This window comes from Antechinus flavipes, chromosome 6 (genome assembly GCF_016432865.1).
Source record: "Antechinus flavipes isolate AdamAnt ecotype Samford, QLD, Australia chromosome 6, AdamAnt_v2, whole genome shotgun sequence".
Classification (NCBI taxonomy): Eukaryota; Metazoa; Chordata; class Mammalia; order Dasyuromorphia; family Dasyuridae; genus Antechinus; species Antechinus flavipes.
Window position 1 is genome coordinate 55,928,272 of NC_067403.1, and position 144,179 is coordinate 56,072,450.

Sequence of the window (144,179 nt, forward strand, 5' to 3'; positions counted from 1 at the left end):
GTGAAGGCCAGATATCTATCTACCCAGGGCCTTGCTCTAAATCAAATAAGGTCAAGGTGATTGTTATTAGTGAGCTTGCTAAAGAAAAAAGACACCCTATGATTTTCTTTTCAGAGAAAGTCAATAAAGAAACAGAATATTCACTATTGTTAGACAAACATCCTTCTTTTATTGATAGTGGGTCAATAAGAGTGCACTATGCAGGGAGCTAACAGAATTTGAAATGCAGAACATCAAGTCTAAGAGTAAAGAACAATTATTCAGAATAAAAGAGAGAATAGTGCAGTATGAGAATAATACTAGATACCAAAGGACTAGAGTCTTGCTAAGGCCCTCCTTTAGAGAAATGTCAAAGCAGAGGATTTAGGTTCAACATTTTAAATTACAAAATCTAATAGGGAGTAAACCTCCCCAGAGCACTTTCTTAATGAAGCAATTCAAATATACATGGGGGGAAATCAAAGTAAGGAGACAGGTTTCTGCATGGCTTCTAAAGTCCCACTCCTTTTTAGTTACATATGATATAAAAGTCTCTTTTTCACATTAGTTTTAGACACCACATATTGGAAAGAGGTCTAGATTTGTGGTGAGAAGACCTGAGTTCAATCATAGTTCTGGATCTTTTCTCAATTCTAAAATAAGAAATTGAAATGACTGACTTACTAATTAACTAGCAATGAATGAATAAAGGAATTAATTTAAAATATTTATTCAGCAATGACTATGTGTTTAGTACTATGCCTATGCAAAATAAATGAATAAATAAGTTTCTGTAATCTAGGAAATTACATGGAAAGAAAGTTTTAGACATGTTGAGTAGAGCCACAAAGACATTATCTTAATCTGATCATGATTCTTTTAAGACTGCAGAGAAGTTTTTTTTTTTTTTTTTCCCCCAATAGGGTGGGAATGAAATGACTCCTAAGGTTCTTTACTAGCTAAATCTAAAGAAAGCAAGAAACTCTAGGTAGATCAATGGAAGCTAGAACAATGGGGGACAGGCTAAGTAGAGCTTCAACTAAACCAAATAGTTGGAGCTTCTTGGAAATACTTAATGAGAGTGAAGAAAGGGAGAATGTCTTTTTTCATCCACTAATCTCTTGTTGGGGAAGTCCTGATAAATCACTTGTCATTATGTAAAAGGCATTAGATTAATCTAATGTTATGAAAAGTTTTTATTTGTTAATTATTTTTAAATCAGAAAGTGGGTATCAAGTCTAGTTGTGAGTATATCAATCACCTCTATAGGTCTACCATTTCTGCTAATCCATTCCTGTTTGTAATCCATTATTCCTCTATCATGTTTGTTCCAAATATATCTATTGATATAAAAATTGAATGAATTAGATATCCATTTTCCCATAATAATTTGAATACTAAACACACTTTAAACAGTGGCTTGTTTTATGTGTGTGTGATTGTATATGTAAGTATACATATACATACACACACAGGCCAATCTCTTTTGAATAACCATTGATCTTAATAAAGAGGTACTCTAGTATTCTGGTGATAGATAAAATTAGTACTATCTAATCATCAAAATGGAACATAATCACAAGGCCCTCATTATTTAAAAAGAAGGTCTTTTATATCTGGGACTTATACAGGAATTTTTAAGCAGTTAGACTATATCTGTCACACTGTCATCCTGAGTAGTATTTAAATTCACCCAAATATTTTATTCTTATAAAGATCTACTTCTCTGGTCTAATAATATTACATGTATCATAGATTCCTTTTGCATATACACTTCAGATATATTTCTAGCACAAGCCATATTAAGTAAGTATTCAGTTATAAGAATTTTGTTTTTCTGTCAATTTTTGTTCCTCTAAACTTTAATTTATTTTAGATCATTCGTATTTATCAATATCCCTTTCAGATGTTGTTCTTTTAACTTTTTCATTATTTTTCATTCTGAATTTGAAAGGGAATCTAGTTATATAGTTTCAAGTAATTTTCTTTTTTGTTATGAGCTCTTCATAGCCTAAACATATTCTGTCAAATACTTTTTATCAATATTCAAAAAATAACTTCTATTATCTTACCATTTCAACTATAGCCTATGGTACATATTCAATCAAAAAATAATAGGCTATGGTTGAAAAGCAACTTTATCCTCCTCAATAAAACAAACTTCCTTTGATATCAACAGGTGTTTCTGAAAGCAGAAGGGAAACAATGTTAGGAGGACAGTCTGTTATCACATAGAGGTAACAAAGAAAACCCTGATGTATTTCAGATTCCTTTTGGTGCTCAATCTGTCTCACGAAAACTAATTTTTTACCTGAAAAGCCAGACCAAAAATAGCAATATATATACATATATAGTATATTCATTCATTGTATCTAGAATATTCTGATATATCACAGTACTATCTCTCTTCATTGATTCCCAAATTTATCCTTCATCCTTTATCTCTCTTAATGTTTGAACTGTATATTATTATATTCTCCATTAAGCACTTCTCCCAAACAAGCTTAGTGGGAAACAGTGCATTTCACTCTCAAAGTTAAAATTTGTCCAGTTGCTAAGGAATTCCCTAGCACATATAGAGATAAATTTTATAGTTTTGGCTACAGATGGAAACAAGATGGTATAAGAGCATTGACTGTAGAATCAGAGAGTTTGAATACAGCTTACGCTTGTGATGTCTTCTGACCATAAGGACTCAGACAAATCCCTAACTCTCCTGACACAAAGTTTCCAAATCCTTATGTCAGAATACGCAATTACTAATGTGAATTTTAGGCATAAGATTTACATTTACATTTCCAGGTATAAAATAAACAATTTGTCCCTTATTGAGTCTTTGATGTTGGCTCTTAAATATTAAATTTTTTATTGAATTAATGTTTGTTTGAAATGAAATCCTGGAAATTTGCTAGTTACTAAATATTCCTTTTTTACATTTAATATTATATTTTATTTTGCTGGATATCATATTTTAAACCACAACCCTATATTTTTTGGTCTATATTTAGTATTATAGGACCTGCAATTTTTAATTATAGCCACTGATAAATCCCATGTAATTCTTATTATAACTCCAGAATATTTTAATTGCATTTTTTCATTATTGTTGTTACTTGTAAAATTCTCTCTTTTATCGGATCTTTTCTACTTTACCCTATTGTTCTATCATTTCAGGAAAATCTTGTTTGGTTATGATTTTCCTATCACTATGGTAATGTTTGTTGTTGTTGTTGTTGTTGTTGGTGGTGGTGGTGGTGATATTTTTCAGGTAATCCAATTTTTCTTATGTTTTTTCTTCCTGATCTGTTCTGTTCTTGATCTCTTCTTGTTGTTTATCACTTCTTCATTAACTTGAAGTACAGTAACAGTGATTTCTTTCTATCTTACTGGGATGAATGGCTATAAGAAATGACATTAGACTATTGAGTCTCAAAAAATAGACCAATTTCTGTATAGACTATCATCCTAACTTTCCTTTCGTTTAGGAAAGACTGACAAATTTTTCAATGTTGAATAGCAAGAATGTGGCTATCACATAGTGTTTAATTTATCAGGCAAAGGAACTTTAAAAAGTCCATCATTGTAATATAGTTAGACCATTGGGTTGAGAGGAGTTAAGAATCCTGGGTCTATCATAGTATTCTGTGATTTTTAACAAATAAATTTACTTCCCTGGGCCTCAGTTACTTCAATTATAGGAGTACTCCTATTTTTTTATATTTTGCATCCTGCTTCATTCTTAAGGCTAATCATTTTTCATATGTTTTGTTTTCTCCTAGTATCTAGATATGATGATAATGAAAGATTGTAAGAAGCTATATTAACTCAACTCCTCCTTTGATTCTTTTTTTCTCAACAAATGAGAATGATTTTTGGTATGGGAAAAAAAAGCCCAAAATTTCTTAACATAAACTTACTCCAAAACAATTGAAGAGACTGTATGAAATGCAAATCCCTAGGCTTTTGATAAGCTATATTCTGAACTCCTTAAAGAATTGTACGATGCATTTTTTGAGAAAATCTGAAACTGATGATCACCAAGTGTGATAAAGATTTCCAGATGCAAATTTTAAAAAGACTTTGGATTACAATCATTGCTAGACTTTGAAAAATAGAATGTTCATCAAAGGTGTTTTTAACAATCAAATTGATAAAAAGCATGATGTCTTGAGAATTCAAAAATTTATGAACTTTATGCCAAAACATGTAAGACAAATCATTGAAACAGGAAAACATTTACATGTTAAAAAGTGGTATTCTTTTTAATCTAAAAATTCTTAAGATTTTTTGTATAAATCAACATATGTATTTTATTTCTATTTCTAGAAATTCCCACAATTTATATTCCTATGATCTCAATAATTAAGAAATCTTTGTTTCTTCTTTAATATTTTTTTCTATAACATGGACACAAAAGAGGTTTTGGCAGTCATCATTCATTGTTGTGATAAGACACTGTCCCCCAGTTCTTGTGACAACACACATTGGGAATTTTTTAAAGCAAAAGATAAAATAATTTTTTCTTCTCCCATCTTCAAGTTGTTTCCTATTGGAGCATAAATAACAATTTACTATCATAGGTATATATAACAAAACATATCCAAGATACATAGTTTGAAATTCACCCTCAAAGTGACTTAAAACAAGCATTCAGTTGATTGTAAATGGCAATAGAGTAATAGGAAAGTGTGATTGAGAATAAAAGAAGAAGAGGGAAACAAAATATTAGCTGTCTATTTCAACTGTACCTTCTTGTTAATGTAATTCTTATTTCATTATGCTCCTGAACCAAAATCAGAGCTAACAGCACTATTTCAATTTGCTTCATTGATGTGGTACAATGAACCGGTTTCTCTATAGTAATTAATTTTCTTTGTTCTATTAATATTATATTTATTATATTATCTTATTTGTTTTCTCATGAGACTACCAAATTTGGGGTCAGAGAACCTGGATTCAAATCTTAACTCTCCTTAGCCAATTTCACTTATGCTTTCTGGATTCACTCTCCTGAACTGTTCAACAAATTTTTGATAAGAGAGGCTAGGGTTCTTTCCATCTCTAATAGAGTAAAAAATCTTCTGTCCTGTTCAAAGTGAAGCATTTTTTTGTTGAATAATATACCTTTCCTAAAATTAAATAACTAGATTTGGTCAGTAGTCAAAATATTCCACATAACATTTGTTTCTGAATACAAAATTCTTTTCTTTTCTTTTTTAATAGCTTTTTATTTACAAGTTATATGTATGGGTAGTTTTACAGCATTGACAATTGCCAAACCTTTTGTTCCAATTTTCTCCTCCTTCCCCCCACCCCCTCCCCTAGATGTCAGGATAACCAGTAGATGTTAAATATATTAAAGTATAAATTAGATACACAATAAGTATACATGACCAAACTGTTATTTTACTGTACAAAAAGAATTGGACTCTGAAATATTGTACAATTAACCTGTGAAGGAAATCCAAAATGCAGCAGGCAAAAATATAGGTATTGGGAATTCAATGTAATGGTTCTTAGTCATCTCCCAGAGTTCTTTTGCTGGGTGTAGGTGGTTCAGTTCATTACTGCTCCATTGGAACTGATTTGATTCATCTCATTGCTGAGGATGGCCAGGTCCATCAGAATTGGTCATCATATAGTATTATTGTTGAAGTATAAAATGATCTCCTGGCCCTGCTTGTTTCACTCAGCATCAGTTCATGTAAGTCTCTCCAGGCCTTTCTGAAATCATCCTGTTGGTCATTTCTTACCGAACAATAATTGAATGCAAAATTCTAAGAAAGAATTGAATAAACTGCAAAGTTCTCAGAAGGAAAATCAGTATGGTGAAGGATCTTGATATGATATATTAGGTTGGTTTGAAGGCTTTTTTTAGTTAGAAGAAGAAAAGTTGGGGAGGAGCAATAAATCTTAATATTTGAAGGGTTGTCATTTAAAAATAGGATTAAATGGAAGTATGTCTATTCTCCAAAAACAGAATTAGAGGTAATGTGTAAAAGCTGCAAGGAAATGTTTCAGTTCTATGGAAGGAAAAACACATAAAGCATTCCCAGGCAAATGGGCTACCTTAGAAGCTAGTGAATTTCCTTCCATTGGAGCTCTCAAGAGGCAAGACATTGAGGATGTATCAAGAAGGGTTATACTCTATGATATGGTTTAGATTAAATAACCTCTGTGAATTAAAGAATTAAAGAATCTATGGCTCAGATATTATTTTTGTCTCTAATGAAATTTAAATAAAGATACAACAAAGTATTTTAGAATGAATTAATGATTTTAAGAAATAAGCTGATTTTAAGTAACCTAAATTTAAAAGTGCATTTCCATTTTTAGGTTGTGTTTTATTGTAGCTTGAGTAGTGTTTATCAAACAACAGGTCATATATTTAAAACTATTCTTTTCATGCATATGAAAATCTACCACATGGAAAGTCTTTGAAGGTGAACCCTCGGGGAATCTCCCAACACATACTAAAAAATGTTGATTATTTTATAAGCCTTAGGAGCAAGAGAGCTTGATCACAGAGACAGCAATTAGTGCAAAAGCAAAAAGCCCTTCACTGTTGGGGCTGGTGTTGAAAGGAACTTAGTTACAAAATAATTAATATACAACATATCACAACAACAACAAAATGATATTTTTTCTGCCAGTAAATATTACTAAAAATTATGTGAACTATGGATGTATAATTAAGAAAATAATAGTTATTTAATAAATTTTCTTTTTAAAGCCCATCATTGATCAGACACTTCCAAAGAAGGAAGATGCAGCTCCTCCAATATCAACTCAAAGTCAGACAAAACAATGAGGTGAGCAGTGAATTAAAAAAAAAAAAAAAAACTAAGAAACAAGGAATGTAAAAAAACTGAAAATAATAACTTGTTTAAAAGTAAATGATGATTACTTAATAAAATTTTCTGAATGTACTTATAACTTAACTCAGCTACACATCTAAAAATGGAGGCATTCTGCTTCTGGAAGGGAACAAATTTGTTCCCCTACTTTGTGATTGGGATTCTTTTCTGTTGGCTGCAGGATCGGAAAAGAGTGTGTGTGTGTGTGTGTGTGTGTGTTGGTGTGGGGTGTGTGGGGAGGGTGTGTGGGGATGTTTGCTGAGACAACTGGAGTTGTGACTTTCCCAGGAACAAAGCAAAAAAAAAAGTGTATATATATATATATATTATATATATATATATATATACACTTTTTTTTGTGTGTATACACACACACACACACACACACACACACATACACACATACAGACAGAATATACACATACATATATACACATTATTTTTGCTTTGTTGTCACCATCATTATACTATTAGCTCCTTGAGGTCAAAATGTTGTCTTTTGCCTTTATTGTATTTTCATCTGCTAGCTCAATGGCTGGCACATAATAGGCAGATAATGTTTCCTGACATGAAAAAATAGAATGATCCCTCCTTAGAGATAGAATTGGTAGTGAAAGCAGATAGATTATGCCTCACAGTGTTTGAGTTGAGGTTGTTATGTTTGTTACTATACCTTTCAGGTGAATATTCCTTTATAAAACTATCTGATTTTTAAGTGGTTAGATGGAACTTGAGGTCCCAGTGACCACCTACATTTGGGGAAAACATCAATGGGGGCTTAAATCAATGACAAGAGATTGGATATCCCATCCTTTCCAAAATGCTAAGGGGTACTAGGTTTCCATGGATTGATGTGAAACATGACACAGTTGACTTTCAGGCAGTGGGTACCTAGTTAGTCACTATCATACAAGTAAAGGAGGTCCCACAATTTTGAATAATATTAGCTTAGAAGCCAGAAGATTTGGGATCTGGTTTCTGTTTGTCAATTATTAGAACTATACTATTGTCCTCTTCATTTCTTTGCTCCTCTAATTCGAAAATTTGTAGGGTTTAACTAAATGATTTTCAAAATTCATACCAATTCTAATATAAAGTGATGCTATTCATCCCAAATCAGAGAATAATCCCATCACATATGCTGGATCTGAGATGATATGCAGTGGATCAAAACTTGGCATCTGTTTGTGACTTTGTGTTCCTCATTTATAAAACAAATCTTAGACTAGAAAAGCATGAAATTGCTTCTAATTCTAAACCTTACAAAATGCCCTTCTCTATTTAGAAAAGGAGGATATCAATGAGGGAATTTAATTAGAAGAATTTTAAGAAAAAAGTTGTCAAATATTAGAATATTTGATGTTACAGAATTGTATTTCTCATTATTAATTTAATTAGAAATTCTACATTTAACTTTTGATCCACTTATTATTTAAAATGCTATTTAGTTATCATTTAGTTCTATATCTTTTGCTTGGTTCATAGAGTAGATAGTTATAGACACAGATAGATATAGATTTCATGTTTCTGCTTTCATTATCTTAGAATAATGAAATCAAGTGTCTGTAAATTCATGGTTTGATACTGAAAAATAAGTGCATTCTATTTCTTTAATATTATCATATGTTATAGTAATTCTAAATGTCTTTTTGTTGTTATATTTCATATTCTATACACAGTAACCTTCATGTTTATTTTTCTTTGGGATTTATCAATAGCTGAATTGGACATGCTAGAGTCATTTTGAATTGTATTACTTTGTAGATCCTTCTATATTTTAGCTAATTTTTCATTTCTGTATTCAGATGTTATACCAGTTAACATATATATGCTTGATTTTGGTATTATTAATCACCTATGATTACATTAAAGTCACATGTTTTTTCTATAAAGCATTTTTATTGTTACTTATTATGAAATCATTACAACTCCTGCATTAAAAATATGCTGAAACATTATTTGTTTTATTGCAGAACATCAATTTAATTCTATATTTTTATTTTTAAGTGTATTTTGTGGGGCAATGTTGTGTTGCTTCTAGTTGTGTGTTCATTTTATAATTTTTTTTTATTTTTCTGGGAAAGTAACAATTATTAAAAATGTAGTCATGATTGTTCTTTGTTTTTCCACTCATCAAGTTCTATTAAATTTCCTTATTAAAATAAAAATGAACACTAGGCATCTTCAGCTCGTTTTTCATAAAACAATATTGTCTCAGGCTCCTCTTTCGTATCCTTGTCTCTTCATTATCTAATCCAGATTTAGTCTCCTAATTTCTAGGATCTCTTTTCATTCATTTTCTTTCTTTTTAAAAAAATATTAGTAAGTCACATATGATTCTTCTTTTATTTGGAACAATGTGATATATACATACATACATGCATAATACATTTGTACATATACCCACATACCCATACACAGACATGACACAAACACAGAATCCATTTTTTGATCAAGTTCCAAGTTCTTTAATTCCCTTATGCTTTTTCCTTGCTTTTTAATAAATACAACGATTATTTAAAATAATAAACAATGCAAATAAAAAAAAAACTTCAATTATTTGTATTACTCAAGAGCTTCTCTTTGTTCCTTCAATGAACTTCAAACAATGTGGTACTTCCTAAGTAACTTTTCATTGTAATGTAGAAACCCAATCATTTGTACACACAGTTAATTTGTATATACTATATAAATATACCATATTTACATATGCTACTTTTATATACTGTAAAAATAGTTTATCATCATCAAATGTATTTGGTTTGCATAATTTTCATTTCATAGAACTTATTCATTATTTCTTTTCTTTTAATTAAGGATTTAACTTTGATTCCATTGAAGCTCATTTCCCCCCCCCCCCTATGTTTCTGGATGTTATTTGGGGTTTCTAGCTATTTTTTCCCCATTTTATCTATTTATAGTGACATATAGTTGGTAGTACTCTTCTTTGCTTGAAATAATCTGCTATATACATACATACATGCATAATGCATATGTAAATATATTCACACACTCCATACATAGATAGGATACAGGAGAGAAAGTCATTTATGCACAATTACTCTATTTTTCAACCTAGATGCTCCCAGATATACATATTACCTAAAATTTACTCATTGCAAAATTCTGTTTTTTAAATAGTTTTCCAAGGTGATGGTTCTTTTTGATTGATATGTTTAGGGTTCTTCTCTATTAATGCTATTAAGCAGAATTTCTCAACCTTCATTTTACTCTCTGTTTTCTTTTTTTCCCTCCAAGACTGTTGTTACATTTTTCTTTGTAGAGATATGTAATGTTTTGTTTTCCAGTTTGAATGTTTTATATTTTGTTTCCATCTCTTCAGTTTCTTTTTTCTTCTTTCTGATATTTTGTTTTGTTTTTCAGGGTCCATCCCTTCATAAATATTTTCCTTTTCTAAAAAAAAAAAAAAAAAAAAAAAAAAAAAATTGGTTCTTTCTTTGCCACCCTGAATTCTAATTTCCCTTATTCTATCTCCCTTTAATTATTCAAAAATTGGATCTAGTCATGGTGGTCCTTGCCTATTCTTTATTTGAAAGTTTATAGGGTTTTTTGGTTGTTGTAGAATGATTTCTTATAATTTCTCCTGACATTCTTTTGGCCTGTAAGATATCCATTGAATTTGAACCACTTTTTATTTTTTTTTCCTCTCTATAAACACTATGTCACTTTATCTCTGAAGTTTTTATTATGAAGATTTCTTTCTTCTTTTGTTGTTTTTGTCGATCTTTTACTTTAAGTGTCATAAAAATTGGTATTTGAATGCTGATCTTAGAAATGACCATGCATCCCATTATTATGCCACACATTCATCCTGACTACTAGTTTGACAAAACTTCTTAGTGAAACAATTCTGGCTCATTTTCTAAGTGCTCACAAACCATTTGTTTCATAATCCATCCTGAAATTTTGCCAGTGATTGATGCCAAACTTTCTAGTCTGTAAAGAATTCAATTATTGCCCCCTGCTAAAAATCAGTATACCATTAGCTCATATTCATTCTTCTGGCATCTCGGTGATTCCTAGGTTTCTGCAAAAAATAGCTCAAAGTGATTCCAGATTACAATGACTACTTTTCATGTTTTGCTGTATAGCTCTCCAAGACTTAGCAACTTGAATTCTTCTAAAGAAACTAGATTCATTCTTATGTTCTTCTCTTCTATTTTAGGTTTCTCTGAACTATGCTTGTTTTATCCTTTCCTATTTGATTTTCCCCAACTTGTTGAAGTATATATATAAAGAAAAAAGGAAGAGAAAATTAATATTTTTTAATTTGTTTTAAAATATATAGGATTTTGGAATAAGAAAATTTTGGCTCACATCTGACCTAGGCTATTTGCTACTTGACCTTGGAGAAATTACTTAACTCTTCAGGGATTTTAGTTCCAATCAGAAAAAATAGAGAAAGGAAGGAGGGAGTTCATAATGGAGTCCCAGCCATACTATCTTCTTACCAAAACTGGCATTCTACGTCACTGGCAATTCTGCCTCCAAGGTCATCATGAGTAGAACTTTTTAATCTTTGAGGATAACCTCCAGCACCTGAAAATGAAGGCATGAAACATATAAGAGAAACAATAGGAGACACATTTCTTATAGTAAGAATTATCTCTAAGATTACTTCATCCTCTAAATTAAATACAGCTGCATATAAAGTTATTGTTTAGTGTATATCCATCTTTTCAAATTCTGGAATTGCTAAAGAGATCCCTGTCATTTAAAAAAAAACTTTTTAAAAATTATTAATCCAAATGTGTGATTCCATAGATATAGAGGAACATCTGAGGAGCAAACTCCCCTACAAATGCAGAAAAGCTACTCCTCTGCAATTTATATTCTCAGAGAGTTTCCAGGAATATTAAGAGATTGCTTACCTAGCAGGACTCAATCAATTTCTACCAGATATTGGCCTTGAACTCAGGTCTTCCTAATTCTTAATGTGGCTCTCTGTTCTCTATTCCATAATTCTTGCTCTTTTTTTTTTTTCACCTTATCCTCTTAAATAAAAACTTTTTTTTTCTTTTACTGAATCAGTAATAATCACAGTAGAATAATCTTTTGTTCTTGTTTTTGTTGTTGCTGTTGTATTTCTGCTTTGTAGGTATGACTTTTTTGCCATGGAAAATGTGTAGAATTTTGGCAGCAGTATGGTACAAAGTACCTGTTTGTGGGAAAGACTTTGAATGCAACTTTCACACACACATACACACACTCCCATACACACAGTGTGTGCATATGTATGTATTTAATATATGTACACAGACACATATATATTTATATACAAATACATACATATATCTCTATGAATGCTTATAAATATATGTGTATGAATGCATACATGCACACAGAGACATACTTGTATATTTAATGTGTATATAAGTGAATGTGTATGTAGTACATGTGTGCACACATACACACATTCATATTTGTGTGTGTGTGTGTGTATATATATAATATATGTATATGTATGCATGTGGAGTATACATAATGTCTACGTACAACACATATGCAATATATATGTGTATGCAATGTATGTGTGTGCATGTATATGCATGTGTGCATGTTTCTATGTGTGTGTGTGTGTTTGCCTACAGGGTAAATGGATGACAACAAGAATAATAATTTAGTTTTGTACAAGGATGTAAGGTACTCTACCCACAATAGCTGAACTAAGTGTCTTAGGGGATAGAGTATTCTGCCTGGAATCAGGAGGACCTGAATTTGAATCTGGTCTCAGGTACGCACTAGTTATTTAGCCCTGAACAAGTCACTTAGACTGGTTAACTTAATCCATTGCAGAAGGAAAATGGCCAGCCACTCCAGGTACTTTGGCAAGTAAACTCCATATGAAGCCACAAAGAAATGGACAGAACTGTACAAATGAATGACATTGTTCACAATAATCTGATGATCTCACAATGATGTAACAGGATTATTTATTTTAAATGGGAATATATCTTCCAGGCGACCTAGCCCATGGTCACACATTAGTGTAGTTTTTGAGAGAAAGAGAGAGAGAGAACAAGAGAGAGAGAGAAAGAGAGACAGAGAGAGAGAGAAAGAGAGAGAGAGAGAGAGAGAGAGAGAGAGAGAGAGAGAGAGAGAGATCCATGCATTAGACATTAAATTGCTTCTTATAATTTTAGAGTCTCAATTCATTGGGGCAGCTAGGTGGTGCAGTGGATAGAGCACTAGCCCTGAAGTCAGGAGGACTCGAGTTCAAATATGACCTCCAACATTTAACACTTCCTAGCTCTGTGACCCTGTTATTTAACCCCAATTGCCTCAGAAAAAAAAAAAGAGTCTCAATTCCTAATTCAGAAACTGTATTTGGGCTCAAGTCCTAACATACTACCTTCTAACCAAAACTGGCATTCTACATCACTGGCAATTCTGCCTCTAAGGACATCATGAGTAGAACTTTTTAATCTCTAAGGATAACCTTCAGCACCTAAAAATGAAGGCATGAAACATATAACAGAAACAATATGACACACATTTCTTATAGTAAGGTGAGGCTAAAAATTTCCCTCAATTTAGATTTAGATCATGGCATCCATACTCCCCTCACTGATGCGATAGGGGACTTAATTAATTTCATCTCAGACATGGTTGAAGATCCCTCAAGACTGACTCTATGTTGGAACTCAGCTTGCTTAAAAGCCTTCACATTCCCCATTTAAAATTTGTCATTCCAGAGAAAAGATAATGATAAGTGTTACATGGGATGTGGAAAAACTACAATAATCCATTATTGGTGAAGTTGTGAAATGATCCAACCATTCTGCCGAGCAACTTGGAACTATGCCAAAAGGGCAATAAAGCTGTGCATGCCCTTTGACCCAACAGTGCCATTACTGGATCTATGTCCCGAGGAAATCAAAAATCAAAAAAGAGGGTACAAAATGTAGCGATTCTTTTTGTGGCAGCAAAGAGTTTGAAAAATGAATAGATGCCCATTAGTTGGGGAATGGCTGAATGAACTGTGGTATATGAAGGTAATGGAATATTATTGTTCTTTTAAAATGATGAACAAGCTGATTTTACAAAGGCTTGGAAAGATTTACACAAATTGAGGTTGCACAAAACAAGCAGAAAAAGAAAGACATTATACACAATAACAGTAAGAATGCCTGATGATCAACTATGACAACTCGGTTTTTTATCACTAGTTCAGTGATCCCCAAAGACTTTGGACAGAAAATGCCATCTGCATCGAGGAAAAAAACAAACAAACTTTTTCTATGATTTTTTTCCCAACATGATTCATAAAGCAATGTGTATTAAAAATAAACAAATTTACTAGAAAAAATAAAAATTTTCATTCCTAGCAAATAGTTAAGAATGGATTTTTCCTCCCATAATCTTTATCCCAAATTCAAAACAGTTCTCTATGGTCTCTTAGAAGGCATAAGCAATGTCCATTAACTTGCTTCCTTAGTTCCATAAAGTGAAATTTAAGATGAATCAAAGCTAACTTGTCTTGTATCATCCCCCTCATATATATGAAAATCACAAATATTTCCAAATGCCAAGTTTTTTACGATTCACAAAACTATGTACTTTCCACAGTTCCCCATCTAAGTCAATAAAATACAAAGCATTTTACAAAGCTAACCGAACAACTCAACTCTTATTAAACAGGCTTTTCTCAACCCACAAACAAAAGAGAAGAGATGGAAAACAAAACAACAACATAAGCAAAATAAAAACTAGCTCCTGACAGAAACAGAAGCTTTGTTCATGTTGAGCTTCCCAAACTACTTGTAACTCTCCCTACAGAGATTTTGGATTTGGTGTCAGCTTAGCATTGTTTCAAATGAGCCAATTATCCTGGGTGGAAACTCTTTCAATGATTCTTGCTGCACAAAAAGCCTTGGAAAAGCAGATATGAACAGAAAAGTGCACTCTTCTGCGCAGGGTATGTTAGAATTCGCTAGGGATCTTTCTCATATAGACTATCCTTATAAAGATTGAAGCAATTTCCTTCCCATCTCTAATATCATGAGCTACCTGAAAATTCCTTCATGGGTCCTTGAAACTGATGTAGTAAACCAAACTGGAACTGTAAACTTGCCTGTCATCCTATGAAGAAATATGTTCTCACTTGTAGAAACTGCATGGAATGTGAGTTTGTGTATTTAAGGTACAGTTATATTTAGCTTAATAGTTGTAGGGTATTTTGCTTTCATAAAAGGGAAGTGCTATAAGTCTGTTTAAATGAAAATAATAATAAACCTATACCTACATTTTTTGCTAAATAATAGTAATCTAATGATTCCAAATTTCTGACATCAAAACTTAATGTCAGTACCTACAGAGGATTCAATAATATGTAACTCATTCATATTCAATTCAATAACATATCATTATTCTAATATAGAGAAATTATGTAGAGGATATAATAAACAAAAAGTTTAAATATTTAAATGGTAAAGCAATAAACAATTGAGGACATTGTTAAATTAAAACAATTGGAATGAATTGTAAAATATTCACTGGGGGAAAAATGTGCCTTAATTGATAGATAGACAAATAGATATAGATGATAAATGATATATATATATATATATATACATATATATATATATATATATCTGCATATATAGATATAACTACACACACACACACACACACACTCTCATATGTATACAAGTATAGATTTTCCATATTTCTCTAGGGTCTTAAAGTCTAATATATCTCAAAAATGAAAGTTGTAAGTCCTTATCAGGTACTCTTTCAAGGAGTCCCCACAAAAGTAAAAATCTGATTTTAACCCAGACAATGTTTCACATGATACACTGTGGAACTTTTACAGAGAAATATTTACTTCAGCTATACTGACAAAGATACAAACTTACTCCCAAGTACATAGGAGGAATAAAATCCTCCTTACCTGCCAATAGCACAGTTTCTTGGGATGGGAAGCAGACAAAGTCCTAATTTCAGCTTGCATCCCATAGAGCACAGTCCTACTTCAAATATTTCTTAAGGTTACAATGATAATTTTTTTTTGAAGAAGAAAGACATTCAAGTACTTATTGTCATTTAAAAAAAAATTGTTCCATCCTTCATTAGGTATCTAAGTGGTGCATTGGATAGTGCCCTGTATCTACAGCCAGTAAGACCAGAGTTTCTTTCCATTTCCCCTCAGCTCCTTACTAACTTCATGATTCTGGGCAAGTCATCTTCTAACACTATCTTCAATTTTCTTATCTGGGAATCATTTCAATGAAGATGATAATCATAGCTACCTAAAATGATTGTTGAGAGGATAAAATGAGTTGATATTTATAGTGTTTAGTAGAAAGCCTAAAACATGTGGTATATATATATATATATATATATATATATATATATATATATATATATATACACACACACACACATACATACATATCCTTCTCTTTGCTTCTTCATTTCTCTCTCTTTCTCTCTCTCTCTCTCTCTCTCTCTCTCTCTCTCTCTCTCTCTCTCTCTGTCACACACACACACACACACACACACACACACACACACATATATCCTTCTTCTTGCTTCTTCATTTATGTCTACACTTGCTTCTTCAATCCTAATAAGGTCTGTTTTACTACATTTAAAACAAGCAAAGAAAACAACAACAACATTAGGCATCACCTCTTTCTTGAAGTTTGTCTAAAGTAGAAGGTGATAAAATTACTGGTGACTTATTTTTCCTCAATTCTTTATTTCTTTCTTTACAAAATGAACATGATGAACTTTAATGGCAAAGTTTCATTCTACTTCTAAAATTATTATTCTACAGTGATTATAGTATCTATTATCTTTCAGATGTTCTTGAAAGTGATTACATGGTTGGTCATAATTGAGAATACAATATATTATTCACTAAAAAAAATTGTGGGGTCATGAAATGAATATTGATAGGTAATATTATGATCTAGAATGCCCACTCCTTCCCCCAACTATAATTAAATTTATAACCTTGGACATCCTCTCTTGGCAGAAGTTTCCTCAATTATGAAATGAAAGTAGACTAAGATCCCTTTCAGTTTTAAAAGAATTAGGATAGAAACATAAGTTGATCAGTTCTTGACCACAATTCCCAGGTTTAAATGTATGTAGTTTTATGGGACATTAACCAGGGCTACAGTTTTCATGGTTGAATTGTGCTGAAAATATGTTTGTTTGTGTTGTAGAGGGTTTTTTTCAAGATTCAGAAGCCGATTAACATTAGTTATATGCTCATAAATCCAAAACATTTTAAAAATACATATCTCTGACTTGAAACTGAAATCTCCTCAGGGATAAATAAACATGACATTTCCCCCATCATCTCTTTATCTCCCAATTTCTTTTTACTAAGGTTCATCAGAATCTTGCATTATTGATGAATCACTCCCTACAAAAGTCCCAGAGGGTAGTGGCAGCTTATTTCTCTAAGAAACAAGTGTGTCTACCCATTCCCTGGTGAATTCCATGCAATTTAATGAAAATAGGGGCAGGGCCTATTGTCTTGTACTTTCCATGGACACTAATGATATTCAGATGTGATATAGGTAAAAAGGCAATGATGGTAAAGTGTTGGACTTAAAATCGATGCTTTTTCATGAAATCTTTGATCACAAAACATTACAAAATCAAGTAATAAAATTGCAAAGTTCAATGTAAATTAAACTAGTCTTTATTTATAAATCTCATGGTATACATAGCATCATCCACTGTTACTTTAATCTCAATGACTTGGTACAAGGTAGAGAGAAGTGAGTTAGCCAGCCAATATGTTATTCCTAGACACTGTGCTTATGGAAAAAGGGGGATCCATTGCCTCATGCTCTTTGGCTTATTAAAAATCTGCTTTCCTCACTGGATAATGTTAATTGTAATAAATGAGATTGTGCTCACATCTCTGTTCCCTAAAGAGGAGAATATAATAGATACTCAATTAATAATGTATGGAATAGGTATTTTATTCTTTAAAAAAATAGAAATTTATACTTTAAAAAAAGAATAAAATACTACAAACACTCTATACATACATAAGCAGAAGAGTTAGAATAGAATTCAGCAATAATATAATACTACAATTACAATAGGTTAGGATGATCATTAAGCCTCATTAGAATACAAAGTAATTTTGTAATACTCTTAATCAGGCATTTTATAATTTACCTCAGTTGACCAGTCTGATCAACAGACAAATTTGGTCTTCTTTCTCATGACTTCCCTCCAGTCTGAAGTTTCCCTCATTGCCAGGCCAGTTCTGTTACTCTTACAAACAATCATTTAGATTGATGCACCATACTGCCACCATACTGATAAATATCTGGATTTTTTTGAATCCATAAGTCACCTCTTCAAGGAAGAAAACACCAAAAAACTCAGATACACAGTTGACTAAGGGTTCTAAGTAGTAGCTGCCACATAGGAAATATCATTATTAGACAAGGGAAAAGATCTGTGCTATCTTTTCCCCAAATAGCCCTAAAATTATGTATGCTCACCTAGAAACTCACAGCCAATAAAGCTCACCACCAATTTTCTTTTATTAAGATTGACCTCCCTTCTCTTATGGGTGTTAAGAGGAGAACCAAGGGACCACTCAGGATTTTACATATCATACTGAAACATGCAGTATATCACCACAGGGTCAGAAGTAGCCACAAAACTTATGTATGTTTGATAAAAAGAATTCAGAAAGTATCTGCAGATACTTTATTCAACTCATTGTTGCTGTTGTTGAGGTGATGGTGGTGGTCATAGAGTCATTCAGTTGTATGATTTTTCATGACCTGGACCACAGCATTCAATACTATTCATAGCATTTTCTTGGCAAAGATACTGGAATATTCACTTTCACTTCTCCCGTACATTAAGGCAGAGATTTCATGACTTGCCTAGAGTCACACAACTGGCAAAAGTTGGAAACCAGAATTAAACTTGCATCTGTCTGATTTCACATCTAGTACATTATTGATTGAAATATCTACCTGCTTTCATGATTCAGATTTCAAGAGCTTAAAGAAACATATCCAGAAGAGATCCATCAACGTGGGTCTTTTAATTTGTATTATGCTTGTATGTGGGAAGAATTTTGTGCTGCCCTTGCAAACATTACCTCAAATGTCAAAGAGATCCACCTTGTAGACTTCTTCAGAAAAGAAGATAAGAAAAGAGGGTAAATAATTTCTAATGCATCAGAGATGCAATCTTCCAAGTAACCTATGGTAAAATCTTGATATAAAGTCCTCCTGGGACTCAATGAAAGGCAATCTATGCTGCTGTGACTTTGGAGGTGGATAAATAAGATTTTTTTTCTATTTTTTTTATTGGAGAGTGAGCTGAAGGGGAAGTGACTCAAGAAGAATGAGATTTGAGAGGGATGGAAAGGAGACAAAAACAGGAGAAAAAATCCCTGCCTTTGCAATGCCTTCTGAGTCTTCTATTGAACCCAGGGGAAGCAGAATCAAGAAGAGTACATAGAATAATTGTGTCTACTTCCTTTCATATTGCTAGATATGTAACTGAATTGCATTAAAATAAAGGTCAAGAATAAAAATTGTGGAAGAAGTGATCTTCTGAAAGAGAATAGTAGGCACATCTCAGCATTTCATTGAGAATGAAGATAAGTATAAACAAAATTTTACAAAGTATGAATTGCACATTTATGCAATTTTCTTCTGTTTCTGTAAATCTCCTCCAATTTTATATCAACCTAAGAAACTGAGCTATTCTTAATTAATAAGATCATTAATCTCAAATTCTGCTAGTCAAATCTTTCTTGTCCCCCAACATGGCCACAAGGACTATTCCCCTGGCCTAACCATGTGATAGTCTAGTTGAACACCTGTAAAATTTGGAAAAAAAAAAAAAGATTTTGAGGTAATCAAGTCCATGCCTACAAAAATCACAAACCTTACCAACAACATCCCAGAAAAATAGCTAAGCAACTTACCCTTTAAAACCTCCAGTGACATGAAACTCATCACTTGATGGCAGCCCAGGGTATTCTTGGATACCTTTAACTTTATTGAATATTATCTTTACACTGAGCTAAAATCTGTGTCCTTCCAACTTTCAGTAATAAAACATCATAACTTACTTATTTTTGGTGCAAAATTTATGTTAATTAATTTAGAAAGCAAATGGGGGAGGGGCATGAAAGAGTAAAAATAAAACAAAACCCAACAAATATATGATCAATAAAATTAGGAGTATTTAGTTGGGTAGTATACTCAATAAAATCTTGAACCTAGAGTCAGGAAGACAATTTTAAATATGGACTGAGATACATGGTAGCTATATGACTCTGTGCAAGTCACTTGATTTTCTCCTGCCTCAGTTTTCTTATCTGTAAAATGAGAATACTAATAGTAGCTGCATCACAGGGTTATGAAGATCAAAATGAGACAATAACTGTAAAGTGTTTATAGGATGCCTGGAATATAGTAAGTCTTAAATGATTATTCCTTTTCGCTCTAATAAGTACAAGGTATTTACATTCAAATAAACATATTTTCAATGGTTATAACAGCTACAGATAGTAAGCCTAAGACTTGATTAAAATTTAAAAATCTGTTTGCATCATCTTGTATTCAGTTAAAGAACATTAATATATATCATTTCATGAAGATGAATAAATATATTCATATATACATACATAATTATATACATATACATGAGTATGTATGTATATGCATATAGATGGATGCATACATACATAAAATACATATGTAAATATATACGTATATGTGTATGTCTGTGGGTGTAAACACACATATGTTTGTGCACTTAGATATATATCTGTAGTCTTCTTTGTTAGAGTATTTGCCCTTTTGAAAATGGATTATTCCATTATTTATACTTATACCTCTGCCACCTGGCACAGTAGCTGGCACATAGAAGGCATTAAATAATGCTTGCTAACTTGTTTATCAGTTGATTAACCTGTATTTAGGCTAGCCAGGATAAATTTGGAGTGGCTAATCACTGAGTTGGCTGCAAGATGGCAAATTTCTTGACAACAATGATTCATAAGATATATTTGTTAAGATGTTTGCATTCACCATTTGTGGAGGTATCCAATAAATTAACAAAAGCTCAGTTGAAGTGATGAAGTATCTGTTATAGACAGATACTGTAGGGGAGATGGAGGGAGGGCATCACATCAGAAATATCAAACATGCAGCCTACAGCTGCATGCAGGACCGCCAAGGAAAGCCCAAATCAGATTTAAATTTAATTGGGAAATATTTAATAAAATAAATGAAAATGCAATAAAACATTAAAAATGTTACTATGTATTTTTATGTCAGTATGTACCTACAGGGATCTTTATGTACATATAGGGGCCTTATTTGACTTTGACTCCAATGAACTAGACTACAAAAGAATCTAATATTAAATATTTCTTGTTCTACTTCCTACTTTTGTGATAATATGCAAACCACTTGAAATATAAGAGACTTTGTTTCCTAATCTATAAACAAGAAATCAAACTAGCTGAACTATGAAGTTCTTTTTAATAATATCATGACCAGAATTAGAAAGTTATATTTTCTTAGCTCAAGCTTTGATGAATTTGGATGAATGATCTGACAAAATATATTGCTTTTTCAAAGCTTTATAAAATATATATATATATATATATATATATATATATATATATATATATATATATATATATATATATATAGTAAAAGCTGTCCTCATATATAGTTTGGGGGAATGACTGTGTGGCCAAAGGTAGAAAAGATATCTCTAGGTTCCTCTCTCCCAGTTTAACTCTGAAGGAAACTTAAATTCCATCCAGGATGGAATATAGGAATTAAATGGCAGAACCTACCACTATGATCTCAGTGAGAAGGGATGATACAAAGCTAAAATTATATCTGCCTGCTCTGTTAAATATTGCTGGGCATAGGAATGTGAGTTCAATATAACTTCTAACAACTATTTCATTAAACGGGGGAGGTGGAAGAGGATTTCAAGCTTTATATTCAAAACCTGACCTTCTTTCTACTAAATATCAGCTCTACAGTGAACACACATAACACTTAGTTATGAATTTCATTTGTCATATTGGTAGCAAAACAGGACTCAGAGAAAGTGTATGTAGGAGAATATATACCAGACAATTGACAGTGATGGAGCTTTTCCCTCTGTCAGTGAGACAACTCAACTCAACTGAGAGAGAGAGAGAGAGAAAGAGAGAGAGAGGAGAAAGACCTCATCTCAGACAAGGAGATCTGTAAAATCTCTGGTGTAGGAAGCCAGGGAAAGGGACATAAATAAAAGTCCCATCTCTTCTCATAAACAGATTTTTCCTTCCATAATCTTTTACTTCACTGAACTAAATTGGGGTTATACTCATTTATCTTTCTTCTTGAAGCCAGAAGCCAGAAGTATCAGAAGTTTCAAGAGTGAGAAGACTGTAAAATTTGACTTTTCCAGCTCTTACCAATTTTATCCCCACATCTTCTTCTCCCTCACTCACAGAAATAGGAAGAATAATGGACATTGATCTCCTTTAAGGAGGGAGAGGTCTCATGGCAATAAGCTTTGGGAATTTGTGTTACTTCACATTGATTTCTAGAAATCAGGGTTATCCTGAGAAATCAAAGAAAACTCATGACATTCCACACAGATTCAGATAACATCTACCTCCCAAACTTTAAAAGAATAATCATGAGCTGGTGGGTATATAATAGATCCTATAGTCAGGAAGTACAGGGCTCATTTAATCTCTCTGGTGGATAGTATTAGTAAGTCAGTGGGGAAATTTCTTTGCTTCCACTGGATGGAAAGGGAGAAGGGGAGACAGAGGCAGAGACAGAGACAGAGAAAGAGAAAGAGACAGACAGAGACACACAGAGATATAGACAAAGAGACAAAGATAGACACAGAGACTGAGAGAGATGGACAGAGATAGAGATATTGATTTAATTCCAACTTATGAAAAGGAAAAAAAAAACAATGATTGACATCTATTTTCATAGATGAATTTTCATAGAGATTCTTGATCTCAATGAAATTTCTTGTTATACTCAGAAATACCTGTGGTGCAGGAGAAAAAAAAAAAGAATTTTTTCCCTTGATGATACCAGCTTCTAGGCATGTGTGTATAGCCCCTTAGTTCAAGGGTATCTGGAACTATATCAGAGCCAACATTTAAATAGAAAAGAAAGAACTATTTACTAATCTTTCTCAAAACACACTAGGGCTTCAACTGGGAAAAGTCTATTTGCTAAGCTAACATACCTTTCACTACTTGACAAATAAACTTGCAAATAAGGTAAAGTCAATTAAGGTTAACAAAATTTTTAACTTGAGAGAGGAAAAAAAGGAATTAAGGAACATCAAATTCCAAATGAAAGCAGCTGTGGTCTTTCCTTCATTGAGAAGATTCAAATAATAGGCATTTTATACCTTAACTTCTTCAGGTTCCTAGACAGACAAGTTTCTTTAAGTAGATGGTCATTTGAAGAATAGTCAATAGTCTTATCTGTTCTACTTGATATTTAATCTCTCCTTAGACTTTAATACAAGTTAAGTTTGACTTATCTGGGAGATTTCCAATTCTGTCCTAAAGGAAATTGTTTCATCTAACATAAAGGACAAAAGTTATAGGGGATCTTAAGGTTGAACTATTCTGACTTCTACTTTTATTTTTTATAGTGTGAAGAAACTGAAGTTCAGAGAGGTAAATGACCTTTCCAAGGTCAAAAAGCAATGATAATAAATTTTGATGTAATAATATTAATTATAATGTCAATAAGTGACCTAAGCAGGAGATGAACTCTGAATCTTTACTTATTCATTCTGTTTGTCAAGCACACATGAGCTATTTTAATTTTGTTGTTCTTTATTTATCTCTTGCATATCCCTTTTAAAGTGATGGTTTAAATTATTTAGCTATCACTGAGGCTAAAATTTAGGCAGAATAATTAAGTCTATATGTGTGTACATATACATATGAGAAGGGAGAAATTTATTTTTCTCCATTGAATGGCATTTCATTTACATCCAGTCAAGAAGATATAATATTCAAGAATCTCATCAGGTTATTGAGTAGTATGATTAAAATAATATATTGTATATGTATACCATATAATATACATACATAAATATAAAAGATATTTAGATATATAGATTCAAATGGCTATAGACATAAGATCAGTTCATCTATAACATCATAGGGGTATGTGTGTGTATGTGTGTGTAAGTGAAAGTTTATATATAGCAGTGGGGATTCTTACTATTACGCATATCAGGGCATGGTAGAAAATTCTTTTCTAATCATTAACAAGTTCATGATCTTCACAAATGAAAAATAGTACAAGTGATATAAATCCAATTTCAAAGAAAAGTAAAAAGATTTTTTCCATGTCAGGTAACAAGAATTTATATTGTTTGTTAAATTTATTAAACTTATTATAAGTCAGATATTGTGTTATATTCTAGGGTGACTAAGACAAGCAAAATCATGATCCCTGCTCCCAAGGAGCTCAAGTTCCAAGGAGAAAACACACATGCAAATACATATAATAAAAATCAGAGGTAATCTCAGAGATGCAGTAATTATAATAAAGAATTAGGAAATGGCATTTTGTAGAAGATGGAATTTGAACTGTGTCTTAAAAGAAGTCACAGAAACAATAAGTCAGATGTGAGAAAGGGAAACATTTTATACATGGACTTAGGGCAGATCATAATGAAAAAGTGAAGTAGGGAAATTTAATGTTTTGTTCTGTGTGAACAAAAGCAAGAAGGAGTTGTAGTATAGAGGGGAATAAAATGTAAGAAGACTTAAAAAGTCATTTAAGGTATGAGCTTGTGGAGGGCTTTAAAAGCAGAATATATCATTATATATTTGACATTGAAGGTAAGAGAAAACTATTTTCCTCATTTTGTTGTCTTACTTTTGTTTTTGATTGGAAAGAATGAAATTTTAAGACCTGTGATTTAGGAATATTCAGTCAAAGTGGAGACTGAAATAGAGAGAGACTTGAGGCAGAGATAACAACTAAAAAGCAATTATAAAAGTCTAGAACTAGGCATGAGGTCATAAAGACCCACATTAAAGTAGCACCTATGCAAATGTAGAAAAGGAGTTTTAGGGCTATTGTAACATAGGTAGAGTTAAGATGGCAGAACAGAGAAGCACTTAACCCAATTCAGCCAAAATCTTCTCCAAAGACTCCAAAGGAAGTCACTTCTGGACTGGTAGGACCAACAAAAATTTTGGTGAAACAATTTTGTCAACCAAGATAATTTTGGAGGTTGTCAGGAAAAGTCTGCTTCAATGGCCTGGAAAAGCAAAAACCATGGAGTGCCAGCAGCTGGCTTAAAGGAAGTTACATTGGCAACAGAAGCAACTTCAGGAGCTCTCAGTCCAAGGACCATGGCAGAGTTCAAACAACTATTTGGAAGGAAACTGTTAGGACTCTTTGCTAGCCCTGTGTTCATTGCCCATACACTATTTTGATTCACAGTCCCAGGGCCAAAAAAAGTCAGACTTCAGAGGCCAGATGCCCTGGTTGTGACCTATGATGGACAGAGAGAAGGGCTCACTATGAGGAAATGGAGATCATGAACACAATTTAAAGAGAGCTCTGTCAATTTCATTGGGAGAATGGAGGAAACTATTAGAATAATTGATCATGTCAATAACAAAACCAATAAAAATATGATTATCTTTATATATATGTATAAATCTTTGAAAAATACAGTATGCATTCTTATTAAAATAGTAGAAAGCATAGGAATAAATAAACCATTAGCAAGTATCATCAATAAAAGGGATAAGTTAAAAGACTTTCCAATAAGATCAAGCAGGAAGCAAGATAACCTATTATCATCACTATTATCCAATAGAATTATATAAGTTATAGTTATAACAATACCAGAAAAAGTAACTAAAGGAATTAGAATTGACAATGAGGAAACAAAATTATCATTCTATGAAAATTATATGAGAATCTTAGATAATCAAGTAAAACATATTTGGAATAATAAACAACTTTAAACAGATTTCAAGATATAAATGTAACACTTAAATCATCAACATTTCTATACATTACCACCAAAGTCCAGCAAAAATAGAGAAACCTGCAAGACACATCTAGGAGTAATACGAACATAATTATACACTACCACACAAATAAAGTCAAATCTTAACAAATGAAAAGAAAACATTAATTGATTGGGGAAAGACAAGCCAATATAATACAAATAACAATTTTATCTAAATCAATTTACTTATTCAGTGCCATGACAATAAAATTGTATTCCCAAAAATTATAGAGCTACAATAAAATAACAAGATTTTTCTAAAAGATAAAAAAATGTCCTATTATGAGAATCAATTTTTTAAAATTGTGAAGAAAGGTGGACAGTGCCAGAACTCAAAGTGTGTCATAAATTAGTGATCATTAAAACAGTGATGCAATATAGCTAAAAAGAGGGATAGTAAAATTGTAAAAAGAAAATGACCATAGAAATTTAGATATATCCAATAAGATTTTTACTGATGGTTAAGGGAGTTTTTAGGATTGGATACATCCTAAATGTAAATGAATGTAAATGTAAATGAAAAATATTTACATAGAAATGATCATTGAAACTAGATGAGCTAATATGATTAACAGATGAGTTAATATAAATGAGAAAAAGGGGTTTAAGACATACCCTATGAGAAGAGTTCCAATTAGTGGAAACCACTTTGAGGAATACATCAAAGGAAATTTAAAAAGTTTTGGTTAAAATAAGAAAAACAGTAAGGAATAGTGAGTGTCCTAAAAACCTAAAGAAGAGAGGATATCTAGGAAAAGATGATTGACAATGTCAACTACTGCAACAATTTCAATGAGTATCAGAAGAGAGAAAATGACTTCAGATTTGACAATTAAGAGATCATAGGTAGTTTTAGAAAAGACAGTTTCAGTTGAGTGATAAGCTCAGAGCTAGAACAAAAAAAAATGTTTAGAAGACAGTGAGAGGAGAGGAATTTAAAGCTGCAATTTGTGGAGATTTTCTCAAGGAATTTTCCCACAAAACAAGAAAAAGAAATATAAGATGATAGATTGTGGAGGTGATCTATTTTGTCTTTGTCTTTATCTTCATTTTCTTTGACTTCTTTGTCTGCCTTTCTCTGTCTTTGATCTGTCTCCCTCTCCTCTTTCCCTCTCTCTCTTTTTCTCTCTCCCTCTTCACCCTGTCTCTCTCTGTCTCTCTCTCTCTTCCTCTCTCTCTGTCTCTCTGTCTCTCTCTCTCTTTCCCTATCTCTGTCTCTCCAATATACAGGTTCTCATAGTTGGTAAATTATTTTTCCTGGTATAATTGTCTTTTAGTCTTCATTCTTAAAAAAGAAAAAAACAAAAAAACTTTTATCTGCAAAGATTTCTTTCCAAAGTGCTCATGTCTGCATGTTATTTCAATTTATTTTTCACATTTCTTGCTTTTTTCAGATGATGGTGGGGTTCTGGCCTTAATCACAACCAAATAATAAGTCAAATTGCTAGAATTCCTAACAGACTAATTCACAGGGTCATTGTGTATAAATTACTTTATAAATCTTAAGGAATTATAAAACAGTGATTTTTTCTGAGAGTTCTCTGAGAAATATTTTTTAAATGTGTATATAAATAATATGCTTATTAAAAACAGACCTTAACAAAAAAGAGAATGTAAGGCTATGATGAAAATTATGATTTAAGCTATTTAGAACCTTTGCACTATAATTTGTTTTCTTTCTATTAAGAATATTTTTCAGAGTTATTTTTATTAAGGTAAATTTAACTTGAGTTTTTAGTTTGCTCATCACTTACCTTCTCTCTCATCAGAAAACTGACCCCAATAGGTTCTAGTTGGTAACCCTTATCAGATAAAAGTTTAAAATATCAAAAGTAAATATAGAATTCATTAGATATTTCAATTTAATAGCTTTAAGTTTCATTATTTCTCTAAATGAAGGCATTTAAAAAAATCTCTATGTATGGATGTGGAATAAGATCTGTTTTTACTCTGTCCTCAATATAAACATCCTTCAAACTTAAATGAAATAAAAGAAAATAATCATTATTTAGGACTCCTTGATCCCTTGACTATACTTTGTTTAGTGAAGAGTAAATCACCATAAGTTGGAAAAATAGAGTTCTCTGTGCTCACTTTTTTTTTTCCTGGTCTGAATGATAGCTTATCTTCCTTTATGGACACTTACCTAATGTGATGGCTTATCTTGTTTTACTTTCATAAATCAGAACTGTGTGTTGCCACAGTTGTTGATTTTAAAATAACCCAAGAAGGCAGAGGGAAAAGAGTTGTTATTCTGTGAGACAGTATGGTAGGTTGGAAAAGGGGACTGAATATGGATTTGAGTTTCAGATCTGTATCTTATAACCTCTATGATTTCAGTGAAGTCACAAATATTCTGGCTTCAGCTTTCTCACATTAATTAAATATCTTAGTTTCCTTCAAGTTCAAAATTGATGAAATTATGAACATCTATGTCTTTAATGGGTTAACTTCTGACACACTTAGGTAGCTATATTATAGTCAATTGATAAAGGTAGGCCCGAAGGAGGAATTCCTAATCTGAGCTATGATTGAATTATGCATTTTACTGAAAGTAATGGCCATGATTTGATCAAGAAGATAAGTCCAAAAAAACCTCTTGCTAAGAACTAAAAATCAAAATGAAGGAAAAAAAAAAGAAAAGAAAAAGGAAAGAAAGGAAACCTCATTTAAGAACTATTGCTTGCAATTACTGTCCTGTATATGTTTTTACAAAATACATATTTTTCTTGACTGTGATTCCATTGTTTATATACACTTACCCTCCCATCCATAGCCCTAACTTTCTATGCAGCTTTTAAATCAATCTTTCTTCTCAGTGGATGAAATAAAGAAAATATTTTATTTTAAAAAATAGCAGAGGCTGCTGGATAGTACATTGAATAGAGCACCAGTACTGAAATTAGAAGGACCTGAGTTCAAATCCAGCCTTAGAACGTAACACTTACTAGCTGTGTAACCCTGGGCAAGTCACTGAATCCCAATTGCCTCACCAAAAAAACAAAACAAAACAAAACAACAAAAAAAAACAAACAAAAAACACACCAGGAGTTAGATAATTTTAAAGATCATTACTTGTAATATATCGTATCATATTTATGTTTTTTTATAAAATGCAGAATTTTTTGTTTAGTATTTTATTTTCCCCAATTACATGTAAAAATAATTTTTGACATTTGTTTTTTTTTATTTTAAGTTCCAAATTTTCTCTCTTCTTCCCTTTTCACTCCCTAATTGTTAAGGCAAACAATTCAATTTAGATTTTACAAATGGAGTTGTGGAAAACATTTCGATAATAGCCATGTTGTAACAGAAAATATAAACAAACAATTCCCAAACACACACAGACACAAATCCCTCAAGAAAAATAAAGTTCAAAAATGCTTCAGCCTGTATTCAGATAGCATCATTTCTTTCTCTGGGCATAGATAGCATTTTTTATCATAAATTCTTCAGAGTTTTCTTGGATTATTGTCATGCAGAGGAAAGTTATTTTATTCATAGATTATAATTTGCAATAGTGCTACAACATTGAATACAGTAAATGTCACTTTGCATCAGCTTCTATTAGTCTTTCCAGTTTTGTCTGGGAACATGTTGCTTATTATTTCTTATAGTGAAATGATATTTCATAATAATCCTATACCACAATGTGTTCAGCTATTCCTTAATTGATTGGCATCCCTTCAATTTCCAATTTTTTGCCTTCAGAAAAGAGCTGCCACAAATGTTTCTTTTTTCAAATTTTATTTATTTTTATACACATTGCTTTGTGAATCATATTGGGAGAGAAAAATCAGAACAATAAGGAAAAATCATGGAAGAGGAAAAAATAGCAAGTAGAAGTGAACATAGCATGTGTTGATTTATATTTAAGATCTATAGTTCTTTTTCAGGATCTGTCCAAAGAGTATTGAGATTGCTATTGCTATTACTGAATTACTGAGAAGAATCAATAGTTTCATAGTTGTTCATTGCATATTCTTGTTGTTATTGCGTACAATGTGTTCCTTGTTTCAGGCAGCATCAGTTCCTGTAAATGCTTCCAAGTCTTTCTAAAATAATATATAAAATAATTTTAATATTACAAAAATATTCCATGACCTCCATATACCACAGTTTATCCAGCCATTCCCCAATGAATGGATATCTATTCGTTTTCCAATTCTTTGTTACCACAAAAAGAACTGCTACAAACAGCTTACACGTGTGAATTCTTTTCCTTTCTCTATGATTTCTTTTTGAGATACAGAACCAGTAGACATACTGCTGGGTGAAAGAATAGGCACAGTTTGATAACCCTTTAGATATAGTTCCAAATTGCCGTTTAGAATGGTTGGATGATTTCACAACTCCACCAACAATGCATTAAAGTTCCATTTTCCCATATCCCCTCCAACATTTATCATTGTCTTTTCTTGTCATGTTAGCCAATCTGGGAGGTATGTGGTGGTATTTCAGAGTTGTTATAATTTGCATTTCTCTAATAAGTTTCTCTAATCAATAATTTAGAGCATTTTTCATATGATTATAGATGGTTTTATTAGATTGTATGTTTTGTGAATACCAAGTATACATATAATATGTTTTGTGAAGCAACAATAGATCATGACTTATTTGAACATCAGTTTCTTCTTCTTAAAATCAGGTAAATAATATCAAAAGTGGTTTCTAAGACACCCATGAGATAAAGTATATGATGTAACTTGTGCTACATAAATGATAGTAGTTGTTTTCAATACTGAGTAACTTCTTGATGTGTATTTTTTTCTCAAAATTTAAGATTAGTAAGAACAGCATAAATAAATGAGATAAGGTTTTTATCTGACTTTGTACAGTATTTCTTAAATATACATATTTATATTAAAAAAATAAAATCCTGTTATATCAGAGTAAAATAAAGGTTACATTATAACACAACTATATACTTCAATGGTTTTTTTTCATTATTAAATACCAATTGTTCTATGCTTATCTAACTAAAAGAAACTTTTAAAAGAAATAATTTTGTTTATTTTTTTAGCATGTACTTTTCCTGGCATGTACTTTTTTTTTTAATCACTCTACCTTCCCTCCATCCTACACAAATTACTCATCGAAACTACAGGAAAAATTCCAAACATCTTAGAAGAAAAAAAGTTAAGTAGGTGGAAAACTCAAACTTCCAGTCAAAAGACCTGAATTTGAACCCTAGGTCAATTCAACCTAGCTTTTTTATTATTAGGTTTTTAAATATTATTATTGATTATTGAATAAGCAATCTTGGAAAATGGGAAACAATCTTAAGCAACTCTAGTAAAATGGACATACTAATGTTCATATCCTCTTCCTCTCTAATCAAAATTTTTGTGAGACTCAGATAATAATACACTAAGTATATGTCAGGTATTTTAGAAAAGTGAGTTTCAGTGTTGGAAGTTTTACACACGAACATGTATGTGTGTTATAGATATGTAGTCTGTGTCATTATCTGCAAATTTCAATTTCACCTATGGCACTTTCATAAATTCTAATCACAGTTCTACTGAGAAAAGGAAAGTTTGCTTATATTGAAGAGACACATAATTACAATAATTATTTGCTTCTTAAAATTAATTGCAGATCTATTTTAATTCAAAAACATATCTTGTTTTAAATAAAAAATATTTTCATGAAGCTTTAGGTACAATATATATTATCATACTTTTAAAAAATAATAAAAGAGTGTGGTCAGGAAAAAGTTTTAATTAGCACTTCTGTAATAATGATCACATTCACCTCTCTAATCAAATCATATTGCTACTTTTATCTGCATGAATAAAAGTTTTGGAATATATGTAAGTGTTAAAGATGCAAGCACACAATAGTTTTAATTGAAACTCATTCTCATTGCCTTCTTTAATACCCAGTTTTCATTTCTGCTTATCATATGAGACAAGGAATCCTTGGAATTCAAACTAAACTAAATTCTAACAGATTACTCAGAATTTGTTTTCCTCAGGAAGCTAGTGCTTATTCAAATTTCTTTCTCTTTTTTATTGACAGAACCCATGCCAGGGTAATTTTTTGCAACATTATCCCTTGCACTCACTTCTGTTCTGATTTTTCCCCTCCCTCCCATGACCCCCTCCCCCAGATGGCAAGCAGTCCTTTACATGTTAAATAGGTTACAGTATATCCTAGAAACAACATATGTGTGCAGAATCGAACAGTTCTCTTGTTGGATTCAGAATTGGATTCAGAAGATATAAATAACCTGGGAAGAAAAATAAAAATGCAAGCACTTTATATTCATTTCCCAGTGTTCTTTCTTTGGGTGTAGCTGCTTCTGTCCATCCTTGATCAACTGAAACTGAATAAGCTCTCTTTATCGAAGAAATCCACTTGCATCAGAATACATCCTCAAACAGTATCATTGTTGAAGTATATAATGATCTCCTGGTTCTGCTCATTTCACTTAGCATCAGTTCATGTAAGTCTCGCCAGTCCTCTCTGTATTCATCCTGCTGGTCATTTCTTACAGAACAATAATATTCCATGATGTTCATATGCCACAATTTACTCAACCATTCTCCAGTTGATGGGTATCCATTCATTTTCCAGCTTCTAGCCACTACAAACAAGGCTGCCACAAACATTTTGGAACATACAGGTCCCTTTCCCTTCTTTAGTATATCTTTGGGGTATAAGGCCAGTAGAAACACTGCTGGATCAAAGGGTATGCACAGTTTGATAACTTTTTGAGCATAGTTCCAAATTGCTCTCCAGAATGGCTGGATGTGTTCACAATTCCACCAACAATGTATCAGTGTCTCTGTTTTCCCATATCCCCTCCAACATTCCACATTATCTTTTCCTGTCATTCTAGCCAATCTGACAGGTGTGTAGTGGTATCTCAGAGTTGTCTTAATTTGCATTTCTCTGATTAATAATGATTTGGACCATATTTTCATATGTCTATAAATAGTTTTAATTTCTTCATCTGAGTATTGTCTGTTCATATCCTTTGACCATTTATCAATTGGAGAATGGCTTGATTTCTTATAATAGAGTCAGTTCTCTATATATTTTGGAAATGAGGCCTTTATCAGAACCTTTAACTATAAAAATGTTTTCCCAGTTTGTTATTTCCCTTCTAATCTTGTCTGCATTAGTTTTGTTTGTACAAAAACTTTTCAATTTGATATAATCAAAATTTTCTATTTTGTGGTCCATAATGATCTCTAGTTCTTCTTTGGTCATAAATTCCTTCCTCTTCCACAGGTCTGAGAGGTAAACTATCCTATGCTCTTCCAATTAATTTATAATCTCATTCTTTATGCCTAGGTCATGAATCCATTTTGACTTTATCTTGGTGTACAGTGTTAAGTGTGGGTCAGTGCCTAGTTTCTGTCACACTAATTTCCAACTTTCCCAGCAATTTTTGTCAAATAATGCGTTCTTATCCCAAAACTGGAGTCTTTGGGTTTGTAAAACACTAGATTATTACAGTTATTGGCTGTTTTGTCCTTTGAACCTAACCTATTCCATTGATCAACTACTCTATTTCTTAACCAATACCAGATGGTTTTAGTAACTGCTACTTTATAATATAATATAAATATAATATATTATATTTTATATAATATAATTTTAGATCTGGTACAAATTTCTCAATATTAAGTCACTCTTCTTTTAAGAGCTGAATATCTATGGCCAAGACAAGATCACAGAATAAAGGCAGGTTCTCACATGAGTTCTCCTAGTTTCCCTGCAAAAGATTTTAAAATAGCATTTCAAAACAAATTCTGGAGTGTCAGAATCAATAAAAAGGATGGGGGAAACAATGTTACTGCAAGACAACTTAAAAAGTAGCAGAGAAGATCTGTTTCATTGGATAAGAGTGGAACTCAATCCAACTCAGGGAGTCCAGCAAGCTAACAGCAAGCTATGGAACTTTTGGTATCAGCAGCAGCTAACAGAGCTCACAGATCCTAAGGGAGTCAGACAACTAAGTTAAAACATAATAGTAAACTCCTCATAGAGACTTTGTTGCACAGCCCATACAATGTTCCACACCAGAGTCCTAAGATAAGGAACAGTACCAGCACACAAGAATTTTTGCTTACAGTTTGATGAAAAGGAGCACTAACAGATAGTTATGACCACACCTTTCCTTAGATCATACTATCTTAAAAGGACTGCAAACTTAATGACCCTCAAGAAGTATTTTTTTAAAAAGTAAAATGAAAAACCTGGAGCTAAACTGAGTGCCATTTCTACCTCAGAAGCAGAATCTAAAAGTAATATAGTTTAAGTCAAAAATAAAAAGCAAAATTGGCAAAAATAAAAACAACAAAGTAACTTGATCATATAAAGTTACTATGCTGAGAGGGAAAATCAAAACAGAAACTTAGAAAAAGACAATAGTCAAAAATTTTGTATCCAAAGGCTCAAAGACAAAGGTCAGTTTGTCTGAAGCCCAAGAAAACTTCCTTCCAAAGTACCAAAAAATGAATTTAAAAATAAAATAAGAAAGTAATGTGGAAAAATTGGGACACTAAAAACACTGTAGATAAAGTTTTGAAGGAGAAATTGTAAAAGAAATAAGAATGAGGCAAAAAAAATCATGAAAAAATATTCAAATGCTTGGTTTTAAAAAGGCACAAAATAGACTTCTGGTTAAGATGGCGGAGAGGAGGCTCACAGCTGCATAAGCTCCACACTTTCTCTCACTATCCACTTCATTACAAGCCTCTGAATCAATGCTTGACTGAAAAAAACCCACATATAGTTACCAAGAGAAGCCATCCTTGAGATCCGCCAAGAAAGGTCTGTCTTTACTGGAGGGCTGGGGCAGTTTTAGATCAGGCGCAGGCGGCAGGCAGTGGCAGTGAGAGCACAGGAGCAGACTGGAGAGGGGGTGGGGAGTGATCGCAGCCGTCTCTGCGGGGAGAGCTTCGCTACAGGTTTGGATACTTTGCTCTGGCAGCAAGTCAGCAGCCCAGCAGAGAAGCTAAAAACACCGGGGCTGAAGAATACAACCCCAAACAGCTGGAGTCTCTCGGGACCTGGCCGCCCCCCCAACCCCCACAGTGACTCAGCACGCTTTGGGATCTCAGAGCGCATGCGCAACACAGTCCTGCTAGTGCCTCACTGCTGCCCCCTGCAGTCTGTAGAGGAAGCTCAATAACACACCCAGCCCCCCCCCCCCCAAAGAAAGACTCCAGTTTTTTCTGTTTTTCTTTGCTAGTTTGTCTCTGATTATTAGACAGAATGAGCAAGAAGCTGAAGAGGACTTTAACCCTTGACAGCTTCTATACAGATAGAGAGCAGACTCTAAATCCTGAGGAGACTAAAAACAGGCAGTCCCCAGGTGAATCCCCAAAGGAGGAGATCATCTGTTACTCAGTACAGATGAACCTCATAGAAGTAATTAAAAAGGCTCTCACAAGGGAGCTAGAAGAAAAATGGGGAAAGGAGAGGGAGGCTTGGCAAAAGGAGAGGGAAGCTTGGGAAAAGGAGAGGGAGGCTTGGCAAAAGAGCCTGGAGAAGTCAGTTAAAGAGAGAGTGGATAAAGAAGTAAAATCCTTGAAAAATAGGATTAGTGAACTGGAAACAGAAAACAGCTCTCTAAAAAACAAAATTGGCTAAATGGAAAAAAATTCCACAGAACAAAAGAACTCAATTGGACAATTAGAAAAAGATTTTTAAAAAGTGAGTGAAGAGAATACTTCACTGAAAATCAGAATTGAACAAGTGGAATTGAAAGACTCGAGGAGACAAGAAGAATCAGTCAAGCAAATCCAAAAAAATCAAACAATGGAGAAAAATGTGAAATACCTTCTGGGGAAGACAACAGACCTGGAAAACAGATCCAGGAGAGACATTCTGAGAATCATTGGACTCCCAGAAAAACATGATGAAAAAAAGAGCCTGGACACTATTTTCCAGGAAATTATCAAAGAGAACTGCCCAGAAGTCATAGGAACAGAGGAAAAAATAAACATTGAAAGGATTCGTCGATCACCCACTGAAAGGGATCCTAAAATCAAAACACCAAGGAATATAGTGGCCAAATGCCAGAACCCTCAGATGAAGGAAAAAATATTGCAAGCGGCTAGAAAAACCCAATTCAAGTATCAAGGAGCCACAATAAGAATCACCCAGGATCTGGCAGCATCCACATTAAAAGATCGAAGGGCCTGGAATATGATATTCCGAAAGGCTAAGGAACTTGGTATGTAACCAAAAATAACTTACCCAGCGAGAATGAGCATCTTTTTCCAGGGAAGAAGATGGACATTCAACGAAGTAAGCGAATTTCATCTATTTCTGATGAAAAAACCAGAACTTAACAAAAAGTTTGATCTACAAATATAGAATTCAAGAGAAATCTAAAAAGGTAAAATTAATCTTGGGAACTATATTTTGACTATATAGATGTATAAAGAATACATGTATACCTTGTTCTAGAAATTGATGTGGAAAGGACATTGTACCAGAAAAAGGGTAAAGTGGGGGTAGTACATCTCATGAAGAGGCATAGGAAACCTATTATATCTGAGAGAAAGAATGGAGGGGGATGAATATAGTGGGTATCTTACTGCCTTCAGAATTGGCTTTAAGTGAAAAATCTTAAGACATATTCAATCTATGGTGAAACTTCTCCCATCTCATTGAAAAGTGAGAAGGGAAAAGTGAAAAGGGAAGGAATAAGCTAAGCGGAAGGGAATACGGGAACTAGGAGGGAAAGGGGTAAGATAGGGGGAGGAACTCTAAGGCGGGGGGAGGGATACTAAAAAGGGAGGGCTGTGAGAAGCAAGTGGTGCTCAAAAGCTTAATACTGGGAAGGGGGGGAAAGGGGAAAGAAGGGAGAAAAGCATAAACCGGGGTTAACAAGATGGCAAGTAATACAGAATTGGTCATTCTAACCATAAACGTGAACGGGGTAAACTCCCCCATAAAGAGGAAGCGGTTAGCAGAATGGATTAAAAGCCAGAATCCTACAATATGTTGTTTACAGGAAACACACCTGAAGCGGGGAGATACATGCAGGTTAAAGGTAAAAGGTTGGAGCAAAATCTACTATGCTTCAGGTGAAGTCAAAAAAGCAGGGGTAGCCATCCTGATCTCAGATCAAGTTAAAGCAAAAATTGATCTAATTAAAAGAGATAAGGAAGGACACTATATCTTGCTAAAGGGTAGCATGGATAACGAAGCACTATCTATATTAAACATATATGCACCAAGTGGGGTAGCATCTAAATTCTTAAAAGAGAAACTAAGAGAGCTGCAAGAAGAAATAGACAACAAAACTATAATAGTGGGAGATCTTAACCTTGCACTCTCAGAATTAGATAAATCAAACCACAAAATAAATAAGAAAGAAGTCAAAGCACCACTTGCTTCTCACAGCCCTCCCTTTTTAGTATCCCTTCCCCCGCCTTAGAGTTCCTCCCCCTATCTTATCCCTTTCCCTCCCAGTTCCCGTATTCCCTTCCGCTTAGCTTATTCCTTCCCTTTTCACTTTTCCCTTCTCACTTTTCAATGAGGTGGGAGAAGTTTCACCATAGATTGAATATGTCTTAAGATTTTTCACTTAAAGCCAATTCTGAAGGCAGTAAGATACCCACTATATTCATCCCCCTCCATTCTTTCTCTCAGATATAATAGGTTTCCTATGCCTCTTCATGAGATGTACTACCCCCACTTTACCCTTTTTCTGATACAATGTCCTTTCCACATCAATTTCTAGAACAAGGTATACATGTATTCTTTATACATCTATATAGTCAAAATATAATTCCCAAGATTAATCTTTACCTTTTTAGATTTCTCTTGAGTTCTATATTTGTAGATCAAACTTTTTGTTAAGTTCTGGTTTTTTCATCAGAAATAGATGAAATTTGCTTACTTCGTTGAATGTCCATCTTCTTCCCTGGAAAAAGATGCTCATTCTCGCTGGGTAAGTTATTTTTGGTTGCATACCAAGTTCCTTAGCCTTTCGGAATATCATATTCCAGGCCCTTCGATCTTTTAATGTGGATGCTGCCAGATCCTGGGTGATCCTTATTGTGCTCCTTGATACTTGAATTGGGTTTTTCTAGCTGCTTGCAATATTTTTTTTCCTTCATCTGAGAGTTCTGGCATTTGGCCACTATATTCCTTGGTGTTTTGATTTTAGGATCCCTTTCAGTGGGTGATCGACGAATCCTTTCAATGTTTATTTTTTCCTCTGTTCCTATGACTTCTGGGCAGTTCTCTTTGATAATTTCCTGGAAAATAGTGTCCAGGCTCTTTTTTTCATCATGTTTTTCTGGAAGTCCAATGATTCTCAGATTGTCTGTCCTGGATCTGTTTTCCAGGTCTGTTGTCTTCCCCAGAAGGTATTTCACATTTTTCTCCATTGTTTGATTTTTTTGGATTTGCTTGACTGATTCTTCTTGTCTCCTCGAGTCTTTCAATTCCACTTGTTCAATTCTGATTTTCAGTGAAGTATTTTCTTCACTCACTTTTTTAAAATCTTTTTCTAATTGTCCAATTGAGTTCTTTTGTTCTGTGGAATTTTTTTTCCATTTCGCCAATTTTGTTTTTTAGAAAGCTGTTTTCTGTTTCCAGTTCACTAATCCTATTTTTCAAGGATTTTACTTCTTTATCCACTCTCTCTTTAACTTTCTCCAGGCTCTTTTGCCAAGCCTCCCTCTCCTTTTCCCAAGCCTCCCTCTGCTTTCCCCATTTTTCTTCTAGCTCCATTGTGAGAGCCTTTTTAATCACTTCTATGAGGTTCATCTGTGCTGAGGAACAGATGGTCTCCTCCTTTGGGGATTCACCTGGGGACTGCCTGTTTTTAGTCTCCTCAGGATTTAGAGTCTGCTCTCTATCTGTATAGAAGCTGTCAAGGGTTAAAGTCCTCTTCAGCTTCTTGCTCATTCTGTCTATTAATCAGAGACAAACTACCAAAGAAAAACAGAAAAAACTGGAGTCTTTCTTTGGGGGAGGGGCTGGGTATGTTATCGAGCTTCCTCTACAGACTGCAGGGGGCAGCAGTGAGGCACTAGCAGGACTGTGTGCGCCTGCGCTCTGAGATCCCAGAGCGTGCTGAGTCACTGTGGGGGGAAAAGAGGGGGGCGGCCAGGTCCCAAGAGACTCCAGCTGTTTGGGGTTGTATTCTTCAGCCCCGGTGTTTTTAGCTTCTCTGCTGGGCTGCTGACTTGCTGCCAGAGCAAAGTATCCAAACCTGTAGCGAAGCTCTCCCCGCAGAGACGGCTGCGATCACTCCCCACCCCCTCTCCAGTCTGCTCCTTTGCTCTCACTGCCGCTGCCCTCAGCCTGCGCCCGATCTAAAACCGTCCCAGCCCTCCAGTAAAGACAAACCTTTCTTGGCGAATCTCAAGGATGGCTTCTCTTGGTAATTATTTGTGGGTTTTTTTTCAGTCAAGCATTAATTCAGAGGCTTGTAATGAAGTGGATAGTGAGAGAAAGCGTGGAGCTTATGCAGCAGTGTGCCTCCTCTCCGCCATCTTAACCGGAAGTCCGATTGTCAAGCATTCCTGATGAAAGAGTTTAGTTAAATGCAAATTTGAGTCTTTGTCAAGAATCAAAAGAAACAGGAAAAGTAAACAGCAAAGAAAAATCATAAGGTATTCAATAAAGTTAATTTTTTTTTTATATTTCTACATTAGAAGATAATGATTGTAAGTCCTAAGAAGTTTGTAATTTAAGGGAAATTCAAATACATAGACAGAGGACATAGATGTGAATTGACTGTGATATGATGATATCTAGAAAAATAAAATTTGGCGTTAAGAAAGGCTTGCTATGATGGAATAATATCTAAAAGTTCAAAATTAGCAGTGATAAAGAGAAATATATTGAGAAAAGGGGAAAGTAAGAGATAGAATGGAGCAAGTTATCTTGCATAAAAGTTGTGTGAAAAAGATTTTACAGTTGAGAGATATCTTGGGGAGTGGTGAACAATATTCTAATCTTACTCTCATTAGAATTGGTTCCAAAAGAGAATGACATATACATTCATTTGAATGTATTCACAGAACTTAACCTACAGGGAAGTAGGAAGGGAAAGGAATAAGAAGAGGAGAAGGGCAGAAAGTAGGGAGGGCAAATGAGGAGAAGTGGTGGTAAGAAAAAAACATTTTAAAGGAGAGACAGGGTAAAAAAAGAGAGAAAGAAAGATAAACAGGGAAATAAAATAAATAATCACTTCTGAAAATATTTTCCAGTATTTCTTTGATAAAGCACTCATTTCTCAAATATATAGAAAATGGGTCAAATTTATAAAAATACAAGTCTTTCATATGATTTGGTAATTGAGAGGATGTCCATCAATTGGGGAATAATTGAATATGTTGTGGTATATGATTGCTATGGAATACTATTATGTTAGAAGAAATAACAAGCAGAATCAATAAAACCTGAAGACATTAACTGGTGCAAAGTGAAGTGGTCTTATATAGGAGAATAATGTTATAGTAACAGAAATATTATACATTATCAACATCAAATGACAGCCATTCTCAGCAATACATGATCCAAGATAATTCCAAAGTATTTATGATGAAAAATTATATCCACTTTCCAGGGAAATACATGATTTAGTTTGAATACAGATCAAACATACATTTTTTTTAAAGTCTTTATTTTTCTTGTTTTTAGGAGGGTTTATGGGATTGTGTTTTCTTCTACACAATGATAAATAGGGCAATACATTTTCCATGAAATGGACATGTATAATCTATATTAAATTGTATGTCTTCTAAGTGAGAGGGTGGAGAGAGAGGAGAGAGAGTTGGAGCTCAAATTTTCCAAGAAAATGATTGACTAGAAAGAAATAGGAAATATAACAAGGAGCTTAATAATCTCTAGGGAAGAAATGGTGAAGATCTATACTAGAAGACTGTGAAACTAGGGGGGAAATCTGTGAGTCGACAGAAGGGGCTGGTATGAAAACTACTGTATGATTTGAAAACTGAGAGTCTGAATGGGTGATGGAGGAGGGCTAATTAAAAATTCCTCAATTTGTAAACCTGAGTAGCTGAAAAAAATAAAAGTGACACACAATCATCAGAAAAATATACATTTAAACAAAAAAAGTCCCAATGGCTTGCTGAGCCCTAGATAAGAAGACAAGAAAACCTCATATTTTCATCTGACTAGATTTTTCAAACATCTTTACACACACACACACACACACACACACATACACACACACACACACACAATTTCACAGACATGTTAAAACTATGACAATTGTTGTCTTCTCATGGTTACACCCTATTTTAACAGAACAATTCACATCAAAAGGGTATGAAGTTAATTGTTTCACCTAAATTCTAATACATGCAGGAATTGCAAATGAACAAAAAATTCCTGATGTGTATTATTGGACTTTTATCTCAAAGTTTTGCAAATTTTAAGTCAATGTCCCATTGCTAGCCCTTTTCCTCCATGTTTTAAAAATATAAAACAAGAGAATTCTTTCTACACTGTATATAACAGCTGAAAATTGGCTACAGCCAAGCAGAATTGCATATGTGAATATGGATATATGATGTAGTAATTGATGGTGGATTTAATGAGAAGGAATCATATAGTTTATCTATAGGTATTTAAAACTACCATGGGTCAGTTGGTAGTCTTTATGGTGTGTGTGTGTGTGTGTGTGTGTGTGTGTATGCATGCATGTGTGTTTTATATGAGGTAGTGTTTGTCTTGGGTTAGTTGCTCAGTTTAGGTAAGACTGATACAGGAAGATAATAGTTGTTGTTTGGCGAATTTTTTTGGAGAATCTGTCCATATATGTAACATTCATTTCACCTAATATCCATCTTTTTAAAAGGTAATTAGGAATGTCACATACTTTTTTTCTCATTTTGCCATCTTCACATTTGAATGTATTGTGGGAGCTCTCCAAAATGCAATGAGTTAAGTTAGGTAATCGTTAATCCTTCCTTGAGCTCATGAAGCAAAAGTTAAATGATCACTTGTGAAGTACATTGTAAAAGACATAATTGTTTGGATTCAGGTTGGATTAGATAGCCTCTGAGGATTCTTCTAACCTTGAAATCCTGTTCTGCTGTGAGTTTTCTCTACTCTTGCTTGATATTGCTCCATGACTAGGTTTAAATTATCTATATTAGGTAGTAATCAAGTTTAAAATCTTTCTGAGTTGTCCATAGGGTGCATCTCTGATGGAGAATTATTCTGACATTCTACTCTACTTAGAACATGCCTGATAATAAGGAACATGATACAATTCTCTGAAGGAATGTCAGAAAATTGATTCCGGGATCCACTAGGTTCCAGGACAATTATCTTCCTGGATGAACTGCATTGTACCAAAGTTCAGCACTTTTATACAAGAGAGAAACAGAGAGAGAAAGAGACAGAGATATTTAGGTGTCACAGTAGATGGAATATGGAACTTGGAGTCAAGAAGAACTAAATTCAAATCCTGCCTCAGACATTTATTATCATGACCTTGTTTATTAAACCTTTATATCAGGTTTTTCTTGTTTAAAGATAACAGGAATTTGTATTTTGTAAATTTTAAAGTACTATGTACATTGTAGTTTATTGTTGTTGTCGTCATTATTACTATTATTGTTATTGTTATATTCCCTAGTGGTGGAAGGTAAGCTTTCTTTCCCCTTGAATTAGAAACTATTCCTAATACATTTGTGAGTACATATCAGAGTTAATAAAGTCTTTGGAAGAAGAGTTATACCCTCCTGAAATTCTTCCTTAGAATATATCAATCGAGTCTGTGTTTCCTTTTTCCCCAAAATATCCCTCATTTTTTTCCTATAGACCACTTTCTTTGGCTGCTAGCTCTAATCCCTAGCATTCTTCTTATGTCTTAACACTTCTTTTTTCCTACTCTTTTTGTTTGTTTGTTTGTTTGTTGTCTTAGCTTCTACCAACATAGTGCAGTGACAGGTATCTATTTGTAAAACAAATATTTAGCTTCAACATTACAAGTTGCAGTTACCCACGCTAATATGGTAAGTCAGAAAAAAAAAAATACTGGATTCAGAGGCAGAGGACCCAGATCTACTAATTATTCTGGTTATCTTGGTCTAATCTTGGGCTACCTTGTTACTCTCTCAGTTTCTTCCTCTATAAAAGGAGGGAGATAAAGTAAATTACTTTTAAAGCCATGATCAGCTTTACATCTAAAATGCTATAATTTGATCTCATAATTTCATTATAATATTATCTCTTTATATCTGACTACATCCTACAATTTTTTTTTCTTCTGAAGTTTTTTTCACAGAACCAATAAAAACAAACCCTGCTATGTCTATATTCGATGACATGATGAAGTATTTAATTTAAGTATTTAATCTATATGGACAGTCAAACACAACATGACTTTTTGAAGTTGATATGACATTTTAATGGATATAGGTAGAATATAAGGTAGAGATGGTCATCTTTAAATATAACTTCATTTTTATCCATTTTTAATTTAGGATTTGGGATGATTTGACCTGAACTGGGTGGAAACTTGCCTTTATATTATCCATACAGAATGAGATCATTAAGGAAATCAATGGTTTAAATAAAGGTTCAGAGGTCATGATTAAACATATAAGAATATACAAACTGTCTCTAAGCATATTATTATAACTTTGTACACATAGATGCTGTTAATTATAGATTAGTCTAATCTCTTCATTAAAGCAGCTCAGGCAGTACCTAAATTTGGAAGCAATTGTTAACAGAAGCAATGCCTGTGAGTGTGTTTTATAGAAATAAAATTGCATTTATCAAAGAGCTGAAAATAATCTAAGTGATTATATGTAGTAATCCAGACTCTATTTCATAAATGAGAAACATGGGGCTCTGACTCTTAAATGATTTGCTTTAGTTTCTCATTTCAGTCCAAGTCAATGACACATTTGTTGAGAAATTGCTATGTGCAATTCATTGGGTTCAGCAGTAAAGACTGTGCAAGTCCTCAAGGATTTAGCTGTGGGAATAAAATAGATACATAAAGAAACAAAACAGAAAGCAAAATTTACAGGTACAAAAATGTTATAAAATGCATTTTAATTTTGCAGAAGGAAAGAATACATTTCTGGCTAAGAAGATCAAGGATGGTTGAATGGAAGAGATTGTTAAGGGAACTTAGTGGACCATTATCCCAATTAAGTCAGAGATACAGTATGGTAGTCAACAAAGTAAGAAATTAGAGAAATATATTGGCTATTTAATCATTTACAATCATGTCCAAGTCCGTAACCATTTGGTTTTCTTGGCATAGATAGGTGAGTAGTTCTATTTCTGTCTCCAACTAATTTTACAGATGGGGAAACTGAAACCAACTGAATTAAGTGTGTTAAGAACATGTCTGAGGCTATGTTTGAATTCATGTCTTACTGAATACAGGCTAACCCCTTTATCCTCTGCCAGATAGCCCCTCAACTAAAAAGCATATAGTAAATACTAATTATATAGTGTCTAAATCTAGAGTTAGAATATTCTAACTATATTCTGCCTTGGTCAGACCACATTTGAAATATTCCCTACTATAGTTTTGTAATTACAACTAATTATTTGAAAGTATCCAGAGGAGGGTGATCATTTTGATGAAGCATCTCAACTCTATATTATATGAGCATCAATTATTGGAACTGAGGATGGAAAATAGGAGAATTAGGGGAGAATTAGCTTCCTTTACTTTACTTTTTTTTTCCAAGGCAATTGGGGTTAAGTGAATTTTCCAGGATTGCACAACTAGTAAGTTTTAAGTGTCTGAGATCATATTTGAACTCAGGTCCTCCTGACTTCAGAGTCAGTGTTCTATCCAATGTGCCTTTTAAATCTCTTTTGATAGCTACCTTTAAGCATTTGAAAAGCTATCATGTGAGGAATGATTGCACATGTTTTCTTTGGCCACAAATGGAAGAATTAGGATCAATTAGGCTTTGTAAACTAAGTGAATTTAAACTTGATCTAAGAAAATAAATTTTTAACAATTAGAATTGTTCTGATATCTAATACTGGAGGTAGTGGATTTCCCTTTGCTCAGTGAATTTTACACCAAAAGTGACAACATAGCTTTATTAATTGGGTTTTATTTATTTATTTAGCAGATATTCTTTGTAATCAGGAAATAAACAGATAGTTTCAATGATCCCCTTCAGTTCTGAAATTGTGTGTTGGAGATGTTGAAGAATTATAGGAAGGAATGGTTGACTTTCTAAACATAGAGAAGACCATGAACCAAGGTACAAAGTTGAGAAAGTGTAAGCTTTGTTGAGTAGAATGATGAATAAACCTATTTGATAAGTTCATTGGGGGACATGAAGATAACATTAAACAAATGAACAAAAAATTACATTTAAAACAAATTGGAGAGTGCCTTCAATGGCAGACTAAGAAGTTCAGCAAATCATTAGGCAATGAAGTTGTTGTTGTTTTCTGGAAATAAATTACCAAATTAAGAAAACTAATCTATCAGTGTAGTCTGAGTCCGAAGAAGGAAAAATTCTAAACATGGAAAATAACTAAAAGGCAACTTCATCTGTCCAGGCAAGACAGTGGCTTGAACTAATGTGGTAACAATGGAAAAATAAAATAATGGATGAGTTTTGTTTTGTTTTGTTTTCTATAAATGTAGAAATAATGGGACTTTTATGGGAAACAGAAATGATTTCAAATCCTAATTCTGGTACCTATCAGCTACATAGCTTTAATCTTATTATGCTTTCTGAACCTCAATGTGCTCATCTGCAAAATGTGGATAAAAGTACAATATCCTAGAATTCAAAAGATCAAAGGAAAGTAAAAGTTGATTCTAAATCTAAATTTTCTCTTTATAGAGAAGAAATTTGGGATAACAGAATATATAATGATTATGAATTCCAAAGAACTAAATCCAAATCTTTACTGTAATACATGTCATCTTTATGACCTTCTATAAATTGTTTAATTCCCTGAGCCTCAATTTCTTCTGCTATAAAAAGAAAAAAATGTATATATTATAGATTTATCACAAAGTGTTATTAAATATGAGCTAGTATTTGTATCCAAATATAGTCTAATTATAGGAGAAGGGAAGACAATAAGCATTTGTGAAATAGCATTTATTATGTATCAGGCATTATGGTAAGCACTTTATTTTATTTGATCCTCACAGAAAGCTTGCAAAATGAATGTTATTATCCACATTTTACAGTTGAGGAAACTGAGGGAAGTGGAAGTTAAATGAGTTACCAAGGATCATATTGCTTTTAATACCTAAAGTAGAAGTCAAAATCAGGTCTTCCTGAATTTATTCCACTGGTTATCCAGCTTTTTCTCAGAAGGCTCAAGTTTAAGAAGAATTCATAATCTCTTGAGACAGTTCTCTTCATAATCATTAGAATTAATCTAATCATTATGAAGTTTTTATTTGCATCAAATCTAAACTAACCAGGAAACTTCATGTCAACATTTTTTTGTTGTTGTTGTTTTGTTTTGTTTTTAATAGCTTTTTATTTACAAGTTATATGTATGGGTAATTTTACAGCATTGACAATTGCCAAACCTTTTGTTCCATTTTTTCCCCTCCTTCCCCCCACTTCCTCCCCTAGATGGCAGGATGACCAATAGATGTTAAATATATTAAAGTATAAGTTAGATATACAATAAGTATACATGACCAAACCATTATTTTGCTGTACAAAAAGAATTGGACTTTGAAATAGTGTACAATTAGCCTGTGAAGGAAATCCAAAATGCAAGCAGGCGAAAATATAGGGATTGGGAATTCAATGTAATGGTTCTTAGTCATCTCCCAGAGTTCTTTCACTGGGCATAGCTGGTGCAGTTCATTACTACTCCATTGGAACTGATTTGGTTCATCTCATTGCTGAGGATGGCCAGGTCCATCACAATTGATCATCATATAGTATTATTGTTGAAGTATATAATGATCTCCTGGCCCTGCTTGTTTCACTCAGCATCAGTTCATGTAAGTCTCTCCAGGCCTTTTGGAAATAATCCTATTGGTCATTTCTTACCGAACAATAATATTCCAGAATATTCATATGCCACAATTTATTCAGCCATTCTCCAACTAATGGGCATCTACTCAGTTTACAATTTCTGACCACTACAAAAAGGGCTGCCACAAACATCTGTGCACATACAGATCCCTTTCCCTTCTTTAAGATCTCTTTGGGATATAAGCCCAGTAGTAACACTGCTGGATCAAAGGAGATGCACAGTTTGATAGGTTTTTGAGCATAGTTCAAAATTGCTCTCCAGAATGGCTGGAGGTATTCATAATTCCACCAACAATGTATCAGTGTCCCTGTTTTTCCACATCTCCTCCAACATTCCGCATTATCTTTCCCTGTCATTCTAGCCAGTCTGACAGGTGTGTAGTGGTATCTCAGAGTTGTCTTAATTTGCATTTCTCTAATTAATAATGACTTGGAGCATCTTTTCATATGGCTAGAAATAGTTTCAATTTCTTCATCGGACAATTGTCTGTTCATATCCTTTGCATGTCAACATTCTTAATATTTTCCTTCTGAGACAAACAGAACAAGTCTACATGATAGGCTTCAGATTCTTGATGGCAGTTCTAAATTAAACTTTTCTCCACCTGCATAAAGGGTCAACTAGTGATACAGTGGATAGACTACAGAGTAGATAGACAGGAAAATTCATCTTCCTGAGTTCAAATGTGGCTTCAAACACTAGTTGTCTGATCTCCTGTAAATCTTTTGCCTCAGTTACTCATAATGAGCTAGAAAAAGATAATGACAAGCCACTCCAGTGTCTTTGCCAAGAAAACCTCAGATGAAATCACAAAAAGTTAGACATGATAGAAACAACTGAACAACAATCACCCCTCTATTCACTTTTTAGAATAGTTAACTCCATTCAAGTCTGTTTAACTCTCTAATTATTATTTTCCCACCATTAAATGTGGATTTTGTCTTGTATTTCCAATTCCAAACATAGCAAGTACAGAAAAATATTTCTTAAATGGATTTGAACATGGACATATACACAAATATGGGCAGCCATCATTTCTGAGTCTCAATAACACTAATAATGTTCCAGTTTCCTCATTTTTAAATAAGAATTATAAAGTAGATCACCTCTAAACTTTCTTTATGTTCTATGAACAATAAACAAATGTATCTGAGAGTGAGATATACTATGGGTATATGGGCTCACCTCCTATGAATAGTCTTTCTTTGTCTTGGTTGATGTTAGTTTCCTATCCCCCTCCAATTTTCTCTTATTTTCCGTTTTTTTGGAAATAGTGCATATTTAGTGTTTCTACAGAGCTTATATCCCAAAGAGATACTAAAGAAGGGAAAGGGACCTGTATGTGCCAAAATGTTTGTGGCAGCCCTGTTTGTAATGGCTAGAAGCTGGAAAATGAATGGATGCCCATCAACTGGAGAATGGTTGAGTAAACTGTGGTATATGAACGTCATGGAATATTATTGTTCTGTAAGAAATGACCAGCAGGATGAATACAGAGAGGACTGGCAAGACTTACATGAACTGATGCTAAGTGAAATGAGCAGAAGCAAGAGATCATTATATACTTCAACAAGGATACTGTTTGAGGATGTATTCTGATGCAACCGGATTTCTTCGATAAAGAGAGCTTATTCAGTTTCAGTTGATCAAGGATGGACAGAAGCAGCTACACCCAAAGAAAGAACACTGGGAAATGAATATAAACTGCTTACATTTTTGTTTTTCTTCCCGAGTTATTTATACCTTCTGAATCCAATTCTCCCTGTGCAACAAGAGAACTGTTCAGTTCTGCATACATATATTGTATCTAGAATATACTGTAACCTATTTAACATGTAAAGAACTGCTTGCTATCTGGGGGAGGTGGTGGAGGGAGGGAGGGGGAAAATCGGAACAGAAGTGAGTGCAAGGGATAATGCTATAAAAAATTACCCTGGTAATGGGTTCTGTCAATAAAAAGTTATTTTAAAAAATTTGATGCATACACAATTGGAAAAAAAAAAAAGGAAATAGTGCATATTTACCCCATACCACTCCAGTAAAATGTTAACTTGAATGGAAAGATGCTTCTTTTTATATTGTCTTTGCATCTTTGGAGTTTATCTATGTCTTAACAATAGTAGATATTAATAAATGTATGCTCAGTGAATACCTGAGGTGCTAATCCCTTTGTACTTTTCTCTGTACAAATTATGTATGAAATATTATTTTTAATTAAAATCACTGTTAAGACTTTAACAATATTGGAGCATGTTCAAAGAATAAGGAAACATGATGTTATAGAGATTGGATATCATGCTCAATTATGATTGGTTGATACAGAAACATGATAAGTTTGAAGAAAAGAATAGTCGAGGGGAACAAAACAGATATTTTAAAGCATTTGCAGGAGTATTCATGGGAAAAAGATTGAAATAAGAATCCATTTCACTGTAAATGGAGAGAAATTTTCTCAACAATTAAATTTTCAAATGGAGGATTGGCTATCTGAATATATATTATCTTTTTCAACTCTGGAGGACTTACATAGATCCCAGATACAACTAGTCAAGGACACTAGAAAGAGTAATTAAAAATGCACAAAATATATAATGGAAACCTCCTGCCAACTTTAAATTTCCCACATCACAACTTTCATTCATTTTTTCCTTATCTCTTCCTTCCGAGATCAAAAAAGAAGCAGTATATTTTCTTTCCATATTCAAATGGAATACATTATGTAAATGGAAACAGTTACTACATGCAGGCTTTCTTCTTTTCTTCAGATTAAACATCCTCCAGTGCTTCTACAGCTCCTCCTAAGATCAGAATACATGGTGAAATCATCCTTGTCTCTCTCTAGACAATACAGAGCTGATTAAAATTAAATTATTAATAAAATATATTAAAATTTTAAAAATATACTTTAAATAAAAATTATCATAGTATAGTTCTGAGAACTGAACACAATACTGCATTCCAAAAGTGGTTGACTGGGACACCCCGTACAATGAACTGCCATCTCCATATTCCTCTCATGAACTCACTGTTAGGTAGGCAATGAAAATGGAAGCCACACTAAAAATAATAGTCTCATAATTCAGTATTTCTACTTTAATGGGTGTGGTATAAGGAAAATAAAGTTGAATATGCATTCAAAGTTTTCATTGCTAGTTTCATCTGCTAGTTCTTTGAAGTGGGAAAATCAATTACTCTCTTTGAGCCACAGTTTCCTCCTTTTCAAAAAAAATAAATAAACGTCATTAACAACTTTCTTGTTCAAATCACAGGACGATAGCAATAATCAAATTTGGTAAGGTCTGTGAAAGTACTGTGAAAAATTATCAAGTTCTAAGTTTGGAATATTATTATTACTGAGAGGTCATCAACACAGTTGTTAGAACATTCCTATTTTGCAGCTAGAAAGATAAAGACTCAAGTGCTGCATCTGTCAAATACTGACTTTCATATATCTTTCTGTTATCCAGAAAACTTTTGAGACTGTAAATTGCAAAAAAATTTCAATTTGTATTGATAGAAATTCCTTTATCCAGAATTTCCTTATATCATAAAACTATAGCTATCCTATTATGTTTATTTTTTTTTTTTACAAAAGAATAAAGCTAGAAAATCATAAGGATTTCTAGAAAGGAAACAAGTTACAATTGTATTAGTCTATAGTCCAGCACACAATGTTTATGACATCAAGTATTAATAGATATAATTTTAATCATTAGCAAAGTATGAAACTTTCAGTGGATAAATTGTTCACTATAGAATCACCTTGCTAGTCACTATAGAGTCATAGTAAATGTGAACCTAGATTTAGCCTAAGTATTCTCATTTAGGATCATAATGCTGTGGGAAAGTATTTAATTTTAGGTCAGAGTGAGAACACTTACACAACATGAATAACTAATTGGCAAATGGGTTCACGGGAAGGAAAGGTTTAATACCAAAATTTTAGCTCTAAGCCATGCTAGAAATAACTGTGGCTGCTAAAATAAAATCTTTTTCAGAAAGTAGCTTAGCCACAGGGTCTATTAAAAGCAGTTAGTCAGAATAGTAACTTAGCTAGGTTCAAGGAACAGTTTATGGGTCAAGTGTTCCTTCCATTAGCCCAAAACATCAAAGCATCTTAATGTCCAATGTGGTTACCTAGGTTCAAGGAACAGTTTATGAGACACACATCCCTTCTGTGGACTCAGTGAGTCTAAATATACTTATGTTAGTGATTTTAGAAAATGTTTTGTTTATAACTTTTATCAGTCACTCTAGGGCCCAGGGTTAAGGTCCAGAGTGTCCTGTACAATAAAATTCAGAGCTGGAAGAAACTAATTCAAGTCTTCTCTCTTCTAGCTTCCCCATTTTCCAGATTAGAAACTGAAATCCAAAGAAAAGTAATATATTCTGTCACATAGGAAAGCAAAACTGACAATCCTATGTTTTCTGATTCCATATTCAAGGCACTTTTTAACTATGTCTTATTAATTCCATTTTATTCTATATGTTCTCTAAGAAATGTAGCAACCTAAAGTTAATTTTCCTGTATAATAATCAGATCTTGAGCGGGATATGTTTTCATAGTTATAGTTACTTAACTGTAACCTAACTCAAACCTGACTTGAAGAAATGCCAAAAAGTAAAATACAAGTTTCTTAATAGTTTTCTATTTTTTTGAAAACAGGTACTAACATTAACAGCAATAGCAACTCAATTGGTCAAATAACCCTGATAATAAATTTGCCCGGTTTGGAATCTCTAATTATAGATAAAGTAGAAGTATACTCTCCTTAAGTTAAATTCACTCCTGATACAGAGGATCTTCCTCCAAGAGGTCAGTTACTTCTGAATAGTACAAGTTTTGCCACTCAGGCATCTATTCAATTGGATTTAGAGGGAGGCCATCAAATCATTTTATTCAAAATGCCATCACTAATTTTGATGTTCTGCCTTGATTAGGTTACAATGTATGTATATATATATATATATATATATATATATATATATATATATATATATATATATATATAAAATCTGTCTATCTATCTATCTATCTATCTATCTTACCTTAATGAGAACTGGAATGATTGCCTAAAAAAGTAGGGTTAAATCGGTATTGTTCATTTTACTTGTAATGAAGAGCTAGTTACATTAATGATAATTAATAAGATATCAATAAAGATATGCATGTAAACACATATATACATGCACACACACACACATATATATAATAACATTTAAATATAATTATTTTCCTTAAATTTTTTCCTGAGTGGTATGGATTCCTGAGGGATTTTTTAAAAGAAGAAATAAGCATAATTATAAATTATAATAGCATAATAAAATGGATGGAATTGATGTATTCAATGATAGAATTAACAAAATCTGGGCAATGTGCATGATAACAATAAAAAATCCATGAGAAATCATGTTGCCACTGTTGACTAAAAATGCCCTACATTTTCATCTATTGGACAAAAATACAATCTGCACTTTTTTTTTCCCGTAGGAAACTAATACCTGAGATTTCTGGTAATCTCCTACTGGAGGCAAAATTCTAATTAGGGATGTATAGGTATAGCACCAGAGTACCTGGGTTTATAAAGTTCACAAATACTTGGATCTCAAGGACATCACAGTCTCTAATTATCTTCACATTGTTCATTCTTGCTAATGCATAGTATTTGCTTCCATATTTCCACCTTTTCAGCTATTTTTTCTTTCTTTCTCTCTCTTTTTTTCTCTTTCTCTTTTTTCTTTCTTCTTTTTCTCTTCCTTTCTGTTTCTTTCTTTCTCTCTTACTCTCTTTCTTACTCTTTTTCCTTCTCTCTCTTTTACTCTTTCTCTTTCCTTCCTTCCTTCCTTCCTTCCTTCCTTCCTTCCTTCCTTCCTTCCTTCCTTCCTTCTCTTTCCTTCTTTCTTTCTTTATTTAAAAAGCAGACTACAAACCTTTTTGAGAAGATTTTCCTGGGTGAATACAAGATGGGATTTGAAAATATTAATAAGCAAGACTATCACCCAATGTTTGAGAACACAAATTTCAAATAATTCATAGTCAGCCAGAATATATAGACTTATGAGTTACAGCTAAAAAGGCAGAGAATTAGCAAATAAACAAAGAGAATGACAAATGGTCAGATAAAAAGAAGAATACTTCAAAGTTAATGGTTCTATTATTCCAGAAGAATGTAAGGCTTATTTTGCTTCTGAGTTTATTACAGAATCAAACAACAACAACAACAACAACAACAACAACAACAACAACAACAACAACAAAAACAAATTAAGAGAAATGAACGTGTTATCCAATGTATACTTCAAACAGAATCATTTCTATAACATACCTGAACTAGTGATCGATTTTTCAGGCTCTTTTTGAAGACTTTTAATGAGGAGATATATTTTGAGTCAATCTGCTTTTAAATGTAAGTAATCAATTTCTAGTGCCTATTTCTGAATATTATTTCCATCTTAAAACTCACACCAATATATCCTCCACTTTAAAAAAATAAAGAATTAGTATCAGATACTGAACTATATGAAAGATGGGAAACTAAATAAATAGTAGAAAGAGCGCTAGATCTGGGGGCCATTCGAAGTCCTATATCTTATTCAAGTTATTTAATTCTTTCTAGATCTCACCTTCCTTTAAGTAAAATGAGCGTTCTTAGATGGCTTCTGAAATATATATTTATATGGTCCCTCAAATAACCTTTTCCTTATAGAAGTGCGTGCAAGGATTTTGCCTTCTCTATTACTATCTTCATGTGGGTTTCCTATCAGTCTATTGTACCACTATCATGCCATTAAGGCTGTTCTTCATAAAACCTCTAGTTTATTCCTTCAGCCATGAATAGAAGTATGTTCCCAGTCATTATATAATTTAGATTTCTAGTTACTTTTGCAAATATATAGGTCTGTTCAGAGGGGACTTTAGGGATTATCTAATCTAACCTATTCCCTTTATAGATGAGGAAACTGAATGTAGAGGGAAGTTTAACTGCTTGACAATACATCTAGCAAATAGCAGAGCAAGATTGGGATACAGGTGATTTTAACCCCCAATCCAGTGTTCTTTCCACTATTTTGCACTGTTTAGATACAAATGCAGAAGACATTTCTTACCTACAAAGAGTAATGCTATATTTAAAGCATTTTGTGTTTCTGATTGTTACTTGATTACTATGTTTAGAAGCTCCTTTTTCTGTCTGCTTGTTACTTATTATTGTCATAATTTTAGTTTAATGACTTGCCTAGGCCTGTTTAAGCAATTTTGACAGTACAGTGACTCATTCCCAGGATGCTTCTTTTATTCTGTGACTTTAAATACTTTAGATAGATATATAATTAAATGCATAGATAGACAGACAGAAAAAGAAAGAAAGAAGTTCTTTAGCACAATGTAGATGTTGTAGTTTAAAAAAAAATAAGTTCTTTGAAACTAAGGATATAGGAAGTCATGATTTACAAAGAATGTGAGATAGTAAAATGATGTAAAATGATTAGAAGAAAAGTTAGAAGAAAATTTTTAACAAAGCTATGGGACCATTTAATAAAGACATGCAAAATACTGGAAAATAGACTGTGTTCATTAAGAAAAGTCAGGTCACCTTCATCTCATTTACATTTTTGATGGACTCCTTTTTTGATTAGTAAATCAGGAACTATTGTTGATGAATCTTGGGTTCAGTAAAGCATTTGACCAAGGATTTTTATGCCCTTGTGTATAAGATAGAGACATGTCAGTTGAGCTGCACTTATTTTAATTTAAAATGATTAAACACCAGATTAAAAAGAATCTAGATTAAAAGGTTAGTCTTGAAGCAAAAATTCTAGCGTTTTATCACAGGAATTTATTCTCAGTCCCATTCAATTCAATATTTTTATCCATGACTTTGGGGATGATGTATACTTAAATGATATAGTACTTAAATACTTTAAATTGATTAATTTAATTGACTTAAATATTACTTAGTACTTAATATAATACTTAATATGATACCAGAAAGAGAATAACCTATATACTTTATGAAAAATTTATGTCCAATAGGTTTGTAGCATATTCCAAAAAAATAATTATTATACCCAAGAAGATAAAATTTAATGAGGGAAAGTACTCATTACGGAATTTTTTTTAAAATACAAAAGCAAAGAATTGAGTAGAAAGTAATTAAAATGAAAAGAGAAAATAAAAGGTTGCATTTTGTTAGGTTTCTTAAGTTAATTGAAAATTAAATATGAGTCAATGATGTGATATGATGACAAAGATTCTTAGCTTTAAATAAATTCACAATTCAACATTCCTCCAGCAGAACCCAAGCTTTCATAACTTTTAAAAATCTTTTTTCTCATCATATTTCTTTTTCATTTAAATTTTATATGAAGTTCACATTCTTTCCCTTTCAACTCCAATGCCTTCAATAAGAAAGCCACGAAAAACAAAACACATTACAAATATATATATATATATATATATATATATATATATATAATATATATATATATATAATAAAAGCAAAACATGTTTTTCTTTAATCATGTATATATATGTAAATATGTATATATATATATATGTATATATATATATAAGATTGTATAATGAGGACCTCAAAAATCATGAAAGAATGGGTTCAGCTGAGGGAATGATAAATTGATAATTTATTTTAAATCAAACACTTAATTTTCAACTGATATTGATTCAAATAATATTGAAACTTTTAATATTAATGCAACTGATTTTAAATGGAAACTGTGGGTGTATACACACACTTAAACTTCTATTTCTATATCTATATCAGTATCTATAGCTATATTAAAGATCTGTACCCATATAGATGTAGATTTTGGTGTGTCTGAAGCACTAGTCATGAGTCTAAACTCTCTCTATCCGGAGGCAAGAAGCACATTTTATCAGGAATTCTCTATAATAATGATTAGTTATATTAATCAAAATATTTAATGTAGTGTTCTTGTTTGGTTTTCTGGAGCTCTTAGAGCTACCTTCCTTTCAGTTGAGTAATCACCAAGAGAATAGCCAGGTGTGAAAGCCCAAATCCTTTATTATCTCCTAGGTTGATTCTAATAGATTTGTATTTCCCAATCCCCATGGGATTCCATCCTAATGGAGAAAATCATGTACATTCAGAATGAGGACTGTTTGGACTAAATGTGAATCACAACATAGTTTTTCACCTTTTTTTGTTGTTGTTTGCTTACTTTTTATTTTATTTTTTTCCCTTTTTGATATGATTTTTCTTGAGCAGCATGATAATTGTGGAACTATAGAAGAATTGCACATGTTTAGCATAAATTGGATTACTTGCTATCTAGGGAAGGATGTAGGGAAAGGAAGGGAGAAAAAATTTGGAACACAAGATTTTGCAAGGATGAATGTTGAAAACTATCTTTGCATATATTTTTAACAGAAAAAAGCTATTATTTTTAAAATGGGGGTCATAAATGGAAAAACTTTAAGAAGCCCTGCTATTAACAATGAAGAAATAACAAAATTTATATAGTAAGTTTGTCTGATAAAAGCCCCATTTCTCAAATATATAAGGGACTTAATATAACTATAAAAATAATTCTGAAATTAACAAGTTGTGAAAGAAAACAAAGCTTGCAGTTTTTAGAAAAAAATTCTAAGTAATAACATAACAAAAATTCCAGTAGACTGGTTCTGACAGGTTGGGAGTAGGTCCATAAATTCTGATAAACTGGGAGTGAAAGGGGTGGTAGTCACTAGAGACAGAAAGTCTGGATTTAGAGATAGAGGAGGCCAAATTAGATATCTGAGATAGGACACCTAGAGTTTTATCTTTTGGAATGCCAGAGTGGCCAGATCTCTACAGCCCTAATTAGCTCAGCCCTAATGAACAGTAAAGGAGGTTGCAACCAGGGAGATTGAGGAAGAACAATTCAAGAAACTGAGGCAGAACACTTTAGGAAAACTGAGGGAGAACAATTTAGGGAAACTGAGGCAGGACAGTAAAAGGAAACTGTGGCATAACAAAATCATTCCTTTCATTATTTCTTACAGCACATTTTTTTAATTGTTGTTCAGCTATTCAGTTGTATCTAACTTTTAATGATCAGGATCATACCATTCATTGGGTTTTCTAGGCAAAAATACTGAGGTAATTGGCCATTGCTTTCTCCATTGGTAATTATCATTGTAAAAAAGATATATCCTCTTAGGAAAAATAAAATTTATTTACCCAAGGAAATTGATTTTAGGAACCATCAGAAAGAAAATAATTTGGATAGTTGTGTTTATAAGTGCTTCTGTATGTATGTGATTTCATATTAGCTTCATGAATTCTATATTCCAGTCAAACTAGCCACTTTCTGTTTAGAGTATATGATGTCCCATCTCTCACCTCGTTGTTATTATGCAATTCTGCTGGGAATACCATCTTCCTTTACTTTATCCTCCTGGGTTCCCTAATTCCATTCAAGTTTCATCCTACAGTTTTGATGTACAGTTTGATGTTTGATGATAGATTTGAAAAAATATATTATTTATTCATTTTGATATATATTTCTTTTACTTATTTGTTTCTATGTAAACTACTTGAAATCAGAGACTATATCAAGTTATCTTTATATTTTCAGTACCTAGCAAAAATCCAGGTGAAAAGGGAATGTACAAAATTCTTGTGATAGATTTCTGTCATCTCTCTCCATTTCTAGGTCTCTAATTTTTATGTCTGTCTTACTATGTATGCGTATATGCATAAAACATATATATATATGCCTGTATATATACACACACAAATATGCACATAAACTATGTATGTATATACCCATACACATGTATGTGTATGTATATGCATGTGTGCATATAGGTGTGTGCGTGTATGAGTGAAATGTAGCTATTTCTATTACTTCTCGGAAGGTCAACATATGTATAGGTGTTTTTTTTTTTTTTTTTAAAGAAAAAAAGATCTATACTTAGCACTTCATCTAAAAAAGTGAGTTCCTGGAACCCAGGGCCATGTCTTCCTTGCAGTTAATACAACAATAAGCACACTATAGGCAATCAGCAACTATTAAATTGCCAAGCAATCAACTTTATAGACAGATCAGAATTCTGAGATTTTGAATCTTACTGTCCTTCTGTTCTCCAGAGTGCTGTGAAAGACTAGCTATTTTGTACTCTAGGAAGTCAGTAATTTTGTGATCTACTTATAACTATTGTAACTACTACAAAGTGGAGAGAGAGTGTGTGTATGCAATTTCCAACAAAAAAAAGGTTTAAAATATAGGAATAAAGATGCATGTGATTTAGTTCTCTTCATAGATTTCTGACCTAAGTTTCTCTGCTTTCCTTCACACTTCCCTCTGGCAAAAAAAAAAAAAAATGAGCAATAATTCCTACCCCTAAGCCAAGTGAGCATTTAGTGCTTGAGAAATATTTAGTGAATACTAATCATGATATATTAAAAGCTGTCATTGTAAATGAGAGCCTTTGAATAAATACAAAATGTTATTATTCTTTTGTCTTTCTAAAATCTTCTTATGCTCATTTGGTAAAGTTTGTTTAAATACAATAGTGTTGTAATCGCTTTTGAAAGTTTTCAAAACCTTGATCTAGTTGCACACTGGCAACTAGCAAACAGAGATTTGTACTGTGTTCTGTTTCATAACTAGATCTGTGATTTGTTCAGTTCATAGAGCTAGCATCACTTTAATATAAATAGGAATTAAGAGAACAATGCAAATTTACACAAGTAATTCCTTTCCAAGAAGGCATATGAATCCTACATCACTGGTGGTCTGGTTCTTATCTTTTTATGTGCTATATTGACAGTGTTGTGTATATCATATAATGGAAATATATTATAGAACTATGTAAAGTAATTCCAATTAATCTGGAAAAAAATGGTCTAAAATCTCAAGGAAAACAAAGGAAGTAAGAATAAGAATTAGGATAATAGGAAGATTAGGGAAAAAAAAGGAAACATAGGAATTGCCTGACATCAAACCATATTGAAAAATATTAATAAATACAAAAAGTAGAAAGATATAACAAATTAAGTAAGCTAGAATTAGAAGAAATGGGAAGTATCCAGTGTGTGAAAAAATATTGAATAAAATATCACTATTTGAAAATAAAATCATTGCAAAAACAAGAAATTATTTTGTCAATAAATAGATTTACATTTCCAACGTATACTACATAATAGCACCTTAAGTTCTGAATGAAAATTAAATCTGATTATGAGGCATCCCAATTTTAAAATAGAGAAAAATGGAAAGAATCACCTTTCAGAACAATGGTTCTATTATTTTGGAGAGTATCCTCAACCAAATAAGCCTTTAAGGTGATAGCAGCAATCAAAGTAGATATTTTCAGTTACACAAAATTTAAATATTTTAATACAAAAAAAGTCAAAGTAGATTAAATAAAATGAGTTATTTTCAATTAGAAAAATGTATCAAATTGCATCTAAAATATCTGGTGGAAAAATATATAGGAAACTAGTATAAATATGTATGATCAATGGCTGTTTCATAATAGTTTATGGTGAAAGATCAGAGACCTTTTTAAGAGGAAAAATATGTACCATCGCAAATTACAAGAACATATTTGAAATTTTACCTTGCAAGTAATGTTAGCTATTAATTGATAAATATTTAATTAATGCCTTCAATATGGAAGATAATGTGCTAATTTGGTACTGGGACACAAAAAGAGGTAAAAGATTTTCCTTGACCCATCAAGATCACAAAATATAATTCAAGAGTTTTCAGAAATGAGGAAAGGTCTCTGTCTGTCTGTCTCTGTTTTCTCTATCTGTTTCCCTCTCTCCCATATGTGTCAAACATTATGTTTTATACACACACATAGATAAATGGATAGTTGGATTAATAGAGATATATTGAATAAATGAAAATAATTGAAATTTTGTATATATATGCATACATATATACATATATATATATTAGAAAGAAATGATATTAGAATTATGAAAGATTGGGAAAGGTTTCCTCCAGAAGATGAGATTTTAGCTGATGAAGCTAGCAAAATCAGTAGGCAGAAATGAGGAAAGACAATATTCCACGCATGAAACACAGCCAGAGATGAAGTTTCTTGTTCTGTAGAAAAGCAAAAATATCAGTGTCATTAGATAGATTATATTATGGTGAATAAACTGGAAGACTAAAAGGGTAGGACAAGATTAGGTTATGAAAGGTTTAGAAAGCTAAACATATGATGTTATATTTCATTCCAAAGGCAATTTTGAGCAACTGAGAAGTTCACAAAAGGGAGAAATAATTAAAGTTGAAGGAGACTATGGTAACAGACACAGTGATATACTTTTTCTAGATTATACTAATATTCTAGAATTTTCTTGTTCAATATTCTATTTGTTAAGATATTAAGTATAAACAGACACTTTTACTTAACTTTTTATTTAGATGTCCTTTTATTTATTTGATTTAACTTTCATTTAAAAATTAGCTAAGCAGATATCCATTTGAATTTCTGTTTTTTGGTTTGTTTTTTGCAGAATACAACTATTATATTCATAATTATGTTTTTAACTTATTAGCAAATGGTTTGATTTGCAAGATTATTATTTTTCCTAATTACCATATGTACTCCCTGACATGTATAAACTCAAATTAGAAAAGTTATATTCCCTCTTGGAGAGCATATTTTGAAAATAAGGTTAATGGACAAAGGATTCTTAGAAGATAGCAGAGCAAATCAGAAAATTGCAACCTCTGCAACTTTTCCCCAAAACAAGACATATTGTACCCCAGTGTATATGTAGAGTGTGTTAAAAAACAAAAAAGAAAACAAAACAAAAAAAGAAAACCAGAGTTGGGGCAGAACAGTAGTTCTCCAGGGACAATAAGAGAAGAAGAAACATCCCAGATCAGAGGTTTACTCCAGTGAGGTGTAAATACCTGCAGGTTAGTACCACTGAAACAGCAAACATAGAGCATTGGGACTTTCTGGGTTGGATAAACTCAGTCCTAGTCACAGAAATCTTCATCTCTCACACAATGTGGGGAGTCAGGCATCTGAGTCTAGGAAGATTAAGGAAACTTCTGCTGATAAGGAATGCCAGGCATCTGTGCATAAAGGAACCAGCATAGGTGGGATGAGCAAAGAAACAATGGGACAGTGACACTGTTGGCTGCAAGCCAGCAGGGTAGAGTTCCAGGCAAGGACACCTGGAAGAGTAGCTGAAGGCAGAGCCACCATCCCACAAATCCCAAGGCCTAGAAACAATTACACTAACAATTTGTTACAAAAAGAAATTTAAAACATGATAAAAATGACCAACAAAGGAGAGAGAACCCAATCATAAAAAAGTCCTATGGGAAGACGAAATCATCATTCATTTTCAAAAGACAATAAAGAAGTTAACAAAAAGACTACCCTATCAAAAAAAAAAAAAAACACATTAGTCACTTGCTTTAAAAGAACTCATAGAAGAACTCCAAAAATACTTTGAAAAATCAAATGAGAGGAATTGAAGGGAAACTTTTTGTTTTTAAAATTCAAACAAAGAAAAGAGATTGTGAAAAAAGATCCAATCAATTAGAATAGGAGATCCAGAATTCTAGAGAATAAAATGACTTTTTGCAAACTAGAATTGAGCAAAGCAAAACTAGTAAATAATAAGAGAACTAGACATGATAACACAAAGTATAAAGAATGGGAAAAAATGAATACAATGTATAACATTTCATAAGAAAAACAAGAGGTATGCAGACTTGATCAAGAAGGAGAAAACATAAGAATCTGTGGATACCAGAAAACTACCAAAAAAAAATTGACACAATAATGGAAGAAATAATTAAGGCACAAAATTCCTGAAGTGTTAGAACAAGAGGGTAAGGTACTAATGACTCATCACTATCTAAATGAGATCCCATGAAGAATATCATTTAAACTTTTTAATCAAGGAGAAAATGTTATCTGAAATGTGTGGGACAGTAGTGGTCACAAAACCAAACAGAGACTCTCAGAGTAACAAAAAAAAAAAAAAAAAAAGGTTTATCATGATCTCTCAAGAAAGGGCAACTCTGTACCCCAAAGAGATACCAAAGAAAGGAAAGGGACCTGTATGTGCCAAAATGTTTGTGGCAGCCCTGTTTGTAGTGGCTAGAAGCTGGAAAATGAATGGATGCCCATCAATTGGAGAATGGCTGGGTAAATTGTGGCATATGAATGTTATGGAATATTATTATTCTGTAAGAAATGACCAGCAGGATGAATACAGAGAGGACTGGTGAGACTTACATGAACTGATGCTGAGTGAAATGAGCAGAACCAGGAGATCATTATATACCTCAACAAGGATACTGTTTGAGGATGTATTCTGATGGAAGTGGATCTCTTCGATAAAGAGAGCTTTAATTGATCAAAGATGGACAGAAGCAGCTACACCCAAAGAAAGAACACTGGGAAATGAATATAAACTGCTTGCATTTTTGTTTTTCTTCCCGGGTTATTTATATATTCTGAATTCAATTCTCCCTGTGCAATAAGAGAACTGTTCAGTTCTGCAAACATATATTGTATCTAGGATATACTGTAACCTATTCAATGTGTAAATGACTGCTTGCCATCTAGGGGAGAGGGTGGAGGGAGGAAGGGGAAAAATCGGAACAGAAGTGAATGCAAGGGATAATGCTGTAAAAAATTATCTTGGCATGGGTTCTATCAATAAAAAGTTATTTAAAAAAAAAAAAGAAAAGAAAAGAAAAGAAAGAAAGGGCAACTCTGAACCGACATGGGGTTTGTTAGTAAAGGAGTGCAAACTATAAGTGCAGTATTATATAGACCCCTAATCAGAAACTCCCAACCTGGTCTCTTAACTTTTCTCCCATTGTCTGGAGAGTTCTAATTTACCCATCAAGTAACTATGGACCCCAAAATGAACTTTACTATGTTAGATACTTAAATGGTCATGAAAAGAGGAGGGGGGGAAAGACAGGAGAGAAAGGTTTGTTTATCTAAGATAATCAACTAATTGCCACTTTTGGCTGTAAATCAACTTATTTTTGCAAAGTCTCAAGTCACGATTAGGGCATAGATTGAAGCCACCTCCTTATGAGCAGTCTTTATTCAGTATCTCATACAAAAAAAAAAAAAGGCAAAAGTTTTTAAAAATTCAAATACAGTGGACACAAAATTAAAATCAAACAAGACAATTAGCAGTGATTACATTAAAAGACTGACTGGGAAATAATAATCTTGATGGGGAGTAGGGAGGGAGACAGCTATTTCATGAATTGCTAGGCTTTCAGAATTTTGTTGAAAAGTATCTCAACTTAATAGAAAACTTGACATATAAGACCCAAGAGAATTATAAGGTAAATGTCAAAGACTAGTTTCAAGGGACACAGTAAAATAAACTTTGTATTTTATACAAGGGAATGTAAACCATATCCAAAATTGTCATTAATAATTGGATATCTTGAAAGGAAAATTGGAGTAGAGCTAAATATGATGAGATTCTGAAAAGCAAAAATGTATAGAGAAAGGTAAAAAATAATTGTTATGAATATGTATGACAAATATTATATGAAAAGATAAATCAAGCAATTACATTATATGAGCAAGAATTGATAGAGAGGAATTAGATGGAGAAGAAGGAGTAGTAGTTCTGGAATCCTACTCGTATTTGAAATGCATTAAATAAGGTTAAGACACACAAAGATACATACATACACACGGGGTATGAAAATCTTTTAAATTTATAAAGAAATGAGAGGAAGATAACAGAATAAGGGATAATATGAAAGAATAAGTAAATTATGATGAATGGGATAAAATATGTAGATTAAATCAAATGGTATAAAGATGGAAGGAAACTATGAGGGGCATGAGAGATTAAGGGAATAATTCCTGGAAGTGTAGTTGTTTAACTAAAGCAAGGCAAGATAGGAGGTAGAAATAAAGTAAAGGAGTCAGCAGGAATAGAAAGTAAAAAATACACATACATAAAATAATTATGATCAGAATTAAAATTTATTAGGAAAAAATGGAAGTAATAATAATTGATCTCAAAATTAAAAACAAATTGATTTAATCAAAACAGAAAAATAGGAAAACTGCACTTCTTGTGTGAAGTGGAGAGGAGGAAAGGGGAATAACAGAATAAAGTAAAAATCACATAGCAGAGAACAAAAGAAAACTTATAAGGAAGCAAAAGTGGGATAACAGTGTGTAGTATTTATTACATTGTCTAACTTGAAATGGAAATTTATTATCTTTTATTTTGTTCTGCTGTGCATTGATGGCAGAAGGGAATTACAATTGGGGAGAATAGAGCTGTATGCAGCTGGGACAACTGAGATACCCCCTGGAGAGGTAAAATCTGTTCCTCTCCAGCCTATGGATCCCTTACCTCCAGGCACAGTAGGCTTGACCATTTCACCTTCTTGTATGTACAAAACAGTGTCCATCCACACACTGATGTGGGAAACTGGGGAATGTGTAGATAATATCCCAGTCACTAATACAGGTAGTCAGTGTGTGACTTATCACCCAGGAGACGTAGTAGCATCAGGGTTACTCATACAGAATCCTAATAAGCAGCCTCGTGATAGTCACCCAGGTTCTGACTCCAGACCACAAAAACCAGAAATATACTGGACAGCAGCAGTAACGGCTGACCGACCTATGCTCACTATCTATATAAATGGCCTACCATTGGAAGGATTGGTAGACACAGGTGCGGATCGTACAATTATTAGAGGTGCCAGTTGGCCCAGTCACTGGCCAAAGATCTTTTTCTTCTCAAAAACGCAGCCAGGTGATAAAAGTTCAGATCTTTTATTATTTCCAATATAGCCCGGTTAGCTTAGAGGCCTATCTCTCTGCTTGGTTAATCCAAAGGTCTGGTCCTTCAGCCTTTGCCTCTGTTTTCTTCAGCCTCCAGCCAGCTCCAGTCTTCATGTCATTCCGGTGAAAATCCCGACTTGTAGCTTCTTCTTCTCCAGGACCTCTTCGACTGGCCCATTGGCCTATTTATGCTCCTTCCAGAGAGAGGGATTATGGGTTTTCTCCCATAGTGCTCTCTGGCCCAAAGAGTTTCAAGGGAGGTATGAACTCATTGAACTCCAATGAGTAAAGGTGTGAACACAAGCCTTGTATTGATTAGTTCTACTTAGTACCTTGTTTCAGGTTCTGCCCAAAACATCTTCTTGTAAGATTAGATCAACTCTAATTAGTTAACAGTTATTAAGGATTCCAACATCGCATGAGTGTTTTTTTTTCCATTTTTTATATTTTGTATTTTAAATTTTAAATTAACTAATTAAAAAAAAGAAAAGGTGTCTGGAATTTTTTCTGTTCTCTTTATTATTCATATTTGTCTTATATCTATTTAGTAGTCATAAGAAATATAGAAAATAGAAATTGAAAGAATAAACAAGTCACCACTGGAAGAGATTCCCCAAAGAAAACTACTAGCTAAATTTGAGAGCTTCCAAGTGATAGAGAAAACATGTTAAACATCCAGAAAGGAATCAGTGAACTAACATAGAGCCATTGTCAGGATTGCATAATATTCAAGTGCTACCATGTTAAAAAAAAAACAAAAAACAAAAAAAAACAAACAAACAAACAAAAAAAAACTATTAATCAACTTCAAAGAAAAAAATCTCCAAGACCAGATGGATTTAAATTTTACCAAACATTTAAGGAACAATTAATTCCAATACTATGAAAACTATTTGGAAAAGTAAGAGGGAAAGAAGGAGTCTTACCAAATTTCATTTATGACAGAAATGATACTGATACTGAAATCAAGTATTATCAAAACAGAGAAAGAAAATTATGGACAATTTACCTAATGAACATTAATGCAAAAATCTTCAGTAAAATATTAAAAAAATAGATTAATGCAAGTCATCCTCAGGATTATACACCATTAAAAAGTAGGATTTATACTGGGAATTCAGAGCTGGTTCAAAATGAGGAAAGCTATTAGCATAATTGAGTATACAAATAACTAAACTAACAAAAATATATGATTATCTTAATAGATGCAGAAGCAACATTTAATAAACTCTAAAACCCATTTTTATTAAAAACAATACACAGTATATGAATAAATGGAGTTTACCTTAAAATAATCAATGGAATCTATTTAAAATATCATCAAACATATGTATTGGGGACAAACTACAACAATCCCCAATAAGATCAGGAGTGAAACAAGGTCGTCCATTATCATCATTATTATTCAATATTGTATTAGAAATGTTAGCTTTAGCAGTAAGAGAAGAACAAAAAGATTAAAGGAATTAGAATAGGTAATGTGCAGACCAAATTATCAGTCTTTGAAGATGATATGATAGCATACTTAGAATCCTAGAGAATCAACTGCAGAACTACTAGAAACAATTTAGGACTTTAGCAAAGTTGCAGGATACAAAATAAATTCACATAAATTGTCAGCATTTTTATATATTACCAACAAAGTCCAGCACCAAGAGATACAAAGAGAAATTACATTTAAAATAACTGTAGATAATAGAAAATATTTGCGAATCTGAACTCAGAAACTGTATGAACACAACTACAAAACACTGTCCACACAAATAAAGTCATATCTAATCAATTGGAAAAATATTAAGTGCTCTTTACTAGAGTGAATATAATAAATATTACAATACTACATTAATTATTCTACCTATTCAATGCCATACCAATCAAACTCACAAGAACTTATTTTACAGATCTAGAAAAAATAATAACAATTCATCTGGAAGAACAAAAGTTCAAGAATTTCAAGGGAATTAAAGAAACAAAATGCAAATGAAGGTTGCCTAGCTGTACCAGAACTAAAACTGTATTATAAAGCAGCAGACACCAAAACCATTTGGTACTGGCTATGAAATAAAGTAATCAATCAGTGGAATAGGTTAGGTTCACAGAACAAAATAGTCAATGACTAAAGTAATCTACTGTTTGACAAACCCAAAGACCTCAGCTTTTGGTATAAGAAGTCATTATTTAAAAAAAAAAACAAACTTCTGGGAAAATTGGAAATTAGTATGGCAGAAACTAGACACACACCTGATACCATATATCAAAATAAGGCCAAAATGAGTTCATGACTTAGATACAAAAAGTGATCTTATAAGCAAATTAGAAGAATTAAGGATGATTTACTTTTCAGATCTGTGGAGAAGGAAAGAATTTATAGCCAAAAAAGAACTGGAATTTATTTTTGATCACAAAATAAATAATTCTGATTATATTAAATTAAAGAGTTTTTGTACAAACATGTATAAAATATATTGGATTGCTTGCCATCTAGGGGAGAGGGTGGGAGGAAGGAGGAAAAAATGTGGAACACAAGGCTATGCAAGGGTCATTGTTTAAAAAAAAATACCTATCCAAATGTTTTGAAAATAAAAAAAAGTTTTAATAAAAAAAGTGAGAAGACATCTTGATCCACCTCCCACTCTCATGATCTCCTTCAATTCAAATTTGGCCAAGTTCAAGTACTGATTAGAATCCCTGCTTCACAATCTAGAGGAAGAAGTCTATTCATGAAGAGGATGGAGGAATGATAATAATTGCATAAATCTGTATATGTATATTGGATTTAATACTATATATGTATATTTAATATGTTTAACATATATTGGATTACTTGCCACCTAGGGGAGAAGAGGGGAAGAAATGGAAATTTGGAATAAAAACTTTTGCAAGAATCAATGTTGAAAAATTATCCATGCATATGTTTTGTAAACAAAAAAAGATTTAATAAAAAAGAAACAAATATTTTATACTAAACAAGAACCCATTCAACTTTTTCACACTTGTTTATTCATAAGTGAATACAAACATTTAGAGTTCTTTCCTCACAGAATTTCATATTCTCATGTATTTCTCAACCACTGTTTTTGTATAGAAAGGGGATGGATACCCCAAAGCCTATACAAACTATTTGTAAGTGTGATTTATTAGCCTTAAGTTCTAATGTTTTCTCACTTTTAATATGTAATACACTCAGATGTCAATTTGTACTTTTACCTCAACTCCGGCCCCACAAGGAGTTGCCAATCTTTTTTCATTTCATTTTAGAAGAGAGTCCGAATCTTATTATTTTTACCTACAGGTTTAATCTCAAAATCATATAGTTTTTTCTCATTCCAATTTCATCCTTCAGCCTTCAATTTCACATAAAGGAGCATTACAGTGGAGAGATGGCATATCATACAACTGTATACTGTAGAAATAGAAGGGACATAAATCTTATAGGAGAAAGAGTACTGAATTTGACACTGACTGACCTGGGATCAAATTCAAGCTTTCCCAACTACTCACTAAGTGACTTTGTACAAGCACTTTAATATCTTGCAAGGATGCCTCATTTTTAAAATAAAAGTTTGGAGTAGACATTTCCACCCCAGATCTAATCTAGAGCTCTAATTCAATGATCTACTAAAATCCTCCTGCTTTATAGAAGAGGAAACCGAATCCCAGAGTGGTAAACTGACTGTTATGAAATGACTCAGCTAAACCTTCTGACTTTGCCTTTAATACTCTATATGCTGCAAGAGGATGTTATTGAGACAGTAATGACAGCTAAGTGACAAACTCTCACTCTGCAATTTGGATACACTAGCTACAATGATTTCTTTTTTTATCTTTGCTTAGAACAATATTTACCAAACCTTACTAATTATGTTGGTTTTTTAAAAAGTTTTTGCATCATTGGTCTTTTGCTCGCCATTGTACTGCAATAAAATGTTTTAATAAATCTTGAGAATTCCTACTCACTGAGAAACATTACTAAGCCATAACTACCACCTTGGTGAACTATAGCTTCATAGATTTATAATAGTCCTCTGAGGCCATCTAACCCACTCATTTTACGATAAATCTGAGAGTCAGGGCAAGTTATGTTGCTTACCCTACCTCACACAAAGCAAGGAGCAAGACACAAAGATGAGATAAAATCCTTAGTACTGTGGCTGCAGACCAATATTCCTTATGTTGCATAATATTAATTTATTGTGTGTGGGGAGGGGGCTTACATGTGTACTGCACACTATATAATGTGAGAATTGTCTATCACAAAAAACCTCATTAGCTTCCAAAAAGCAAATTTCAGTATCTACTCATGTTTTGAAAAACATATCTGTTCCATGATTCCAACTAATTAATTAAACCTTAGGAATTTTAGTATCTAGCTCATTTATCTTCTGTCAAAATTCTCAAGATGAAAAGTGTCAAAACAGAAACAGTTTATTATGTTTAAATAAACACATACATACATACACATCATATATGTATATATAGAGAGAAACAATTTCATCTTTAAGTCTACAGAAATACCCACCACATCCCAACCAAACCACCCACAGCAATAAAACCTCATGTGTTTCCCTCAAGGACTTTAACAATTTTTTCTCAAGTTAGCCCCTTCAAGACTGATTTCCCTTTATGTATAAGTTGATTTTGGACTAATATCTCAGGGAAGAAGTGTCACGTATCTACTGTCTTTGGTGGTTTAAAATGTTAAAAACAAAACAAAACAAAACAAAAATATAAACATCTTTGTACATACTTTTCATCTAAAACCTTCCTATTCCTCAAGAGCATTCTCAAGATTCCCACTTCTCTGCTTACTGTCTTCCTCCTCTGAAGTGATGTTCAGATTTTTAAAAATTATTCTTTTTTGTTTCATAGATAAGTATAAATGCACATAACTTTAGTTTTCCATTTGCCTCTACTGAGTAAACAGTTGAAAAAAACTGTTGATCTATGTGAGTTTTAGGTTCTTTTGTTTTGTTCATATTGGCATTTTGTCCCCACTAGTTAACATCTCTGAAAACTATTAATGGAAATTCTGTCATTCATCTTTCCTACAATTGCCTTCTCCCTACTCCTTCCTCATTTACTCTTATGTAAAATAAAATGTAGATTAGCTTGTTGTATTAATTTCATATAATATTTTTCTTATATCTTCTAGCTTCATATTAAATTTTATTTGTATTATATATAGCTGATTCTATATATAGCTGACTCAAAACCGATCCCTACACTTTTATTAAATTATTTCGTGTTCACTACAATATCAATTTCATTTATGGAATTCTTAAATGTTTACTGTGTTAAATATCTTCTAATTCATTTCTTAAAAATATGATGCAAAGATATAAGGTTTCTATATAGTCTGTGAGTAATTTGTTTCTTCCATTCCTTATTCCTTTACCATATGTGTTAATATATTTTGATTTTTTTTTACCTTTTATTCATTTATATATGATGATTTAACTTGGGTGTTTTTATCAAATTCTTTACAAACATTATTTATTTTAATATAAGAGATTGAATGAGACATCCTAATCATAGAAAACACTGGCCACACATACCCTGTGGCAATTATTCTTGTCTCATTCAGTTTCTTATGGCATCTCTTCATCTTTTTTGAGTTTTGCATGAAGCTTTCAGTCTTGTGTCCACCTAGACTTACTTGTTAATAATCACCAGGGGAAGCATGGCCTATTGATTTCTGCCCTGACTCTTTGCTCACTTGCTAATTCCATGAAGAATCTATTCATACTTCATAAAGAGATTGCCAATACTTCATTAGTTAGTACAATACTTCATCAATCTCTGTTCTGCAAATGAGTTATTCCTGTTTTTTAAATAAAGAGAAAAAGATATAGATTCAGAAACCACATTTATTTTCACAAATGGCAAGGTTTTTTGCAAATATTTATTATGAACACTGAGATACAAGATAATCAGACTCCATAAAAAAAGAAAGAGATACCTCTTGTTTTTGGTACATCAACTGCTTAATTTCTTTTTCAAGAAGAAATTTATTTGTCATTGTCATTCTTTTGTTTAAAAGGAAATATTAAACCAATGTATTTCCTAAAAAAGCAAAAACAAATGAGATCATGAAGAGTTTGGCAGGCCCAAAATTAATGTAGGAATAATCTCAGGATTAGGATCACACACATGCATACATGTACATATGTGTGTGTATGTGTGTATAATGTTTATATACATACATTTATAAACATATAGTCAGAATTATTAATTTTCAAGATGGCTACCTAAATAATATTTTTTTTAAATTTCTCTATATTCTGAAAATAATCTTTAAAAATCCCATAAGGGATTTTATTAAATAATAAAATTGTTTATTAGCATCACCAAAGTTATTTTATACTCTTTTGCAAACTTGTGGACTTAAGACTGTGAAGTAATTCTTTTCACAAGGCTTTCACATTTTGATAAATTCAGTAAGGATTTATTTCAAATTATTTCTAACCCTTTTAAACTGTTTTCCCATTAACTCAAGCATTTTTTTTTCAAATAACTTATATCCATACAATTTGTTCATGGATATATAGATATTTGGCTACAGATACCTGTATATACATACATGTATATACAAGATCTGTCTTCATCATCCTCATGTCAATGAATATGCATAGTTTGTTCTGTGTACATATATATTAATGTATGCAATGGAAATTTTGATAAATTTATTTTTAAAATTGTGTAATATCTTCCATTTATAGGCTGTCACTTTTGACAATAGACTTTATTATTATTCCAGAACGTTTTATGTTTTTTGTTTTTGTTCCATAATCAGAATATTTTTAATTTAAAAAAATAGTATGTCTGATGTTTTATGTAATGAGTACATTGACCAGGTAAATAAATAGTCAACATATTAGAAAGTTAAAAGTGAAACCCATCCATAGACTATTTAATGACTGGCTTGTTAGAAGGAACTTGTTTGTAGTGAAATCACGCATATTGATGCATTTCTATATATACTCTACTTTTATAGAGCATATCCATTTACTTTTTCATTATCAAAGCCCTGCAAAAATTGCAACTATCTATAATTTCAGAACTCTATTGCATATGATTAGGTCAATGTTTGCATGCCATCTGGCACTGCAGATTACAAACCACCAATAACTTCTCATATTATGTAACCATTGTTTACTTCCTCACAAATCCATTGCAAGTTTCAACATGCTAGTGTTTTCCTCTCTGTTTGTTGTCATTTCATTGGTGACAATGGGACACAATAATTTTTCATCAGTAATCTTTTGCTTGGTAAGTGACCAAAATGTTTTGTTTTACTCATGTATCTTAGTGATAACACCAAGTTTGTGAGTATCAAAATGAAAAATGAAGTATATTTTCTATATAATTTAGACAAAAGTTATTTAAGGTGACAAAACTATTGAAATGAAAAATATGAATAATTGTATTAATTCTTTAAATGTTTTAGCATAATAAGGACAGAAATATTCTTTTTTAAAATTTTTTTATGCTTTATTAAATTTTTTTAAGCAGTTACTAAATAACTTGTGTTATAGGCCAGAACTCTGGATTTGAAACATGGATTCTTACAAAGTGCTAAGTCAGTGAAATTGATAGAGACAATAGTTATCTAATTTAGCATGGTTCAGTATGATTTATTTATTTATTTATTTATTTTTGGTTTTCTTCTTTTTTTTTAATGTGTACATGATGTATTATTTTTTTAAAATAACTTTTTATTGATAGAACCCATGCCAGGGTAATTTTTTACAGCATTATCCCTTGCACTCACTTCTCTTCTGATATTTCCCCTCCCTCCTTCCACCCCCTCCCCAAGATGGCAAGCAGTCCTTTACATGTTGAATAGGTTACAGTATATCCTAGATACAATATATGTGTGCAGAACCAAACAGTTTTCTTGTTGCCCAGGGAGAATTGGATTCAGAAGGTATAAATAACCCGGGAAGAAAAACAAAAATGCAAGCAGTTTATATTCATTTCCCAGTGTTCTTTCTTTGGGTGAGAAATATTCTTTAAAAAATGGAAGAGGCCATTGCTCTTAGTATGTAAATATTTTCAATTTTAGGCTTTGACTAGAGATTCGCATCATTTTATTAGATTGATGGTTGATAGATGTCCATTTTAAATACTGGATTTATAGTAATGACATTTCACAGGATCACAGAATGATAAATTTAAAACTAAAGAAGACTTCAAAGGCATCATTTTATAAATGTGGAAAATGTGGCGCTGACCAATAGAATCAATATTGTAGCACAGCTAGTGAGTGTCTGAAGCAGTATTTGAATTCAAATCATCTTGATTCCAAGTCCAACATTCCATAATTAATAGCATCCACATTAACTTTGAAGCTTCAAGAATCTACTATTTCACAAGTGTGCATCTTTCCAACATATCACAACTCCTCTATAAATATGTATATCATTTTCATTTTCTCTTTTTGAACCCTATCTCAAAACAAGCATTTCTGATCATAAATTAATGATTGAACAATAGACAAGTCAATCATTTTCCTATGACCAGAAGCTTTCTAGTCAGAAACCTACACGTGGTTTTCTTTCAAGCTGTATAACTTAATAGAAATTTTAATTTAAGATAAACCAAAATCAACTTGCTTTGAAGAATGTATGTCAGTTCCTCACTATAATGAGATTACTAGGAAAGATTTTGAGCTGTGAATATATTTTTTTAATCCCAGATCATTGCACAATGCTTAAGATCATATAGTCATGTGATAGATATGTTTTCAGTGAACTGAGTATAATAACTACAAAATTTTATTTTAAAAAGAAGAAAATTAAAAGATTCTTTGAAATATGCTGAGTTCTATCAAAATAGAAGCTCAGGGTTACAAATTCAGAGTGATTTTTTTTTTTGATGCAGTAAGGATAAATTATTGTCTGTCCATCAAAAACGATCCTGAGAAAACCAAATAGAAAAACCACTTTCAGAACAAAACTAATATACACAATGGGAAAAACAAGTGCTGTAAAAACCCTTATGTTCCACATTACAGCTATGGATGCTCAACTGAAACAGGAAAAATGTGCCCATTATGAGAAATAAATGATCTGGGTGTTCTTTTCTCAAAACAAGTTCAACCATGTATTTAAACTGAAATCAGACTTCATTGAAGCAAATCTTGGGCTTTGGGGCCACATAAGTCTCAAGAATTTTGACTGCAAATATGAAAGAAAACCTGTCTCTTATTTTTTCCTATCTTCTTGGCTGCTTCTTACAGGTGCCCTAATCAAGGCCAACTCCTTTTCAATATCCTCTGTGTCTAACTTTACTCTATTATCTGTTCTATGTATTCTGATCCAAAGGTTTCAACATCTGTTGTTTTTGCATGCTTACGACTTTTAATAAAACTTTATGTTCACTGAACTGAATATGAAGGGTATTTGTTTTTCATATGTCCCTCATGAACTATCATATCATTATTCTATTTTCAATACATAGTTCTCTTATTTTCTATTTCTATCATTTTTACTATATATTTTCAAAGTAATAGATGTGATATATGTATTTAAAATTTTAAATATATGTGTGTTAATTACTTGATCTTTGCAAAATTATCAGAGTACTCATTGTCCCTTGTGACGTCAATAAAGAGGTGTAATTATATTCTCATGTATATGTTCTGGCCTAATTGAATATGAACTCATTCATCTTTATAATTTAGAAGAAAGCTTTTTTAGACTTAAATTATCTAGATATTATATTCAATTAATTTCAAATTGAATGTGCAAACAAACTTGCCTAATTAAAAAAAAATTGTTGAAAGCTGACAATGTTCTTTGTAAAGAAGGCTAAATTGAATAGTAATTTACTGCTCACTACAATGAATAATGAAAAACATACTATATTTAGACTCAGATGACAATAGTTCAAATGGCAGATCTGCCATTTACCAGCAGAGCAACTCAGAGTCTTCGTCTATAAAATGAAAGAGAAAAGACATATTAACCTCCAAACAATCATCAAATAGCAACCCAAAACAAATTCTGGAACAATAGAAACAAAAAGATTGTGTAAAATAATCTTTTATCCAAGAAACTTATAAAATTTCCAAGAAATATTACTTGGATAAAAGGTAGTACAATCCAGGACAGGAAGCATCCCACTTACTAGTATTAAGTCCCACCTCAGCAAACCAGTAGGTGATCCTAAATCCCATATGATAGAGCTAGTAATCACCAATACTAAGATCCTTCATGTACCTTAGCATAGACGGGGGAACTGGTATATTCCAATTCTAGAAATCATAACAGATTAGAACCAGGCAAAAAGGTAGCTTCCATATGCTTCAGAATATCTCTGGGAAAATGCAGAAACAATACACCAGCTTCAACACACACCAGACAATGAAAGTAGGACCCCAGTTCAACACTTGGTAAACTGCCAGTTCCCTAGCACTAGCTACATATTACATCACTACCTCAGCACAGCACTAGACATGGGCCTTAAGGTAATATCAGTGCAATACCAGGTAAACACCCAGGGACTTCAATCACCGGCATAAAAAACTTGAGATAGTTTCCCTCCCACCCTAAAAGTAGAACTCAAATTTAAAATGAGCAAAACAGCAACAACAATAATAAAAACATTAATAAAGAATCAGACTACATAAAATTATTATGGTAACAGAGAATACTGAAGCACAAACTCAGAAGGGACAACAATGTGAAAATACCTGTGTAAAACATCAAAGAAAAATTAATTTTAATTTGAGTGTGCAAATAAACTTATCTAATTAAAAAAAATTATTGAAAGTTGACAGTATTTTTCCTTTTTTATTATAGCTTTTTATTTATAAGATATATGCATGGGTAATTTTTCAGCATTGCCCCTTGCAAAACCTTTTGTTCCAATTTTCCCCTCCTTCCTCCCATCCCCTCCCCAAGATGGCAGGTAGACCAATACATATTAAATATGTTAAAGTAAATGTTAAATACAATACATGTATTCATATCCATACATTTATTTTGCTGCACAAGAACAATTGGACTTGAAATAACGTACAATTAACCTGTGAAGGAAATCAAAAATTCAGGCAGACAATAACAGAGGGATTGGAAATGCTATGTAGTGGCTCACACTCATTTCCCAGCGTTCTTTCGCTGGGTGTAGCTGTTTCTATTTATTATTGAACAAATGGAACTGATTTCGTTCATCTCATTGCTAAAGATGGCCAGGTCCATCAGAATTGATCATCATATAGTATTGTTGTTGAAGTATATAATGATCTCCTGGTCCTGCTCATTTTACTCAGCATCAGTTCAAGTTATCAAGCCTTTCTGAAATCTCCTGCTGGTACCTAGAAAACCCCAGAGATTCTACTAAAAAGCTATTAGAAATAATTCATAATTTTAGCAAAGTAGCAGGATACAAAATAAATCCCCATAAATCCTCAGCATTCTTATACACCACCAACAAAATCCAAGAGCAAGAGATACAAAGAGAAATTCCATTCAAAATAACTGTTGATAGCATAAAATATTTGGGAATCTACCTACCAAAGGAAAGTCAGGAATTATTTGAGCAAAATTACAAAAAAGTCTCCACACAAATAAAGTCAGACTTAAATAATTGGAAAAATATTAAGTGCTCTTGGATAGGCCGAGCGAATATAATAAAGATGACAATACTCCCTAAACTAATCTATTTATTTAGTGCTATACCAATCAGACTTCCAAGAAAATATTTTAATGATTTAGAAAAAATAACAACAAAATTCATATGGAACAATAAAAAGTTGAGAATTTCAAGGGAATTAATGAAAAAAAAATCAAATGAAGGTGGTCTAGCTGTACCTGATCTAAAATTATATTATAAAGCAGCAGTCACCAAAACCATTTGGTATTGGCTAAGAAATAGATTAGTTGATCAGTGGAAAAGGTTAGGTTCACAAGACAGAATAATCAACTATAGCAATCTAGTGTTTGACAAACCCAAAGATTCTAACTTTTGGGATAAGATTTCATTATTTGATAAAAACTGCTGGGATAACTGGAAATTAGTATGGCAGAAATTAGGCAAGGACCCACACTTAACACCATATACCAAGATAAGATCAAAATGGGTCCATGACCTAGGCATAAAGAATGAGATTATAAATAAATTAGAGGAACATAGGATAGTTTATCTCTCAGACTTGTGGAGGAGAAAGAAATTTGTGACCAAAGATGAACTAGAGACCATTACCGATCACAAAATAGAAAGTTTTGATTATATCAAATTAAAAGGCCTTTGTACAAACAGAACGAATACAAACAAGATTAGTAGGGAAGCAACAAACTGGGAAAACATCTTTACAATTAAATGTTCTGATAAAGGCCTCATTTCCAAAATATATAGAGAACTGACTCAAATTTATAAAAAATCAAGCCATTCTCCAATTGATAAATGGTCAAAGGATATGAACAGACAATTTTCAGATGAAGAAATTGAAACTATTACCACTCACATGAAACAGTGTTCCAAATCACTATTGATCAGAGAAATGCAAATTAAGATAACTCTGAGATACCACTACACACCTGTCAGATTGGCTAAGATGACAGGAAAAAATAATGATGAATGTTGGAGGGGATGCGGGAAAACAGGGACACTGATGCATTGTTGGTGGAGTTGTGAACGAATCCAGCCATTCTGGAGAGCAATCTGGAATTATGCCCAAAAAGTTATCAAACTGTGCATACCCTTTGATCCAGCAGTGTTTCTATTGGGCTTATACCCCAAAGAGATACTAAAAAAGGGAAAGGGACCTGTATGTGCCAAAATGTTTGTAGCAGCCCTATTTGTAGTGGCTAGAAACTGGAAAATGAATGAATGCCCATCAATTGGAGAATGGCTGGGTAAATTGTGGTATATGAAAGTTATGGAATATTATTGCTCTGTAAGGAATGACCAGCAGATGAATACAGAGAGGCTTGGAGAGACCTACATGGACTGATGCTAAGTGAGATGAGCAGAACCAGGAGATCATTATACACTTCGACAACGATATTGTATGAGGATGTATTCTGATGGAAGTGGATTTCTATGACAAAGAGACCTAACTGAGTTTCAATGGATAAATGATGGACAGAAACAGCTATACCCAAAGAAAGAACAGTGGGAAACGAATGTGAACTATTTGCATTTTTGATTTTCTTCCCGAGTTATTTTTACCTTCTGAATCCAATTCTCCCTGTGCAGTGGGAGAACTGTTCGGTTCTGCAAATATGTATTGTATCTAGGATATACTGCAACATATTTAACATATATAGGACTGCTTGCCATCTTGGGGTGGGGGGGTGGAGGGAGGAAGGGGAAAAAACGAAACATAAGCGAGTGCAAGGGATAATGTTGTAAAAAAATTATCCTGGCATGGATTCTGTCAATACAAAGTTATTATTAAATAAAATAAAATTTAAAATTTAAAAAAAAATCTCCTGCTGGTCATTTCTTACAGAATAATAATATTCCATAAAATTCACATATCACAATTTATTCAGCCATTCTCCAACTGATGGGCCTCCACTCAATTTCTAGTTTCTGGCCACTACAAAGAGGGCTCCCACAAACATTCTTGCACATACAGGTCCTTTTCCCTTCTTTAAGATCTCTTTGGGATATAAGCCCAGTAGTAACACTGCTGGATCAAAAGGTATGCACAGTTTGATAACTTTTTGAGCATAGTTCCAAATTGCTCTCCAGAATGGCTAGATGTATTCACAATTCCACCAACAATGCATCAATGTCCCAGTTTTCCCACCTCCTCCTCCTCCACCATTCAATGTTATCTTTTCCTGTCATCCTAGCCAATCTGAGAGGTGTGTAGTGGTATCTAAGAGTTGACAGTGTTTTTTTTTTTTTTTTTTTTTTTAAAGAAGGTTCAAATGAATAATAATTTACTGATTCACTACAAAGTGGCATCATACACAGAAAGAACTTATAGAAGAGCTCAAAAAGGAATTTAAAATCATATAAGAAAAATAGGAGAAAAATTGGGAAAAGAAATGAGTGATGCAAGAGACTTATGAAAAAGAGATTCAATAGCTTGGAGAAATGAAACAAGTGACTAAAAAGTAAAACTGACCAAGTGAAAAAGCATATATAAAAATCCACTGAAGAGAATAACTCCCTAAAACTCCCAAATTCAATTCAGTCTGTGACAGTTCAACCCTAGCCCCAATAAACTAAGAGCAGGTCTTGGGAGACTCTGAGTCAGCAGTGGCAGCATTAGGTTTAAGAGCTCTTAGGCCACAGACAATAAGGGACTAAGATTAAGACCCAGATACAAATATAAGCAATGCAAGAGAATCCTAATCCTGGTGCCAACAAAAAACAACAACAACAACAACAACAAACAAACAAACAAACAAACAAACAAAAACAACTCTGTAAATCTCCTTCTAAACTGCTTTCTGATCCCCTTACCATATGTGAGCTGAGAGGTCCGGAAAATATCACTGCCACCAATAACTTAGTCACCCCCAAGGTTTGTTCCTTATTTAGTGGGATTCAATCAGAACTGGTACAGCCTGTATTATACTACATTCTACTATCACCTTGTAATTACAGAACTTTCTTATTGACTTTCTCAGTTGTCATGGACTAGAAAATGGTTCTGTTTCATCCCTTTTTTATAGTCTGCTACTTTAAGATTATTTGGGGAGGGACATTATTTAAAAGTGTTTACAAGCTGACTTTTCCCTACCTTTTCCCTGCCATCTTCATTTTTTCTTAGAAATATATTTAGTAGTAAAGATGATTGTCACCTACGTAGAGACATACTTTTCAATTTTTATAGGACCAAATCAGAGTGGGAATGGATTATCTATTCTAGAACCCTAGGGAAGATATGGCTTCATATTCAGGATATTTTGGTTAATCTAGTTCTCAGAAATGGAATGAAAAACAGAACATGTTGAAAGTTTATTGTGGAATGCTTACAATTTCAAGTGGAAAACAGGTTCAGGAATATAAGGAGAGGGAAGTATTAGGAAATGGTAGATGGCTTCATAAGGTGCACAATTCCCTCCTATCATGTTATATAAGGAAAACAAGGGACTGTGCATCATGTTTTTACAAATGTTTGTGGCATATGAAGTAGTCAAGGATGCTCTTGAAAATGTGTTACTAAAATGTTATACACTAATCCATTTCATTAAGTTATTATTGTTCCTCATTACATGTATTTATCTTGCTTAAATCTACAACTTTAGTTCATAGTTTTATCATGAAAAATTTCTCACTCCATTTTAAGAGCATCTTACTCAAAACAAAGGTGAAATGTATTCAATGATGCACTGATGTCGAATATTACATGTCCTCTAAATTGTAGCTATGAATCAGGACTGTGAGAAATCTCTATTCTCTGATTCTAACCAATTGTAGTTTCATGATGCCCCTATGACCATCCATTATGTCACTTCCCTCACTATAAAAGAACTGGCTTGAGGGTTAAAAAAAATTCCTTGATAACTTAGGATTCTTAAATCTCATTTATTGGCAATTGCCAGTTTTGTGAATAAAAACATCTAATTCAAGACTTGTTTCTTCAATTTTTCTTATTTATAGATTTCCATTTCACAGTTATAAATTAGTAGAATCCTATCATGGAAACTCAGAGATATTTCAGTATTAATCTAGTAATAAATAGATTTGATATTGCAATAAAAAATACTTCCCTCATTCAAATGCCATTATTGTAGAAACTGGCTTTGAAAGGAAAAAGTATCATGATTATAACAATATCTAAATTGTCACATCAAGAGCAGTGACTAATATGACATAAACATAACAGGAAAAAAAGAAACTCTCATGGCTACTGTTTGATTTCAGATAAAAGTCATAATTAGCAGCCAATCATATAAAAAGGTCCACAGTATTCACAGATTATCACAGTCAAATTCAAAATTAACCAGGTAGGGAAATCCCCTGTTCAGAAAGAAAATAACACAATGGGTAAAATGAATCAAGAGGCTACTACTTACATCTATACAAAGTTATCCTAGACATGTACATGTAGCAGATCTCACACTGTGCTCTCTTTGGACAGAATATAGTTGACCTGAATGGTTGACTATTAGTTTGATAATAGTTCAAAAATATACCTGAAATCAATACTTAATACAATATCCACAGGAGATTTTACCTCAAATAGCAAAATTTCAATAATCACAGCTTAGGGCTGGGTTATTATTGTTGTTCACAAGTTTCAATAACCATTAAAAATAAGGATGTATTAGATCGACAATTTAAATCCATCCTGGAGCAGAAATCAATTATTTAAAAATTAACACTAACCATATTCTTCAGCTTCACATATACACTGAATACACAATAATTAATTCAAAAACATCAGAAAAAATACTGATTCCTATAAATTTTTGAACTTATAGATATTTGCATAGCTTAATTCCTAAATCAGAGTGAAATATCTAAATCTAACCCCTTTTATTACTAACTTTGTTCAAAGGTGTAATTTAATTGCATACTATTAACAATTAACAGATAAAATGTAATAACTTTCACAAGTGATGGAAAAGCAATCTATTAGATAAAATTCACTCATTACTATAAAAAACACTTGTAAGTCTTCCAACATTGACTGGGAGTGGTTTAGTTCATAATATTTCATTTTTTAGAAGCTTCTCTTATTCAGTGGATAAGATTTTATGATCTTATTGAAACAGAAAGTCTCAAGGAATCTCACATATGGAGGCAACCTAAGAAATACATGATACTCTTTTTTTTCAAAGCAAAATATACCCATTTAAAACTGTTTAAAACTATTTAACTGTTTAAACTTCATAATCACATTCTATTCCTACTTCATTTATAACCTAACTGCATACAGATTAAAAGAGAAGTTATTTTCATTAGTAACACAATTGTATCACCTACTGTGTGTCATTTCTCAAAGTAACAAGAGTAGTTTATTCATTAATTCCCTTAAATTTGCCTAAATAACTAAATTCTGTTGAATTATTTCAAATTAGTTTTAGCTCTGCTTATTTGTTAGTAAGTGAAATTGCTTCCTTAAGTAGAATAATACATTCATAATTCTCGAGAAAGGAGAGAAAGGCATGTATTGTTTCTCTTAATATTAATTCTAGTGGCAAATCTCCAAAAATCAACTAAGATATTTTTAACAGTTACAAAAACCTTTAAACCGTAATATAAATTTTACAGAAAAATATTATATTTAAGTTACAGGTCTAATTCATTTATAATATAAAAATTCTACACACCATAAAAAAAAAAAGATTTGCTTTTTTTTCTTACCTGCCTTTTCTATTTTTTTTTAAATTTATAAACTGATCAGGACTTTGAAGCCAAAAAGAAAGGATATCATGAAACTTCCTTGAGTCAGATTGCAGTAGGAAAGAGTGACAAGATGGTGAAACCTAAGGTTTTAATAGCTACTTTATTATGATTATTATTAGCATTATTGTATTTCTATCCAAAGTTTATTGGGATTGCCTTGGATTAATAACTACTTAAAATAGATGAGGGGTTCTTAGGGATTCCTGTAAAACTTAGTAATATGGGACAAGGAGGCTATCTCTGGTGGGGGCAACTCCTTAGAACTTACTTCCTAAATCATAGAATGATTAGGATCAACATTTCTTATTAACTTCAGAATTTCCTAAACTGATAAACACCACAGATCACTTTTTTAAATCCTTGTGAGTAGAGAGACCTGATACCTGGTGGCAGCATAAGTAATACTGACATAATAAGTACAAGATAGAAATAATGAAGAGATGTAAGGAGCAAAGATATATGCTATTTCCAGTCTTCAAATTATATTTTAAAGTTGCAATCATCAAAACTATTTGGTATTAGTTAAAAATCAGAGAAATAGATTAATGAAACATAGAATTCAATAGCCTAGTTCAAAAAATTGTATTGTAAATTTAAGAAATAATTCCCTATTTTATATATTAAAAACAAAACTTCCAGTAAAATAAGAAAGAAGCCTTCAGAAAATATGTTTAAACTATCACATTATCCAAACTGTAATCTAAATAGAAATAAGATATTGGTATTAAAATTTTTCCTGTAAAACATTAGGAAGATCATACACTTTTTCTGGTTATGAATAGAGGATGAATTCTAACCAAATAACAGAGGTAATTATAACAGATAAATATATAACTTTGATAACTAGGAAAAGAAAAACTTCTAAACACTGAAAATATATGCACTTGGGATAAAAAGAAAAAAAACAATTGTTAAAACAATAAATATTTGCATCAAATTTCTCTGATAAAAGGTTGGTTTCTAAAATATATAAAAATAAACATATCTATAGAACCTATATAAGGGTATACAACATGCTTCTATATTATATCTATTTTATTATAAATGTTTATATTATAGATATGTATATTATCTATATTATAAAATGCTTTATCTTTACAAAAGCATAATATATATAGCATATATAGATATGTAATAAAAGATTTGAAGGAATGTTTTTCTTTATATATACTTTCATGCATATGCTTGTTCAAAAAATCATTCAATAGATATTTGGTCATAAGTTATGAACATATAGTTCTAAAAAAATCACAAACCAGCAGCCCTCTTTGTAGTGGCCAGAAACTGGAAACTGAGTGGATGCCCATCAATTGGAGAATGGCTGAATAAATTGTGGATTATGAATATTATGGAATATTATTGTTCTGTAAGAAATGACCAGCAGGATGATTTCAGAGAGGCCTGGTGCTGAGTGAAATGAGCAGGACCAGGAGATCATTATATACTTCAACAACAATACTATATGATGATCAATTCTGATGAACATGGCCATCTTCAGCAATGAGATGAACCAAATCGGTTCCAATAGAGCAGTAATGAATTGAACCAGTTACACCCAGAGAAAGAACTCTGGGAGATGACTATGAACCACTACATAGAATTCCCAATCCCTCTGTTTTTGTCTGTCTGCATTTTTGATTTCCTTCCCAGGTTAATTGTATACTATTTCAAAGTCCAATTCTTTTTGTACAGCAAAATAACTTTATGGACATGTATACATATATTGTATTTAAGTTATGTTTTATTTTTTATTTTTTTTAATTTAATTTTTATTTAATAATTACTTTATATTGACACTCGTTTCTGTTCCAATTTTTTTTTCCCTCCCTCCCTCCCTCTGCCCCCTCCCCTAGATGGCAAGCAGTCCTTTATATGTTTGATATGTTGCAGTATGTCCTAGATACAATATATGTTTGCAGAACTGAACAGTTCTCTTGTTGCATAGGGAGAATTGGATTCAGAAGATATAAATAACCCGGGACGAAAAACAAAAATGCAGATAGTTCACATTCGTTTCCCACTGTTCTTTCTTTGGGTGTAGCTGCTTTTGTCCGTCATTTATCAATTGAAACTCAGGTCTCTTTGTCAAAGAAATCCACTTCCATCAAAATATGTCCTCATACAATATCGTTGTCAAAGTGTATAATGATCTCCTGGTTCTGCTCATTTCACTTAGCATCAGTTCATGTAAGTCTCGCCAGTCCTCTCTGTATTCATCCTGCTGGTCATTTCTTACAGAACAATAATATTCCATAACATTCATATACCACAATTTACCCAGCCATTCTCCAATTGATGGGCATCCATTCATTTTCCAGTTTCTAGCCACTACAAACAGGGCTGCTACAAACATTTTGGCACATACAGGTCCCTTTCCCTTCTTTAGTATTTCTTTGGGATATAAGCCCAATAGAAACACTGCTGGATCAAAGGGTATGCATAATTTGATCATTTTTTGGGCATAATTCCAGATTGCTCTCCAGAATGGTTGGATTTGTTCACAACTCCAACAACAATGCATTAGTGTCCCAGTTTTCCCGCATCCCCTCCAACATTCATCATTATTTTTTCCTGTCATCTTAGCCAATCTGCAGGTGTGTAGTGGTATCTCAGAGTTGTCTTAATTTGCATTTCTCTGATCAATAATTATTTGGAACACTCTTTCATATGAGTGGTAATAGTTTCAATTTCATCCTCTGAAAATTGTCTGTTCATATCCTTTGACCATTTATCAATTGGAGAATGGCTTGATTTCTTATAAATTTGAGTCAGTTCTCTATATATTTTGGAAATGAGGCCTTTATCAGAACCTTTAACTGTGAAGATGTTTTCCCAGTTTGTTGCTTCCCTTCTAATCTTGTTTGCATTAGTTTTATTTGTACAAAGGCTTTTTAATTTGATGTAATCGAAATTTTCTATTTTGTGATCAGTAATGGTCTCTAGTTCATTTTTGGTCACAAATTTCTTTCTCCTCCTCAAGTCTGAGAGATAAACTATTCTATGTTCCTCTAATTTATTTATAATCTCGTTCTTTATGCCTAGGTCATAGACCCATTTTGATCTTATCTTGGTATATGGTGTTAAGTGTGGGTCCATGCCTAATTTCTGCCATACTAATTTCCAATTATCCCAGCAGTTTTTATCAAATAATGAATTCTTTTCCCAGAAGTTAGGGGCTTTGGGTTTGTCAAACACTAGATTGCTATAGTTGACTATTCTATTTCTTAGCCAATACCAAATGGTTTTGGTGACTGCTGCTTTATAATATAATTTTAGATCAGGTACAGCTAGGCCACCTTCATTTGATTTTTTTTTCATTAATTCCTGTGGTGAGCTTTTTCTTCTCAAAACACAGCCAGGTAATAAAAGTTCAGATCTTTTATTATCTCTAATATAGCCTGGTTAGCTTAGAGGCCTATCTCTCTGCTTGGTTCCAAGAGCTCTCTCCAAATGTCTTTAAATCCAAAGGTCTGGTCCTTCAGCCTCTGCCTCTGCTTTCTTCAGCCTCCAGCCAGCTCCAGTCTTCATGTCATTCCGGTGAAATCTCGACTTGTAGCGTCTTCCTCTCAAGAACCTCTTCGACTGGCCCATTGGCCTATTTATGTCCTTCCAGAGAGAGGGATTATGGGTTTTCTCCCATAGTGCTCTCTGGCCCAAAGAGCTTCAAGGGAGGTGTGAACTCATTGAACTCCAATGAGTAAAGGTGTGAACACAAGCCTTGTATTGATTAGTTCTACTTAGTACCTTGTTTCAGGTTCTGGCCAAAACATCTTCTTGTAAGATTAGATCAACTCTAATTAGTTAGCAGTTAGTAAGGATTCCAACATCTCCCCCTTTCTTTTGTTTTAAAACATAGGGGGTTTCTGAGGGGGTACACATAAATCCATCAATATGGGCCAGAACTTTGTAACAGATATACATGGTATACATAAATCCATCAATATGGGAGGCATTATACATAATTTACATAAGCACATAGCAATATAACACAGGCTAGTAGTAATGTAACAACATGAATCAACCTGAAAATTTACACATGTCCATAAGTCCTAGAAATAGTCCATAAGCAATCCATTGTCCATTAGTTCATGTGCCAGGAATCCAATAGTTCCTGTAAGCCCTGAAGTACTGCAAAAGTCTCATCAACAATTTTTCATCTTAAGGAATCCAATGATTCTTGCTGGTTTTTCAGGAACTGAAAGCTGAAGATTTTAAAGTTCTTTTGACAGTCTCATTGTTAGCCTTTTCCACCTGTGGAAATATAAGCAGATCCTCTTCCCCAAGCAGTTAACCTATCTAATTCTCTTCTATTTACCACTTTTGGAATTTCTCCTCATCATCTGGTAATTACATTGGAGTTGTTTGCATTGGATATTGTCTTGTTGTCTTAAAAGGCCTGTATTCTTCCCAACTGTAATCCTGATTGCTTTTCTGTTGGTTGATGACATCAGAGTTCTGAATTTCTAAAGTCTCTCTGGGTGTAACTTCAACTGCTATCATGCCCCACCTGTCCTTTGATTGATACTTTGGAGCTGGGCCTTGCCTCTCCTTCCTCTGGGTCAATATACATTTAGAGGCCCAGTGAAAGCCTCGGTTACATTTTGGACATGGGGTTTTGGGTTTTCTCTCACTCTGTCTTCTCATTGTATCTCTGTATCTACATTGGGCTCTCAAATGTCCAACTTTTCCACAATGAAAACATCGACGAGTTTCTCTAGAATTCCTCTGCCAAGAAGGACCTTGTCTTTCCATGTTCATCATAGTCTGGGTATAATAAGCATTTGTGCCCACTGTGGCACAGCGTCTTATGATTTCCTCCAAAGGAGCATCTTTGTCTAGCCCCCATATAATTCTTTTGCAAACTTCATTGGTATTTTCCTTAGCCAAATGTCTAGTCATTATTTCTGTGGCTGCATTATTTCCAATGGTTCTTATTACAGCTGTTTGTAAACGTCCCACAAAATCTGCAAAAGGTTCATTGGGACCTTGCTCTATTTTTGTGAAAGCATTATTTCCATCTTTCTGTCCAGGGAGAGAATTCCAAGCTTTTATTGCAGCCTTAGAAATTTTCTCATACACTGTTATGGGATAATAAATCTGTTCTGAACTCTCTGCATACTGACCTTCACCAGCTAGTTGGTCAAAAGTGATTTGTACAACAGCTCCTTTTTGCCTATTGCGTTGGGCTTGAATCCTACATAATTCATGAAACTCCGAAAGCCACAATAAATTTTGTCCCGGTTCTAGACAAGTTTTCGTTATGGATTTCCAGTCATTCGGGGTTAGGATTTCATTAGACAAATTATCCAGTAACATCTTCACATAAGATGATGTAGCCCCATAAAGAGTGCAACCCTTTTTCAAATCTTTAATTTTTCCCAAATTAAAAGGAGTGTATTTTCTCTCTTTTTGACCTGAAGAGTCGATCTTTTCAATTACAGGATATGCGTTTATAAAATCAGATATATCTTCTCCTTCATTTTTTGCTTTAATTAATGCTTTTTCTAATCTTGTCAAATTCTGCTTTACAGGAGAAGCTGACTGTGTTTCTGTCTCTCTCCCTCCCCCTTGTTCCACCCATGAAGGGTTAATTGCGGGGGGAGGGTCATGAGATGTGGAATCACCTAATTCCTCCTGCTGTGAAGTATCATACTCAGAGTTGTAATTAACTCCATTCTCATCTGATTCATCCTCCTTTTCACCTAGTAAAGTTGGCACTTCTTCCTCCTGTACTTTCCTTTTCATCATTCTATCACTTAAATAACTTCTTATAGCCAATTGTATTACATTATATGTATTAATTATTGAGTTAGGCCCTTTTTTATCATAGAATTGACAAAGATCCTGTCCAACCAATTTCCATTCATTTAGATCTAATTCCTTATCAAGAGAGAAACAAGGACATATGTCCTTTACAGTTTGTAAAAGTTCAGTGATTTGCTGTAAACTTATAATTAAACCTTGGCTTTCCATAACTTTGACAATGCTCTCTAAACATTTTCCTTGAACAGAAACAGGCTGTTTTCTAAATATCTGTCCCATCTTAGCTGAAATTCTACTTTAACTCTTCTAACAAAATTTCTTTGTTGCACTCACCCTAATTTCTGGATTGAAGTCTTTTCCACTGGATCAGGATCAGAGGCTTTTCCACTTGAATCAGGATTGGAGCTTTTCCACTGAAATCCACTGAGGGGTCTGTTAGTCCCACGTTCAGGGCGCCAAAATGTGGTGAGCTTTTTCTTCTCAAAACACAGCCAGGTGATAAAAGTTCAGATCTTTTATTATCTCTAATATAGCCTGGTTAGCTTAGAGGCCTATCTCTCTGCTTGGTTCCAAGAGCTCTCTCCAAATGTCTTTAAATCCAAAGGTCTGGTCCTTCAGCCTCTGCCTCTGCTTTCTTCAGCCTCCAGCCAGCTCCAGTCTTCATGTCATTCCGGTGAAATCTCGACTTGTAGCGTCTTCCTCTCAAGAACCTCTTCGACTGGCCCATTGGCCTATTTATGCTCCTTCCAGAGAGAGGGATTATGGGTTTTCTCCCATAGTGCTCTCTGGCCCAAAGAGCTTCAAGGGAGGTGTGAACTCATTGAACTCCAATGAGTAAAGGTGTGAACACAAGCCTTGTATTGATTAGTTCCACTTAGTACCTTGTTTCAGGTTCTGGCCAAAACATCTTCTTGTAAGATTAGATCAACTCTAATTAGTTAGCAGTTAGTAAGGATTCCAACAAATTCCCTTGAGATTCTCGACTTTTTATTGTTCCATATGAATTTTGTTGTTATTTTTTCTAGATCAATAAAATATTTTCTTGGAAGTCTGATTGGTATAGCACTAAATAAATAGATTAGTTTAGGGAGTATTGTCATCTTTATTATGTTCGCTCGGCCGATCCAAGAGCACTTAATATTTTTCCAATTATTTAAGTCTGACTTTATTTGTGTGGAGACTTTTTTATAATTTTGCTCATATAATTCCTGACTTTCCTTTGGTAGATAGATTCCCAAATATTTTTTGGTATCAACAGTTATTCTGAATGGAATTTCTCTTTGTATCTCTTGCTGTTGGGTTTTGTTGGTGATGTATAAAAATGCTGAGGATTTATGGGGATTTATTTTGTAGCCAGCTACTTTGCTAAAATTATGAATTATTTCCAATAGCTTTTTAGTAGAATCTCTGGGGTTCTCTAGGTATACCATCACATCATCTGCAAAGAGTGATAGTTTGGTTTCCTCATTGCCTACTCTAATTCCTTTAATATCTTTCTCGACTCTTATTTCCGAGGCTAGTGTTTTTAATACGATATTAAATAATAATGGTGATAGTGGGCAACCTTGCTTCACTCCAGATCTTACTGGGAAAGGTTCCAGTTTTTCCCCATTGCATATGATGCTTACTGATGGTTTTAAATATATGCTCCTGACTATTTTAAGGAAAAGTCCATTTATTCCTATGCTCTCAAGTGTTTTTATTAGGAATGGATGTTGGATTTTATCAAATGCTTTTTCTGCATCTATTGAGATGATCATGTGGGTTTTGTTTGTTTGGTTATTGATATAGTCAATTATGCTAATAGTTTTCCTAATATTGAACCAGCCCTGCATTCCTGGTATAAATCCTACTTGGTCATAGTGTATTATCCTGGTGACGATTTTCTGTAATCTTTTTGCTAATATTTTATTTAAGATTTTAGCATCAATATTCATTAGGGAGATTGGTCTATAATTTTCTTTCTCTGTTTTCAGCCTACCTGGTTTAGGTATCAGTACCATGTCTGTGTCATAAAAGGAGTTTGGTAGGACTCCTTCCATCCCTATTTTTTCAAATAGTTTATATAATATTGGAATTAATTGTTCTTTAAATGTTTGGTAGAATTCACATGTAAATCCATCTGGTCCTGGGGATTTTTTCTTAAGGAGTTGATTGATAGTTTGTTCTATTTCTTTTTCTGAGATGGGACTGTTTAGGATATTTATTTCTTCCTCTGTTAGTTTGGGCAAGCTATATTTTTGGAGGTATTTTTCTATTTCATTTAAGTTGTCGAATTTATTGGCATAAAGTTGGGCAAAGTAACTCCTAATTATTGCTCTAATTTCCTCTTCGTTAGTGGCGAGCTCTCCCTTTTCATTTTTAAGACTAACAATTTGATTTTCCTCTCTCCTTTTTTAAATCAGATTTACTAAGGGTTTGTCTATTTTGTTGGTTTTTTCATAGAACCAACTCTTAGTTTTATTAATTAATTCAATAGTATTTTTACTTTCAATTTTATTGATCTCTCCTTTTATTTTTAGAATTTCAAGTTTAGTGTTTGACTGGGGGTTTTTAATTTGTTCCTTTTCTAGCATTTTTAGTTGCAAACCCAATTCATTGACCTTTTCTTTCTCTATTTTATACAAATAGGCCTCTAGAGATATGAAATTTCCCCTTATTACCGCTTTGGCTGCATCCCATACATTTTGGTATGATGTCTCATTATTATCGTTTTCTTGGGTGAAGTTATTAATTATGTCTATGATTTGCTGTTTCACCCAATCATTCTTTACTATGAGATTATTTAGTTTCCAATTATTTTTTGGTCTACTTCTCCCTGGTTTTTTGTTGAATGTAATTTTCATTGCATTGTGGTCTGAAAAGGATGCATTTACTATTTCTGCCTTACTGCATTTGAGTTTGAGGTTTTTATGTCCTAATATATGGTCAATTTTTATATAGGTTCCATGAACTGCTGAAAAGAAAGTGTATTCCTTTCTGTCTCCATTACATTTTCTCCAGAGATCTATCATATCTAACTTTTCTAGTATTCTATTTACCTCTTTGACTTCTTTCTTATTTATTTTGTGGTTTGATTTATCTAATTCTGAGAGTGCAAGGTTAAGATCTCCCACTATTATAGTTTTACTGTCTATTTCTTCTTGCAGCTCTCTTAGTTTCTCTTTTAAGAATTTAGATGCTACCCCACTTGGTGCAAATATGTTTAATATAGATAGTGCTTCATTATCCATGCTACCCTTTAGCAAGATATAGTGCCCTTCCTTATCTCTTTTAATTAGATCAATTTTTGCTTTAGCTTGATCTGAGATCAGGATGGCTACCCCTGCTTTTTTGACTTCACCTGAAGCATAGTAGATTTTGCTCCAACCTTTTACCTTTAACCTGCATGTATCTCCCCGCTTCAGGTGTGTTTCCTGTAAACAACATATTGTAGGATTCTGGCTTTTAATCCATTCTGCTAACCGCTTCCTCTTTATGGGGGAGTTTACCCCGTTCACGTTTATGGTTAGAATGACCAATTCTGTAATACTTGCCATCTTGTTAACCCCGGTTTATGCTTTTCTCCCTTCTTTCCCCTTTCCCCCCCTTCCCAGTATTAAGCTTGTGAGCACCACTTGCTTCTCACAGTCCTCCCTTTTTAGTATCCCTCCCCCCGCTTTAGAGTTCCTCCCCCTATCTTACCCCTTTCCCTCCCAGTTCCCGTATTCCCTTCCACTTAACTTATTCCTTTCCTTTTCACTTTTCCCTTCTCACTTTTCAATGAGGTGGGAGAAGTTTCACCATAGATTGAATATGTCTTAAGATTTTTCACTTAAAGCCAATTCTGAAGGCAGTAAGATACCCACTATATTCATCCCCCTCCATTCTTTCTCTCAGATATAATAGGTTTCCTATGCCTCTTCATGAGATGTACTACCCCCACTTTACCCTTTTTCTGATACAATGTCCTTTCCACATCAATTTCTAGAACAAGGTATACATGTATTCTTTATACATCTATATAGTCAAAATATAGTTCCCAAGATTAATCTTTACCTTTTTAGATTTCTCTTGAGTTCTATATTCGTAGATCAAACTTTTTGTTAAGTTCTGGTTTTTTCATCAGAAATAGATGAAATTCGCTTACTTCATTGAATGTCCATCTTCTTCCCTGGAAAAAGATGCTCATTCTCGCTGGGTAAGTTATTTTTGGTTGCATACCAAGTTCCTTAGCCTTTCTGAATATCATATTCCAGGCCCTTCGATCTTTTAATGTGGATGCTGCCAGATCCTGGGTGATCCTTATTGTGGCTCCTTGATACTTGAATTGGGTTTTTCTAGCCGCTTGCAATATTTTTTCCTTCATCTGAGGGTTCTGGCATTTGGCCACTATATTCCTTGGTGTTTTGATTTTAGGATCCCTTTCAGTGGGTGATCGATGAATCCTTTCAATGTTTATTTTTTCCTCTGTTCCTATGACTTCTGGGCAGTTCTCTTTGATAATTTCCTGGAAAATAGTGTCCAGGCTCTTTTTCTCATCATGTTTTTCTGGAAGTCCAATGATTCTCAGATTGTCTCTCCTGGATCTGTTTTCCAGGTCTGTTGTCTTCCCCAGAAGGTATTTCACATTTTTCTCCATTGTTTGATTTTTTTGGATTTGCTTGACTGATTCTTCTTGTCTCCTCGAATCATTCAATTCCACTTGTTCAATTCTGATTTTTAGTGAAGTATTTTCTTCACTCACTTTTTTAAAATCTTTTTCTAATTGTCCAATTGAGTTCTTTTGTTCTGTGGAATTTTTTTCCATTTCGCCAATTTTGTTTTTTAGAGAGCTGTTTTCTGTTTCCAGTTCACTAATCCTATTTTTCAAGGATTTTTCTTCTTTATCCACTCTCTCTTTAACTTTCTCCAGGCTCTTTTGCCAAGCCTCCCTCTCCTTTTCCCAAGCCTCACTCTGCTTTCCCCATTTTTCTTCTAGCTCCCTTGTGAGAGCCTTTTAAATCACTTCTATGAGGTTCATCTGTGCTGAGGAACAGATGATCTCCTCCTTTGGGGATTCACCTGGGGACTGTCTGTTTTTATTCTCCTCAGGATTTAGAGTCTGCTCTCTATCTGTATAGAAGCTGTCAAGGGTTAAAGTCCTCTTCAGCTTCTTGCTCATTCTGTCTAATAATCAGAGACAAACTACCAAAGAAAAACAGAAAAAACTGGAGTCTTTCTTTGGGGGAGGGGCTGGGTATGTTATTGAGCTTCCTCTACAGACTGCAGGAGGCAGCAGTGAGGCACTAGCAGGACTGTGTTGCACGTGCGGTCTGAGATCCCAGAGCGTGCTGAGTCACTGGGGGGGGGGAAAGAGGGGGGCGGCCAGATCCCAAGAGACTCCAGCTGTTTGGGGTTGTATTCTTCAGCCCCGGTGTTTTTAGCTTCTCTGCTGGGCTGCTGACTTGCTGCCGGAGCAAAGTATCCAAACCTGTAGCGAAGCTCTCCCCGCAGAGACGGCTGCGATCACCCCCACCCCCTCTCCAGTCTGCTCCTGTGCTCTCACTGCCGCTGCCCTCAGCCTGTGCCCGATCTAAAACCGCCCCAGCCCTCCAGTAAAGACAGACCTTTTTTGGCGGATCTCAAGGATGGCTTCTCTTGGTAACTATATGTGGGTTTTTTTCAGTCAAGCATTAATTCAGAGGCTTGTAATGAAGTGGATAGTGAGATAAAGCATGGAGCTTATGCAGCAATGAGCCTCCTCTCCGCCATCTTTACCGGAGGTCCCTTAAGTTATGTTTTAACATGTTTAACACAAACCTTGTTCATTGGTCAACCTGCCATCTGGGGGAATGGGTGGGGGGGAGGGAAGGAAAAAATTGGAACAAAGGGTTTCAATGCTGAAAAATTACCCATGCATATATCTTGTAAATAAAAAGGTATAATAAAAAAAAATCACAAACCTTTAGGAATAGCATATAAGAAATTTCTATATACTATTAATTTTGTGACCCTAGGTTAATTCCTTAACCTCTGTGTACCTCAGTTTCGTCAAGTTTAAAATGAAGCAGTTTAAGAACTCTTCCTATTCTAAACCTAATAGTCTTTTTATTGTTATTTTCAGGCCAAAGATGTTTCTCTTTAGTAAAACAAAACAAAACAAAATAAAAAATATCATACCAAAAGCAAAAATAATTAAATAGCTCTGTTTCCTTTCTGTCATCTATTATTAATAACCTGTTTATTCTTTGTAGTTATCTTGCTCTTCTTTGATACTTCTCATTTCTCTCATATTACCTGAACACACACACACACACACACACACACACACACACACCATCCCACCCCATTTTATTTGTCTTTAATTTTATTTTATAGTCTCTGCTACTTCTAATATTTTCTCTTACTGACATAATTCTTATAAGACTAGCCTCTTATTATGACATAGCATAAACTATTGTGCTCTTTATGTTAGGGACATCTCTGGTACAAGGGTTCCATTTAGCTTTTATTTTTTAAATGTATAATTATTTTATTGCTTTGCTCGTAGTTTTGTTTTAGATGAGCTTATTTCCAGTATTGATTTATCCACTGAAATTTCCAAATGCACCCACTTGAATTACACTGACATTTTCCTCTATTTTCGCTCATCACCACATCAGATTTAATCCTCTCTTCAAGATCACTTCATGACTCTCTCAGCACTACAGTTTTCAAAGCATTTCACATTCTATGAATTTCATTTGTTTTCTTTAGTTATAGCAACTTGCCTCTTTTTACATCAACTCTCCTACTTTTTTTTTTCTTGAATGCATTTAGAAGTACTTTTATTTCCTTTCTAAAATTCCTCTGTGCTCCTTGTTCCTTGGCAGAATTTTTCAAAGCAGATACTATTTATTTCTGTTCCACTTCAATTTATTCTCTGGACTGCTCTATTTCCCCAGCACTTCTGCTCAAGTAGAGTTAGCACTACCTTGAAATTTGTTCATTGATTAGTTATTCCATGTTTTTTGGAAGATTCCTAGGCATGGGATATTACTCCCAGCTTCCCTTACTGTAGAGGGCCACAGATAGTGGGAGAACTCTGGGTGAGGTATAAGACCCTTCAGCCCAGAGGGAACCTGCTAACAATGTCTGATTTGTCTCCCCATTTTCCCTAAGGACTCTTGGCCTTCCTGAGTAGTGAAGGAAGAATTGACCACTTGTGTTCTACCTGAAGCAAGGGATACTTACAGTAAAAGAAATTTACATATCAATAGCAGCATGGTTAAAGTTAACACATGTATAGTGTGTTGTAGTGATGTAATCATACTAAGGTATTTAAGGGTTGAGAGGACTTTAAATAAATGGATTCCATCTTTGACCATCCTCGTGGATCTCCTGCCTCCTTCACTCCTTCACTAAGACAAAGGACTCGGGTTGTTCCCAAGGCCTTCTAGGGAGCTAGTCTGGATGATATTTTTGCACCCCAGGGTTGGGGGCTCTGGAAAGCATAAAATATTTTGACACCTCAATTTGGGGGCTCTAGAAAGCACACTACATCTTACACTTTGGAGTCCTCCACCTCCAAAGCAACATTCTTCCCCTCACTTCCATTCCTTCTTCCAGATTCTTCTTATGTTTTATAGTCCTGTATTAAAATGTTAGCTTTTTGAGGGTAGGACTGTCCTTTTTTAAAAAAAATTATTATTTCTAACCCCAGTTCTTAGTACAGTGTCTAGAACATCCTACACACTTAATAAATGTTCTGTCTGTATAACTTGTAAATAACAATGATAAAAAATAGTAATTAATGTTTTCACATCATTTCTTTGGTAACCACCTGATATTTCTTCAGATCCAGAAGCACAGTCATTTATCTTTAATATCTACTTCTAAATAATTAGCATAGCCTTTTCTATTAAAAAAAAATCTCATAATTCTTTCTCACATGTATTCTCTTTTAGATTAAATGATTTTAATGTTATTCTACCAACAATTTATTTAATATTCAAACACATGACAATCTGTGGATATCATAATTACTTTTATTACTTCTCATCTAGACAAGTATTATTTGCCCATGTTTCTCACTTTTTCCATTCTCAAGTCCATCCTTCACATAGATATTAAAATAATATTCCTAAAGCATTTCATTTTCCTCTAGTAGAAGCTTATGTCTCACTACTGCTTCTGGATATTACATTCTGTTTTTTGGCATCTGAAGCTTTTCACAATCTGGTTTCATCTTTATGGACTTATTTGATAATACTCCCTCTCACATGTTTGAATTATAGCCAAACTGGCCTAATTGTTGTTCTCTCTTTCGTTTCCAAATGACATGCTTTGGCAACAGCTGTCTCAATTGCCTATACTGAACACTGTTCATATTTCCAAGTCTTAGTTTCCTTAACTTCCTTCAATGCTAATCTCAAGTGACTCTCTGAGTGATGCCTTTTTAGATCCTTCTGTTTGCTAGCACTCTTCTTTCTGTCATCAAATTATCTTGTATCTGTATTTTTAAAGTAATAATATCACTAATCCCAGCAAATATATATACCATAAAGGCAAGTATTTCTTTGTTTGTTTTCTTTTCTTTTTTTAAAAATTTCTGCAACTTATTTCAGGACCTTTCCTAAAGTATGAACTTTATAAGTGATTACTAAATGAAGGTGAATTCTACATAGTAAATTGAATACACAGCAACTATCAAAAAACTCAGGATATAATTGAACACAGCTGTGAAATAGTTTCCCTTCTAATATATTTTAAAAGACATGACAATAGTATAACAAGAGCAAGAAAAGAGATATCAGACTGAAAGGGATTTAGTGTAGAAATTGATATTAAATAAGCATAAATCTCTTTAATTTTTTGAGCTTCTGAGTGCTATGAAAGGAAAGCAATAAAATAAATGATAATCTCTAAGGCCCCTTCTTATTCTATGATTGTGAAATAAATATTTACCTCAAATGTCAGTTTGAGAGCTAATAATGAAGGGGAAAAAAAGTCCTTGTTGACTAAAGTCTTAAACAATTAATCAAAGATTTTAGGGAATGATTGAAAAAATTATTGGGGGACACTAATGCATTGTTGGTGGAGTTGTGAACAAATCCAACCATTCTAGAGAGCAATCTGGAATTATGCCCAAAAAGTTATCAAACTGTGCATACCCTTTGATCCAACAGTGTTCCTATTGGGCTTATATCCCAAAGAAATACTAAAGAAGGGAAAGGGACCTGTATGTGCCAAAATGTTTGTAGCAGCCCTATTTGTAGTGGCTAGAAACTGGAAAATGAATGGATGCCCATCAATTGGAGAATGGCTGGGTAAATTGTGGTATATGAATGTTATGGAATATTATTGTTCTGTAAGAAATGACCAGCAGGATGAATACAGAGAGGACTGGCGAGACTTACATGAACTGATGCTAAGTGAAATGAGCAGAACCAGGAGATCATTATACACTTCGACAACGATATTGTATGAGGACATATTTTGATGGAAGGGGATTTCTTTGACAAAGAGATCTAACTGAGTTTCAATTGATAAATGACGGACAAAAGCAGCTACTCCCAAAGAAAGAACACTGGGAAACAAATGTGAACTATCTGCATTTTTGTTTTTCTTCCTGGGTTATTTATACCTTCTGAATCCAATTTTCCCTATGCAACAAGAGCACTGTTCGGTTCTGCAAACATATATTGTATCTAGGATATATTGCAACATATCAAACATATAAAGGACTGCTTGCCATCTAGGGGAGGGGGTGGAGGGAGGGAGGGGAAAAATTGGAACAGAAATGAGTGCAAAGGATAATGTTGTAAAAAAAAAAATTACCCTGGCATGGATTCTGTCAATATAAAGTAATTATTAAATAAAAATTAAAAAAAAAGAAAAAAGAAAAAATTATTGGAAAAAATCTGTAGAACATAATAGTCTTGCATCGTGACAACTAATAATGTCTTGATGTCTTCATCCTTCAAAAGTGGAAGAACCAACAGGAGAATATTTGTTCTTGATTCAACTAACAATAAAGAAATGATTAGTGGAGTAAGAGTTGTGGAGGATCTCCAGAAAGATAGCCTGGGCCCCAGGCAAGGAAACTAGACTGTGAAGGAGATAATAAAGAATTTGGACTTTAACACCTGGCTATTGTGGTGATTACTCTGCTGAAATGAAGGCTGATTCCAAGGCCTCCAGAAAAGTAACCAGAACACTACAATATTTCTCCTGGTTCACTGACATCACAAATATAGAGGCATCATCAGGAAGGGGCAGAGATAATGATTTCACCCTACAAGTGAGCTGTGAATTTTTCCACAGTGATAAAAATACCGTGGAGATAATTGCTTTTCCAAAATGGTAGAGTAACAGTAAATCACTGTAATGTTCCCATATTCACCTGCAAACAATAATAAATAGAAACTATAAAAAGATGAGGTAAAACAATCTTTCAAGACCAAATTTCTGTTTACATTTGGCTTTTCATCAGAAATGATTGAAAGTCCCCTAATTCATTGAATATCCACATTTTCCCCTGAAAGACTATGATCAATTTTCCTTTACAGTTGATTCCTGATTATATCCCAAGCACCTTTGCCTTCTGAAATATATTTCAGGCCGTTGGATCCTTTAGTAAAGAAGTTGCTAAATTTTGGTAACTTTGACTGTGGCCTCATGATGGCCAATGGAGTTGTAGTCTTTGCAGGAGAGTTTGAAAGCTTGGCATTTTAGTTTGAGAAAGGAGGTTAGTGTCCAGTATCATATTCTGCCAGATGATCTTTAGGCTCTTTCTAAAACAATTCAAATAGAAATAATTCATTTTCCTGGCTTGGTGCTGGTATGCTGTCCAGGTTTCACAAGTATTCAATGAGATCAACATTAAGACTCAATAGAACTCAATTTCAGATAAAATAGCTTGCTACCATAGCAAAGAAATAGGATTTTAAATTAAAGAAGTTGGATTTGAATCTTGGCTTTGCTGCTTACAAATTTTGTGATCTTAGGCAAATCATTAAAGCTCTATGATCTCGATTTCTTTATCTGTCTAGTGAAAGACTTGGACTAGATTGTCAAATTTTCCAGAGCTAAATCCTGTGATTCTATATGCAGGATTTGTTCATTCAAGTTTGATTTGGTTAGGATCCTCCTGGCCCCGTCCTTACTTTCAGCATGTGTATTTTGACTTTGTTTTCTACAGAGTCTGATCTACCTCACACTTCCTATGCTGATTCACCTCATCCAGGGTTCTGTTTCCTTAATTGATGATTCCCATGATAACATGATTCTGTGTATTTTGTTTTTGTATGTTTGTGTTCTTTTTTCACTTGTTTGCTCTAACCTATTCTCATGTATTTAACTCCTTTTCTCTAGATTCTTGGTCTTGAAGCTTGTTTCTGGATCATAAATCTTATTGTGCTGATTCTTCTACTGATTTATTTATCCCAAACTCAGTCCTTAGACTGGATTTTTAACCTCTTTTTGTGTGTGTGTGTGTGTGTGTGTGTGTGTGTGTGTGTGTGTGTGTCCCATTTCCTATTTCAATCATTTCTCATCTCTGATCTTGTTGGCTTAAATTTTATATTCCCTAACTTAGTTTCTGTGTCCTATTTTGGGTCAACAATCTAGTTTTAGTAGACTCTTCTTTTTTTTTAAAAGATATAAATTTCTTCACATTTTATAGAACTTTTATACTTTATTCATCAATTGAAGCGATAATCTTAAGAAGTGTAATAGAGGAGGGAGAAAGCAAACCAGTGCCATTCTTATGGAAAAACTGCTTACCATCTACAGAAATAAAAAGAAAATATACAGTTAGGTTGTTCTGCAAATAGTCAATGAATGGAATTGTAATGATACTAACAAGGACTAACTCAATGACCTAATCAACAAAGTTTAAGATTTAAAAATCTCATTAGCATCAGCTGAGTCAGCATCATTAAAGAGCAGCCTAATGAGCAACTGTATTTGATTGTAATGTCTGATATTTATACTTATAAGCTCAGAGGGAAAAACAGAACAGTGAGTTTTTTTCTTAATGTGTTAATAAATCATTCATTTTTCCTCCTGAGTACATTCCATTTTATCATTTACAAATTAGGTTCTTTCTAGCTATTTTTTTTTTTGAAAATCTTGTGATGCACAATAATTATATCTCCTAGACAACACCATTGCTGATGACATATGAACAAAATATATCAACACTTGATAATTTACAGAGAAATATGCAATCATTTAATACATATTTTAAATAAATCATTAAAGAATGAGCAGGTAGAATTTGAAGCTTTCTGATATTTCAAATAAAATCTTCATAATAGGATTTATATAGGGCATTTTGTATGACTGGTATATGCTAAACATCCTGACACAGTTGAGATTGTATTGGATATGAAGTTCAGAGGACTTCGGTTCAAATCTTGTTTATAGCAGGTGTTAATACCAGCAAACAAATAAATCTTCTAAGGTTTAGGCAAATTTTTAAAATTGTAAATTAAAAGACATATCTTGATTATACTGCTGTCACCTGAAAAAAATGTACCAGACAATCTCCATGAAATTAATTTATTAGTTCATATCTGCTCTCAGTAATCCAAAAATTGTCAATTACATGTTTTTTCTAGTAACAATATTGATATTGTCAATAATTCAGAAGCCTGGCCATTAATAAAATATTGGATACTATTTTCTATCTCTAACTGGTTAGTTTAGTTGCTTCCAGCATGGTTATAATGAATCCAAGGTCATCAATTCAATTCCTACATGAGCACTAGTTGAGTTTCAGGGCCAGACCTGTTATTTCCCATTCTAATTTTTCAAATATAGACTGGTGGCCACAAAGCAGGACCAAGTAAAAGAACTTAGATATACTGGTGTTTATGAGGAAGAAAATTTGTATCATAAAACTATCACTCAGATACTTGGACAGAACATGTACTTTGATTCATTCATTTGTTATTATTATTATTATTATTATTATTATTATTATTTTCTTAACTGCAAGGTAACAACATTTGATGCAGTTATTTGTCCCTGAAACAAATGGACCTGATATAATATTGAGTTAAGAATTACTGAAATAAAATCTTTACTCTAATTTTTTTATTTACAATATTAAAGAGTTTTCTATGTCACAGACAACTTTATGTGGGTGATTCTGATGGTTGATACTAAATCTTAGATTTAACATACATTAACAGAAAAATCATAGTGTAAAAAAGTAACTCTATCAATGTAAATCATAGACTTCTCTGATGGGTTTCTTGAACTTGGGAGTTCTGAGCTTCAGTGGGCCAAGGAAAATTGGCAAATTGTGGAGATCTTTTAATGCTAAACAACAGAGTTTGTATATGGACCAAGAGGCAATAAGGAGTCTATCCTTACCATCTCTCATGCTAAATTTCATTATCTGAAAAATGGGGTATCAGGACAGTGGGAAAACAACTCCATTATTTCTAAAGCACTTTCCAATTCATTCTAGATGCTAGGATGGAATTCAATTTTGAAAACAGAATCCATTATTTCTCCTTTCTTTCTAATGTCCTTGTTTCTATTTAAGGCACTACATCTTCCCAGGCATTCACTTTTCAAACCCAGAATTCCTCTTCTTTATTCTTGATTAGTCAAGTAATGTCCATCCCCATACCTGATTGGTTAATAAATTACTTTGTCTTTTAATTTTCAAGACGTTACATGATATTTAAGGAAAGAACAAAAGCAAGCATTCTTTTCCTTTGCTTTCTTTTTTCTTTCCCTCTATTATTCCCTTCCTTCCTTCCTTCTTTCCTTCCTTTCCCCCTTCCTTTCTTATTTTTTCATTTTCTCTTTTTCCTTCTTTCCTTCCTTTTCTCCTTGCTTCCTTCCTTTTTCCCTTTCTATCTTCTTTTCCCCCTTCCTTTCTTCTTTGTTTTCCTTTTCCCCTTCCCCCATTTTTCCTTCTTCCCCTTTGTTTCTTTCTTTCCCTCTTTCTTTCATTCATTCTTTCTTCAATATTCTAGATTTGAGAAAGTTAGAGAAAAGTCTTTTCCATCCCTCCAGTCCACCCTAATCACTGCTCTGGGTTGAAAGTTCAGAAGCTAGTCATAAGTACAATATTATTACTAAGTTACACAGGATATTAACCTAACTCTTTCCTTATATGAATCGTTAATTCCTCAAAGAACCATCTATATCATGTCTGTAGTCTGCTAGTCTAGCCTTATTATGTATTTCTCCCCTTCACAAACTTCCTGGTCAAGTTAAACCAGGTTCTTATTAGTCTTTAGTCCTTCAATAGCTTGGAATCTATTTAACCTCTGAATACTGAATGATCTTCAAAACAAGTCAATTTTCACCTTCTCCACAAGAATGAAACCTTCAGAACTCCCACTTAGACCTCCAATAATTTAACTTCACCTAAGATTTACATATATATGCATATATAAGTCACAAATAATGGATGAAATGTGGGGAAAGAGAAAATGCAGAAAGGCCTAATGTGAATGTTTACCTACCAGCTCCACAAGAATGAAACTGAATATAAAAAAGTTTTAATTTTAGTCTACATTATCAAGCAAACAAATATGTCACATCTCAAGATGAAGCATTTGCTGTCTCTGAGGTATAAAGCCTCACAAAGTAAATTTAATAATTACCTCTTGATAGTACAACTTTGGAATGGATGGTTAGCTTTTAAGCAGGAATATGAGGGAAGTCGGGAAATCTGTGAGGAAGTTTTTGAAAGAATATATGGAGGCATGAGGCATTGAAATAGAGATTCTTTTTCAAGGAATATCAACAAGGCCCGTGCTGCTAATTCACAGAGTACATGTTAGAGAGTAGTGTATAAAAAATTGGAGAGAAAAGGAGGAGCTAGAATTCCACTCTCATTGTTAATGAACCAGCTTTAGCAATTTTTGAGAATAATAAGGAGATTGATTTATAGGGAATAGATGCTTCAAAATTACTCAAAGCTATTATTAAGTCTCCAAAACAATTTCCATCTCAGAATTACTCCACAAATAGTGCAAAGAATAGTAGTGTATGAAAAACAATTTCTGTTTAAGTGTGCATATATGCTAGCATTAAGCATGGCTGCCTTACTGAATCACTGAGAATATCAATAGGGTAAGACACAATCTTTTAACAAAGTTCATTACTTTCTCAAAAATTGTGTGTATAATTAAAGTCAGGTGGCCAATTATATAATTCTTAACAATTCCAATTAAACTGCTAATTAAATGATGTGGGTGGCCTTTACTACCTGACATTTCATTAAATTAAACATGGAGAAAACAACATCGTACACAGCAATCCTAAGGTATCCCTCTTCTTCCATCCTTATTAAAAACAAAAACAAAAACAAAAAACAAAAACGGGGAATTGTTAAGAATCATGCCAAGGTGAAGAGGCAGGTCAATTCTCTGAGAGCCTCCACAGCTATGGATCACAACACTTGAAGAAGTTGCAAAGCAACCTTAGCAGATGTTCCTTGTAAATTAGGAATGAAATAAATTGGAGGCAAGAGGGAAGAGGAGAGAGGTCAGAGAATGCAATTGCCATTCTCAGTCTCCTTATATCATCATCATCCTCTCACATGAAGAGATCCATTCTACAGGACTGAGTTAGACCTCCAGCAGCCACTGGCTCCCATATCACAACATTTATATATCAGCAATTTTTTTAAAAAACACAAAATGATTTTGATGTGAAGAATAACATTTTTTTGGTAAAATTTGTCAGTTATCAGTTTTATTATAGTATGTTTAAATCATCAATCATAGAATTTTAGAGCTGGAGGAGCCCTTTTATTATAGTATAACACTAATTCTGAGAATTTTTCATTCATTTTCACTAGTATTGGTAGGTTGGATCTCCAGAAGATGACTGTTATTCATTTATTTCAGAGTTCTAGGGGTAAGCCTGAGTAGGAGGGTTTGCACTTTAGTTCATGCATCATCAATGATGCTTCTCAGAGTTTATCAGCTATTGGTCTCAGTTTATAATAAACTGCATTTGTTATGGTGGTATAGAAAGAAAAGTATGTATAAAGATTAACTCACAAGTCCTTATTGTAGCACACACATACCACACTCAAATACACACATATCTCTGATGAATGGGCTAAAACATAAAATATAATGGTAGTATGTCATCTAAAGGATATATCTGTGGCAAAGGGGTAACTCAGAAATCTAAATTCTTTATCTCCCTTCATGGTGTTCCATCTAGTAGTCATCTACAAAATTGTAGTTGTCAGCTAAAGTTCCAGTTGTAGACTTTGCTAGAGGTTATCATTGTTATAACTGCAAGGAGTAATGATTCCCAAAATTCTTGGTTCAGATTTGATATCATTTTGTCTTCTGTTATTCCCAGTTGGATTTATTGCTTGCTACTAAAGTTGTCTCTGTGACAGTATAGTTGATATGGGAAAAACAATATACTTTCTCTGGCTCATTCCCTCCTTGCTGACTCCTGTTACAGGCCTATGCTTCCTTGAGATTTCCAGCCTTAGATTCCTTCATTGTTTAAATACTTTGTTGTGGACCTCTTCATAATACAAATGTCAAGGTTATAATAAGATTATGATAAGGTTGGTTAGTCAATGAACATTGTCTTCTTCTTGATCCACCTAAATATAAGATTGCCCATAAGGATGTAATTTAAAACATATAGAAATTAAAATTTAGAGATTTTGAGATTCTGAGATTTATGGTCTACACACACACACACACACACACACACACACACAATTGTGTGCATAATTAAAGTCAGGTGGTCAATTATATAATTCTTAACTTTTCCTAAGGTGGTCCCCATCTAGTTTTCTAGCATCAGTTAAATTACCATATTTTTAAATCATCCATTCTAGATAAATTGAACCATGTCTTATCACAAGACTTAACAGTCTATCTCCCATATTTGTGCACTTTTATTAACCTTTAAAACTGCTCCTTCACATGTATACTAATATTGTATTTAATTTATGTTTTAACATATTTAACATATTGGTCAACCTGCCATCTAAGGGAGAGGGTGGGGGGAAGGAGAGGAAAAGTTGGAACAAAAGATTTGGCAGTTGTCAATGCTGTAAAATTATCCATGCATATAACTTGTAAATAAAAAGCTATAACAATAATAATAACTGCTCCTTCATCATTTTCCAATCTCAGAATCCTTAAGAGCCAGTGTATAAGAGAGTATGTGTGTATACACATATACATATATAGTTAAGATATATTCAATATATGTACACACAAGCATATCTACAGGCATCATATATTATATGTAAATACAATAAAACTGATTAAAACAAATTCTTTTCAAGGCAAAGATTAAATTTGTGACAGATAATTGTGATTAATGATCTTATTAGATATATGTATATATAAAATATAAGCACATATATGTGTTTATATGCATGTGTGTGTTTTAAATTTTTATTATTTTTCTAAGTGTAAAGAAAAAGGAATCTGTCAAAGAGACCAATAGAAGTTAAAATAAGGGATTGACATGGTGAAATGAAGTGATTAAATACAATTGTATCTTTTGTTCCTTTATCATCTATGCTTTCATCTTTTGTGTTGTTATCTTGTCTGCTTCTTTTGGTCAAATAAATTAATTCTCACCTCCCACCCTATATCTCTAGGCAGCATAGAAACTGGCATTAAGGGAAGTCTATCACAGGCAAGGGGACGCAAGAGGGGTACGACTCATTTGATTTCTGCTTCAAATCTCACATCTTGAAAAACAGACTGTTTGCTACAGCATTTAGCTGCAGAAGTTGGGCAATAGAATGATCAAAAAAGAAGGCAAAGAATGGAGAATTTTGATTGAAATAAGTATTGCATCCGTGGAATATTTTAAATTGACTTGCTTAGGATAACAAATGTTCCCATTAGTGTCAGTGTAAGATAACATATATAGAAAGATAGGCAGTTGCTTTCCTAGAAGGTAAACCAAATGATCAGCATGAAAATATCCAGATATTCCTCCACTTATCAGAGAAAATGACAGTGTTCTTTAAAAGAAAGAAGGATGTTCTCCAAGGATAATAGTATGTAAAAATTTTAAAAAGGAATTTTCTTCAACTACATTAGAAGATTGAAGAATAAAATTACAAAATCAAAACTCACAAAGCAGTATGGCTTAGTGGATAGTCTCTGTTGAGTCAAGTTGACCTGGATTTGCACATTATTTTTGATATATACTGACTGTACAACTCTGTACAATTTAATCCCAAAGTGCCTAGGGTATTTCTCAAAGCTTCAAAACAAACAAACAAACAAACTATGAGATCATCTTAGCAAAAGTTTCCTTACTAAGGATTTATTTTGCCAATATGCTATTAACTCTTGAATGGGGGAAATAGAAAGTTGCCTTGGAATAAAAAACATGTTGATATTCCAGCCTTATATCTGAAAATTACAGTCTTGGTGAACTTGAGTAAGTCATTTAATTTTCCAACTCCTAGATAAACCTCCAAGCTTATTGTTTATAGAGAATCTGTTGATCTTCATAAGTAGAAGGAGTCTCCATAAATTGAAATATCTAGATATGTTCATACCAATCATAAGCTTTATCCTATAGGAAAAAACAACTCTATATTTCTACATACTTAGATATTATCTTATAATAAAAGTTATTTGAACATCTGTTATCCTATATTAACAAAATTATAGGTCCAGAGAAAAACCAATCCACCAATGAAAAGGTTCATTGTCATAATGTCTGCTTTCTTCTTTGAATCCCTTCTTCAACCTTAAGGCAAATTCTGTCTTGAATCGTGTTGTGTATTTTTATTATGTTTCATTATGTTATGTTGTAGCAAAGCATATTCTGCTGAATCAATTGAGATCATATTCACAAAAAAACTCACAGTGACCCAGTACACAGTAGATACTGTATCAATTCTTACTTATTTTCCTCTTTTCCTTCCTTCTATGTATGAGCAAATTCAGGTTTAGAAAGTTTAAATGACTTACCTGGTGAATGCCTGAGGCAAGAATCCAATGAAAGAGTAAAAGAAGTTCAAAATGGGAATGAAATGAGAATTTCATACCTCATCTAACAATTAATAAAAGAAGATTTATCTAGCTATGTGGGGAAGGCCACTCAGAGCTGAGAAGAATATTCACTGACAATAAAGTCTTGGTTCAGCTGACCCAGCTCTCCTTAGAGCTGGTCATGCTGACAATCAGTAAAGCAAGGGAAGAACTCCAACTCCGTGCATCCTGCATGTTTTTGTACTAAATCCACCTGGAAGATACATCAACAGCCAAAACATTAGCTCCCTGAAGCAATTAATCTCTAGCACAATTTCAATATCATATAATGAAACGAGGCCAATTTGCATTCTGTGGGATTTAGAATTTTCTTCCCATCAAACCAAGTTTTCTTACTCCAAGAATGCTGCAACAAACAAACAAAAGAGGAAATGATGGAAAATAATGGACCTTAGTGAATGCCCTAGCTGCCAATCAAAGATCCTCTTCACTTTGCAACCCAGAACCTGTTACAATACTCCACTCAGAGCCCTCACTTTACCAAGGATCTTCCATTTTGCATCATCAATCTTCTGTTCGATTCAGGTTCACCAAAAACTTTATTTGGAACATTGTATTAGCAGAGTCAGTAGATGGGATGTAGTCATATATCAGATTCTGGTTCTAATAGGTTAATATGGGTCCTGGTATTCTTGAGACAAAAATCTCAGATATGACCTTGGGAGGACCAAATCAAATAGAGCAAGGATGACGTCTTGTGAAGTTCTATAGATTGCTAAACTAAATCTGAAGGGTAAGTGATAATGGCTATATATAAAAATTTAACTTGATTCTTCAATTTAATTTGTGACCAAATAATATGACTTGAATACTGATCAAATAGATCGATAGTTGTTTAATTTCTCTTTCATTTCCTATTGGGTAAATGGAGCCTTATGATGGTAATAAAGAGACAAAGGGAATGAATATACATTCCACAGATACTTATACATAACACAAATTTATAAGTGTTTTATTGTCTTTCATCATTTTCTCACCTAATTCATTCCCTTACAAGTAAATTTATTGCAGAATCAATTCCCAAAATTCCTTGTACTATGTGGAAATAGATTTTTGTATTCATATTGTTAAATCTAAAGTTCAGAGAATTGTGGGTGATGAGTAATATGCCAGTCTCTGCTTAATGACATTTGGGTAAGGTTTGTACTTTTGAACTGATCTCAGAATCAATTTATCAGCCATATTTGTCCCTAAGATTACATATTCAAAATCAAAAATGGTATGGTATACAAAGGGAAAAATAAATTTTAGAAAGGAAAAAAGTGAAAGTTAAATTAACATCATTTTCTGATGAAAAACTTGGGGATTTAACATTAGCTTCATTTCATGTCAGTTAAATAAAGCTGCAAAGGCTTATTCTTTCTCTGGATCTCTTATACCGACATATCATTTCAAAAAAGAATTGCACTCCAGTGGTTAAAGGAATATTACATTCAGTCAAAATTAATAATACTTTAGCCTGACATAGCATTAATAGAATAGATGCCCTTCCAATTAGGATTAAATTTAAAAATATAGGAGGGTCATGAAAATTTTCAAGGAAGAAAAGTAAGTCCATGTTTATAGTCAGGCTGAGTCTAGAAATTGTCCAAGCTTTAGTTTATGCAATGACCAGGAACATTTTAAAGGACATAAATTACATATGCAATAAATATTTAATTGTAGAGGTTTAATTTACTAAATAGTTTAGCAGAATAGAATATATGTTCATAAAAATACTGTCATTGAAATATGTATAGAGTAAGAAGAAAACTATAGATAGATAGATGGATATTAAAAAAAAAAAACTCAAGCATTTCATTTTTCAAGAAAGTGTTTCAGTCCTTTAAGAACAACTAGTTTTACTTACCAAAAAGTAAGGATTGCAAGGGATCTTTCAGAGGTTGTTTAATCTAATTTATGCATTGTACAGATTAGAAAAATGGACCAAAAATTCTTTCCCCCATTTCCTTAGAGGAGGTCTGACTTTGGATAATAATTTAATAATAATGACAATAATGATAACTTTTATACAGCACTGATTATGTTCCAGTCAATATGCTAAAGCTGTACAATTATTATATTTTGGTTAGAAGATCTGTTTGTGTCTCTTCTGAGACTTTTAGTAACTATTTGATTTTAGATAACTGACTTAATCTTTCTAACCCTGTTTGCTTATCTCTAAAATGGAATAATAATAATACCATCTTAACTTCCCAGGCATTGGTAATTATTGAATGAGCTAATATATGGAAAGTATTTTGCAAAACTTTAAAACATAAATGTTGTCTCAATATCATGAGTCTCTGATTTTGTGAGGGATAGTACTATATGAATTTTTTTTTAATCATCTTTATGGGAGAGGAAACCAAGGATCAAAAAATTTTACTTTAAACAAATTATTCATATTAGTGACTCTTAGGAGATTGTGACTTCAGATCTCTCCTGCTCCACTCTATTAAATTGTTTCTTATTTTGTTTCACACTGGCATCACTAGTTTGTCAAGTATCTTGTACTTTAGCACATCTGATGGAAATAAACATGGCTGTGATAGAAAAAGTCATTCATTTTTTAATTCACTTTCAACAGTGCAATTTTCCTCTATTACTTAAAAAGTTGTCAGTTGCTTTTAACTGTAAACTATTCAGCCAAACTGGAGTGAGCAGCCAGATGTCTGAAGTTGTATATGTGTGTGTATGTGTGTGTGTGTGTGTGTGTGTGTGCGCGCGCGCGCGCATGTGTGTCTGCATGAGAGAGAGAGAGAGAATGATAGAGAGAAAGAGAGACAGACAGATAGACTGAGGGTTGGAGGGAGGGACAGAGAGAAATAGGCAAGGTGAGAGAAGAAGCATTTTTTCTCCACAGGGAATTAGATATTTGGTGGGGGTTTTTCACTTATTTTTCTTGTTCTTATATCTATAGATATTATAATGAGATGGCCTCTCACCAAGAGACCTAAAGCCTTTGATGCCATGTGTCTTACCTTTAGTAATAAGATATTTTCTAGAACCTGATAATAGATTTATTTGAATCCTAAAAGCTTTATAAAAATTGAAACGCATTTTCAAAAACACTTCTTTTTTACAGCAAGGACCTACCATGCCTAGGTACCAAATGCATGGTTTATAGGTAATTTGGGAAACTCTTCTCCCCTAAAACTCTATATATTAAGACAATATAGGAGCACACATTTTAGAACTGAAAGGAATCTGAGTAATCATTTAAGCTAACTTACCCTTTCTACATAAGAGGAAGTGGATTCAAGGATAAGACATGATCTACTCAAGTTGTCTTGTTGTAGAGATAAGAGCAAATTTTTGAACTTACATTTTTTTAAAACTAGTTTATCCAATGTTCTTCAATTTAACAGGTAAATACATATAATCAGGAAACTAATAATATTTCTTTCTATAAAACAAAGTATTTGAGGAAAAAATGACATTTAATTATATGACATTAAGAAAATGTATTTATTTTCCTGGTCCTCATTTTCCTCCTCTTTAGAATACTATTGTGGCACTAGAGTACCCCACAGTTACTTTTAGCTTAAAAAAATATTTACAATTCTATGAAGACCTACTCTGTGTAGAGCTCTAGGGAGATATCTAAGGGATTAATTGTAACCATGGAACCAGTGCAACAAGAGCACAGAGCATTTAAAAGAAACTAGGGCAGCATGAACATAGTTACAGAAACCTAAATGGTCAACATAAGCATTAAAAAGGAGTTTTCATGGTTGGAAAAGGATTGTTTTCATAAAAAGGAAAGCAGCAAACATTCCATGGATAGATGATGACAAGCAGAAGGGTTTCATGGTGAAAAAAGAATCCATAATGTAAAGTCAAGGGGACAAAATCTTATGTACCTAGAAAACAAATAGCTCAAGAAAGAATATAAAATAAGATGCAGGTAAATAGTAAGAGGAAGAAGAAAATTAAAAGACATGTCAATGATTTTAATTCAGTGTAAGCATTGGAGGGCAACCTAGAAACTATTTCTCATTCTGATACAAATTGGTAATCAACCTTTTTTTTTTTTTTTCTTTCTGGACAGGTTTATGACATAGACCAATCATTGCTTTGGAAAGAATATTCTTTTGTTTTTCTTTTTTAATTAAATCTTTTTTTATTTTCAAAATATGCATAATTTTCAACATTCACCCAGGCAAAACTTGTATTTCAAATTGTTTTATCTCTCCCTTTCCCCAACCCCTTCCCCAAATGGCAAGTAATCTAATATATGTAAAAAATGTGAAATTCTTCTATACATATTTCTATAATTATCATGCTGCACATGAAAAATCAGATCAAAATGGGAAAAAATGAGAAAGGGAACAAAATGAAAGCAAAGAACAACAAAAAAAGTGAAACTATTATGTTGTGGTCTGCCCCAAGTCCTCACATCCTCTCTATGGGTACAGATGTCTCTCTTCATCACAAGACCATTGGAACTGACCTGAATCACCTCACTGTTGAAAAGAACCACATCCATTAAAATTGATTATCATATAATCTTGCAGTTGCTGTGTACAATGTTGTCCTACTTCTACTCACTTCACTTAGCATCAGTTCTGATAAGTCTCTCCAGGCCTTTCTGAAATCATATTGCTGATCATTTCTTATAGAACAATAATATCCCCTAATACCATAACATACTCAGTCATTCTCTAACTGATGGCTAGCCACTCAGTAGAAAGAATATTCTTGCTATTATTTTATAAAAAAGCCAAGATTTGGAAGACAGAATAGTTAGGTTTCAAAAAAGTTGAATAGGAAGCAATAGCTATGCAGCCACAAGTCATTTAGGATCCAAAAGAATAGTTAAAGAGAGGAAAGTAATTGAGAAATACAACAGAGATAAAATTAGGAGATGACAATGAAATGTCCTTGGTATTGTCCGATTATCCACTTCATTTGATCAATGTAAGTAAACATTGTAGATACTCAAATCTGAGGTAAATTTTGATACAACAGTCCCAAAGTTTTCAGAATAATTTATGTTTGGTTGGTTTTGGTGGATTCAAAAGAATTAGCAACTGAGTCAGCAGGAAATTATGTTTAAAATATTAGTACTTTATTATGAATATGTTTTAATTCAAACAAGGAAATTCCTCAGGAAAAACAGCATATATACCATTAAAGATATGTAAGGAAAACACAGGAAAATTAGAAAAGTGTTCTGGTGTAGCCACTAGGTGTCTGCAGGAAATGACACAAAGAGCAAAGGATTTATGATGATCCTTTGTGAAGAGTTGTACTGGGCCTTAATTTCTAGTCTCAATTTCTTCAATTACTCATCATAATTTGTTTTGGAGACTTCTAGGGGTTGGTTTTTTTTTTTTTTTTGAGGGAGAGAAATCCTTTTTTTTTTTTTTTTCCCCAAGGAGCAAGTCAGTTGCTTTTACTAGAATTGGAAGGCAATACTTCAAAATTAGTTGTATCCTTCTTCCTACCATTCAAAGAGCATTCCTCATTATATTGAGTAGTTGTGATGAAATAGTCCAAGACCAAAGATTTTATATGGAAAGAAAGGTTATTATCCAGTTGCTGAGTAACTTTTAATCTTTGATGTCATAAGGAAGCTTTTAACATGAATAGTTCCAGAAATAGAAGATTCCAGGAAAAAAAAATAGGAATTCTAGGGATGGGGAATGGACATAATAGATCCAGTAGATCACCAAAAAAAAAAAAAGTTACCCCTGACTTTTCAAAGCAGAGAATTTAAATTGTGGTGTTTTGAAAGTTTTGTTTGTTCAAAGTACTACAAAGTCTTCTATTAATTTGGACTAGAATTTTTAAAAGTATCTTTTTTCCATCTATTTGTGACAAACTTATACATCCCTGTCACATAATGAAGAATGACTGATAACAGTGCTGCCAGAGCTCACTCAACTTCTCTCATATGCTTGTTCCTTCTTTCAGTGGAATGGTGTTTTAACAAAAGTCAAACTGAAATATTGACAAAAGGAATATCTTTGTATCTTTACAATAGCCCATTTCCCCAATTCAGTAGCCTATTAGTTGTTTTGGTGTCTCTCATTTGCAATCCATTTCCCATAGATCTTGTCCCATCACTTCTTCATGCAAAATTTTTTCCATGGCCCATAATACCTGAAAGAGTAAAAAAAATTCATAACTTTCAATCAAATCTTTTCAAAATTTACCAGTATCACATGATTGTGCTCTTATTTCTTATTCCTATGCACTCCATTTCCCATCAAGACTGTTCCCCTACTGTCTTTCTCTTCACCATCTTCACTTTTTCTAAGGTCTTCTTTCTTATATGGAAAGCAGTTTTTTCCTTCATCTCTGCCCATTGAAATACCATCTTTCCTTCAAAACTCAGCAGAGGTACCACTTCTCATTTACAGAAACTTGTAAATTTTAATTATCTCTACCTCTTATTTCTTAAATGTTTTATCTAGACTCTCCATTGCCTTTTTTGATGTCTATTTATTTATAATATATAAACATATACATATGTAAATATATAAGCACACATATATGTATATGTATGTACACACATATATGCATGTATATATATATATATTTCTATTAGGATTTTAAACTCCCTCAACAAAAGGAAATGGATCATTTTGCATTTTCTGTATATTAAGAACATTGCATATAAAAGTGATAAGGATAAAGATGAACTTATAGATTCAGTGATATAGAAAATTCTGATATAGAATATTCTGAACTGAGGAAATTCCTCTAACAAGGAAGGATGACACCTCCTCTGCAATTCATAATTTGAGTCATTTGCCTAGAGAAATAAAAGGTTAAAAAGCTTGATGAGTCTAAGTTGACACTTGAATCTAGGTCTTTCCAGAATTGAGATCAGTATCTGAGATTCATTGTATCATTCTGACCACAGTCAATAGAATCTACTCAATAAATAATTGTTGAATTCATAGTTTTTCTTTTCTCTAACAAATGGCAATTCTCCTGTGACAATAAAAACTGCAAAAATACTTGTTCTATGTATTTATGGAAGGAAAGGAAGAACAGAGGAAAGCATCTTAGAAAAACTGTTTTACAAAGTAAGCTAGCTGACCTTTCCAAATGATTAAGACTTCTCCCCCCTGACACTTGGTAGCTTTTTGTAGTAAGTCTATCACCCCATGAAGTCAAACTTGCTTGATTATGAAAATGTCAGCTTTATGATGAATTAAATCATAGCTTCTTTAAAAAGCTCCATTCACTAAATAATAAGGTAGACAATGCTTTTAGGAGGATCATTTCTGTTTTAAAGATGCAAAATTTTAGAAAGTCGTGTTTTAGAGTGGTCATAAATACTGTTTTGTATATGAATAGTTCTCTACATAGGTAAGGAGAAAATACTCAAATCTGAGGTTTTTTTTTTTTTTTTTTACTTCTTGGCTGTGATTTCAATGCAGTCTGTTCAATCATTATTTATTAAGCACCTCTTCTATCTAGGATCCTTTTGTAAATGCTAGAAATATAAAGAAAAAATTCTTGATTTAAAGGAATATATATTTTATTCATTGGATATCATAGAAACTTAAGATCATAGATTTAGATTTCGAGTATAATCTGTAAGTAAGTGTAAGTAAGGGATCACTTAGTCTAACACCGTTTTCTCAGACATGAGGTAAATGAGACCTAGAGAAGGTGAATAATTTGTCCGCTATTTAATAAGTAGCAAATGGAAGATTTGAATCACAAACCCAAGACTATTTCTAAGAAGGTCTTCATAGAAACTAACAAAATAAAATTTAAAAACAAATACAAAGCAGTTTTGGAGTAGAGAGAGTAACTAACAATTGGGGAGGATCAAGAAAGGTCTTTTGCTGTAGTTAGTTGGCACTCACAGTATGACCTGAAGGAACCAGTACCATCTGATGGTAATACATGAAATATTCCAGATATAGGATATAACTTGTGCAAAAGTATGGGAGTAAAAGATAAACTATCTTGTCTACCAAATTGGTTACTCAGAGCAATGAGGACTACACCAGAGTAGTGGAAGTATCAGAGGAGAAAAGGGACAAATTTGATAAATTTTGCAAGGGTGAAATCAACAGGCTTTAGTGAGATATTAAATATCGAGGCAGAAGACAGAGAGTGAAAAGTTAAAGATTCTATCTATATTGCCAAACCTGGGGGATTGAGAAGATGGTACTAATCTCTATAGTAATAGGAAGGATTCAGAGAGAAAGATGAATTTGGTTCAGACATGTTGAATTTAAGATGTCTGAAAGGTAGATGGTGATGTAAGATTGGAGGTTAGTAAAAAGGTTGAGACAGGATTGATAGATTTGAGAAATATCAGTTTTAAAGCAGAATTTAAACCCATGGGATTTGAGATCACCAGCAATAGATAGAGAGAAGAGGGTTGAGGAGAGAAGGCATTAGAAGGCATCTGGAAGAGGATCAAGCCAAGTAGCCTGAGACGGAACTGTCAGATAGTCAATATGAGAATCAGGAGAGAATGGTACCTGAAAACCTACATAAAGGAAAGTATCAAAAAGCAAAAGATGATCAAGAATGCCAAAGATTGCAGAGTTCAAGGACAATGTGGATTAAGAAAAGGCCATTGGGGGCAGCTGGGTGGTGCAGTGGATAGAGCACTAGTCTGGAAGTCAGGTAGACCTGCGTTCAAATCTAGCCTTAGACACTTAACACTTCCTAGCTGTGTGACCCTGGGCAAGTCACTTAAACCCAATTGTCTCAGCAAAAAGAAAAGAAAAAAAAGTCATTGGATTTGGCAACTAAGATATGAAAAGTAATTTCGAAGAGAGTATTTTGGATGGAATTATAAGGTCCAAAGCCTGACTGCAAGGGATTAAAAAGAGAGAGGAAGGAAGTGAAGGTACCTATTGAGGCTAGTTTTTTCAAGAGTTTAGCCACAAAGGGCAGAACAAATATAGGACAATATGTAGCAGAGAGGATTTTGTTGTTTTGTTTTGCATTGTTTTCATAATGAGTGAGATATAATGAGGCAAACATAGAATGAGCCCGTGGACAATGAAAGTTAGAGATTAAGAGATACAGTAGTGATAACAAAGCAGGCAATCTATCACAGATGGGATAGAATAACCACTTATGCAGGTAGTATGGTTAGCTTTGGTAAGGAGTACACCTTATCATAAGAGACAAGGGTGAAGGAGGAGAGAGAGGATGGCAGAAATTATATGAGTGATATGAGATTAGGAAAAAAAGGAGAGGGAGTTTCTGGGGAATAGCCCCATTTTACCTCCTTAAAAAAAAAAAGGCAAGTTTCTCAGATGATAAGGTTGGGGCAGAGAAGAGGGCATGCGAGATTTCAGGTAGAAAAGCAATAACCAACATATATTTGTTAAGTGATTGCTATCTCTGGGTTCCTACTCTAAGCAATGAAGATACAAATAGAAAACTAAAACCGACCCTATTCTCAATAAGCTTGCCTTCTGATGGGCTAAATGATGCCAAAATATAGAAATATATAAAACACATTTAAAAATCAAATACAAGGTAACCTTGGAGGGGAAGGCATAAACAGCTGAGAGAACCAGGATATGAAATCCATCTGGAAAGATAGGTTAGAAACAGATTAGAAAGTAGTAGCATAATGTTCTAATGAATTAAACAAATTAGCATAAGTACTCTAGTTATTTGGACTCTTTTTCTCCTCAAATTATAATTGCTTATCTGAATAAATGCTGTATCCTCTGAATTAAATGTAAAGTCCTTGAGGACAGGAAGCTTTTGTTTTTTCATTTTGTTTTTTTTATGTCCAACACCTTAGACTGTTTCTGCTTCACATAGTAGGTACTTAATAAAGGTCTATTAGGTTAATTCTGTGAAATCCCATCATTTTGAGCCTTATTAAAGATTATCCTGTGACTTTCTCAAACCCCTTATTCTCTACTTTAGCATCATGCTTTCACCCTCTCCAGTTTCTAGTTTTTCCTTAGTGTTTAGGATATGGGTGGGAAGCAAAGATTATAGGTAAAAGCAGGTTTAGTCAATTTTGTTGTTAGCAGTTCCAGTGTAAAATTGTATAGGAGGTCAGAAAGGATGAAAATTTCACCCTATTTTCCTATTACCTGTAAATTTTAATAATCTGTCCCATCATTGTCCTCAATTACCACAGGAATTAGTTGTAAAGTAACTGTGAATCCTATTATATAATGAAATTAAAAATAAAATGGGAAAGACATTTTAATTTAAGCTCTTCACATGCTTTACATTTGCATATTGCATTAGTACTTTTCCAAAGGCTTTCACATACATTATTTCATCTGATTCTCACAACAAAGTGAGGGCAGATATTAATAGCTGCATTTTACAGATAAGAAAACTTAGACAGAGCCTGGTAAGTGACTAGGCCAAGGTCACATGATTTCCAAGTGTCAGAGGCAGAAAACTCCTGATTCCTATTTGATGTTCTATATCCTATATAACACTGCCTTCTAATTGTGACAGATCCTCTGTTTTATGGCCTTGTCTAAAAGTATGAAAAGAATCCAAAAATAAATTGCTGGAATAAATAACACCAAAGAGCAAAGTTCCTATGATTCAGTATTCAATTCAATTCAACATGTTTGTTAAGTAATTATTATGTATGAATCCCCTTTGTAAATTCTGGCTACAATCCAATATTCTAAAAGATACTGATTTCATCCATGTATTGTTACTTCTAAAGATACATCTAGCTCAGGAGCCAGCCATACCTGTCTATTATATGAATCATCCATCAATGACTTTGGGTAAGTTTTTAAACAAAGGCTCCTCAGTATGTGGAAAATTTCTTGTCCTGATTTCCTTGTGAGATATAAGCTGTCTGCTTGTTATGCCTAAGACTATAATATTTTCTTTTCAAATAACACAATTTACTAATGGTATCCCTTATTCTGTGCTTTTTTGAAGTTCCTTATTTGTTCCAGGTCCCTATTGTTTAGAAGACAGAGAGACAGACTCAGAATCAAAAAGACCTAGCTTTAAGTTGTACCTCTGAAACATGCTGGCTATATGAACCCTGGGAAAATCAGTTTATTTCTCAATTTTGGGGGCCAATCTCTAAGACTAAAAGTTTCTAAGAGTAACAACAGGCTTCCTTGGGACTTCTGAGGACCTTAGTGGAGAACAAACTCTATAGGTCATGTCTCCACTGGGATGTGAGCTTTTATTTTTGGACCAGATGATCTTGATAGAGGGAGTTTGGAAGGATAAGGACTAGCCTACTATCTCCATGGAAGCCATGAACCATAAGACTGATCTAAGTTCAGAAGACTTCCTTCATAAGCAGTATAGCCCAGGGAAGAACAAATCATAGTGTCAAATAAATAGCAGCTACAAGACCAATGAGTACTATTTCCTTCTACCTGTACAACTTTGAACCATTGAGGGATGATGATCCTAGACTACCAAGAACATTTTATCTAGGACTTTATCCATTTCAATAAGTTTCCCTGTGACTTAGTTTCCTGTATCTAGGAAAGAGAATTCAAGCTGGTGGAAGAAATTACCGAATATACCCCTATATAGAAGATGGTAAGAGGATTGTCAAATCTCATATATTTTGAAGGTAACAGATATAAAAGCTGGAACTAGAGAATGGGGTTCAACCTAAATCCTCCTGTAGACCTTTTGGACAACCTCCTACAATATGTTTTGCTTTCCAAGAACAGCATCCCCATTTGAGAACATTTGGAATCACCCTCATAAGGCAATCCCTTATTTATGGATGGATCAGCCAGATGTACCTTGATTTTTGGTTTTAAAACAGATTACAGGGATTCCAATGACTCTGTGCCTAATACTATGCCTAGGAAATCTGTTAAGGTATCTCAGTTAGAAGGCAGGTTTCTCCCCTTGACTTTAATGCTATTGTTGCTCCTATACCTTTAAGTTCAGTTCTCTTCAGACACTAAATACAATCGACTGATAACAAAAACCTCTGCTTACCCATTGAAATGTATTGATTCCCGAAAGATTTTTATGATCTCCAGAATCCCTGGCTTCATGATCTGGATTCATATCAAATCACCTACAATCAGATAAACCCAACAAATCCCATATTTTGATGTCATAGATCCTAATCTGACATCAAGGGTGAGGAAAAGCAGAAAGGAGTGCCTTCTCTTCCTCTTCCTCTTATGTATTCCCGAATCCCATCTTTCTTTGACCTCCTGCTTCCTACACAGAACAGATTTTCTAATCTTCAATCTCTAATATTCCCTGTAAGTGTAATTTCCACTCTTCCCAAAGTAAAATCTACTTTTTCTTCTTTTAAATAGGAATCATTTCAATCTTTGTATTTGACCAATCCATAGTAGGTGCTTAAGAAGTGTTTGAATGATCCAAAATCAATAACTAAAAGTTCCCTAGAAAAAGCTGATATCTATTGGCAGAGGTGCTTCTTCTCACCTTAGAGATTCCTTATATCAGTGAAATCAAGGACCAAATTCTAGCCCCTTATTTGTCATGTGCTATCATATACCCCTGCCAATAATGTTCCTCTCTGTTGCTCTATGAGTGATATCAATTTTTTTAATTGTTTAGGGACTATGATGTGCTATGAATCACAGTTATTAAAACAGTAGAACAGGAATTGTTAAATTATAATAATAGCATTAAAAAGATAGGCCTGATAAAAGTATATGATATTCAAAATCAGCAAAAGAAAATGGCCTAATAAGTATTAGTCAAGGAACAAGCAACTGATGACTGATAAGATTAAAAAAACCAGGATGGAATAGGTCATAGTTTAGACAGGCTGACCCTCAAAAGTGGAGTATTTATTATCTATGCGCTTCTCTGCATGTTATTCTTTCACTCATAGATTCCTAATCCATACATTGGGGATAATGCAATATTACTATTAGCACTAATGTAACAGTTTTGTTTTAAAACTCAAAAGAGATAATATATGCTAACACTTTGAAAGCATAAAATATGACAAAAATGCCAGCTGTTATGAAATCATTGCCCAATCACTTGCACCTTTAAAAATGAAATGAAAAAGACATGAGAATCTCAATTTGGAAAGAGCCTCAAAGATAACTCAGTCCAACTAATCCCTGAGGCAAAAGGTCTTCTGTAACAGTGGTATCAAAGTCAAATAGAAATAGAATTGTACATAAGGATCCTTGAGGTCATATATTGATTTGGAGAATTGTACAATAACATTATCTATGTTCTATTTGTATTTTATTTGTTTTGTTAAATGTTTCTCAATTACATTTTAACTTGATTCTGGTTACTCAGGAGTGTTTCCAGCTTTCTGTAGCTAACAGGCCATACTTCTACCATGCAATGCACCCTAATGACCCGGGAGGCTAATCTTGTCCAGTTAAGCAATATATAGAATTTTTTACTGTGAGGGATAACTGCTAAACCCAAGGTCTCTTCATTTTCAGACTGCTATGTTTTTACTGGAAATCTCTGAATGTGTTAGTAAGAAAAAATATATTAGCTTGCCACTTAAATTCTTAAAATAAATCAAGTAAGAACAGGAGAAAAATGTATACACACATTTATATATATTTATAAAGTGCTTATAATGTATGTAATGCATATACATATACACATTATATGTCAATTACTCTTGCATATATGCACCCACTTATACATATGTGTATACTCAAATATATACATATATATGTATACATATTTCTGTGTGTGTTTCCATAAGTATCTTTGTGTAAGTAGCAAGAAAGTCGCTATTATGAATATTTATTAGTATATGAATAACCATTTATTAGTATTCTGTAGACATGATCTTTATTTTCATTGAATAATCCAAATAATGTCCCCAATTTTTCTCTATACTGCTGGCAGAAATTCCTGAATAGTAAAACTTACATCTCATGCCTTTTGTTCCTGCACTACTAACATCAGCATTTTTATATTATAGAGAAATACAATGAGAACATAGAAAAAGAAGGGGTTTTTGTTTGTTTTTCTTGAGTTCAGACACTCTTTTTTTTTTTTAAAGCAACTTGGGAATTACAGTTTCTTAAACTCTTCTCTGGAATAAACTTTCCTTTAGAGTGTCATCCAAGCACATCCACTTGACAATTCCACATTTATACATCCTTTTAGTGCTATTATCCACATTTGTTAAAGGAAATGTCACTTACAGAGGCTTGGGGAGGGGGCTTGCCCCTCTGGACCCTTTTTCCTTTCCTTTCAGCATGGAATTCTGACAAAAGGACATATGGTACTTATTCTCTTCTGATGCATTTGTTTCCTGATGCCTGCTGGCTGGCAGTAACACAGATATCCCCAAACCTCCTCCACCTGTTTGTTTTCCAACCACAGTCTGCCTAAAGCATTTCCTGCAGATGTAGCATTGTGTTGAATCTCCTTAAAAATCTTAATAAAATACATCTGTGAAAATAAGATTCCATTTGATGATCACACACACACATGCACACGCACACACACGCACACACATGCACACACACACCAGAGCCTACCCGCCTCCCTCCCAGTCTTCTGTGCTCTGGTTCATTTTTCAAAGGAGAATGTCCTACTTATGTTTCAATTGCCTGACAAATAGTAATTCTAACAAAAAATTATTGATTGATTGAAATTCCCAAGATGAAGTTAACTACTAATTATCTGGTAGTAAACTATCTAGGGTAGAATAAGAATTAGAGGAGCATTATTGAAAAGAGGAAGCCCTGAATCCAAATTCTTCTGAAACACAGGGATTGTGGTACCTTAGCCAAATCATCTCGTCTCTACAAGTTTTAGACTGCTCCTTAAGACTGAGAATAGATAAATTGGGACTCAAACAGTTGCTGTGCCAGAGAAAGTTCATATATTTGCACAAGTTCTTCACTTTGCTTTCTCTACTCAAAATTACTCTAGAAATTCACATAATCATGAAATATAGCAGCTAAATGTGAAGTTACACTTAGGTCTATAGGATGTAGAGATCAAAGTATCCACTATAATGAGTTGGTCTCCCATTTGACTTAAATAAAAATCACTTGGCCCTATGCATATAGGTAGTAAATAATAAAATTAATAGGTAAAATCACATGCTCTGATTACAAAGGGAAGGGTACCAAACCTATCATATACCAGACATTGTTAAGTGCTATAGAACTATTATTCCATTTGGTTATTATCAGAAAATTTGGAAAATGGTGCTATTGGTGTCATTTTATAGTTGAGGAGATTGGGGCAGAAGGAAAATAAATGATTTGCTTTTGATTTCACAACTCTCAAGTACCTCTTACAAGATTTGAACCCAAGTTTTTCTGACAAACTTTTATGCTACCAAAATATTTACAAATCTAGTATTTTCTAATTTCTAATTTCAAGGAATTATCTAGCAAATAGTAACTACTATATGATAAGCATTATACAAAAAAATTGAAGCTAATATAAGAGCAAGATAAAGCAAATGAGATGGTCCCTGCCATCAAAGAGCATTTGTTCCTTTGAGAGGATAAAAAAATTAAGACCTAGAGAAGTTTAAGGAATTTTAACAGTATGATACAGTATCTTAATCATAAAGCATAAATTGAAATGTATCTAAAATATTCAGTGCTATGTACTTTCTGCCATCACTAGAGAACTAGAAACAATACTACAGAGGTTCAGAACTAGAAACAATACTACAGAGGTTCATTTTTTCATTTATTTTGTTTTTGTTGTTTTTATTTGTCAAGCCTCCCTTCTACTATTTAGGCCAATAGTTCTTAATGTTTGGGGCACGGACAGGGTACAAGGAAGAGAAATAAATATGTTGTTAGAAAATGAGTAACAAAGAAACAGAGGAAAAATAGTTTAGCTGAGTTTGATGTAAATATTAGGTCAAATATATTTTTCATAAAATTCTGCTGCTTATTTGTTTCACAAGACAAGCACAGGACTTTTTTTTTTCCCTTTTGGTAGAGAGAGCTAATTAATTGATGGGTCTCTACAACCCTTCAACTCTCCTTATATGTTTATGACTTTTGAAATAGTAACTCATCTAGATCAAAAACTTGAGAAACAAATTATATGGTTGGAACCTATATAAGAACCAGAGGTTCTCCACTACTAATGGAAGGTAAGAAAATTGGAATTTTCCCTTTGACATTAAACTCAGTTGCCAGAAAAAAGAAATCCTTTAAAAAACAATTAATTATCTACCCATCGTGAAGGGAAGTTTGAATTACAGATATCAGAGTAAGAAAGAGGGCAACATTTTAGTGTTTATTTTCTTTAATTATCAAAGATGGCTTTCCATTTGATATGATGTAAGTTAAAATGCTTTTTCAATGGCCTAGAGTTTACTGGTAGTTATTTATCTTTAGATTTGCCTTAGAAAGATTCTTATCTCCTCTGGTGACTTTTGAGTATAAGATCAACATTTCCAGTCAAGTATCATGATCTCATAATTAATGGACAGATTTCTTTGGCATATAGATCTGCCATGTGGAAGATCCATGCCCAGAGACCCATAGAGAGTCTTGCCTCATCTAAAAATTTCATAATTTTAAGACATAATTTTTTGCAATTATATTTCCTCCCATTATTGCATGAGATCTGAATAAATACTAAAATCTTATGAATTATCATTGATTAGTGATGAAATATTTTTACTACAAATCTCAATAAGATTAGTTACTAATTTCTTAATGAAATAGTAAAAGAAGATGGCTATTCTACTGGATCAACTCTATAGTTCTGAAACTTCATATACATATATATAACATTCCTCTTTTAAAATAAAAAAAAACATTAATAAATACTACATATAACAAAAGCTGATGGTTCAATAGTGATTTCTTTACAATGACCCCAGCATTCATGGATTTAGTCCAAAATGATCAATTAAGTAATCAGTCCACACAAAAAATTCTTCTGGTGTCTCTGTCCTAAATCACTGCATATCATTCATTACTCCTACCAATCAGTTTTGAGTAAACACTTTAAAATATTAATCTGAAGACTCGTTCCAGTTATAGCTACCTTCCCAGTAATACTTTGAAGAAAGAGATTGACTCTGACATCAGTTTCTCCCCATCTTAAATTACCCCTTTGTGATATATTTGGGATATATGGGATAAGATTTCTTAATTTTACTTGTTTCATTGACTTTAGTTGGAATTTCTTCCTGATCCAATCTCCTCTCCTTCCAAGATCATGAAAATTTTCAAATATCAAATAGTAAGTCATGCAAGTTTTTGAGTATTAGACAGACCTTGTGAATTCATCAGTATATAGAATTACTGGTAAAGAAATTCTCTCCAACCAGCAAATTAGCTTCCCTCCCTCCTCTTTTCTTTGTGCTTTTGTTGTTGTTGTTCTTTTCTTTCTTTCTTTTTTTCTTTCTTTTTTGCAATTTATATTATTAGACAATTACACAGGGACATTGAAAGGAGAAGTGCAAATGAAAACACAGTTAAGAAGTATTGAAACTGAGAATTAAATTCATGGTTTTTTTGACTCTGAGATATTACTGCTATGTTGCTTTTTTCTTTTACATTAGATTTGTGAGAACATATTCATTTGTTGGTAAACCATTTATTGCTTAAAAGATTGTAAAGTACTTCATAAGTTTCAATGTATCCTTGCAATAATCTTGGGAGACAGGTATTATTATCCTCATGTTACAGATGAAGACACTTAAATAGATAAGTGATTAAGTGGCCCATGCTCACATGTCTAATAACTTTTTGAGAAAGGATTTGAACTTAAATATTTTTGATTTCTGGTCCTGTATTTTAGCCATTGCACTACTTAAATATCACTACCACCATCAATTCCAATATCAGCACCATCTTCACTACCACCACTACAATTATTATCATTGTCAACATTATTATTTATATTATTACTCCAAAACTTGTCAAGGCCCATGTCAATACATATTCTTTTCTTTTTAATGTTCTTCCTATTTTATACAGGAAAACCAAAGCCCCCCCCCCAAAAAAAAAGTAAAGTGACTCGTTTGCATGATTAGTAAGACCAAATTCAAACCAATAATCTAATTTCAAGCCCAGATGACTTTCTATTTCACTATACATACATATTAAAGAAAGATTTCCTATGAAGCATTTGTGTAGCTCTTTATATAATATAATCTTCTTGAGGATGAAGGCTTGTTATGTTTGTTTTCTTATGTCCAGTGGCACTATTTTAATAAAATGAATTTTAAACTTGAGAGTAATAAAGTTGTGAATATGAGTTTCAAGGTGATTTTGCTGTATTGGTGATGCATTGTTATTTACTGCATCACTTTTAAAATAGACTAAGTCAATAATCTATGCTTGTTACAGATTACTGCTCTTCTACAATTTAGATACCAAGTCATTTGTTAGTTTCATGAAGCACATAGAGATTATGGAGTCTTTTCAGAGTCATACAGCAAATAAATGTTAGAGACAGGATGTTCTTTATTCCATATCCTGTACTCTATTGATTTGCTGACTCCTAATCTGTTTATAGGTAGGAGGAAAAACCATCAGCCATATATGGAATTTATGATTGAAGGGAATGTCAGAAAGTAACTAAAATGACTCATCAAGTTATCATATGAGAAAACTGAGGCTAAAAAAAGAAACAATATAGCAGAGAAAACTCTTGGAATAATCCACAGGGTTGTTTTAAATCCCTGTTATCTTTCAAATCCAGTACTTACTGATTATTATTTATACTTGAAAATCTAGAATTTCTTAGAAGAGGGTATGGAACCCAGATTACCTAACCTGAAATCTGAAGACAGACTATCTACTGTTGCTAACACTAACTAATCTTCATTAAGTCTTGCATTTATAATAAAATACAAATTTATTAAATCACCTATTGTTCCTCTGAATGTTAAGGTAGTATGGAAGCCCCTGTATGACTATGATAGCTTTACCACTTGCTATAAAATCTGATGACCAACTGTAGACCTGTAGTTGGAGAACAAGAAATTTCTATCTGTGGTAAAGGTAGAGGGTAGAGAAGAGCTGAGGAAAAGGAGCAGATTGTCTGGTTTATGACTGCTGGTAGGGAGCTGAGTTGCTTCATCTGGTAGTTTTTTACTTCAATTATTCTTGATAATTGGTGCTAAGCACAATTGTTTTTATGTTGAAAAGGAATTAATGTAAGTCCTTTCAGTATATTCTATTTGGCATTCTGTGATAAAACTCCAGTCATCCTAACCTAGTTAAAGCTTTGATGGAAATGAAGACCCTTAATATGATACTGCTGTCTTATTCTTTAAACTGTCTGTGAGAAAGAAAAAGAATGAAAAGCAGGGTGGGGGACTGGGTCTAGAATGGGAGAGAGATTTGACATAGAAAAGCACTGTAGCCTATTGAGCAAAGTGGCAACCTAGGAGATAGTTAGAGGCCAAATCTTTTTAATCCAAAAACCCAGAGTAAACCTAGGTTGTCAGAAGTAAAACAGACTAAAAAGCAACAAGGCAAAAAGTGTCAATGGCTGCTTGCAAAAGCTCTTATTCTGAAGGTTAATCACCCTGCTTTAGAAAATAGCCAGGAGGCTCTTCTGATCTCAAGATCTGAAATTCAGATGACTTGATTTGAAGCATTTTCCCATACCAGGCTCTTTCCTTTAGACATTTTTCTCCTTGCAGTCCATCAAAAGACTAGGTTGTGACCTTCAGTTCTCTGCCTTTCATGTTATCAAATGAAATAGATGATCTATCCCAGTAAGAAAATCTGTACTTAAAATTAAGCTTGAATCCTTCTGCTTTGGGGAAGGGACCCATTTTTGTTTTTGTTATTACAATAAGATTTTTTTAAGAGAGAAAAATATGCCAAGAAATAAAGGCAATTCAGAGATAAATGGTAGGGGAGGTGGGGGAAAAGAATGTAATGCTTTAACAATCTGATAACTATTCAGGAAAAAGGTACAGGCTAGAGATTTTTGAATTTTCTTTACTAATTTGTAGTTCTGGGGAATTCTCTTGCATTAACTACCTGTTGCACATTAATGAATCTTACTAAACTGACTAGGATTTTCCCACTGATCGGGATTTGATTATCCTTGTCAAATCACTAGGGTTTCTTTGTCCGTAATTTGTGGGGATGGGGTGGGGAGTCTTGGATTAGATAGGTGACCTTGAAAAACTTTCACATTCTGGATCTATGTACCTAGGAGCTTATTAAGTACTCAGAGTGTCCCAGGTATTGTGTTAAGAAAGTGAAGAGAAATTATGGACATTATCCTTAAGGAATTTATGTTCATGTAGATTTCAAAAACTCATCAAATATGTTAATTTCATGAATTTATTTGGCACATGGAATGGTGTTGCTGTCATTATTTCAATTTTCTTAAATATGACAAAAGCAAAACAAACTGAGATCTGACCAGGCTCTATAATCATTGGAAGAGTCAGAGATTTTTCAGATGAATTTAAGCAAAGTTACCAGGAATAGAAGGGAAATTCCTGGTATAATAGCAAAGTGACAATTACTTATAGCATAAAGATTAAATCAATCTATTGATTAATTATCTAACATTTATTAAGTATATAATTTGAACCAGACGATGTATTAAGTTCCAAGAATTCAAAGGTAAAATCAACACAGTGCCTGACTTCAAAGATTTTAATTCCAATGGGGAAAGGAACAATATGAAAACAGAAGCATACAAACAGGAGATACAAACAATGTAATGCTAGAGAAAATGAGGCAAGATAGAGATTACAGAGTTTTTAATAATTTATTTGAAAGGGAGAGATTGTGCTGGGGGCATGCTGCTGCCAGGACTGATGTCCAAAGCATCCAGCAGCTAATGTGTGCTTCCCATGTGCTTCTATCTACAGGGGTAGACTGAGATAGGGGCGGAGTCAGAGCACTGAGAGCCGGAAGAGACTATCAATCCAGTTCTGACCCTGGGATAAAGAAGAACAATGACAGAATGGGGGGGTAGGACCATAAATTCTTGATGATTTAGGAGGAGTTAGGAGTCAGGAAGTCTGAACTCCCCCTTATCTTGAGTTTACACATTGACAATTTATAACCTTAGAGTAAGTAGCCTTGAGTTATATCAGTTTTAATGAACCAGAGGGGAGATTTGCAACTAAGGGGATTGAGGCAAAACAATTCAAAGAAACTAAGGCAGAACAATTGGGGAAACAGAGGGGCAGGACAATAAAAGGGAACCGTGGCATGACGATAAAATATAAGATAATCTCAGGAAGGAAGGCACATCTATGGGCAGAGAGAACAGAACATGACATCATAACATCTGAATTATTTTTGAAGGAAAATAAAGCTTTTGGCCAGGGGTGAAAGAAAATTATTTTAGAGGGACAAGAAAGCATTCTAGGAAAGAAGAACACAGGATGATCCCTATGCCTTTTGCATAAAGGAATTGCTAGCAATCAGGACAATAAATTTGGGCTATATAGAGAAATTGATGGGGAGCAAGGAATTAGTAAAATCATTTGGGAGAGTGGAATAGGGATGGTACAAATAAAAAATACTCATTTTGAAATGAAATTTATATGTCAAAGAAACCATATTTTATTCCAGAATTCACATACTGCCATTTGAATTCACTGAATGGGGAGGAGGGCTTTACATCATGAAAACTATTTTAGGAAAATTATTTTGGCAACTGTGTGAAGGATGGATTAGAGGAACTAGATTTCAGGAAAGGAGACCAATTAAGCTATTGCAATAACCCAAGTGAAAGATGGTGGTCATATGATGGAAAAGAATAGGACATATGGAATAGATGGGTAGAAATGGAAAGAAAATTATATGGCAACTGTTCTGTAAAAGGGGTTGAATAAGACTAAGAAGTTAAAAATGACACAAAAATATGATGATTTCAATATTAATAAGATAGTTTAAAGGAGGTAGGTGAGTACTGGGAGAAAATTTTAAAATTCTCTTTTGGACTTACTGAGGTTGAAAGGCCTATGGAATCTATTTTGACATCCCTAATGTACAATTTGTGATGCAGCACTAGAAAGTCATATATAAATTGGGAGTCATTTGCATAGAGATGGTAAATGAATCTTTGAGAAATAATGCAACCAAAGAGTAAAACCATAGAGGAAAAAAGAAAAGGAGGGGAAAAAAGCTCAGGAGAAAGATTTAGAACAAATTTACAGTGGGCCTGATCTGAAAGTAAATCCAGCAAAAAGCAATTAGATAGGGGGTTACAGAGATTGGAAAAAAAAAATACACAAATAGCGATATGACAAAAGGCCAGACAGGACAGAAATTCTAGTAGGGAAAAAAAATGATCAACAGTATCAAATGCTGCAGAGAAGTCAAAAAGGATAAGGACAAAATGTATTTACAATTTGCAATGAAGAAACATTAATGATTTCATTGAAAGCAGTTGCAATTGAATATTTAAGTTTTAAGCCATATTGTAGAGAGTTGAGAAGAGAATAAAAGGAAAAAATATAGAGGCACTAAATGTAAATAATGTTCTTCACTATTTTGCTGAGTTGACAGAAGTCATGTTGGATATGGAGATTCTTAAACTTTTTTTCTATTATGACCTATTGGGCAGTCCAATAGACTGTTTCTCATAATAATGTGGTTTTTTTTTTCTTTCATTATTGGAGAAAATGCTACATTTCAGATAAAAGTTAGTAAAAATAAAGATAGTTTTTTGTTTATTTTCTGGAAGTACATGAATCTTTAAAATCTATTAAGGGATCAATTGATTTAAAATAATAAATAATGTAAACGTTTTAGAAATTTTTACTTCTTTATTTAGAACACCACTTTGATTGTTTATAGGAATCAGGGGAGTATGACACTTTTGAATGTGAAAAATCCATCACAGAAGCCCCTTAATGATTATATACTCTTGGAAGGGTGGGTATTTATAAAATTGGTGATTGACTCTGCTTAAGGAGTAATGAGAAAGAATGAATATTATAATAAGAGGTGGACCTATTCTAAGAATTTACATGAATTTAATCATGTCATTTACTTCCAAATCATCCCAACCCTCAGCAATTTAGACAAAGGATTTATATTTCCCCACCCAATCCTAAGTAGAACACAATAGACTAGAGTTGGAGTTTCATTTTAGAGTAAAGTCCTTGTAAGGTTGAAAGGGTTAACAACACCTAGATTGAAAAGAATGTTAATTCTGTCTACTATCATCAGTTCTATACATTAAGGGATGAGCCTTGAAATGAGGATTTTAGAAAAAGTGGAAAAATTCTGGATACCCTCAAGCATTAGTTATTAATAATCATTTCTCTGAAGAGAAACAATTAGTAGAAAGAGAGTTTGATGATTTGATAGCAAATAGGATTATGGGATCATTCTGCTGGAGAAGATGAAATGGAATAAGGTCAAGTAGGTATACATAGGGTATTGGTCTTCACAGGGAGAAAGGCTTGCTCTTCCCCCCTGGAAACTGAAACAAACTATGGCCTGATGAAAAGCAAAATCAAGGAATTCTGATATAAGAAAGAGATCATAAAAGAAATCTCTTATTAGTCATAGTCATCAATTGAGAAGACAAGGAAAGAACATAATGTGGAATTCTAAAGGAAAAAAGAAAAGATTGAAAAAAAAAACCCTATTGTAGTGAAGAGGATAGCAAAATATTAGTAAAAGCATCACATCTTTGTAATGAGTTACAAGTCAGTTAAGATTAGATAACAAATTGATAAACTCCCAGGATTAGGAAACAAATCAATACCTTATGACCTAGAAAACTCCAGAATACACATATCCTAATTCTTTAATAAAATAACATCACATACATAATTCAATATGTAGCATTTTGAACATTGCAAAATAATAAATCTTGCATCCTTTTAAGTTCACAACAATACTGGGAAGTAGGTCCTGTTAGTATTACCACTCACATTTTGCATATGAGCAAAGAGAGCCCCAAAGAGATTGTGTGTGTCTTGCCCCACTGTACATTTTAGAGACAGAATTTGAATCCATAACTTCTTAACTGCAGCCTACAATTCTGGTAAAATGCAGAGCATTTCATTAGTGCCAATACAACCCAAGAATAACTGGTCATGATTTAAAGATTTACTTAATATTCCAAAGATAACCCAAAAAAAGACCTATTAGGAAATAATATTTATAATAACTCTTTATTTGTGGCGACTAAAAATTGGAAATCAAAGGGATGTCAATTAACTGAGGAATGGCTGAAAAAGATGTGCTACATGATTATAATGAACCATTATTGTGCTGTAAGAAATGACAAATAGGATGATTTCAGAAAAACCTGGAAAAACTTATATGAACTGATGCACAGTGAAGTGAACAGAACCAGGAGAACATTGAACATAGTAACAGCAGTATTATTTGATGAAGAACTATGAATGCTTTATCTCTTCTCAACAATACAATGGTCACAATGTCCTAAAGGACTAACAATGAAGCTTTCTATCTACTTCCAGAGAAAGAACTGATATTAATTGAATATAAACTCAAGCATGCTGTTTTTTACTTTCTTTCTTTCATTTTTATTTGAGTTTTCTTGTACAAAATGATTAATATAGAAATGTTTTACATAATTGCACATGTATGTGCTGTATCTGATTACTTACTGTCTCGGGGAGGGGTAGGGCCAGGAGGGGTAGAATCCTCGTAAAGAGACCTCAAAACTTTAAATGAAAATGTTTAAAAATTTTAAAATGATTTACTTAAGGAATTGAAGGCACAATTTTTTTTCCCTTCTGGAAGACAGAAAAATAATAATAAATGCCAAGAAACAAAAGAGCCTCAAATTTCTCTGTCCTACTTATTCTTCCTCATCTATTGCTTGTCTGTTCTTGAAGTAAAATGTAATGAGTTAGATGTAAATGCATTCATGTCCCTGGGAATGAATCCATTAAAAATGAAATACCTAATCAAAACTTTTGTTTTATTTCTTGAGTCTTTCACTGAGTTTTGAAGTCTCAGTTGAGATATATCAAAAGAAAAAAGAAAAAACCTGGCATACCACATGGTTTAAAGCCCTCTTTTCAAGCTAACAAGTAGGAGTGCAATCTAAATATGCTTAACATTTTACATTATTCATTGTTTTGTTGTGAAATGAAGTTGAGAATCGGGACAAAAAGAGGAGCTGGCTGGATATAGGAAAGAAAATTATATTCCTTAATTAAATAATAGAAGTTTAAAGATGTAGGAAAGTACGCATATTTTTCCCCTGCTTGTATAAATGTTCAGTCACCCAAATATAGATGTGAATACTTCATTAAAGCTATACACAAAGCCAGTTGCCTGCATCCATATATGGTCACTAACCTGTTTGGTACTTGTTTGTATCCATGGTTAGTAACCTGTATATATTATGAAAAGTTTTCTGTAGAAATAAATGGTCAATTATATGCACACATCTAGTTAAATTACTTAAATTTATGAATAGGGTCGGATTTGTACCACTTCCAATCTTCCTTGAAACTTACTTTATGCTTCAGAAAATTTCAGGTTGAGGAATTCCATAGCTCTGTGATGATTTCATTACTAACTTAAAGGCATCATTTGGACCTCATAGAAATGATGTCCCATATGGGTATAGAAAAGCTGCTATATATTTCCATTCAGTCTGATGCACATTTCGCAAATCCCTGCTGTATTAAAACAATATGCTATACATTGTGGATAATAGGAAAAAAGGTAAAATAACATATGTCCACAAGTAGACATTTTACTAGGCAATACAAAACATCCTGAAAGGGTTTTAGATTTAGACGTATGAGAAACAAAGCAAAGGGGATGACTTTGCTTGGAGTAAATAAAACTCTGTGTGTGTGTGTGTGTGTGTGTGTGTGTGTGTGTGTGTGTGTGAAGAGAGAGAGAGAGAGAGAGAGAGAGAGAGAGAGAGAGAAATATGTATCAAGATAGTGTGTCAAGTATGTTAAAGCAACTCATACAGAGAAGAAATTCAAATTCTAATGTTTGTCCCTAGATAGCAGAACCAGAACCAATGAGTAGAAGTTGCATAGACGCATATTTCAGCTTGATGTCAAGGAAAAACAAACAAATAAACATCAACAAAAACCTTACTAATGATTAAAGCAGTCCAAAAGTGGGTGGAATGAATTTGCTTGAGAGGTACTGCTTTTTAAAAATTGTCTCAAAAACATCTTTGGACATTTTTGGAAGTCTTAAGGGGAAGCTTAAACAATCTGCTAGTCTATTTTATGAATCCCTTAATGCGTGGACTAGGTCCTTTTCAATTTTAAAATTATTTTATTCTTTGATAGGATAAAGAATGTAACTAGGGGTTATTATGAGCCAAGTTCAAATTCTGCTTTTTATCCTTGGTAACTCATCCTGGTCAAATCATTTAACATCTAAGAGCCCCAATTTTCTCTAAATTAATGGGGTTGCTTTGAGCATTGATAATTTATGTAAAGCTCTTTCGAGTTTTTAAAAGGTTTATCTATGTAAGCTATCATTATTCTTCTTGGAAAAATATAAATCACCAGCACTACCATTATATATCTCTCATTCCTGTATGGATGGGCTACTTGAAAAGAAAATTGATAGAAGGACTTAACAATGAGGTGTCAATAGTTACTTTGCTATTTTTATGAAATCTTTTTATGTATTATTATGAAGAAATATATCAAATTAACACAGGTGTGTGTGTGTGTTTATTATGTGTGCACATGCATATGTATATGTCTCTTTTCCAAAACCTTCTAGTAGCTAAAGAATGAATCTCTGCCACATTGAGGCATAAGCCAAAAAGGTTAATGTGGAAAAAAAAAGAAAACAAAAAAACAAAAAACCCAACACAATTCTTTTTCTCAGTTTCCTTCAGGGCAGAGAACTGTGTTAAGAATTATTTTTTCTAAAACAGAAATTTGCTTTTAAAAATTCACAAAGGAAATGAGAAGGCTGTACAACTTTATTTGTGAACATACGTAATACTCATGCTTATCTGTTTCATATTTCTAATCCATTAATTTATTATATCACCATATTTATGAAGCTTTTAAGTGCCTCAAAGACAGGGACAATGTCATTTTTCATATTTTACGTCATATCTAAGTGTTCCTAGACTCCAGCTCAATACCCTAAACATACACATGTACTTAATAAGTTGAAATAAATGAAGTTGAAGCAAAATTGAAAATGATTTTTTTTCATAAATATGTAAACACCCAAATTCTTTCAATCAATAGTAAAAAGTAAGTAACTTAAGATTTTCCCAATCTCTGAAACTATTACTGGCAGTTTTTGCACTCGGAACAAAGACCATAAACCACATTAAAGGGTACAGAGGCTTCAACAGGAGGTGAGAAGTAAGGGAAAATAAAGATGTTTATTACAGAATTTGACATGATGTCTTCCATTTTACTGATTATTTTTGGTAACTAAATACTAAATTATGCTACTGAAAGACTTCAAAGTAATGATCTAAATATGGTACCCTAGACAAAACCACAATGACTTCACTCTTCTTATAGTTCTTCTGATGCTGCTATTGGAGAAAATATTGTGGTACAGATGCAGTAGCAAAATTAAATCTAGCCCTGCAATAAAATTGTGGGGAAACAATGATTTTCTTAGTGTTTCATTTAAGGACTGTTATATACAAGTATTTCTATTACCCCTTTTCACCTGTACTCATGTATCTTTATAAGGATAATTGAGTATCGTGTCTCTATCCATATATTTCCTGCCTATTTAATAACGCTGATACTAATTGAAAAGCTTCTATGGTGTCATCATCTTATCAATAAATCCATTTATTTATGGCGCTACTATCCCCATAGCATCTCCATGTTTTGACCTGTGTGCTGTTTTAGCATTGGGTAATAAAAAGGGAGGAATTATTTCTTCCAATATAAAATCCTTCCCTGCCCATGAACATACATTTTTCTTGTCAAGAAAAGCAATACCTCTTTAAACTTTCTTATTTAAATTCTTCCAAATAGTTTTATAGTTCTTAAATCTTATAATTCTTTTTTAGTTATTACATTGTTGGAGGATCAGTTAATCACACAATAACAGTGTGAAGCTTTTGTTTTCATTTTGGTGTTGACCTTCAACATTATGACGTGACTTCTATTAGATTTGAAAGACACATTTTTTTTTAAAGTCCTTAATAGCAATGCTTGTAACTGCCAGCCTAAAGCTTTTTCCCCTTTTCACCCCTCTCTAGCTGTATTAATACATTTTTTTCCTACTTTGTAACCTATTTTCAACATTCAGTGATGAAACCTAGGTAAGCTAGATATACCCTTGGTTTGATAAATTGGCAATCTCAAGAATGACAATGAGCTAGACCTTGTTTTCACATAGGGCAGAAAACAGTCTCTTAGTAAGCTGGATGAGACTTTTTACAGCTCTAGAAAGAATGGATAAGATATATCCCTACTAATATGATTGAAGGCAGGTGTGGGCTTGGCATCCAAGTGCAGAACATTGTGAATGATATAAAAAGTCTACCTTACTATTGTGTGGAAGAGACCTTTTTGAAAAACAAAATTAAATATTTATTTAAATTGAATTTTATTCCTCAAAATTATACATCTAATGTGAAATCACTAGGAAATACAAGGTTTCAATAAAAATACCTTAGGAAACTTACTGTCTAGTGTCTCAAATGTGCTTGGTATTGTTCAGTAATTTCAATTGTGACTACATGTGGGTTTTGGGTTTTGGGTTTTGGTAAAGATACTGCAATGGTTTGTCATTTCCTTCTTTAGCTCATTTTATGGTTGAGTAAAGTGAGGCAAACTCAGGACTTTCACTTTGTGAAACACTAACACTATATGGGGTCTCATAACTAAAGATGGTGGTTATAAAATTATGATTTATTATCAATGCATTTTATTTGTAGACTTATATCCTTGGGATCACACACACACACACACACACACACACACACACACACACATATATATATAACAATTTCTCAGGCAGAAAAGGATAAAAAGAGGAAAAAAATTTAAGAAGCTCCACACTCTATCAATTAACTGTCCCCACTTGGCTCATATATTTATTTACACATGTAACTATAACTGTAACAACAACAACAACAACAACAACAAAATAGTCTTTTAGTTTTAGCAAAGCTTTTAATTTAATCTTCTTTACAAATGTATTCCATGTAGCTATATTGAGATAATTATCCTTACTCTTCTTTATCCGTAGAGAGCCAGAACTCTGGAGAAGTATACTTGAAACAAGTTGTTATCACAGTGGAAGTGATGAGATAATGGTTATATATAAGTACATATACTCAGTATTTAGCCTGGTGATGTAATAGTTCTACAGTTGATGTAATTGTAACAAGATATTTAAACTGAGGACAAAGTCAGCCATGGACATTCAATCTTTAACCAACCTTTTGGTGGTTCTCATGACTCCTGTACTAGAAGGGAGACTGGCAGACTAAAAGACTAGCAGAGGAGACTGGGTCACACTATGAAAAACACAGACTGTGAAGTGGACAATAAAGACATTGGACATTATTCCTGACTATTCTCATGGTGATTATTATTGGACTGATCCCAAGGCTGTCCGGAAAGCTAGTCCAGACGTTACGTTTTGCCACCTGAATGTGGACATCAGGATTTACACTCATTGGTTGGACTGACATGATTGTGAGTTCAGTGGAAAAGTCCCCATATGCAAAAACAGGATGAGTACAAAAATAGACAAGCAGGAAACTTTGGTAAGGGCTAAACTGTGTTTCAGGTGAAATAAGACAAATGCTTAGAAAAGAGCCTTCCCCACCCCAAGAGAAGTAGAAAGCACAGCTAAGGTAATAAAAAACCTAGGTTTGATTGTAAGTTGGAAGCGGATCATTGAACTCTTAGAAACATTACAGTACACATCTCCTTCGTTCTCTAAGGAAGAAAATTCGAGCCAGATAAGTGGAAACTAGTGGGAGAGTAAGTAATGGAATATTACAATGATAATGGTCCTGATTCAATTCCTGAAGAAACAGTCTATATATATATATATATATATATATACACACACACACACACACACACACACACACACACAACATAATGCAATTGGCTTTAAAGAATTACATGAGTTTTAGAATAAGAAAAAAAAAGAAAGAAGAGGAGGTGAATGGTACAGACAAAGCAGCTGAAAAGCGTGAAGAATTATACAAGAAAGGAGTTAAGTACAGTGCTGATGACATTAAGATTGTGGTGTTTCACAGCAGGAGCCATTAGGGCATTTCCCATCTCATGACCCTCCCCCCTCAATTTCCCCTAAGTGGGTGGATGGAGGAGAAGGAGGGGGAAAGGTAGTGATACCATCAGTACCACCCATGCAGCAGCTTTGTCCACCCCCTATGACAAGATTACAAAGGGCACTAATTAAAGCTAAAAATGAAAGACATGATATATCTGACTTAAAAATAGAAATGTTCCCTGTGACTGAAGAGTTTGACTCTTCAGGTCAAGAAAAAAGAAAATACACTCCATTTAATCTAAAAATTATCAAAGGCTCGCAGTCTTTATGGGTCTACATCTTCTTACGTTAAAATGGTTTTAGAGAATTTGGCTTACGAAATTTTAACTTCTAGTGACTGGAAATCTATAGCATGGACATGCTTAGAACCTGAACAAAACTTGTTGTGGCTTTCTGAGTATAGAGAACTCTGCAGAATACAAGCCCACTGAAATAGGCAACCTGGAGTTAACAAACCAGTCACCTTTGATCAACTAGCGGGTTTAGGTTTTATGCAGACACTTTAGCACAGATTAATTACCTTATATCAGCATATGAGAAAATTGCTGCTGCTGCTGTTGCTGCTATCAAAACATGAGGCTGTCTGCTAGGAAAGCAAGATCAAGGGGAAGCCTTCACAAAAATAGTGCAAGGTCCAAATGAACAGTTTTCTGATTTTGTGGGACATCTGCAGACAGCTGTCATATGAACTATTGGTGAAAATGCAGCAACAGAAATTATAAGACAACTTGCTAAACAAAATGCTAATGAGGTTCATAAAAGAATTATACTAGGACTACACAAGGATGCTCCTTTAGGGGAGATCATAAGATGCTGTGCCACAGTGGGGAATAAAAGGGTATTTGGGCTTTTATACCCAGGCTATGATGCAGACTTCCCAAAATCCGAACATGGAAAGACAGGGTTCCATTTGACTAGGGATTTTCAGAGATTCTTGTCACCATTGCTTTCAAAATGGTAAAGTAGGACATCTGAAAGCTCAATGTTGGCATAAAAGATAGGGTGGGAAAACAAGACCCGAAACTACATGTCCAAAATGCAACAGAGGCTTCCACTGGGGCATCAGAAGGTAGATCAGAAGGACTCAGAGAACTGAGAGGTGGAGTCTGGCTGCAGGGTCCCAGGCAAAAAACACTTGGAGCATAATGGCAGACAATGTTACACCCAGAGAGACTTTAGAAGTTCAGTACTCAGACATGAACAATCAGCCAAGAGGCAATCTGATGAGAGAAAGGGATAATCAATCAGACAGAGAGCAACCTGATGGAAGAAAGGGATTACAATTGGGGAGAATAGAGTTGTATGCAGCTGGGAATACTGAGATACCCTCCCTGGAGAGGTGAAATCTGTTCCTCTCCAGCTTATGGATCCCTTACCTCCAGGTACAGTAGGCTTGACCATTTCACCTCCTGATAGTACTTACAAAAGAGTGTTCATCCATACACTGATATGGGAAATTGGGGAATGTGTAGATAATATTCCAGTCACCCCTACAGGTAGACAGTGTGTCACTTATCAACCAGGAGAAGTAGTAGCATCAGGTTTACTGATACAAACTCCTAATAGGCATTTTGGTGATAGTTGCCCAGAGTCTGACTCCAAGCAACAGAATCCAGGAATATTCTTAACTGAAGCAGTTACAGCTGCTCATTATCTATATAAATGCTCATTATCTATATAAATGGCATACCATTAAAAAGATTGGTAGACACAGGTGCAGATCATACAGTCATTAGAGGTGCCAGCTGGCCCAGTCACAGCCAAATATTAAAGCAGACACTTATATGTCTGGTGTAGGAGGATCAATAGCAGCTGAAGTTAGAGCTACCCCTTTGAGATGGACATTTGAAGGTGACAGGAGCTTTTACTCCTTTTGTTGTTGAAAAAAATCCCCATTAATCTGTGAGGAAGAGACATCTTATAACAGTATTACAATTGAGTACTTTGGCTTTTTAGGCAGGGCTACTATTGAAAGGTCTGCCTATATTTTCACCTGTTACTATTCAATGGAAATCTGTTACACTAGTGTGGATAGAACAATGGCCCTTAGCTAATGAAAAAATTCAAGCATTATTAGATATAGTACAGGAGCAACTTGAGCAAGGACACTTATAACCTTCTCTAAGTCTTTGGAATTTCCCAGTATTTATTATGAGAAAGAAATCTGGAAAATGAGGGATGTTGACTGATTTAAGAAAAGTAAATGAAAAGATGAAAACTATGGGAACTTGTCAGCCTGGATTTCCATTGCTTACTCAGTTGCCTAGAAAATGGCCTCTTTGGGTTATAGACATTAAGGATTGTTTCTACTCCATCCCTCTGGATAAGGAGGATATAAAAAGATTTGCCTTTTCAGTGCCCTAATATCTGTCAAATGTATGTGGCTGCTGCTCTTACTCCAGTAACAAAAGCATTTCCAAAAATTATGTTGTTAAATTACATGGATGATATATTGGGATGTGCACCTGAGGAGCAAATGTTAGAAGCATGTCTACAAAAGACCATAGAAACACTAAGGAACTACAAATAGCTCCAGAAAAAATTCAAAGACATGCTCCTTTTCAATATTTAGGATATGAAATATATCCTTAGGTGCTTAAAGTAGAAAAGCATTTTTTTAAGAACATATGAGTTGAATACCTTAAATGATTTTCAGAAATTGATAGGAGATAGCCAATGGATGCGACCAGTGTTAGGCTTGACTACCTATCAATTGCCACCATTGTATGACATTTTAAGGGGAGACACTGCTTTAAACTTACCGTGCCAGCTTACAAAAGAAGCGCAAGAGACTTTGAGAGAAGTTGAACTGGCTTTATCCAATGTGATTGAAAGAGTGACTCAAAAACTCTTGGAAATATCAGTTTTTGCTACAAAAGAGGCACCCATAGCAGTCCTTCATCAAGGAGAGAGTGTGATAGAGTGGGTGAAACTCCCAGCACAACCAGAACAAAGCCTTACTCCTTACCCAGTGCTTGTGGCTAGGATTTTATTAAAGGCCATTAAGCAAGCAGTACAATTATCTGGGATAAGATCTGACAAGATATACACCTTTTATACCAATGCACAAATTAATATATGCTGTGAAACCATCCCAGAGTTGCAAATTTTATTGGCCATGGCACCAAATTTTACACACAGGTCTCCATTAAAGATAACCAGACTACTAAAGATAAACAGACTAACATAAATGGCAATGGATTCTTGAAGAAAGGGTTACTAAAGTTCCTCTTAAAGGATCAATTATCTTTACAGATGCATCCAAACATAACATTTGTGCTGTGTACTTTCATGACTTAACTATAAAGAGAGTAGTCAGAAGTCCTTTTTAGTCCACTCAGCAGAATGAATTGTATACAATCATGCTAGCTCTTATTATCCAGAAGATGTAAATATAATATCTGATTTAGCCTATTCAATAGGTGTAGTACAAAGAATTGCCACAGCCCAAGTAAAATTTGTAGCTTCCACTATATATCAGCTCTTTAAAAAATTTCAAAAGCAAGTGAGAAAGCATCCAGGCAAGAATTGTACCTTGCATGTCTACTCTCATAGTGGACTTCCAAGTCGTATTTTTGATGGTAATTCAAAGACAGATAACCTTCTATCCATGTTGCCCAATACTCCTTTATTTCAAAAAGCCCAAGAATCTCATTCTAAATATCATCAGGCTGCTCAAGCTTTACATTTGCAATTTGGAATAACAAGAGAGGAAGCTAGGAGCATAGTAAAAGCCTATACAGGTGCCTTCCTTTCCATGCTCCTACGTTCCCTCTAGAGAAGAAACCTTATGGTTTGAGACCCAATGAAATTTGGCAAATGGATGTGACCCATTATAAATCTTTTGGTCATCTGTCTTTTATCCATGTTGTAGTAGACACCTTTTCAGGATTTACTTTTATAATACCAGCAGCAAAAAAGACAGCCCGAGTGGTCACTGAATTCCTCACACAAGCATTTGCCATTATGGGTGTGCCACAAGCAATAAAAACATACAATGGTCCTGCATATACCTCCAAACATTTTGCACAATTTGTGCACAGTATAAGATTTTACACATCACTGGCCTTTAATCCTCAAGGACAGGAAATAGTAGAGAGGAGAAACAGAGACATCAAGATGCTCCTCCAAAAGCAAAAGAGAGGGGGAACCATAGGTAACCCTAAAGAACTTTTAAATTTAGCTTTTTACACTATTAATTTTCTGATTTTTAACAAAGATGCACTGGCTCTGGCAGACAGGTTTTATAACCCACCAGAAGGGCAGTGTCCATTGCAAGCAGCTCCACTATTTTTAGATAATCACAGGTGATGTGGAGAGAATCAGAAAGTGGTGAATGGAAGGAACCAGATAACTGCTTGGAGAAGAGTGTTTGCTTTTATCTCTGCAGATGAAGAAGGAATCCGATGGGTGTCAATGAGTTGTATTTGCCTTGTTCATCCAAGAGAGACAGAAAAAAAGATAACTCTTGAGATAAAGGAAAAGATCCAAGAAACATCAGATGGTTCCATTGCTGACTGTGCCCACCACTTAAAAAAGCATGGCTGTTAATGTGTATGTCAATTAACTCATTAACATGAAGAAATATCCTTGAAGCATGGTGTTAACTCAATGGAATTGATGAGACAATGGTTGTTTACTTTACATATACTTAGTATTTAGCATAGTTCTACAGTTGATGTAATTGTAATAGGGTATTTAAACTGAGGACAAAGTCAGCCACAGACATTCTATTTTTGACCAACCTCTTGATGGCTCTCATGACTCCTGTACTAGAAGGGAGATTGGCAGACCAGCAGAATAGCAGAAGAGACTGGGTCAGACTATAACAGATACAGACCTTGAAGGGGACAATAAAGACACTGGACATTATTCCTGACTATTCTCATGGTGATTATTCTGCTGCAACAAAAGCTGGTCCCAAGACCTTTCAGAAAGCTAGCTCAGACATTACATTTATCCACTTTAACTAAATTAAATACTTGTCTTCTGATGTCTGGTTAAAATGGTGAAATAAAAATTGATTGAAGATTCTCAATATAACTTTCACCAATGCTCTAAAAAGACTCCATATTAAATAATGACAAACAATTCAATTAGAACTATCATTACTCAAAAAAATCAACCTGTCAACAAACATTTATTAAACTCTGGCATTTGCCAGACTCTGGCTAAGTGCTGGGATACAGAATAGAGTAATCAAGGATCTTATATTCTAATGAGAGAGGCAATAAATAAACAAACAAATAAAAGAAAATTCAATAAATAAACAAACATGTACAAACAGGGTTTATACAACAAATATAGAAGGGAGCCTTAGGAGAGAAAGTTCTTGAAGATAGAGTAACAGTTAAGATCTATGTAAAAGGCAGGATTTGAAATGACTCTTGAAGGAATGTTTGAATAGGAAAGAATTGGAAGAGGTGAAATTCTGTGAATGGAGCCAAGATAGCAAAGTAACGTTAGGAAATTGCTCAAGCTCTCTCAGTTTCCCTCAAAAATCACATGAAAACAAACCTTGGAATGCAACCTGATGGAAGGAAACCACCATCCAGCTCAATATAGGCTGAAAAAACTTCAATGGTCAGTCTCACTGGAGTAAAAAGGGGGTTCAGCCCAGGTTAGATAGACTCTAGGAAAGGTGGTAAGAGGTAATCATAGTAAATTACTAATTAAGACTCTCAATCCTGGTTCAGAAAAAGAGCAAATTAGTGAAACATCTTCTTGTCCCAGCTCAGAAGGAAAACTCTACAAAACCAGGCTGTCATCTGACAGAGTAGACAAAGATATCCCCTATAAACACAAGGGACCCTTGTGCTTAAAGCTAAGGCTCAGAGCTGCATAAAAAGTTTAGGACAGAATTCCTGTAACCCAGAAGCAGAGCTCCACCTTAAAAGTGAAAAAAGAGGAACTATCAAAAGAAAAATTAAAAAATGAGCATGAAACTGAAAAGAACCTTGACCATAGAAAGCTATAGTGGTGATAGGCCATGCCAAAACACAAATGCAGATGAGAACAGAATGAATCTCCACAGAAGAAATTCTCAAAGTGTGAAATAAATTTTTCCCAAGCCCAAAGAGGCTTCTTGGAATTGCTCATAAAAGACTTCAAAATGCAAACAAGAAAGATATAAGAAAAAATTAGGAAAGAAATAAGAGGTATTCATGAGAGTCAACAGTTGGAAAATGAAGGGAAAAATTTTTTTTTTGTTAAAAAAATGCTTAAACAGTAGAATAAACCAAATGGAAAAAGAGATACAAAAGATTACAGAAGAAAATCACACATGAAAAACTACAAAAGGGAAAATGGAATGTGATGACTTTATGAGATAGCAAGAATCTGTCAAACAAACCAAAAAAAAAAAAAATGAAAAAAATGGAAGGAAATGATAAAAAAAAAAATCCCATTAGCAAAACAGCTGACCTGGAAAATACATCCAGGAGAAATAATTTAATAATTATTGGCCTACCTGAAGAAGCCTGGATAGCATTCTATAAGAAGTCTTTAAGGATAACTGACCCAATATTCTAGAAACAGATGGGGGAATACTCATTGAAAGAATCCATGGATCACCTCTGGAAAAACATCCCACAAAGAAAACCCCAGGGAGCATTGTTGTGAAATTCCAAAACTAGAATTTCAAAGAAAAAATATCACAAACTGCCAGACAATAACAATTCAAATATCAAGAAGCAATCCTCATGATTATCCAGGATCTGGCAATTTCTACAACAAAAAAGTGGATGGACTAAAATACCATGTTCTGGAAGACAAAGGACCGAGGGTTAGAACTCAAAATTAACTACCCAGCAAGATTCAACATCATTTTTCAGGGGAGGAGATAGAGGTTCAATGACGTAAGATACTGTCAATCATTTGTATTGAAAAAACAGAACTAAACAAACACAGAGAACCATAAAAAGTAAAGGGGAAGTAGATAGATAGATAGATAGATAGATAAATGATAGAGATTTAGATATAGATACATGCACGTATACACACACACACACACACACACACACACACACACACACACAAAGGTTAAAATGTTTACATCCTTAGGTCAAAAATAAATATCTGTACTTCTTGTAACTGTACCTGTCACTGGGTAAAACAGAGGGGAGCATCACATGAACTGAGGATGAGGTTGGGCATAATCCCTGATGTGATGACATCAAAGAAAAATGGCATTAAGGGGTGAGGAAAGGTCTAATTGGAAAAAAAAAAAAGCAAGGAAAAGTATGATGGGACAGTGAGTTCACATGAAAACATACAAAAGACCTAATACAATTCAGGGAAAGAAGGGAGAGGGTTGAGCATTGTCTGAAGCTTGATCTTACCAGTTTTGCCTTTA